Below are 142,013 nucleotides of genomic sequence, written 5' to 3'. Positions count from 1 at the left end.
TGGCTGTGAGATCCAGCCTGGATTCTGCAGGCCAAGCCCTGTGCCAGGTGTGGGTGGTGGGGGGGGGTCCACCTTCAGAGGATGCAGCTGTGTTTCTTAGCATCTGGAGGTGTCCTATGGGCTGGTGAGGTCCTGTCTGTCAGACCTCCGTATTTATCCAGAACGGTTTCAGAATGTTACTCTGGTCATCCATTGCTGTGTAACAAGACCACCCTAAAACTTAGAGGGGATACGGTTCTGTGGGTCAGGAGTTCAGGACAGCCAAGGTAAGGGTGGCTCTTGTCCGCACCGAGGTGTCTGGGGCCTCAGCTGGGAAGAAGCAGGTGGCTCAGGTTGGAGGATTCGCTCCCAATATGGCTTCACCTGTCTGGGCTCAGACGGCTGCCGGGCAGGCTCAGCTGGGTCTTTCACCTGGAGGGTCTACCTGTGGCTTCTCCAGCACAGTGTCCTCAGGGCAGACGGACTTCTTAGCTGGCCATGTGTGCGTGTGCTCAGTCGCTTTGGTTGTGTTCGACCCTGTGGGACCCCATGGTCTGTAACCCTCCAGGCTCCTCTGTCCATGGGATTCTCCAGGCAAGAAAACTGGAGTGGGTTGCTATTTCCTTCTCCAGGAGCTCTTCCTGACCCAGGGTCTCTAATGTCTCCTCCACTGGCAGGCAGGTTCTTTACCACTAGCGCCACCGGGTTCCAACTCCAAGAGTCCTGCAGAAAAGGACGAGCGGCATGGCCTTTTATGACACAACCGTGGAGGCCTCAGAGTGGCACTTCTGTTGCATGTGATTGGCCAAAGCAGCCCTGAGCCTGACACAGATGAAAGGTGCAGCAGACAACTCAGAAGAAAGTAAGGGGTGTTTCTCTGTTCCATCTAAGGCAGTTGTGGAGCTGTGCTTATCCCGGGATCCAGGAAACTTCCAGTCCATCACCCTGACAACTGCATTTAAACCCTGGAGAGGTCGCCCGTGGAGACAAGTAATAGATTGCTAGCAGTCTTCCCTCGTGGCTCAGTGGTAAAGAATTCACCTGCAATGCAGGAGACATAGGAGACAGAGGTTTGATCCCTGGGTTGGGAAGATCCCCTGGAGTAGGAAATGGCAATCCACTCCAGTATTCTTGCCTGGAGAATCCCATGGACAGAGGAGCTTGGCGGGCTACATACAGTGCATGGAGTCACAGAGTCGGGGACAACTGAAGTGACTTAGCACGCAGCATGCACATAGCACGTGTGGTCTTCTGAGGCTGCCTCTTCTGTGAAGTCTGCCCTGATCCTTCCTTCCTCTCCCTGACAGACTCCCTTCTGCACTGGACTGCAGTCATTTGCTTATATTTCTGTTTGTTCTGCCTTTTCCACTCAGGCTCATTCCTGACGCTCAGGGATAATGCTAATTATAGATCAGGTCATTGGAAGAGCATTTAAATATCTGTTTGCTGACTTGTGTGCGTGGGTCTCAGCTGCAGCACGTGCAGTCTTCGCTGTGTTACGTGGGATCTTTTGCCACGGCACATGGACTCTCTAGTTGCAGCACGCGGGCTTCGTAGTTGTGGTGTGTGGGCTGAGGTGTTCCTTGACAGGTGGGATCTTTGTTCCCAACCAGGGATCAAACCTATGTCCTTTATATTGCAAGGCGGATTCTTAACCACTGGACCACCCGGGAAGTTCCTGGAAGAGCCTTTTAAATTTAGGCCAGAGGCAACAGTGAGTATGTGAGGAGGTGGGAGAGAAAGTCTTTGTAGAGCTCCCAGGAATCCGTCACTGGGACCAGTGCCTCTCTCTTAGACCCCAGGGGATGAGACCCTGCCCTGGCCTTCTGTCAGCTGCATCCATCCCCACATGACAAAGGGGGTGTGCCTTATATAGCGCCTGCACCTGCTGGCCTAGACCAAATTCCACGTACCAGAACGGGGGAATCCTCTGCTCCAATGCCCCAAACCTGCTTCTTGGGTCCAAGAGTCTCTTTCCTGGGTCTGTTTTCTCGACAAGATCTGTTGTATGTACCTCCAGAACTGTGGGTGGTCAACAAAAGACTAAGGGCAGAACCACATATGTGGATGTTGGTACGGCTGGGGCGTGTCCTGCAGACCCTACGGGGGGAGGACAGGAGCTGGGGCAGAGGGAGCAGGCAGAGAAGGGACATCAGATCACAGACTCTCATTTTCACATCCATCCAGGCCCCCACAGATGTCAGGGGGAGGCATGTGAGGATCTAAGGCTTCCTGTGCTCTTAAAATTAATCATTTAAAAAAAAAAGATGTAGGAAGAAACTTTTGGAGGTGATGGATATGCTAATGGCATAGATAGTGGTGATGGTTTCACAATATACGCTGCTGCTGCTGCTGCTGCTGCTAAGTCGCTTCAGTCGTGTCTGACTCTGTGCGACCCCATATACTTATCTCCAAAGTCATCAAATTGTATAGGTACTTACACCTTTATTGTTTACCTCAATAAATTTTTTTTTTAGAAGTTCAGTCCCTCAGTCATGTCTGACTCTTTGAGACCCCGTGGACTGCAGCACCCCAAACTTCCCTGTCCATCACCAACTCCTGGAGCTTATTCAAATTGATGTCCATCGAGCTGGTGATGCCATCCAACTATCTCATCCTCTGTCATCCCCTTCTCCTCCTGCCCTCAATCTTTTCTAGCATCAGGGTCTTTTCCATTGAGTCAGTTCTTTGCACCAGGTGGCCAAAGGATTGGAGCTTCAGCTTCAGCATCAGTCCTTCCAATGAATATTCAGGACTGATCTCCTTTAGAATTGATTAAATCATCAGGCAAAGTCAGATTTGAGGCTCTATCGTGAATCTTAATTTTCTATCTGTGTATGTGCGTGCCTGTGTATGCAAATGTTTGCTGGGGGAGGGTAAGTTCTTAAAAGGTTAAGATTTTTACTGAACTTAAAAAAAAATTAAAGGGAAGAAATGTTTGGATAATCTTCCTCTTCATTGGGAATTTGGGTGGCATATAAAGCTGAAAGATTCAGGTTTGAGGTCAACCGGAAGAAGGTTCTCATTCTAACTGGCCACCTTCCAGCTGTGTGACCTTAGACAAGCTAATCAACGTCTCTGAGCCTTCTTAGGAATCTGGAAAATGGTGGTATGTAGTTCATGAGATAATTTTGAATGTTAAACAAGAGAATAGATATAAAGTTCTACCATATGGGAGGAACTCAGTAAATGTTCAACTCTTTCCCAGTATTTGGAACCTTATTGTAAATATTAGTGTTGATTTTCTTAAATATGTCCTGATTTTTTTTTTGGTGTGTTTCAGTTTAGTTCAGTTGATCAGTCGTGTCCGACTCTTTGCGGCCCCATGGACTACAGCACGCCCGGCTTCCCTGTCCATCTCCAACTCTCGGAGCTTGCTCAAACTCATGCCCATTGAGTCAGTGATGCCATCCAACCATCTCATCCTCGGTCATCCCCTTCTCCTCCCACCTTCAATCTTTCCCAGCATCAAGGTCTTTTCCAATGAGTCGGTTCTTCGCATCAGGTGGCCAAAGTATTGGAGTTTCAGCTTCAGCATTAATCCTTCCAATGAATATTCAGGACTGATTTTCTTTTGGTGTGTTTACTGGTTTAGAATTTGGAGTTAGGGAGCATAACACATGTTATGTGTGGCTGCAAAGCCCTGTGTACCCTGAAGCCAAATGGTGGAATCCGGAGTCCTGGCTGCTCTGAGAATTTTCCTGCATTTTGGAATGGGTAGGGCTTCCCAGGTGACAGTAGTGGTAAAGAACCCACCTGCCAATGCAGGAGAAATAAGAGACGAGGGTTCAATCCCTGGGTTGGGAAGATACCCTGCAGGAGGGCAGGGCAACCCACTCTAGTATTCTTGCCAGGAAAATCCCATGGACATAGGAACCTGGCAGGCTACAATCCATAGTGAAAGTGAAGTTGCTCAGTCCAACTCTTTGCGACCCCATAGACTGTAGGATACCAGGCTCCTCTGTCCGTGGGATTTTCCAGGCAATAGTACTGGAGTGGATTGCCATTTCCTTCTCCAGGTGATCTTCCCAACCCAGGGCTCGAACCTGGGTCTCCTGCATTGTAGACAGACGCTTTACTGTCTGAGCTACCAGGGAAGTCAATAGGGTCAATCCATAGGGTCACAAAGAGTCTAACACAACTAAACAACTGAGCACGCATGCAAAAAGCACTCAGAACCTTGCTAATGCTGTTGCCAGGCACCTACCTGGGCATGAATGAAAATGAGTCAAGCCTGAGCTCATCAGTAGCCTAACTTTATCCCCCAAAATCAATACAGATTTTCCCATATTACGTAACGCAATATGTGCTTTCCTGAGAAGGTGGAGGTAAATCAATTTCTTTTCCCCCGGCTCAACTTGTCATCTGGTGCCCTTCTGGTGTCAGCTCAGTATTGTACTGAGGCTGCAGAGGGAACACACACCGCACACACATGATCTTGCTTTCAAGGCACCTGCATTTTACCAAACCACACCATAAATGCTCCAAAGGAGCTTGCTAATGGCATCACGTGGGAGACCCTTTTATAAGACAAAGAACCCTTTTAACACAGGAAGAATATGACCTAGTCCACATCCTATTTACTTGTATATTTGTATCTGTCAATTTGGATTTTCATGGGAAAGGCCTTTTCTGACTCTGACATGTGGCAAGCTGATAATGAATATTGGTTGACTAAATGCACATAGTTTAAAATCAAGGCATACTCATATTTGATCATCACATCTGTGTATGGGTAGATAACTCATAAGGACTTTTCACACATTTGCAGCTATTTGTTCCCATGAGAACTTTGCTGGGGAGGAAAAGCAGCCCATCTCACAGGTGAGACAATTTAAGCCTATAAAGAGCAACTGGCAGGCTTTCCTCGTGGCTCAGTGGTAAAGAATCTGCCTGCCAATGCCGTGGGGCAACTATTGAACCTGTGATCTACAGCCCAGGCAGCAACTACTGAGCCTGCGTATTGCGACTAGAGTAGTCCCCACTTGATGCAACTATAGAAAAGCCCGCACAGCCAGAAATAAATAATTATGAATAAAATAAAATTTAAAAAAGCAACAGGCTTCCTCAAATCAGTATCTGAAAAATCTGATGGAAGTTCAGTCCAGACTTGGCCAGCAGGAAAAGCCCAGCAATGAAGTGACGACAATTTTAGCTCACTTGTCCCCTTGGCTATCTTGATTGCATGCCAAGGGGACGCCTGTCCTCCCAGGCATCCAGGCTGGAGGCCCCTAAATCTTCAGCACCCCCCGCCCCCCGCCGCTTTTTTTCCCCCATATCCTGTTTCTTTCTAGGGCTAGACATTCAACTCTTAACTCTGTTCCCTATTCCCCACACCCTTTCCTTGGCCCAAATGCCCTGTTCCTCATTTCAGGTCCTCCTTTTGGATAACCCTCTGCCCTTGAGTACATTTATTTGGTTGGCACTTAGTAAGCCCTCCCTTTATAACAGACACTGGGCTGGGGACGGGAGATACACAGCTAAATAAGACATGGTCCCTGCCCTCTGGGACATAGCTGAGTGGACAATGCCATGAAAGAAAGCTGGATGGAAGACTCAACAGTGCTTGGGATGACATTGACATCTGACAGCAGTGCAGGGGAAATCTGGGTGGGGTTTTGAAGGATGAATAGGAGTTCATCCTATTGGCAGGGGGGCGGGGGGAATTCTGTTGGGAGAAAACAGCACAGGCAAAAATGAATATGTGTGAATTAGCAAGATGTGTTTATGTCCCTACCAGGATCTGGCATAGGTAGGGTGCTGGTGAGGAGACAAGAAAGTTAAGGCTGGAAAGGGAAGTAGGGCCAGAAAAGACGGTATTTTGATTTTGCCTTCTGATGGCCCCTGCCAAGTTTTTAGGCCAGGGCCTGATGTGATCAAATTTAAATTTAAGAAAATGTACTCTGATAGCTGTGTGGGGAATGGATTAAAGAGCCCAAGGCCACATTTGGTTTTGTGCACCATTGTAACTCCAGCATCTAGTAGGTGCACTGGCAGAGTAGGTGCTTTTGTATGCTGAAAGAATGAATGAGTGACCCAGTTAGCAGCTTACTGCAGGAAGCCAGGAGAAGGTCCTGAACTAAGATCATGAGAGTGGCAAGGAGTGGATTGACATGGGAGAGGTACAGGGTTTGTATCAGATAGGAAAACGAAACCTAGGCCAGGAAGTTCAGAGGAAAAAATTAAATTGCGGAACTAGTTATAAAGGTATTAGATAAACAGAAACAAAAATAGAACAAAACACGGTATGGTGGGCAGCCCGGAGATGAGCAATACATCATGAAGCAGCTTTCACCCTAGGGCTGGAGGGAGGAAATTGGTGTCTTTTGATTCCCAGGAGCCAGAGTGCCTAGAGTGAGCTAGGACCAGGAAGAGGCAGAGGGCACCATGGTTGGGTCCCTCCAGGAGGCAGACTCAGAGATAGAGATTAAAATGCAGGAGGTTTATTATGGCAACACCTTTGGAAGGGGAAGGAAGGAATAGGACTGGGTGGAGAGAAGAGCCAGGCTGGAGGCAATCTCAGGGATGAACTCAGTGGACCCTAAATGGGTGGGCTGAAACTGGGATGCCCTTCAGAGTTGGCTCAAATTTGGGCAAGGAGGCTGGACTTGTTTACAATCACCGGTCATTGGACCTCCTGGGAATGGAGTGTGAACTTGGGCAAGGTAGCCCTACTCAGTCAAGGCAATTTCCAAAACTCCCAAAAGGCACTCTCAGCGCCCCCAGTGTAGAGGGTGGGGTGGGCATGGGTGGATAAATCCTTCAGTCCTGTAGGGAGATCTTGGCAGCACCTGGTGAGAGCCACACACAGGGGCTGGCTGAAGGCAGGTGGGGGTGGCTGGGCCACAGAGGAGGTCCAGCCAGGGCCCAGAGCAGCACCTTCCCATCTTCCTCCAGGACCTCACTCTGAGCAGAATGGGCTGGAAGCCAGTGGGCAAGGGAGCATGAGAAAAAGTCTGTGCGGGGCAGCCCCAGGTAGCTGAGCAGAGGACAGCCAGGGGATGTCTCTGAGAGCAAGCAGGACTAGGACTGGACCCAGTGACAACCCAGTAGGGGACAGGAAAAAGGTGGATTCAAGGGGAAATGACTGCCAGGGATTCTGTCCCCAGGGATGATGGTGGCAATGCCTTTCTTTTAGAAGAGGCAGTGAAGAAGGTGCACACCTTGGACAAAGAGGCTGAAGGCCTTTGCTGAGTTTGCCATCCAAGTGATGATGCCCAGTGGGCAGCTCAGTCAGTTTCAGTTCAGTCGCTCAGTTGTGTCTGACTCTTTGCGACCCCCTGGACTGCAGCAAGCCTGGCTTCCCTGTCCATCACCAACTTCTGGAGCTTGCGCAAACTCACGCTTATTGAGTCGGTGATGCCATCCTGCCATCTTATCCTCTGTCGTCCCCTTCTCCTGCCTTCAATCTTTTCCAGCATCAGGGTCTTTTCCAATGAGTCAGTTCTTTATATCAGATGGCCAAAGTACTGGAATTTCAGCTTCAGCATCAGTGGGCAGCTCAGTGGATCTTAAATAACTGGCACAAAATGAACTTGAAAGAAGGAAAACCTTGGGTGGACTTGGTTACAAGATCAAGTGCAGCCTTCTCAGCAGGCATTGGAGATTTTCTCGGTTGATTTCTGCAGGTTCAGCTCCACCCTTGTAGCCAACCTGGCCTCTTAACTTCAACCTGATCCTTCCCCACATCCTGTCTTACCTGCCCCACCCACCCTCCCACTTTCCCACCCTGCTCACTCCATGCAAATCTTTTACAATCCCAAATATCCCCCCAGGTCAAATGCTTTCTAGATGGAATCCTACCTAACTCTACAAATTGTAATCTCTACCTTGAGTCCCCACAAGTGCTTTAAGAGCTTGAATGCATTCAGTAGCGTATTTGACCACAGCCAGTAACTTAATCTTTGCAGGCTTCTCTGTGAAAAGGGACAAAAAAGAACTCCACTGGGTAGTTGTGAAACGTCAGTGTGTCAAGCGCTAACAGCGCCTGCCACGTTACAGAGTTCAATTAATGTTAGCTATTGTTAACTTTCATCTTCCTAATCCTCAGCCTCTAGTTTAGGAGATGCTTCATTAGTGCTGGCTGAATGAAGGGAGACTTAATATGGAAAAGGATTTATCCTTGGGGCTCGATCTGGTTTTAGAAAATGAAGCATTTAGCAGAAGTACAGAAGGGACTCTGATAACAGTTATCTATGTTCGGTGTCCAGGGACTCCGAATTGACCTGGTTCCCGAAAGAAAAACGACAGCGTCTAGGTTGTTTTTTCATGGAGCTCTGTGCAGGGTCTGACACATCTCGCGCTCACCCAAATCAGGTTGCACGAGTGCGTGCACACGCCCTGGCAGGACTGCCTGGGTGTAGGCAGTATCACTATCTATCCGGTCACCAAGGAACCGGGTTAGCCCCGGGGCTCTAGACCCTGCTGCGCGTGTGGAGGCTGCGGAGGAGGCACGGGGAGGGGACAGGAATTCGGCGACGGCCACGTGGGCCCCTTCCGCTCTCTCCCCACATCCTTTGTTTCCCACCGGCCGCGGCTCAGGAAGCTCTTTCTGCGAGTCACCGCGAAGGGGCGGCCGGGGAGCCGGGAGAAGCTATTTCCGTGCAATCCGGGCGGGCGGCAGGCGCGGGAGGGGCGTGGAGGTGGAGGAGAGCAGAAGGCCTAGTGTTTGCTTTTATTTCATCCAACAGAAGGTTCTATTTGTGGAAGCGAACAGACGCTGGGGATTAGAGCTGGGAGGGGGCAGGAAAAGGGGAAAAAAAAAAAAAAAAAAACCGTCACATACACTACCACGCATAGGTCTTCCCCGGAACTACCGCGTGGGGGTGAATGAGTGATTCTGGAATTCATCACCTTCTCTTTCCTCCCTTCCTCCGGCTACCGCCGGGTCTCGGCGACGCCTACAGTTCCAACCCGAGGTCCCCAGGCGCGGAGCGGCGAGGGGATCCCCCAGGGCAAAAGGAGTCACCCTCCGGCCGCACCGAGCGGCGGGTGCTGGAGAGCTGGTGCGCGCGCCCGCAGTCCATTGTGCTCTGAGTGAATGAGGAGCGCGCACCAATCACCGGTCGCTTCACCTCCCGCGGCCCCTCCCCTCCCGCCCACTTCCCCGGGACCCTGACGTCACGGGAACTTTTCCTCCGCCTCCTCCCCCGGCTTCCAGCGCTGAGTCCACGGTCTGCGGGAGGGCGCGCGCCGCCTCCTGCCTAGACCAGCCTGTTGGGGGTAGGGGTAGCTAGGGGGAACGTGTGCGCGCGCCCCAGCGGGCTCAGAACTCACCACCTGCGCCGGAGCGCGCTCAGCCCGGAGCATCCCAGCCCTCGGGCCACCCCCCTCGCCCCCGCCGACCCAGCTCCACCTTCCCTTCCCGCCGCACCCCGCCCCCTCCCCCGGTCCTCCCCCTCCGCTTCGGTGACTGCTCGCCCGGCGGCAGGGCCGGAGTCGTCGCAGTCACCTCATTGCACAACCCGGCTTCCCAACTGTTTACACAGCCCGGCCTGTGAGTGTGTGTGTATACAGCGTGAGTCACCGGGAGGCGGAGGAGGTGGAGGAAAAGGAGAAGGAGGAGTGCACTGGCTGGGATCGGTGCGGCGCACACACTCACTCACACTCAGTCACTCTCTCCGAGAGCGTCTCGCTCGCGCACACTCACGCCGGGAGCCCAGGAGCGCGCCGGATTCCGAGCGCAGCGGAAAAGTTGCTCCGGCTTTCGCTACGAGACTTCTTGCTCTGGGAAGTGTGTTTGCTCCGTGGCTCCAGCGAGCCTGCGGAATCTTGTGCTCGCCGCTCTGAACCTCGGGAAGGCCGGCCGCCTCTGCCTCCCCAACTGTCGGCAGCTTCGACAACAATAGCGGCGGCTGCCCCCGCTCTGCGAGGCGCCCAGAGCCGGTACCCGCGGAGATCCGGAGACCCGAGCCGGCCTCCGCGCCCCGGACGCGCTGCCAGCGTGATCCCCGCGTGCACCAGGAACGGCTCCAGCTTTGCCCCCGTGGGGGCAGAACCAAGCTCCGTCTGCAAACTCCATCCCCCGGGCTGGAGTAAGTCGCGGCGCCCGTCGCGCCTTTCCGGGCGGATCCGAGGACTTATAAAGCAGGGGCCGCCCCGGCCCGGATCGGGATGCGGGTCGGTCCCGTGCGCTCTGCCATGAACGGCGTCTCGCAGCCCCGCACTCCGGCCTTGTTGCTCGCCGCCGGCCGGGGCACCCCGGCCAAACGCCTGCTGGACGCGGACGACGCGGCGGCCGTGGCGGCCAAGTGCCCACGTCTCTCCGAGTGTTCGAGCCCCCCGGACTACCTCAGCCCCCCTGGCTCTCCCTGCAGCCCGCAGCCTCCGCCCGCCGCTCCAGGGGCCGGCGGCGGCTCCGGGAGCGCTCCGGGGCCCAGCCGCATCGCCGACTACCTGCTGCTGCCCCTGGCTGAGCGCGAGCATGTGTCCCGGGCGCTGTGCATCCACACCGGCCGCGAGCTGCGCTGCAAGGTACGCACCCGGGGGGCCGGGACCTGGCGGAGGTCGCGGGTGAGGGGGGACACGGTGGCAGGCAAAAGTGTTTGAGGTCTCGTCCGCCAGCGCCCGGGAGCCGAAGGTGCCGCCAGCGTTTGGGCTTGGGGCAAGGCGGTTAAGTATGTTTGAGCCCGGGAAGGCAGCATTTGACCAGGATCTCCTTACTGGGAATTGTGAGGTTCGGATGGAGTGGGATAATTCGAGCTCGGCGGTCAAGAGGAAGTGCGGTGCTTAATTGCTTTATATCTATTAGATATTATTTCCTTAGCGCCCAGTTTAGTGCGTGGCGCTCCATATAAGTTGTGGAATTGAAATGGATTCCAGGGCCATGCCATTCTCCTTTTCTCATTCTCCTCGGTCCCCCCGCCCCTCGTTCTGGAAGGGCGCCCTACAGTGGGTGCCTGCTTGGAGCTTGGAGTAGCTGGCAGCTCTCTCGCCGGGGCTGCGAGGCACCCGGGCTTAGTTGTGGGTGGTCAGGGGCGGGAGGTCCGTGTCGGGCGCAGGTGTTGGGGATTCCGGCTGGAACCCGCGCTAGAACCGGAACCCTGTCTTCCCCAGAGAGCAGTCTGGCGCGGGGGGTCTTCCAGCCAGGGCGGGGGGATTTGGCCGGAATGGAAGTGTTGGAAAGCCCGCGCCTGCTAGGAAACCCTCGCTTCCATTCATGTCTTGATTTTCCGGCCGGCGATTTTCCTTTGAACATAAGGGATGCCATCCAATTGGAGGTACAACTGGAAACAGGATTCCCCGCGCTCTCCTCCTGCGCCAGTAGACGCAGAACATTCCCACAGTCCATCTACCTTTTGCGAGCTGGACACCCCGGTCTCAGACATTTCTGATAATCCTCTGGGCCCCTCCTTTTCACCTGAAAGATAGGTTCACCCCTCAGTTAAAGTCACTCGGGTTTTCTGCAACTCACCTGACCCCCCAACTTCCCTGGGCTCGCTGCTGCCATCTACTGGCCGACCCGAACGAAACTTCAAATGCATGATCAAGCCCAGTTTTAAAGGGGGGAAATTCTTTTCTTCTGGGTCGCTGGGGCTAAGAGCTCTTTTGGGAGGAGTATGAGTGTGGGCTGGGGGTGGGAGGAGGGGGGCAGCGGAGAGATTTCTTCGAGCTGGTGACAGAGCAGCCAGGCCTCAGAAGTGGGGTGGGTCTGGTCATTGTGCAACCCCTTCCAGTTCCTCTGAGCAGATAATAGCCGAATCCAGATGGTGACAATCCGTGTGTCACCGTTTCCAGTTGAGTCTAGGATATGAGTAACCGGACTAAACTAAAGGCCCTTAAAGAGACCAGTCAGCTTCTTAGAGGAGATGCTACTGGTGTCCTGGGTGAAGGTGGGGGTGGGAATTGGTGGGGGGTAGGGAGATAAATAAACAAATGAATCCCCCCTGCCCCCAGGATCCTGTATCCCTCCTGTGGGAATGTTACCTCAAGACTGCTTATACCTGAGTCAGCCCAGGCAGGTTGCTTAGGGCTGTGTTGACCGACTTGGAGTCATTTGTTCCTTCCCGGTAATGACAGAGCTGCGTGTTCTCCAGCCCCTTGCTTCCACTTGGAAGCTGCATAGTCACCACCTTCTGTGCCCTTCCTGGTCTGCAGGAGGTCATGCCTTTCCAGGGACTGCTCCTGCAGACACCAGAGGGACCTCTGTCAGCCCCTTGGCACCCGCCGGCGAGCAAGGGCCACAGAGGGTGGGGACTTCGGGGCTTAGCTCTCTGGAGCTTGTGGAAGGCCATACAGAGAAACCATCCATATGGTGGCTCTTTGAATATTTGCTAGCCCAGAGCCCTAGATGCTTCTGGTTTGGGGGTGTTAGGGGTAGCTGCGACTGCATAAAGTGGGGTTGAAGAGCTAATGGGGGTGTGTGCTAAGTCGCTTCAGCTTCATGTCCGGCTCTTTGCAATCCCCTGGACTGTAGCCTGCCAGGCTCCTCTGTCCATGGGATTTCCCAGGCAAGACTACTGGAGCGGGTTGCCTTGTCCTCTTCCAGGGGATCTTCCTGACCCAGAGATAGACCCCCATCACTTATGTCTCCTGCGTTGACAGGCAGATTCTTTACCATTAGTGCCACCTGGGAAGTCCCAGACTGAGAATTGCAGCCCAGCTGCTGGAAGGCAGTCTCTGCTTCTCTAGCCTCCTAAGCGGGTCCACTTCTCTCTGCAGGTGTTTCCCATTAAACACTACCAGGACAAAATCCGGCCTTACATCCAGCTGCCATCACATAGGAACATCACGGGCATCGTGGAGGTGATCCTTGGGGAAACAAAGGCCTACGTCTTCTTTGAGAGGGACTTTGGGGACATGCACTCCTACGTGCGCAGCCGGAAGAGGTTGCGGGAAGAGGAGGCCGCCCGGCTCTTCAAGCAGATTGTCTCTGCCGTCGCCCACTGCCACCAGTCAGCCATTGTGCTGGGGGACCTGAAGCTTAGGAAGTTTGTCTTCTCCACCGAAGAGAGGTGAGCGGCCTCCACAGCCTCTCCTGTGCCTTTTGGAACCGAAACGAGGCTGCAGGTTGAGCAGTTAGGGGTGGTGCATTGGTTGAGAACAACATCAAGGGCTCAGTTGTCCCAGAGTTAGTCTTGAGAAGTCCTCTCTCCTAAAGAGCCAATGCCACAGCTGGGTTTCCTGCACCCTCGTGAATGTGGCCTGGGGACACCTTGGTGCATTTGTGGGATATCACGTGAGGATAGGTTACCCTCCCCACTTCCACCCTGGGATCAGGTTTATTCCCCATTGTTGTCAGAAAGGTCAGTTCTTCTCCGGTACAAATGTCAGCCTGCCCTTCACAGCATCGATTCCTAGAGGACATTTTAAAATCCTTGTTTATACTGAGTGCCTTTTTTTTTTTGGTACCTAGGAAGTGTCACAGAACTGGTCAGACTGTCCTATTTGCAGAAACCTCTCCTTTCCTTCACCCCACACTTCTGTTCTGTGTCATGCTTGGCCCCCAATATTTTCTCCACTTTGTCCAGTGACTTTTTAGGCATTTTGTTTGGATACATCTTCAGAAAATAGCCACTGTTGAATAAGAAATGGAAGCTGGATGGAATTGGTTGCTAAATATAGATCATGGCTTACCTCATAAAAGAACAAGATGAGCCTGATAAGACAATAATGAGACATTAAGATTCAGAGTTGAGGTTTCAGACAAGAGAATTCAGGAAGCCAAAGGAGATAAACCTTACCTGATTTTAGGAGGTGGGCCGCATCCCTTGTGGAAAGATTAAGAGCAATCCCACTGTCCAGTTGCACAGGTGGGTGTGCACTCTCCTATAGTAGCTGTTCATGCGGGGCTCACCCACCTGTGCCATTTTAGCCTTAACTCCCGATCCTATGAAAATGTACAGGGTTGTTGAGTTGCCAGAAAACCTGACTTTGTATCTGACCTTGCAAGAGTTATTGGAACATACTGATTAGCAAAGAAAAGCAAAGTGTTGGCAATGAAGAAGTTTCCAGTTCCTGGAACACTCTCCTTTGATATGGTGATGTATTTTCTGAAACATGCCTTACACACCTCCTTGCTTACTTTTGAAATCCACCATTGCACAGGCGAATGTCATGTGCGTGGAGTTTGGCAACCCGAGGGTTAAGCAATGGCAGGCTGACGCTAGCCCTGTAAGCAGCACAGGTGCAGGGTTTTAGTACTACAGGAACCAATCAGCGGCAGACGGTGTGGGTTGAGTCATATTTTCCGTTTACAGAACCAATGGGTATTTTACATAACGACGGGGGAGGTCAGGCTGAGGACATACTGAAGTTAGCACATGTATACTACACTCCAGGGAACAGGAAGGCAGGAAGGAAAAAAAAAAAACAACAACTAGACCTTTAAGAGGAAAAGGAATTGACCCAGTAGCCTGTACCAAATATTTGCGTCCTTCTCAACCAATGATTTACTGAAACAGAGCTAGTTCAGAGAAACTTAGCTGGGGGGACACAGTGGCCACCAGATATTGGAGGCTCCCCGCGTGGCTCTGGGCTTTGGGGGAGCCCAGGAGGCTTGAGTGGCTGGATTTGAATAGGGAGGCACCTGCAGCTTCACCTGAGAGCCTTGACTGAAGATGTTTCAGATTAGTTGTTACCTGAACAGATGAATCCCTGTCTGGGTAAACGAGCTCAGGTGGTGCTATACCATCCTAGGGTGTGTGTGTGTTTGTGTATTTGTACGTGTGTGCATGAGTACACGTACATGGGCATTTTAGGCGTCCTGCATCTTTCAAACCCACCAGCCGCTTTCTTTGTCTTCTTGTCCTGGCATTCTTTGCAATTAAATATCCCAATACACGTAATTAACATTCCTCGTACTTTTCCTGAGTCGAGGCCATTGTGGGCTTGGGCTCAGGTGGACAGAACTCTCTCTCTCTGTGTATATCAATGTGAGCAGGAGTGCTGACAATCCGTGTGCAATATCAGTGACCTTGGGCTCCAGGTTCTGTAATGTTCTGTATTGCCAAGCATCGGTCCTAGTGACCCTGGCAGTCAGTGGCACGATAAGAGATAAGATCGGCTTATAGGATGCTCCGGCTCTCCCTAAAGCAGTAGGACAAGCTGTTCTTCCCTGATAGCTTTTGGAGAAATGTCAGCATTCTCCTGACACAGGCTCCCACAACTGCAATGTGCACTTAGTAAATTGTGTAACCCCTATTAGGATATCTCTTCTAAGCTCTAGCATCATGAATAGTATCTGGGGCTTTGCATCATACCCTCCACCCCAGGTGCTCTCTCAATACTTTGCTAATTTTTATTGCAGTTTGTATTGGTTTGTGAAATCCGGAGTCCTCCTGGGTAGGTTGCAAGGTAATGCTTACTGGATGAAGGGGTAACTGGCATTCCTTGGGCCTTTGCGTTGAGTGCCTGTGGACCCTATTATTGGGAAGGAAGGCCTTGTTTTTCATAGCAGCTGGATCTGGAAGTAATGGCTTGTTTCATGTCTTCTACAGAACCCAGCTCAGACTGGAAAGTCTTGAAGATACACACATAATCAAGGGAGAAGATGATGCTTTGTCAGACAAACACGGCTGCCCAGCCTATGTGAGCCCTGAGATTCTGAACACCACGGGGACCTACTCCGGAAAGGCAGCGGACGTTTGGAGCCTTGGGGTGATGCTCTACACCCTTTTGGTGGGGCGCTACCCCTTCCATGACTCAGACCCCAGTGCCCTTTTCTCCAAAATCCGACGTGGACAGTTCTGCATTCCTGACCACATTTCTCCCAAAGCCAGGTGCCTCATTCGCAGCCTCCTGAGACGGGAGCCTTCAGAGAGACTCACTGCCCCAGAGATCTTACTCCATCCCTGGTTTGAGTCTGTCTTGGAACCTGGGTACATCGACTCAGAAGTAGGAACTTCCGACCAGATTGTTCCAGAGTACCAGGAGGACAGTGACATCAGTTCCTTCTTCTGCTAATCCCCAAACCTCAGAAACCTCATAATTCTCACACATGGCATTTTCCATTTCTAAAGATGGACAGGCCTTTCGGCGTGAGGCCAACCAGACAGGTGATGGCGTGGAGACTGTGGCTGCTGAATTCAGCATGGCGCCCCTTCTTTCTCATCTTCCAGATGCGTGACTGAGGATGTGAGCAGCGTACTCTCTGATTGGCTGCCCTACAGAGTTGTTTTCCTCAGTGAACCTTCGCCAACTATCCCTTTGTTGGATTTGGGGGTTCCGCCTCTTTTCTGGGTGGCACGGAGTATGAATATCCTGCAGCGTGTGATGGAGTGAAATGAACATTCTAAAGGGAGAGGAAGTGAATCACACAATGGCATTTTAGGCAATAACTATATTTTTAACAGGGTGACAAATTACCTGGGCCAATAAACCTGCCATCTTCAAACTGGTCTTTGGTAGCCAGGCTTTCGCTACCCCCAGCTTCTCTGATTGGAAAATTGTTTTTTTCTGGTTTGGTTTAACACTCGCCCTCTCTTCATGTTTTTGGAGCAGACTGTTTCAGGGGCATAGGAGCCTGCCTGAACCATGAACCCAGAATCATCTCTCCTCTGTGTCCTGCCAAGACCCCATTTGCACTAATGCCTTCTTTCTGACCTTGAAATGAGCCCCTTCCCCTTTCACTATAAAAGCACTTACCAGCTAATGGTGGAAGAGTATCACAAAAAATTCAGGCTCCTGGCTGTTTCAGAACTCTGAGCTCAGACAGAGAGACTGGAGACTTTTAAAAAGAATTTGAGCACTTGGAAACCATTAGCTGTTTTGGTTCCCCCCAAATATGTTAGCATTTATCCTTTCCTTTTTTCCCCCCAAGACCATCTCAGGGTGGAGCATTTTGTCTAGGAGGAGAAAGATAAGAAGACTCCTCTCTCCCAAGAGCAAATTTCTGTGCTTCAGAGAAAGTAAATTTTGGATAGTCTTAGACAGCTCTCAGACTAACTTCCAGAATTAGTCTTTAACCACCCCCATGGGTCTGGTCTGCAGTTTTGCATGGCAGGTTGTTAATATTTCATCTGTGGTGTGGTTTATGAATGCATCTGTTTCATCGGTATCTGGAGTGAAATAGCAAGCCCCAAATCTTTAAGGTTGGAAGGGACTTTAAAAGTCATCTAGTCCAACTTCTTTCCTTTCTCTACCACCTCCCAATGTAGAAATCGCCTCCCCGCCCCCGACCCCCCAAATTCTTTCACAGGTGGGACTCCAACCTCTGTTTGAATGCTTCCAGAGATGGGAACTCACTACCTACGGAAGATAGAACTTAACAGAGATTTGCCACTTGCATTAAAAAAACAGATGAAATATCAGTAAATGTCTCAGACAGTACTGAAATCAGGTGGTTAAACGGGTGAACCAAACATACTGTATTTGAGAAATGGCACAAAAACAGGCAGTCACCTTTAAGGGCTACGCCTTAGGCAAACTACTAACATGCATTGTGAGAATACCGTGTATACCTCACGCACTGTGTACTCTGTACATACGTCGTACCTTTTCTACATTTGTTGTTGTTTTCACTCTGACACTTGTTCTGTCGTCTGTGTCTGTCTGAATAACCTGCGTGTCTAAGACCACGTGAAATGTGAATGATCATTGGCAATATTACCTTGACAGAATCATGGGACTTGGAGAAGGAGGACAGAGACCTCTGTCGCACTAACGCTCTCGTGGTTGCTTGAATGTTGTATCTGTGATACATGACCCGGCTAAGGACTCTGGGTTTGCTGGGGCTTCGAAACACTAGACCCTTCCTGTACATGTGTATATATGTTGAGATGGCCGTTTCCGACTTGTAGAGAGATTTTAATAAATCTGGTTTCGTAAATAGGTGCAGTGACTTTCTTTGGAGTCCAATCCACCGTTACCTGGTGTAGGTTCACGCTGTGGATGCAAAGGTCGCTGGCTTCGGGCCTGGAATCCCAATGGGGAGATGAAGAAGTAAACAGCTGATGATTCTATATGACCTTTGACAAAGCTGAACCCATTCACTTTTTCCATTGAAGTAGACAAATTCATTTTGATGGGTGAGACCAATTTGGTGAATCAGGCTGATGAGGGCTATGGGTTGAATTTAAGAGCTGAGAAACATTTGAAGAGGCGCATACATGAAAAAGTCTTGAGTTGTAAGAATCCCTCTGGCTTAAGGTCTTTCACAGACCCTTGAGAATTTGATGAAAACTGTGGACACCTCTCAGAAAAACGTCCATGTGTATCCAACAGAACTCTTGTAATTTCAGAGGTCCACATCCATCCCTGAATGTATCACAGGGCCTCCTGTTGAGAGCCAAACTCCACCCTTCCCTCCCCCATTAGACTTAATTAAAATCATTAGTTGAGGCCCCCCCCTTTTTTTTCTGTAAATGTAAAAGTGGAACTAATAGGAGGAAAGCTAAAAGCAACATTATTTTGAATCACAAATACAGAAATTGGAATTGATTAGGTATAAAACTTCACTGTGACAACAAAATCTATTCTAAATGAAGTCAGCATCCAGAGTGATTTTTAAAAAGTTTGTAAAGTGTAACACATACACAGAAAAAATAGAAGTGTGTGGCTCTGAATTTTCACAAACCAAACATACTGGTCTAACCTGAAGTCAGGTCAAGAAAAAAGAAACATGGCTAGGACCCCAGAATCTCCCTCCTCCCCCTTTCAGTCCCACCTGACACGCCCTCCAGGGGATACCACCATGAAAATGAACGTGTTAGTCACTCAGTTACGTCTGACTCTGCAGCCCCATGGACAGTAGCCCACCAGGCTCCTCTGTCCATGGGATTCTCCAGGTAAGAATACTGCAGTGAGTAGCCATTCCCTTCTCTGGGGGAATCTTCCTAACCCAGGGATTGAACCTGGGTCCCCTGCATTGCAGGTGGATTCTCACTGTCTGAGCCATCAGGGAAGCTATGGGACAGAAATTTAATTCCAGATTCTAATGGTAAAAGTTAGAATAAGGATTAAGCCATCCGCTCTGGGCTTAAATGAAAAGGCAAACAGAAATTACAGATGACACAATTGCCCTTTTCTAGGTCTCGGGCTGAGATCACCCAGGAAAGCAGACCTATGACACCAAAGTTGCAACTCAGGCCTCATGACCCAGGAACTTGAGAAATGGAAAAAGCACGAAGCAAAGAATAGGCAAATGCCTGAGTAGTTAAAAAAAAGGAAGCTGGGAGTTGAGCTAGGGTCATCCCGTGAATAAGATCCTCAAACCCCAAAGTTTGTGGATCCTCAGGACATACAGTGCAACTTCTCCCTGCCCTGACGAACCCAGGCAAGGGTCAGCGTGACTCCTTGGGCACACAGAAGGCTAACACTTTGGACTTCACCAAGCTTTTTAATCTAAGGATTTCAAAACACTTTGCAAGCAATTAAGGTTACAACACCTCTTTGTACTGTTGTTACATGAACCAAGTAGAGGGAAATATGGGTCAGGATTGGCTGGGATGACATGTGATGCCACAAATCCATAAATTTAATCTCTTCAAAGATGGAAACAAATCTGGGGCAATCACAGCCAGTTATCAATACATTACAGAAGATTGGAAGGAGAGTGTGCCACACACTGGTTAAAAAGCTGATTGCTTTTATTTTCCCTTACATCCTCAACGTAAATCACTCAAGTGACATTTCAGTAACTGTTTATTCATATCATACTAGAAGCTTCACTCTTTTTCTCCCCTGTTCCTTCTCCCTCTCCCTCTCCTCTCTCTTTCTCTCTCCCCTTTGATAGTCACAGCAGCCAAGTGAAACAGGCAAGCCAAATAATATTTGCTCCATTTTACAGATGAGAAAACAGTCTCAAGTGTCTTTCAGCAGCTGCTTAGGAGTAAACAGCTAAGGGCTGGGACCTGATCTTGGTCTTTGTACTTACTCCTTGTCTAATGTTGTGACTATGTCTGCACATGGCCGTTTAACTTCTTCTGGTAAGAATGACGATTGGTGAAGATGGTTCAAGACAAATGCTGAGACTTCAGCCCCATCAGAGTCTTCAAGACAACTCAGCATATCAGTTATAAAGGTGAGAGCATTACTGAAGATGAGAGATCCATTATTCAAAAAAAAAAAAAAAATGGTCTCCTACCATGTGCCAGGCACTGTGGTAGATCGTTGGGAAACATGTGACCAAGACGCAGTCCTTGCCCCCCGAATAGAAAACTCCATGAAGTCAGGGACTGTGACTGTCTTCATCTCCCTGGCTTCTAGCACTCAGCTCAATGTCTATCACAAGAAGGTGTCCAATGGCAACATGGATGGATGAATGAGTGGGTGGGTGGATGAATGAGTGGGTGAGTGGATGAGTGGGTGGGTGAGTGAGTGGGTGGATGGGTGGGTGATGGGTGGCTGGGTAGGTCATTGGATGGATGAGTGGGTGAGTGGGTGAGTAGATGGGTGAGTGGGTAGGTGATTGGATGGATGAGTGGGAGATGGGTGGGTGGGGGAGTGGACTGGATGAGTGGGTGGGTGGGTGGATGGGTGGGTGATGGGTGGCTGGGTGGGTCGTTGGATGGATGAGTGGGTGAGTAGATGGGTGAGTGGGTATGTGAGTGGATGGATGAGTGGGAGGTGGGTGGGTGGGTGAGTGGACTGGATGAGTGGGTGAGTGAGTAGGTGGCTCGGTGGGTGAGTGGGTGGGTGGGTGGATGAGGGGATGGATGAGTGGGAGGTGGGTGGGTGGGAGAGTGGATCATTGGGTGGGTCAGCGAATGGATGGGTGTGTGGATGAGTGAGTGGAGGCATGTCCTCCAGCAACTCAGAGCCTATTGGGCCTCCGAGTCAGAGAGCCAAGAACACAGAAGCAGGAATCTTGTGATTGGGGTCTCTTCCTAGTTCTGAAGCCCTTTCACTATATGACTTTCAACAAGCAGATCTGCAACTCTCATTCTCATTTGCTCATCTTTAAATAGGAGCAAGCTCCGGGAGCTGCTAATGGACAGGGAAGTCTGGTGTGCTGCAGTCCATGTGATCACAAAGAGTCAAAGGGTCAGACATGACTGAGCTATTGAACTGACTGAAATAGGAGTGATGCTCTTTGATTTCTTCAGCCCCTCCAGGTGCTCTTCTGTAAAAACAGACTGATTCTGTGATTCTGTGAAAACAGGCCCCTAAGACAATCTTCGTCAGAGGGATCACCAGGATAGCTTTAGGCTTCCTTTTAAAACTAGGCACAGGCATAGTGAAATTAGGATGAAAATTTCATTCTGGATGAGAAAAGACATTGTAGCAATGAAGATTATGGAAATGGTTTTTCAACATAACTTTGGCTGGGGGAGGGAGGGTAATTTGATTAACCATCGTCCTTCTCTCTCAAAAAAAAAAAAAAAAAACCAAAAGAAACAGAAGGAATTTCATCACCAGCCCCTGGGAACTGCCCACATTAGAGTTCAGTGGATTCTTTGAAGATCCTGGTAGCAGTCAATGACTTAGTGGTTCCTAGCAGAGGTAGGAAAAGGGAAAGTGTTAGTTGCTCAGTGTTGTCCAACTCTTTGTGATCCCCTGGACTGTAGCCCACCAGGCTTCTCTGTCCATGGAATAGGCAAGGATGCTGGAATGGGTAGCCATTCCCTTCTCCAGGGGATCTTTCCAACCCAGGAATTGAACCAGTGTCTGCTGCATTGCAGGTGGATTCTTTACCATCTGAGCCACCAGGAAAGCCCGGGAAAAGACAAATTCAGTTCAGTCACTAAGTCATGTCCGACTCTTTGTAACCCCATGGACTGCAGCATGCCAGGCTTCCCTGTCCGTCACCAACTCCCAGAGCTTGCTCAAACTCATGTCCATCGAGTCGGTGATGCCATCAAACCGTCTTATCCTCTGATGTTCCCCTCTCCTCCTGCCTTTGATCTTCCCCAGCATCAGGGTCTTTTCCAATGAGTCAGTTCTTCACATCAAGTGGCCAAAGTATTGGAACTTCAGCTTCAGCATCAATCCTTCCAATGGATATTCAGGACTGATTTCCTTTAGGATTGACTGGTCTGATCTCCTTGCAGTCAAAGGGACTCTCAAGAGTCTTCTCCAACATCACAGTTCAAAAGCATTAATTCTTCGGCGGTCAGCCTTCATTATGGTCCAACTCTCACATCCATACATGACTACTGGAAAAATGGTAGATTTGACTAGATGGACTACTGTAAGCAAAGTAATGTCTCTGCTTTTTAATATGCTGTCTAAGTTGGTCATAGCTTTTCTTCCGAGGAACAAGTGTCTGTTAATTTCATGGCTGCAGTCACCATCTGCAGTGACTTTGGAGCCCAAGAAAATGCAGCCAAATTTCACAGCTCAGTCCTGCTAGAAGCTTTACAGTACACATCTCACTTTGTTTCAGGAACCCTGTAAAGTGAACCATCTGTTCCCATTTAACAGATGTGGGACAGTGTGGCTGGACAGTGAGTCCAAGTTCACAGAGTGAGTGGACTGGACCCTAACCTGGGCCCGTGTGGCTCCAGATCTTTGCCTTTTCCAGTCCTGTGCTGTCTACTTTGTGTCTGATATGCTAGACCAGCAGCACAATTTCTTCTTTTTGGAGCAGCTCTTGTGCTGGGAGATGTTTTGCCAGGAGGTGTATAGTATTCGGGGTTAATCCTGGTTTTGGTCTAGAATTTCTACTCACTGAGATTTATCAATAGAGTGCTGATGGTGTACTATGAGTCCTGCTAAATGCCTCACATGAATTAACAAATAATTACCTCATAGTATCCCTATAAAGAAGTATTGGTATCATTCCCTTTTTATACAGAAAGAGACTGAGGTTCAGAGAGAATGAGGGATTTACCCCAAGTCACCCAGCACAGCATTCATCCAGAGTCCTTAAACATGAAGGCTTCCTGCCTCTTTGTTTTCAGAACCGGAAGACTTTGTAAATGATTTTGTCCTAAATGCAATGTGGTATCCCGGAACAGACAAAAGGACATCGGTGAGAAAATGAGTGAAATCCATGTAAAGTCTGGAGTTCAATCAGTAATAATGTGCCACTGCTGGCTTCTTAGTTGAGACTAAAGTACCGCGGAGATGTAAAATGATATCACTGGGGGAAACCAAGGGAGGGATATTTGGCAATGATTGGTACTATCTTTGCAACTTTTCTGTAAATCTAGAATTATTCTAACGTAAAAAGTTTACCGTAAAGAAAGATTTAGTCCACACTTCTCTCATTTTGGTGGGACACCAAGGCTGAGACTGGGGAAGCCTCTGTCAAAAGGCCACTCTCGACCCAGCTGCCACCACCAGGACTGCCACCCACGGCTCAGCATCCTGGGTGCTGGCTGGCTGCTGTGCGTGACCTTCTAGAAGGTGTCTGGAGCCAAATGAGATGAATGTCAGGCACTTCCATGGAAAGTGCCAGAAACATTTTGGACCCAGGACGTGGCATTTTGAAGAAATAGGTCCTGAGGTCTGGCCTTTGAGGCGGTGACTGAAAGTGTCCCCGGCAGATTTCTCATGTGGCCGCCACCCTCCGTCAGCACCACCAGCTGAGCCAGGCCTATGGCTGTGCCCCTCAGCGATGACCTCAAGGCCACGCCGTGAGCTAGAAGGCGGCAGAAGCAGGCTGGGGTGAGCATGGCTGAGAGGGGGACTTGGCCTCAGCCAGAAGGGGAGGGCCTGTGGGGTCAGGGTTCAAGTGCACGCCAAACAGCTTTCACATCCCTGCTCCACGTCAAGAGGTTGTCTGGCCTCTGGGAGGTGAAGAGCCACCAAACCTGCTGCCTGTGGAGCCGTAGCCCCCAGCCGCCAGGGGCCAGGTTCGCCCACCCTCCAGCCCCCCATTTTATGGTTGGGGAAGCCAAGGCTGAGAGGGGAAAGAACAGCCAATTCGCAGCCAACACTCATCTTGTATTTGAGATTTTCTTTCTAGATAGCTGCAGTTAGAGTTGGTTTCCAGGTTCCCGCTGATCAGTATCATTCTCACTTCTTCACTGGGGAAGTGAATTCGTGGATTACATTTCACAGGTGGCCCCCAAACGCTCCTCACTATGTCTTCAACACACTGCTGGATACCCTGTGCAAGTTATGCATTCAGAAAGAGAGGAATTCAAATGACAGTGGTGATAGGAACCCAGATGGACCGAGTACTCTGTATTTCCCCAACACTGCCTTAGCACTGTATAGGCACAGCCTCGTTCTGTTCTCTTTCTTTCTTTTTCAATGTTTATTTATTTATGACTCTCCAGTTGTGGTGAATGGGCTCTGGAGATTGGTGGACTAGTTGCTCCTTGGCATGTACGATCTTAGTTTCGTGATCAGGGTTCAAATGTATACCCCCTGCACTGGAAGGCAGATTCTTAACCACCGGACCACCAGGGAAGTCCCCTCATTTCATTCATATAACAACTCTGTGTATGAGGGGTTCTTACTGGTCCCATTTTACAGGTGGGTATGTGAAAGCCCAGACAGGGTAAGTAACTTGTTCTGGTCACACAGCTAGAATATGAGATCTCAACTCAGGGAGTCTCACTCTAAAGAATATGCTCTTGATGTGTGGCTAGTCCCCTCCCCCATTTTGGCAGATGTTCATCTTTTATATTTATTCCCACAAATAAATAAAGAGTTCTATCATGTCAGTAAACCCTGGACTCTCCTGGAGAAACCTGAAGAAAGTTTTTTATATTTTGATACTTCCCAGGGCTGGCAGGAGAAAGAGTTTGAACTACAGGGTGAGAGAACCCTGGTGGCGAAACCCAGCTCTGTAGCTAACTAGCTGTATGACCCAGACAGTTCCTGTGAGTGCTCTCTGCCTCAGTTGCAACGATAATGCCATCTGACCCCAAGGGTGGGGTGGTGAGGATTACATGAGGTAAGCCTATTCAGAGCCTGGTTCAAGGTGCCACCTATGCGAAAAGAAGGGAAGTCAGATAGACTTGGATTTGGATCCCAGCCTTGCTCCTTCCTTACAGGGCTTCCCTGGTGGCTCAGTAGTAAAGAATCCGCCTGCCAATGCAGGAGACGCGTGTTCGATCCCTGGGTTGGGAAGATCCCCTGAAGAAGGAAATGGCAACCCACTCCAGCATTCTTGCCTGGAGGGTCCCATAGACAGAGGAACCTGGCAGGCTACAGTCCATAGGGTCACAAAGACTCGGACATGACTTAGCGACTAAACAATAACAACTTGCTCTGTGACCTTTAGCAAGTTGCAAGGTCTCTCTGAGCCATCATTTCCTGATGTATATAATGGATACAAAAATAAGTGTTTTCCAGGGCTGCAGAAATGCCAGGGTGGCGGTGCTCAATGAAACTGCAGGATTGCAGTGTTTTGAGGAGTTGCTGGGTTGCAGGCAGGATGGGTAATAAAAACATGAAGAGCCTGGCCTGGGGTTTCAGTCAAGATTAGTGTTCCCTTTGTCATGGGAGTGCATGCATGAACTCCTCTTTCCTTTCTCGTACACATTCTTTCCCTTCTGGGTTGCAGGCTCACCAGGTCAAAGTGTTGACTGTTCTACAGGACAGTTTGGGGGGGAGGGCCAGTCTCAGGGAGCAGGCCAGCACCCAGACCGTCAGCCTACCCACTTCTTGCTGCCTGGGGGTTGCTGACCTTGGTCTTAGTCAGTGCAGTGAGCAGAGAGCCATTTGACTTCTCTGTTTTGATTCAGCTGGCCAGCTCCTCCAGGGTCTCAGAAACTCACCTTGGGGGCCAGGGAGGACTTGAAACTGCCATTTCACAGATTCCTAAGAGACCTCACTGGGATCCCACAAGAGGAGAGCAAGGAGTAAACAAATTAACCCATGGCCAGTTTGTGCAGAGGCAGGGGTAGCTTAGTCCCAACTAGCAGGGTAGCAAAGTGAGGAAACCAGGGTCCCAGAGGCCCAGGGTTTGCAGTGTGGCTCTAGAACTTACCCGTGGAGGGAACTCACCCACCTCAGCCTCACTCAGTTGCCTTATCTGTGAAATGGGGTTGGAGAGAATTCTCACCTCCTAAGATTGTGCATAGATAAGACCATGCCTGTAAAACATTTCCCACGTGTCTGACATGCATCAAGAGTCTCAGCAAATGTAGGCTATCAATTGTTCTTGTTGTTCAGTCGCTCAGTCGTGTCCAACTTTTTGCAACCTCATGGACTGCAGCATGCCAGACTGCTCTGTCCATCACCAACTCCCGGAGCTTCCTCAAACTTATGTCTATCACATTGGTGATGCCATCCTACCATCTTATCCTCTGTTGTCCCCTTCTCCTCCTGCCTTCAGTCTTTCTCAGCATCAGAGTCTTTTCCAATGAGTTGGCTGTTCACATCAGGTGGCCAAAGTATTGGAGCTTCAGCTTCAACATCAGTTCTTCTAATGAATATTCAGAATTGATTTTCTTTAGGATTAACTGGTTTGATTTCCTTGCAGTCCAAGGGGCTCTCAAAAGTCTTCTCCAACACCACAATTTGATAAATGGGATCAATGATGGCCAAGAGCAGTAAGTAAGTAAGTAAGTAAGTAAATAAGTGAAGTTGCTCAGTTATGTCCGACTCTTTGCGACCCTGTGGACTGTAGCCTACCAGGCTTCTCTGTCCATGGGATTCTCCAGGCAAGAATACTGGAGTGGGTTACCATTTCCTTCTCCAGGGGATTGTCCCGACCCAGGGATCAAACCTGGGTCTCCCGCATTGGAGGCAGACGCTTTAACCTCTGAGCCATCAGGGAAGATAAGTCTATTCATTTAAAAATATGCTTAATGGTGCTTCTCATGCGTTGGGGCAGGGATCTTGTCGAGATGCAGATTCTGTTCATTGGGCTGGGTGGGGCCTAAGACTCTGCATTTTCTACCAGTTTCTGGCTGAAGTTGATGCTGTTGGCCAATTAGAGAAGCAAGAGATTGGAACCCATTTCCAAACAGAGACCTGTTAGGTCTCAATTAAATGAGGTTATTCCTGAAAATGAGTATATGAGTGTGCTAAGTCACTCTTTGCGACCCCGTGAATGGTAGCCCTCCAGGCTTCTCTGTCCATGGGATTCTCCAAGCAAGAATACTGGAGTGGGTTGCTGTGCCTTCCTCCAGGGGATCTTCCTGACCCATGAATAGACCCTCTGTTTCTTTTGTCTCCTGCATTTTCAGGTGGGTTCTTTACCACTAGTGCTACCTGGGAAACCCAATCCAGGAGAAGGGAGTGGAGAGGAACAAATATTATTGAGTAGCTGCTTGGCATTGGATGTGTTGAATGAATTATCTCTTGCAACCCTCACAGCATATATGAAAGATATTATCATCTCCTTTTTTTCTGGTTGGGGAACAGAGACTCAGATGTTGCGTGCTCAGGGTCACAGAGCTCAGTAAAGGACAGGACTGAGATATGGACTTGTCTGCTTACCTTCAATCCCATCTCCTTTCTCGACCTCAGAGGCCACAGCCTGAGCCTAAGAACATAGCTGCAACAGGCCCTCGGTTTCCCGGCTGGCAGAACGAGTGGCCTGGGTGTAAATGTCCTCTGAGTTCCCTCCCCAGCCTCCTGCTGGAAGCGTTTCCTGGTCCGTGTGCTCTCTGCTCTTACTCAGCACTCACTTGGCTGTATCCCCACACAGCTTCCTAATTTGGTGCTGACTCTCTGCTTACTGACGTATCCATGTCACCCTGTCAAGTTGGGAACACCACGGAGCTGCTGGGGCCACTCATCTTCATAACAGCCAGCCAAGCAGTGCAGCGGTGACCAGAATAAACTCCGTACCTGGGCCAAAGGGAACATTTTTCCACACTCCCAGAGATGAGCCTTTCAGCGCCCCTCAGGTGGAGAAGGCCACTTGCATCAACTGGAAGCTCTGCAGAGTCCAATTTCATCTTGGAGCCCAGTCTTGGAGTCTTAACCCTGCAGGGCCTGAGTGCTAAAGGGATTTGTTTGAACCTGTAGGTGGGGAGGGCTTCCCTGGTGGCTCAGTGGTAAAGAAACTGCCTGCCAATGCAAGAGACCCGGGTTCGATCCCTGGGTCAGGAAGATCCCCTGGAAAAGGAAATGGCAACACACTCCAGTATTCTTGCCTGGAGAATTTCATGGACAGAGGAGCCTAGTGGGTTACAGTCCATGGGGTCACAGAGTCAGACATGACTGAGCGAGTAAAAAACAACATAAGTGGAGAGACAGGCAGAGAAACCTACATGCCTCAGGAAGGCTCACACATAACTCCTGAGCTCATAGAGCTGAGGTTCTGAGAACTGGGCAGGTTTTCAGAAGGACGTGTTGGCTAGAGCTAAAATCTCTGGGCTCAAAATCCTGGCTCTTCCACTTTCTAGTATATGATGTTGGGCGATTTATTTAATCTCCCTGAGCCTCCGTCTCCTTTTCTGTGAAATGAGTCTAGGGGCGGTAGTTGTCTGGTAAGGATGCGGTGAGAGCTGCTTGAGTTAATACACAAATAGCCCTTAGAACTGGCACATGGCAGTTCTAAGCATGCGTCTCCTTAAGATGTGAAATCTGTCAGAACAGGGACTTACTTGTTTTTATTGTTGGATACCCGGTACCTGGAAGAATGCCTAGAATGGTGAATGCTCATGAATAGCTGTACAATGGTTGAATCAGAGAGTGTCTAGAGTGGTGGTTTTCCAACTGTGTTCCAAGGAACCCTGGGGTGCCTGGGGCCACTGGGTGGTGAGATGGAGGGAGTGTGAGGGAGAAACAGCTGACGGAGGAGAAGTCAGCCTCATTCTGTTCCTTTTCCCTGCCCAGAGCCTCTCTGATTTATGTGCTGGATATATGATTTTCTACATAAGATTATATTTGGAAGAAGATTTTTGCAGCTGAAAAATTATTTGAAATTATCAATATTCAAAATTTTGTCCTTAGACTGTTCAGTTGTCCTAGGTGAGGGTTAAGAGTGCTGATTTCCTGACTCTACCATCAATTGGCTGAGTCGCATTTTCTTGGGTAAGATCATGCATTTTATTTTATTATTTATTTAATAAAGCAACTGCATTATTCATTTATTTGTGTATTTTTGGGTGCTCTGGCTCTTTGCTGCTGTGCCTGGGCTTTGTCTAGTTGCAGTGCTCGGGCTTCTCTTTGTGGGGGCTTCTCTGTTGCACAGCATGGGCTCTGGCGCATGGGCTCAGTAATTGTGGCACATGGGCTTGGTTGCCCCACGGCATGTGGAATCTTCCCGAAACAGGATTGAAGCCCTGTCCCCTGCATCGGCAGGAAGATTCTTAACCCTGGACCACTAGGGAAGTCCCAGAGCATGCATTTAAGTCGGTTTCTTGGTGGATTCCTATTCATGCTTATGTCCAAAGAACACGCTTCTATTCATTTTACAACTGGGGAAGTTGAGACCTTGTCACATGAAGTGCCTGGGTCAGGGTCTCCTAGGCTGGTGTAAAGGGGGTCTTAACTTCAAGACCAGTGCTCTTTTCATGTTGCAACTTCTGTGAGTCTTAAAAGGCAAGGCTCTTGGAGAAACCCTGTCCCAGATTATGAGAGGGGGTGTTGGAGGGAGACAGGGCCACTCCATACTATCTTGGTTTTATGGGAAGTTTCCACCTCTAGCAGCTTTGCTTTGCCTGCACACACTCCAGGGTAGGCACAGAGGGTGTTGGAATGGAAGAAAAAGTGAATGAAAAATGAGAGTCTTATGGAGAGATAGAAACAAAACATATACAGTGTCATTGCAGGTGGTCTAAGCTCTGGGAAGAAAATCAAACTAGGTAAGGGATACAGAGTGATAGGTTGAGGGACTCTTCTAGACAGAATGGGGACAGAAGGTCTCTCCTGAGGAGGTGACTTTGAATAGAGACCCAAGGGATATGGGAGATGGAGTCGCCTAGTAGAAGAACCTTTCAGATAAAGAGAAGAGCAAAGGCAAAGGCCTTGAGATAGGGAAGTGCTTGGTGTGTTTGAGGACCTTTAAGGATTGTTTGAGGCTTAAGTAAAACAATGGGTGTAAATTTCATAGTGGCTGCTGCACACTGGCTCTTACTATTATTGATGTCATTTTACCTTCATGATGAGGACAAGTTTCAACAGATTTACGTTTTATTTTATTCTCCTTTTTGTTATTTAAAAGTCATATTTGGGACTTCCCTGGTAGTCTGGTGGCTAAGACTCCATGCTTCCAATAGAGGGGGACTGTGTTCAATCTCTGGTCAGGGAACTGGATCCTATGTGGTGCAACAAAGAGTTTGCACGCCACTACTAAAAGATTCCCCCATGCTGCAACTAAAACTTGGTGCAGTCAAATAAATAAAATTAAAAAATAAAAAGATCATATTCATTGACGTATAATTTCCCTACAGTAAAATTCACCCTTGTCTGGTATACACAGGAATGAGATTTGACAAATGCTTCCCCTTGTATGAGTCCCACCACAATCAGGATTTCGAACATTTCTGTCACCATAAAAATTCCCTTGTGCCTTTTGTAGCAAATCTCCTTGTTTTTCCATTGTTGCTGTTCAGTCGCTCAGTCATATCTGACTCTTTGTGATTCCATGGACTGCAGCACACCAGGCCTCTCTGTCCATCACCAACTCCCGGAGATTGCTCAAACTCATATGCATTGAGTTGGTGATCTTTATCCTCTGTCATCCCCTTCTCCTCCTGCCTTCTTCCCCAGCATCAGGGTCTTTTCTAATGAGTCAGTTCTTCTCATCAGGTGGCCAAAGGGTTGCAGCTTCAGCATTGGTCCTTCCAGTGAATATTCAGGACTGATTTCCTTTAGGATTGACTGGTTGGATCTCCTTGGAGTCCAAGGGACTCTCAAGAGTCTTCTCCAATACCACAGTTCAAAAGCATCAATCCTTTGGTGCTCAGCCTTCTTATTGGTCCAACTCTCACATTCATACATGACTACTGAAAAAACCATAACTTTGACTAGATGGACCTTTGTCAGCAAAGTAATGTCTCCGTTTTTTAATATGCTGACTAGGTTGGCCATAGCTTTTCTTTCAAGGAGCAAGCATCTTTTAATTTCATGGCTGCAGTCACCATCTGCAGTCATTTTGGAGCCCAAGAAAATAAAGGCTATTTTCATTGTTTCCCCATCTTGTGCTTCATCCAGCCCAGCATTTCACATAATGCCCTCTGTATATAAGTTAAATAAGCTTTGTTTCTCTATGCTGCTGCTAAGTTGCTTCAGTCGTGTCTGACTCTGTGCGACCCCATAGACGTCTGGCAGCCCACCAGGCTCCCCGTCCCTGGGATTCTCCAGGCAAGAACACTGGAGTGGGTTGCCATTTCCCTCTCCAGTGCATGAAAGTGAAAAGTGAAAGTGAAGTCGCTCAGTCGTGTACGACTCTCAGCGACCCCATGGACTGCAGCCCACCAGGCTCCTCCATCCATGGGATTTTCCAGGCAAGAGTACTGGAGTGGGGTGCCACTGCCTTCTCTGTTGTTTCTCTATAGCCCCTAGCAATCATTAATCTATTTCTGTCTCTAGAGATTCAGAATCATGTAGATGTAAACTTTTGGGTCTGCTTTCTTTCACTTAGCAGAATGCTTCTGAGATTTCTTTACGCTGTTGTATATCTCCTAATTTGTTCTTTTTTATTGCTGAGTAGTATTCCATTGTGTGGATGGAAACCTTTTGTTTATCTCTTTGCCAGTTGAAGGACATCTGGGTTGTTTCCAATTTGGGGTTATTACGAGTAAAGCTGCTATCAATATTCATGTACATGTCTTTGTGAAGTGAAACTGTTGGCTCATTTGCTTCACTTGATAAGGAATCACTGAACTGCTTTCCAGAGTGCTTATACTATAATATTTTGCATCCCCATTAGCAAAGTATGAGCATTCCAGTTGCTCTGCATCTTCACCAAGACTTTGTATTGTCATCTAACTACTTAATTAGTCAATTAATTAATATTTTAGTCATCCTAGTAGACATGTAGGGGTAGCTCACTGTGGTTTTAAATTCCACTCCCCTAATATCTAATGAGGTCTGGCATGTTTTCCAGTGCTTATTTGCCATCTCTTCTTTGGTGAACTATCCGCTCAACTGTTTTGCCTATTTTTCAGTTGGGATGTTTGTTTCCTTACTGACTTGTAGGAATTCTTTTCATATTCCAGATGCAAGTTCTTTATCCAATACATGTTGTGCAAATACATGGTTCCTCCCTGAATGTAACTTGTCTTTTCATGTTCCTAAAGAATGTTTTTTGAGGAGGTGAAGTTTTACATTTTTTTTAAAGCCCAATTTACCCCCTTTTTTCTTTTATGGTTTCTGTACTTTCTAAGAAAAGTTTTGCCTAGCTCAATGTTATAGAGATTTTATCCTACTTTTATTTTCCTGTAAAAGTTTTACAGTTTTAGATTTTATATTCGGGTCAATGATCCATCTTGAGATTGGGTGAACTTTCATACATGATGTGAGCTAAAGGTTAAGGCTTTTTTTTTTTTTTAATTTTGATTGGCCAGTTTTTCCAGCACCATTGATTGAAAGATCTGCTTTACTGAATGATGTAAAACTTTGCCCACCGTTCCACATAACATACTTTTTAGTCCAGCGTGAGTGATGGCTGAGAAGGGCTGAAGGTACAGATTGAGGGGAGCCTCGTGGAAGAAGTGGGGCTCCAAGTCACGTACCAAGTAGCCCACACGGTAACAAACAGCAAGTACCTTCAAGATGAAATTGCCAGCTCCAAAGCAGGGAGCAGGCCAGCTGGGGAGGCGCCTGGTCTGTGTTTCTCTTGGTGTTTCTCAGAGATTTGTACTCGTCTTGCGTAAACTGCAGATTAGGAAAGCGTTAGGTAACAAGAGGGTGACTGGAGAGTATTACACACCAGCCTGGCATGGGGCCACGGAATGCAGCCTGCAGGGACAGCCATGCCCAGCAAGTCAGATAGAGCTGCAACCGAGATGGGACGGTGTTTCTTTTCCTTCCTGCAGCCGCAAGGCAGCCTCTGCTGGATCTGGCTGTTCTCTGGAGCTTCAATATCTCACAGCTTCTGGAGGTGACAATGGGACAAGAAGGCCTTGGGAGCCATGAAGTTCATTTCACTTTAAGGAGATGAGGAAAACATTTAGAAATGTAAGAGAAATGAACAAATTGACCAATATAGTTGGAGTCATTGGCATCCCTCTGTGATTGATAGATCAAGCAGGCAGAAAATCATTAGGACAGAGATGATCTAAACAGAACGGCCCAACCTGATACGATTATTACTGCAGTAATACTAGCCTCATATAATGAATTAAGAAGGGCTCCTCGGCTTTTATTTTTTGGAAAAAATTGTGGAGAATCTGTATCCTTTCTTCCTTTAATGTTTGGTGTAATTTACTAGTGAAAGCATCTAGTGACCGTGGTGATGTTTTTTTTGGAAGGTTTTGACTATTGACTCAGTTTTCAAAATGAATATAGATATTAAAATTACCTATTAAAAATAAAGGAAGGAGGTATGGTGCAGAGGCTTTGCCCAGAGGAAAGTTAGCAACAAATAAAAATTCATTCCGGTCCTCCTGCATGCATCCTGCCCCTCACTCCCAGTCCCCACAACGCTGCCCTTCGTCAGACCACTCAGATATCTGATGCTCAAATGTTTGGGAAGCATCTGCTTCGAGCTCCCAAAGTCTCCCATTTGTAGGGGCTACATATGATCCCTGCCCTCTAGGTTTTTACACTCAAACCGTGGAGGATGTGAATTCACCTGGTTAAAGGTGAAAAGGAGGCTGACCTTCACTGAGGGTCTCCTCTGTACCAGACACTGTGTCAGGGGGTCCAAAGGTTATTGGGTTTATTCCTGCAGTAACTCTGTGAGGCTGAGATGGTCATCCTCATTTTCTGTTGTGACAACTGGGGCTCAGAGAAGTTAAGACATTTACCCAGGATTGCACAGCTAGATGTGTCAGAGCCAGGGTGTGAACCCAAGACAGTCAGACCCCAGAGCCTGTGGACTTCCACTAATCATGTTGCCACACTGTGTGTCAAGAACTCAGCTGGGGCCTGTGGGGGTCACAGAGCAGAACAAGCCTTAGGGTCACCTACAGGCCCTTGCTATCTGGTGAAGGGAGAACAGATTTAACTATGATATTGAGATAACGTAGACAGCGCCATGGGGCTCGGGGGGCGGGGTGTGGGTAGCATTTGTGGAGGAGGGTGGCATGTCAGAGGGGTTCTGGAGGACAGAAGCCTGTGCTCTGCAGATATGGGGCTGGGGAAGCAGACACTGGAGGGAGAGAACATGGAGGGAATCATAACAGCACATCATTCTATGGCAAGACCCGTCATGCTTTGCGAATTTGAACTCATTAAATCCTTAACAGCAGTCCTAGGAGGCAGATATTTTTATTATCTTTGTTTCACGGAAGGCCAGAAAGGCTGAATAGTTTGCCTGTGGTCACACAACTGGCAGATGGTAGAGCAGGTAGAAACCCAGCCTCTGGAGGGGGAAGTGAAGTCAGCCAGGAGTGTCATATTTGCGGGGGCAGCAGGGAGGAGGGTCAGACTGAAAAGGGAGGCTGGGGCTGGCTCCCAGAGTTCACATGCCAGGCAGGGGAATCTGGCCTTTGTCCTGCTGCCTTGGTGAGCTCAGGGAGGCCTTGAGGTAGGGGAGTGAAGTCAGCAAGCTGTGTTTAGGCAGATGACTCTGGTGGAAGGCTGTGGAATGCGTGAGAGGAGGAAAGGTTGTAGGTGGGTGGTGGCATGGGAGGCTGCCATCCTTACTCTGGAGGGCACCAAGCCTGCATCAGGGCTAGCTGTGGCAGAGGGGACTTGCCCAGCTGCAGGCTATCATCGGAAACTGGTGAGCTGTGATGTGTGCTCAGACCATGAAGGACAGCAGTGTGGCATTAAAGGTCGTGCTGCGTGTGCGTACCAAATCGCTTCACTTGTGTCCGACTCTTTGCGACCTATGGGCTGTAGCCCACCAAGCTCCTCTGTCCATGGGATTTTCCAGGCGAGAATACTGGGGTGGGTTGCCGTTTCCTTCTCCAGGGGATCTTACTGACCCAGGGATCGAACCTGCGTCTCTAACGTCTCCTGCATTGGCAGGCAGATGCTTTACCACTAGCGCCACCTGGGAAGCTGTGCTGTGTGGTGTCCATGCAGATGCCATCCTTGGCCTGGAGATCGGACCCCAGTGGGACAGACTGGCTGAAGACAGCTTCAAGGCAGAGGACAATCTCTTCGGAGGATGGACAGATGGAAGGAGGAAGCTGTGTACAAGGGTTTCCACTGTCTTTTTTTTTTTTTTTTCTGGCCCCAAAGTCCTCCCGGTGCGTGGGATCTTAGTTCCCCAACCAGGGGTCCGAACCTGCACCCCCTGCAGTAAAGTGTGAAGTCTTAACCACTGGGCCGCCAGAGAAGTCCTGGTTGCCACTGTCTTGCTGGCCTCATCCGCCCACTGGGGATGCTACCACCTGTCTGCCTCGGAGGGTTCACAAGCATGCTTTGAAGGCCAAATGAAACAATGCTTGTAAAGTGCTTGAGGAGTGGTTGTCTGTGCCTAGATACTGAAGGGGCTTGGTACAGCACCCCCGGGGAGCTGGGGAGTGTCTGGTAGCTGAGGGATGTTCCCCACTTAGCAGACACACTGCCTTCCGGTGACCTGGAAGGGGGACTGCTGTGCCCTTTACTGACGGCAGGCTCACTCCCTTTCTACAGGAGCAGTGACTGGAGAAAGGCTTTCCACCTTGGAGGAGGGGAAACCTAGATGCCAAACAAAAGAACTCTTAGTCTTACTTAATTCACCAAACCTTGAGAGCAGGATGCCAGGTTTGGGGTGTGGCTGTGATTTGTGTCCGGTCCTTGGCTTCCAGAGGCTCTCAGTTTATCAGCAGATACAACCCAGCTGGGATAGAGCGTTCCTGTCCCCTTTTAGGAAGATTGCACATCATTGCCCATGTTTAACACCCATGGGGCAGTTTCACTTGTTTTGAACAATGATCATTGAAAAGGATGAATGTATATTACTTCTCAGTGGAGGCAAATACCTTATTAAAAGTCAGTACCTTATTTAACATGATTTTGTTTTTTCTTTCTCATGATGACCAGTGATGTTCCCAAAATGGGATGCTCTGTCCAGTTGGGTTCCAGAGTGAAGCTGACCAGAGGAGCAAGCAATCTTTGCTGGACACGTAGGGTGAGTGAAAAGTAGGTCTGGGTTCTTACAAGGCACCGAGAATCAGGGGAAGCTTGTTGCAGCAGCATAACCTGGCTCAAGCTGACTAATACATCAGGAAACAGTCCTACCTCAGTGGAGCGGGAATTTCTGGAAATTATCGTGTTCCATGGGAACACAGAGAAGGCAAGGAGGGAACAAAGATTAACCCTGTAGAGAGAAGTCTCTGATGGTTTCTACTTTTGACTTGGTACTTATTTATGTTTTCTAATAAATTTGCAAGGTAGGAAGAGTTATCCTCATTTTTCAGGTAAGGGACTTTCGGCTCAGAGATGTTAAATTTCTCAGTGTCATTCAGCTTGCCATGCATGGAGATGTCATTTAATTTAGTTCTCTCTGCTACCTACGCCCTATTTTTTTTTTTTTTTTTTTTCTTTTTTGTATTAACAGTAGTTAACACATAGTACCTCTCATGGGCAAGTGTCTAATGGTGTCCTAGGAACTATGCTTGAATGAATATCAGTTAATCTTTATTAATCTTTATACCTACGCTATGAGTAGGTATATTATAAACCATTTTATAGAAAAGGAAATGAAAATCAAGTGACTTGCTTCATGTCACATAGCTGACATTTGAAGCCCAGAAGTCTGGGCCCTGAATCCAGCTTCTTAACCGCTGTCCCATGCTCAGCCTGGTTCTTCTGTGCCCATGGGTTAGGTGGCTGAGCCTTCAAATAACTCCTCACCCTATGTTCCTTGCCTGGGTGATCTCACCAACACCCATGGCTTCAACCGTTGTATGCCAGCTGTGTGCTCAACAGTTCTCCTTAAGCCTCCTTTCTCATTAAACCTCCCTTCCTGGATGTCTGGTGGGTATCACAAACAACTAGATGCAACCCTCACAGGTCATCTTCAGACTCCAATCTGCAAACTCCAAACCGCAAACCTTCTGCTGAAAATCCTGCCGTGTCTTCTCAGTGTCTTCCCTTCGCATTGCTGCCATGGTCAATTCCTCTCTCTTCCTCCAGTCTTTCTTCATCTTCTTCCCTTTGCTAATCCGCCTTTCTAGAATATTCTTTTCTGACTCACTAACCCTCACTGTCCCTTAAGACTGAGGTCAGTTGTAGCTTTACTTACGACAGCCGCAAACTGGAAGCAACCCAAGTGTCCATCACCTAGTGAATGGATAAAACACCTGTGGTCCATCCATAAGGCAGAACACTGCTTAGCAACAAAAGGACTGTACTGATACCCAAAAATGTGGATGATTCTCAGAGGCAGGAGGCTAAATGAAAAGGGCCAGAAACAAAAGACTGTGTGATTCCAGGAAGTTCTAGGAAAGGCAAAACCATAATAGCAAAACTGACCAGTGGTTTCCAGGGATTGGGGGTGGGGGAGACAGGGAATGAGTATAAAGATACCCAAAGGAAATTTTTTTTTAAAAAAAGAAGGAAGTGAAACTCTCTTTATTCACAGATAGTGAAAGTGAAAGTTAATCAGTTGTGTCTGACTCTTTGCGACCCCAATTCTCCAAGACAGAGTACTGGAGTGGGTAGCCTTTCCCTTCTTCAGGGGATCCTCCCAACCCAGGGATCGAACCCAGGTCTCCTACATTGCAGGCATATTCTTTACCAGCTGAGCCACAGTTCAGTCGCTCAGTCGTGTCCGACTCTTTGCGACCCCATGAATCGCAGCACTCCAGGCCTCCCTGTCCATCACCAATTCCTGGAGCTCACTCAGACTCACGTCCTTTGAGTCAGTGATACCATCCAGCCATCTCATCCTCTGTCATTCCCTTCTTCTCCTGCCCCCAATCCCTCCCAGCATTAGGGTCTTTTCCAATGAGTCAAGTCTTCACATGAGGTGGCCAAAGTACTGGAGTTTCAGCGTTAGCATCATTCCTTCCAAAGAGCCACAAGGGAAGCCCTATTCACAGGTAATCTGCAAAAGAGCTTCTAGAACTAACAAAGGAAATTTTTAAGGCGATAAAATGACTCTAGATCATACTTGTGATGGAGGTTACACAGGCATATACCTATGCCAGACTCATCGACTCACTCAAGTGTTTAGGAACACTTAAAACAGATGCATTTTACTTTTGTAAATGACACCCGTTGATTTATTTTGCCATGCCCCACAGGGCATGGAATCCCTGACTTGGGGTCAAATCCGCGCCCCCTGAATTGGCAGGATGGAGTTTTAAACTCTGGACCACCAAGGAAGTACCTAAAGCTGATTTTTAAAAAGCATTATTCCTGGATGCTGGCCTGGGGAAGGCTTGCAGGTCTCTTTTGCTATACTGCAGCACTCCTCAGGCTATATTTTCTCAGTCTGTTTTCTGGTTTGTGTCTCACGTTAAGACTTGGATCTCCATGAGACTTATCTTGCAGGATCACCCTCACTTAGCGCAGTGGCTGATACTCAGTGGACACTCAAGGAGTATTTGTCTAATGAAAAGTTGCTAATGACTTGCTGAAGTAATGGGGGTACCTGAAGAAATTTTTCCTTGCCTTCAGGGCCAAATTCAAGCCCCCAGTCAGTTGGGCTGATAAAATCTGTAATCTGTATGCTGTAGGCTGTATCAAACCTCAGTCAACCATCTCTCTGGTTCAAAGAGAGGTGAGGACAGAAGGTACAGATGGTCCTGACCACCTATCACTGCACCTGGAGCAAACCCTGAGCAGGTCTCTTGGTCACCACCATACCCTCATCCCCTCCCTGGCCCAAATGTCTATCACGCATCCTAACATGTAACCTGCAGTCCCAGGAGAGAAGAATCTGCATCTGTCTTTCTCATGGATATTTCCTGATGCTTGGCATGCGATAAAATCACAATAGCTTTTATACATGATAAAATTGTCAAGTTTGGACACCTGGATTAAGTAAATTGTTAGTTTGCAGCTAAACATATTAAGCTCATTTTAATTTTTGGAATGAAGGAATGGTGGGTCCAGGCAGTGGTTGTTTTCCCATCCTACACCGCCCCCCCGCCCCACCAATTGTCTTTGACCTTAAGTGAGTGGTGGTCTTGCACTTTGGGGTTAGAAACACAAGAGAGGTGACACCTCTGAGGTGTTCAAGTCTTGACGACCAGGTACATTTTGGAAGGGAGTGGAGAGTGGGACTGGGTTACTGACATTTTGGACAATGCTCTGTAGAGAAAAAATTTTTAATAAGCTTCAGATTTTGTAGGATAGTTTTAGAGTTACAGATCAATTGCAAGGATAGTTCAGAGAGTTCTCATATACCTTACACTCAGTTTTCTCTATTATTAATATCTTATATTAGAATGGGACTTTTTTCTTTTTTGTACAATTAGTGAACCAATATTAATAATTAAAAATCCTGTTTATTTAGCTTTCTTTAGTTTTTATTGAATGTCCTTTTCCTGTTCCAGGATCCCATGATAGCACGTTACACTTAGTTTTGTGTCTCCTAAGGCTCCTCTTGACTATGAAAGTTTCTAGAATTTTCTTTGCTGTTGATGACCTTTTGAGTTTGACCTTTCAGTGAGGTTTGAGGAGTAACAGTCTGGTATTTTCTAGACTGCCCCTCAATTGGGATTTGCCTGATGCTTTTCTCATGCTCAGTTCTGGAGTTATGGGTTTCGGGGAGGAAGACCATGGAGGTAAGAGGTTGTACTTACTTTTAAGATCTAAATTCAGTTAGTTTAGATGGAAATGTGTTGTGGTTGACACTCTACGCTTGTGAAATACCATGCTGATAAGAGATAAGGGTGAAAACAAAACAAACATTACACAAACAAAAAAATCACACAAACTTTTTTTTGTACCTAAGCACCCTCCCTTCCACTTCCCGCCCACCCAAAGCAAAAATTACTGCAATTTCTGAATCTTGATAACTTTTTCTAAATGGACTCAGAATGAACCAGGAAGCCATTGCCTTTGGCACTCGAGATCAGCCTCTTTCTGCTTCAGGGTTTTCTTCCTGAACAAATCTTCTTTGGATCAGAAGGTAGGGAAATGACTCTGTTCTGAAAGGTCTGCCTGACCAGGGAGCCCCCGACTCTCTCCCTTCCTTCCTCAGGCATTTTAAAGTTCCTATTATTAAGTTCCAGGAGCAATTCTTGGGCTGAATAGACAACCAAGCCCTAAAGCAGGACTGACACCTGCAGAGAGCTGAATTTGGAAGGACAGACACACAATGAATGAAGGCTGAGAGGTGAGGATGTATTGATGCCTGAGACTGAGCAGCCCAACGGAGGGAAGGTGTCATTCTTTCAGATTTGTATGAAGCTTGCCAATCAAATGTAACCCGGCAGCATAGGAGGCAAATAAAATGAGCATGTTAACAAGCTGGGTAGGCCCTGCTTGTCAGGGCCCAGTGAAAGCAGGATTTAACAAGGATAGTCTCTCCCCATACACCATCAGCCTTCAGGTGAATGAGAGATGCCTTTCCTTTCCATGTTCTGCCTGTGTGATGGCAAATGGTTTGCTTTGTACCCGGGCCAGGGGGAAGTAACCTAGTTTGTCTAGAGGCAGTGCTATGTTGTACCAACCCCTAATCCTTAAGTCTTGAGCTTTTTTCCCCCACAAAACTAATGTCAAACCGATCCCCAGGAGTGAGGAACATGGTGCTTTGCAAAACACTCTGAATCTTAAGCCAGAAAGTTTGGGTTCAATTTTAAATGAATGAAAATTGCCTCTTTTGGGGGACTGTATGAAAAGCTAGCTCCTATACTAAATGCCCTGTGTGTATTGCATCATCCAATCCTAACAGTAAGAGATAATGCTACGAATGGGAGTTACAAATTATCGAGCATTTATTATGTGCCAGAACTGTTTAAAGAGCTTGCTGAGGGTGCCCTCATTTAATTTTCATAACAGCCCTCTAAGTGCATACATCTCAAGCATGGAGCTCGATGGGTTTTTACCTCTGTGATCACCAGCACCCACATTAAGATACAGGACATTTCCCATTTCCCTCATGTCCTCTCCCAGTTTTTACCGTCTCCCCACCCCCAGTGATCTCTCTTTTGACATGCATCACTGAAGATGAGTTTGGTCCATTAAAAAAATTGTTTTTAATTAGGGTGAAATTCACATAACAAAAATCACCACTGAAAATGCGCAATCCAGCGGTGTTTAGTTCATCCACAGGGTTGTGAAACCACCAACTCTATGCAGATCCAAAACATTTTCAGCACTCTGCAAGGAAATCCTATGCTCATTAAGCAGTTGGCTTGTTTTTGATCGTCAAATGTAATGAATCACGCAGCGTGGCCCTTTGGGTTTGGCTTCTTTCTCCCCACATATGCTTGTGAGAGTTACTGTGTAATGTGTGCCGTGGGTACCAGTATCACCCCCACTTTATAGAGGAGACTCAGGCACAGAGAGGTTAAGTAATCTGCCTACAATCACACAGCTGGTACATGATGGAGCTGAGCCCCCTGGCAGGGTGGCCCCTAAACTCTGTTCCTGGAGCCTGTGCCTTCTTGCAGGGGAGGAGACCAGCTCCAGGGAGTGAGGTAATAAGCTGAGCGCAGCCAGCCAGGGTTTCAGCGAGATTCCTCTGACTGCAGAGACAGATGTGTTGATAACTAGGCGATTCCCCCCTCAACTAGCTGTGTGATGTGGGGCGCTTCTCTGGGCCCCATTTCCCAGTTTTGGTAAAGCCTTCTGAACCTTCCTTGTTGGGCTGTGGGGGGCTTGGTTGAGAGCACTTGTCAACCTTGGGGTGCCATACAAACTCAGTCATTAGGATTTAGTTGACTCTGTGCTGTTGTGGTTCTTTGGAAGTTGGCAGGGGGTGGTGGGCCCTTGAGGAGAGCCAGTGCTGCTTGATGTGGAGGGGTGTGGGCGACCGGGCAGGGGCCAGTGGGAGCCCAGCACCTCCTGTTCTCTCCGAGAGAGCTTGTAGAGTTTTAGTATTTCCTGTGCGTGGCTCCATCCAGAATTATTATGCCAAACCCCGAAAATCCAGGGTCTCCTCACAAAAGAAAGTTCACCTTCAGAAATACCCCGACAGGTCCTGCTGGACTCCATAGGATGCACTGTTATCTTTATGCAGGCAACCATCTGTTGGTCCAGAAGTCAGTTTAGGAGCAAAAAAGTTAAGTCAAGTGACCAGGCGTAGGGCAGTGCTCTCCAAGGGGTGGGTGCTTTGTTGAAATGAGTCCCACCATTTACTCAGGGCCAGAAAGTGTGCATGTGATACAAAGTGGAATTTTTTATTTTTAATTTTATTTTTTAACACCCAAACCATCTTGTATTAGGGTGTAGCTGACTAACAATGTTGTGATAGTTCCAGATGAACAGTGAAGGGATTCGGCCAAACATATACATGGATCCATTCTCTCCCAAACCCGGCTCCCATCCAGGCTGGCACGTAACATTGAGCAGAGTTCCCTGTGCTATACAATAGGTTTTTGTTGATTATCCATTTTAAATATAGCAGCGTGTACATGTCTTTCCCGAAGTCCTTAACTGTCCCTTCCCCCTGGCAACCATGAGAGTTTTCTAAGTCTGTGAGTCTCTTTCTGTCTTATAAGCTCATTTATATCATTTTATTTTAGATTACACATATAAGCGATGCCATATATTTCTCCTCTGTCTGACTTAGGCAACGGGGACTTAATACTTTGAGTCCTATCAATGAATAAAGTAATGTCACATCATGAAATGTCATACTCCCGAATAACAGTTCTCATCTCATCACCCTGCAGCTCCGGTGACGTTTCCAGCATTCCTCTCAACCCAGCAGCCGTTCTGCGTGCACTCTGGGAAAATGAGTTCAGGTTGTGGTGCCTTCCTCTGTCTGCTCTGTTATCCCTTTGGGCACCACGTCTTCCCCTGGAGCCTTGTTTAAATCCCAACGCTTCCCTTTCCAAGTGGTTTCTAAGGGGAAACATAAAAAGAATGTTCCAGAAGGCTCTGCTGGCTCAGGGGTGATTTGCCAGAGCAGTTTCCTGGATTACGACCTCTTCCCCCATCAGCAGATCATGTGAAACAAACTCCCGGTCAGCTGTAAACCCTGAATGTGGGAAAAAGAGCTGACCCACAGGGCGCGTTTTCGTAAAGTTGACATTTCTCATGAATAGCAGATTCCTGAATGTGGGCTGTTGACCAAGCCCAGGAATTCTCATTAGCTGGTGATAATCAGGCATGACTCTGGCAGCGGAAGGGAGGAGAGGTCATCCGTGTGGGCAGGGAGTGCCTGCTAAAATACGAAAACGCTCTGTAGGGGCTGCCGCTTCCTTTGCCTCCCCCGAGGCTCTGAGCCACCCTGGGGACCCCCACCACCCCACCATCCAATAGCGAAAGGGTGAATGTTGACCCGACAAAGGCCTTCCAGACCAGGACTGGCTGGAGTCTGCGCCTCTTTTGGATGGGTCTGTAGCCCACTAGTGGGTAAATAGATTACATGCCCCTCCTGGCTGCGGGGGTAACGGTTCCTTCCTCAGGCCCCAGCCTTCTTCCTGCTTCCTGAGAATGCGACCTCTGATCCCAGCACTTCAGAGTTGAAGGACATCTAGGAAATGAGTTAGGCTGATTGTTTCCCATGCAGAAGTCCAATCCCACCCGTCTCACATCCACACTCCCTGAATAGTCAGCATTAGCTGTTTTTTCCCCCTACCCTCATCTCTGCAGCATTTCCTGGTTTTCCCAAACAGAGTTAGTCACTTCCTTCTCTGTGTTCTCGTCATACTCAGAAGCCACCGTATCTCTACGGTCTAACTTTTGTAAAAAAAATTTATTTATTTATTTGGCTGTGCTGAGTCTCAGCTCTGGCAAGTGGGATCGTCATTGCGGCATGCCAACTCTTAGCTGCGTCATGAGGGATCTAGTTCCCTGACCAGGGATCGAACCTAGGCCGCCTACACTGGAAGCTCCAAGTCTTAGCCAGTCCCCATCTGTGGTCCAATTCTATTTTATGCACACTATGATTTTCTCTTACGGACATACGAAAGCTTGTGAATATTTCTTTTTCTGCTTTGTCTTCTGGGAAGCTCAAATCCCAATTTGTAGCTGCACCTGGTTAAGTGATTGATATGTATATATTTTGTGAAGTGATTTTCTCCCTGGATTTATCTGACATTCAGTGTTTCTTTCCTCTATTTCTTTATTTATATGTATTTGGATTATCTCTATCTATGTGACCCACCACAAATTAAAAAAATGTTTTTCATTATCAACTTCAATGAGGTATAATTTACATACATAAAGTACATCCATTTTAACTAAAGTTTAATGACTTTGACAAGTGTATACACCCATGTAACCACCACTATAAAAACGATAGGGAATATATTTCTATGATGCCAAAGTTGCCTTGTACCTGATCCTGGTTACTACTCATCTGCTTATAACCACTATAAGCAGTCACCTTTTCCTAGAATTTCATATAAATAAAGTCATGTAGTATGTGGTCTTCTAGGTCTGGCTTTGTTTACTTGGCATAATGCTTTTGAGATGCTTCCATGATTTTGCATGTACCAACAGTGGTTCCTTTTTATTGCTCAGCAGTATTCCATTGTATGGATATATCACAGTTTGTCCATTCTCCTGTTGATAGACACGTGAGCTATTTCCATTTCTGGGTTATTGTGAAAATAACTGCTCTGACTATATACAAGTGTTTGTAGGAAAAAAAAAAAAAAAAAGACAGCTGATGTATTATTCAAGGTCCTCCAGAGATACAGAGCCAATAGGATTTATCTGTCTATCTACCTATCCATTATTTATTTGTTGAAATTGGCTCACATAATTATCTAGGCTCTCAAGTTCCTAGATCTGCAGCTGGCAAACTGGAGACCCAGGAGAGCTGATGATTCTGTTTGAGCCTGAAGGCAGTAAAAAAAAAAAAAAAACAACAACAAGAAAAAACCAACCTCAATGTCCTTGCTTGAAGAGAGTCAAGCAGGAGGAATTCCCTTTCACTGGGGGAATAGTCAAGGTTTTGAACTAGTCAGGCCTTCAACTGATTGGATTAGGCCCACCAGCATTAGGCAGGGCAATCTGTTTTCCTCAGTCTACCTATTTAAATGTTCAGATCAGATCAGTCGCTCAGTCGTGTCCAACTCTTTGTGACCCCATGAATCGCAGCACGCCAGGCCTCCCTGTCCATCCGGGTGAACTCCCGGAGTTCACTGAGACTCACGTTCATCGAGTCAGTGATGTCATCCAGCCATCTCATCCTCTGTCGTCCCCTTCTCCCTTTGCCCCCAATCCCTCCCAGCATCAGAGTCTTTTCCAGTGAGTCAACTTTTTGCATGAGGTAGCCAAAGTGCTGGAGTTCCAGCTTTAGCATCATTCCTTCCAAAGAAATCCCAGGGCTGATCTCTTTGCAGTCCAAGGGACTCTCAAGAGTCTTCTCCAACACCACAGTTCAAAAGCATAAATTCTTCGGCGCTCAGCCTTCTTCACAGTCCAACTCTCACATACATACATGACCACAGGAAAAACTATAGCCTTGACTAGACGAACCTTTGTTGGCAAAGTAATGTCTCTGCTTTTGAATATGCTATCTAGCTTGGTCATAACTTTCCTTCCAGGGAGTAAGCGTCTTTTAATTTCATGGCTGCAGTCACCACCTGCAGTGATTTTGGAGCCCCCAAAAATAAAGTCTGACATTGTTTCCACTGTTTCCCCATCTATTTCCCATGAAGTGATGGGACCGGATGTCATGATCTTCGTTTTCTGAATGTTGAGTTTTAAGCCAACTTTTTTACTCTCCACTTTCACCTTCATCAAGAGGCTTTTGAGTTCCTCTTCACTTTCTGCCATAAGGGTGGTGTCATCTGCATATCTGAGGTTACTGATATTTCTCCCAGCAATCTTGATTCCAGCTTGTGCTTCTTCCAGCCCAGCGTTTCTCATGATGTACTCTGCATGGGAGTTAAATAAGGAGGGTGACAATATACAGCCTTGACGAACTCCTTTTCCTATTTGGAACCAGTCTGTTGTTCCATGTCCAGTTCTCTCTGTTGCTTCCTGACCTGCATACAAATTTCTCAAGAGGTAGATCAGGTGGTCTGGTATTCCCATCTCTTTCAGAATTTTCCACAGTTTATTGTGATCCACACAGTCAAAGGCTTTGGCATAGTCAATAAAGCAGAAATAGATGTTTTTCTGGAACTCTCTCGCTTTTTCCATGATCCAGCGGATGTTGGCAATTTGATCTCTGGTTCCTCTGCCTTTTCTAAAACCGGCTTGAACATCAGGAAGTTCATGGTTCACATATTGCTGAAGCCTGGCTTGGAGAATTTTGAGCATGACTTTACTAGCGTGTGAGATGAGTGCAATTGTGTGGTAGTTTGAGCATTCTTTGGCATTGCCTTTCTTTGGGATTAGAATGAAAACTGACCTTTTCCAGTCCTGTGGCCACTGCTGAGTTTTCCAAATTTGCTGGCATATTGAGTGCAGCACTTTCACAGCATCATCTTTCAGGATTTGGAATAGCTCAACTGGAATTCTATCACCTCAACTAGCTTTGTTCGTAGTGATGCTTTCTAAGGCCCACTTGACTTCACATTCCAGGATGTCTGGCTCTAGGTCAGTGATCACACCATCGTGATTATCTGGGTCATGAAGATCTTTTTGTACAGTTCTTCTGTGTATTCTTGCCATCTCTTCTTAATATCTTTTGCTTCTGTTAGGTCCATACCATTTCTGTCCTTTATCGAGCCCATCTTTGCATGAAATGTTCCTTTGGTATCTCTGATTTTCTTGAAGAGATCTGTAGTCTTTCCCATTCTGTTATTTTCCTCTATTTCTTTGCATTGATCACTGAAGAAGGCTTTCTTATCTCTTCTTGCTATTCTTTGGAACTCTGTATTCAGATGCTTATATCTTTCCTTCTCTCCTTTGCTTTTTGCTTCTTTTCTTTTCACAGCTATTTGTAAGGCCTCCCCAGACAGCCGTTTTTCTTTTTTGCATTTCTTTTTCATGTGGATGGTCTTGATCCCTGTCTCCTGTACAATGTCACGAACCTCATTCCATAGCTCATCAGGCACTCTATCTATCAGATCTAGGCCCTTAAATCTATTTCTCACTTCCATTGTATAATCATAAGGGATTTGATTTAGGTCATACCTGAATGGTCTAGTGGTTTTCCCTACTTTCTTCAATTTAAGTCTGAATTTGGCAATAAGGAGTTCATGATCTGAGCCACAGTCAGCTCCTGGTCTTGTTTTTGCTGACTGTATAGAGCTTCTCCATCTTTGGCTACAAAGAATATAATCAATCTGATTTCGATGTTGACCATCTGGTGATGTCCATGTATAGAGTCTTCTCTTGTGTTGTTGGAAGAGGGTGTTTGTTATGACCAGTGCATTTTCTTGGCAAAACTCTATTAGTCTTTGCCCTGCTTCATTCCGTATTCCAAGGCCAAATTTGCCTGTTACTCCAGGTGTTTCTTGACTTCCTACTTTTGCATTCCAGTCCCCTATAATGAAAAGGACATCTTTTTTGGGTGTTAGTTCTAAAAGGTCTTGTAGGTCTTCATAGAACCGTTCAACTTCAGCTTTAATCCCATCCAAAAACATCTTCACAGAAACAACCAGAATGGTGTTTGACTAAGTATCTGTGATCCAGTCAAGGTGACACATAAAATCGGCCATGGCACCTGGTATCCGTAAACACACAAATAAATAGTATAGAATAGAATCCAGTTGGATTACTGGTTTGGGGGCTTGCCTCACTGAGTGGGCCTGTTTATCAATTATAATACATTCATCTGCAGGTAATATGAAGTCTAGCACCGATGGCTAAAGTAAATAAAGGTTTTGTGGGGGATGCAGGTATTGGTTCAGCTGTTCAACAATGCTGCCAGAGGTTTGAGTTCTTCTCTTCATCTTCCACATCCTGGTGTTGTGGTCTCATGGTTGCAGGATGCAAGGTTGACATCCCGAGGTCTCATGTCAAGAGTGAGGCAGGGGAAAAGGGACTAGGGAAGCAGAAGGAAGCTGGGGGACACAGCTGAGCCTGTCCCTTTTTCTCAAGAAAGTAGAGGGAAGTTCCTTGGCTGTCCAGCACTGACTCAGTGGTTTCACTGCTGTGTCCTGCGTTCAATCCCTAGTCAGAGAACTAAGATGGCCAAAAAAAAAAAAAAAGTAAAAAGTATAGTCTTCCCAGAAACCCCACCTGGGGGATTTCTCCTTATACCTTGTTGGCCAGAAATAGGTCACTTTACACCTTTAAGCTGCAAGGAAACTGAGAAGCAGGATTGTCGTGCATGTTTGGTCCAGTCAAATACATGTTGTTACCTCAAATTAAATCAGAGTTCAGTAGCAACAAAGAGTGTGGAGTGGGTGTTGGGCAAACAACTAGCACGTCTGCCACTCGTGAAATTCATTGTCAATGCCTTTAAGTGGTGCCTAGCACACAAGAGGACTTAAGAAATGTATGTTTGGGTGATTTCAGAAGCACCCTGGTAGGGAGAGAATTGAACCACGAATCACAGAAATAGAGATCTCCATCCCAGCCCTGCCACTCCCCACTGTGTGATCTCGAATAAGTCAACTGTTTCCCAGTTCTGTACAATGGAACTAATCCTTCCAAAATTAAAATAATACCAGAGAAAGTACTTTGCAAAGGACAAGAGAGACATGAGTCAAAACCACTATTACCTAGATCCCCAAATGATTGTGCTTTCTCCCCAGATCTCAAAATTCTCTGCTCCTCCTTCTGTTCTGCTGTCCTTGATGGCCTATGACCTTCACAGATTCCAGCGGGGAATGGAGATGGTGTCCACCCTTATGATCCAAGTTAGATCATAGAAAAAGCAAGAGAATTCCAGAAAATCTTCTGCTTCATTGACTACACTAAAGCCTTTGTGTAGATCACAACAAACTGTGGAAAATTCTTAAAGAGATGAGAATATCATATCACCTTACCTGCCTTCTGAGAAATCTGTATGCAGGTCATGAAGCAACAGTTAGAACCAGACATGGAACAATGGACTGGTTCCAAACTGGAAAAGGAGTGTGTCAGGCTGTTTATTGTCACCCTGCTCATTTAACTTATATGCAGAGTGCATCATGCGACATGCTGGGCTGGATGAAGCACAAGCTGGAATCAAGATTGCTGGGAGAAATATCAATAACTTCAGATATGTAAAGGACACCACCCTTATGGCAGAAAACAAAGAGGAACTAAAGAGCCTCTTGATGAAAATGAAAGAGGAGAGTGAAAAAGCTGGCTTAAAACTAAACATTCAAAAAATGAAGATCATAGCATCTGGTCCCATCACTTCATGGCAAATAGATGGGGAATGAAAACAGTGAGAGACTTTATTTTCTTGGGCTCCAAAATCACTGCAGATGGTGACTGCAGCCATGAAATTAAAAGACATTTGTTTCTTGGAAGAAAAGCAATGACCAGTTAAAAAGCAGAGACATTACTTTGCTGACAACAGTCTGTCTAGTCAAAGCTATGGTTTTTCCAGTAGTCATGTATGGTTGTGAGAGTCAGACTATAAAGAAAGCTGAATGCCAAAGGACTGATGCTTTGAACTGCAGTGTTGGAGAAGACTCATGGGAGTCCCCTGGACTGCAAGGAGATCCAACCAGTCCATCCTAAAGGAAATCAGTCCTGAATACTCACTGATGCTAAAACTGAAGCTCCAATCCTTTGGCCACCTGATACGAAGAACTGACTCATTGGAAAAGACCCTGACGCTGGGAAAGATTGAAGGTGGGAGGAAAGGGGACGACAGAAGATGAGATGGTTGGATGGCATCACCGACTTGATGGACATGAATTTGACCAAGCTCCGAGAGTTGGTGATGGAGAGGGAAGCCTGGTGCGCTGCAGTCCATGTGGTCATGAAGAGTCAGACACAACTGAGCGACTGAACTGAACTGAACTCATAACTGGATCATCCTTCTGAGCAGCCCATAGACGAATACGATGAGTCTCCAACTTCCCCTGCTCCTATCACCTTCTGGAGATTGGCGCTTCAGGTGGAAGCCCAGGTACACACTCCCTCCCTGGGCCAGTGCCATGTCACAGCGCCACCAGGGCTGTTTACCACCCTGACCTTGCTCTCTATCACTCAGGAGTCAATGTTGTGCAAGTTCATCCAACGGCCCCCTGTGAAGGGTTTCACCAAACACTGCGGTGACCTGGACATTGGCTTCCCACACTGACCCTGCAAAACTCCTGGCTCCTGATGTCTTTCTGTCCTTATCTTCTCCCTTTCCTTCCTGTGACATTTTAATGCACCAGATCTTCCTTATCTTGACATTATGACTTAACCCTACCAGCTTTAGTTTTTTTCCCTCTTTAAAAAAATATTTAATGAATTTGTTACAATATAACTTCTGCTTTAGGATCGAACTAGTACCCCTGCATTGAAAGGTGAAGTCTTAACCACTGGGCCAGTCTAGCTTTTTAATTATAGTTCCTTTTTTCCCCATCATTTTCAACTTGGACACAACTTGTGTCTACCTACCTCATGGTTCCACCAGCTTTACTTCCATCTCGTCCCTGAAATAAATAAGCTCCTGAGTGCCAAGTACCCGGGGATGTATTGGATCTTTTCTGCCTAGTGCTCTGTGTGGCTTCCACATTTCACTGGGCACTTGCTGGGCCCATTCTTCTTGTTTCCTTCCACTTTCACTCTACACTCCAGCTGACCCTTGAGGGCTCGTGTAATCCCTGTTCTGACTTCACTCTGCTTCTCTTAAGCAGCTGCTTCTGCTTTCACTGTTGATGTTGCCCAGATCAATATTTCCAGCCCAGGTTTCTCCCTTCAGAACACTCTTTAAAAATCTGAAAGCTGAGACACATAGAGGTCATACAATATGTCCATGTTCACAACTATGAAGGGGATGAGATTTAAAAAACTTTTTAAATTGAAGTCTAGTTGATTTACAGTATTGTGTTAGTGTCAGGTACACAGCAAAATGATCCAGTTATTTACACATATATACATATTTTCAGATTACTTTATTACTTTTATTTTTTTCAGATTTATTTTATTACTATTATTGCAAGATATTGAATATTTTCCCCTGGGTTATACAGTAAATTCTTGTTGTTTACCTATATTTTAAATATAGTAGTTTGTATCAGTTAATTCCTAAACTCCTAATTTATCCCTCCCCCTCCTTCTTTTCCCCTTTGGTAACCATAAATTTGCTTTCTATGTCTGTGAGTCTATTTCTGTTTTGTAAATAAGTTCATTTTTTTATCACTTTTTAAGATTGCACACGCAATATTTATTTGCCTTTCTTTGTCTGATTTACTTTACTAAGTATGTTAAGCTCTAGGTTCATCCATGTTGCTGCAAATGGCAATATTTTCATTCTTCTTACAGCAGAGTAGTAGTCCAATGTGTATACACACCACATCTTAATTTGTCAGTTGGTGGACATTCAGGTTGCTTCCATGGACAGAGGAGCCTGGCAGACTACAGTCCATGGGGTCGCCAAGAGTCGGACACGACTGAGCGACTTCACTTCACTCACTTCACTCATTTCATACTTTATCACTGGAGAAGGAAATGGCAACCCACTCCAGTATTCTTGCCTGGAGAATCCCATGGACAGAGGAGCCTTTCGGGCCATGGTCCTTGGGGTTGCAGAGAGTCGGACACGACTGAAGTGACTGAGCACGCACGCATATCTTGGCTATTGTAGACGGTACTGCTATGAACACTGGGATGCATGTAGTTTTTGGAATTAGAGTTTTTGTCTTTTCTAGATATATGCCCAGGAGTGGGATTGCTGGATCATATAGTAGCTCTATCTTTAGCTTTTAAAGGAATATCAATACTATTTTCCATAGTGGCTGCTCCAACTTAACATTTGAGGGGGCTGAATATTAACTCTAGCTGTTTATTTCACTGACTTGCTCTCCAACTATCTGTAGGGGAAAGAAGAGAGAGGGGCAGCGAGGGGACTCGTATTTACTAAGAGCTCACTGTGGGCCAGAGGCTAACTGAGCTGGGCACTTTTGCATCATTACATGTACTCTTTGTGATGTCATCAATTCCTGTTTTATAGGTGAGGAGACTGAGGCTTCCCAGGTGGTTAGCAGTAAAACAGTCTGCCTGCGATGCAGGAGACGTGGATTTGATCCCTGGATCAAGAAGATACCCTCGAGAAGGAAAGGACAACCTACTCCAGCATTCTTATTTGGGAAATCCCATGAACAAAGGAGCCTTGAGGGCTATAGCCATAGATTTTGCAAAGACTTGGACACAACTTAACGACTAAACAGCAAACTGAGGACCAGGGAGGTGGAATACATTGCTCTTGGTCATACAGCTAGTAAATCTGTCAAGTCTAACTCTAGCCTTCCAACATCAAAGTTCAGGGACTCTATTTTTTATTACCTAGTGTGTCTCTTTCTTTAAAAATCCAGATTTAGACAAATAGCCTTTTACTTTCAATGAGTCCAGACCATGTGACCTTCTGTGCAATTTTTTTGGACAAGCCCTGATGGGAATGGCTATGGAATGAACCTATAACACAGCAGCAAGCACGGATGCTGTCTCAAATTAGCCCGGGTCAGCAGTTGTAGGCTTGGCAGCCACATAATGTCAACCCCAAAATTCCTTGGGCTGGCTCCAGTGGGCTCTGCAGCCAGTAGGACACTGCGAGAGCCATGGGAAATCTGTGATCTACTGTTGGCCCCTCCTGCTATACTGGCTCTCAAATTGTTCCAGAATCATCTGACTGGTTGTAATAGCAGGGGAAATAACGAGTTAATCCTCCTGCCTGGGCTGTTTGCAAGAAGTTGTGTGCTTTGCTTATTAAAGTCCGCCTAGCGTGGAAGGGAATAAATGGCCCTTCCAGAACGGAGCCTCGTTGAGCAGGAGAAATCATTTTCTTCTGGTCAAGTGCAGGTTGTGGGTTAGAGACCTGCCTGCAGGTTTCAGATAATTTGTGCCAGGCCCGTGGGCCTTGTTTTTGTGTTCTGCTCATTTAGCAAGACTCCATCCTCTTTTACCTCCTTAATCAGGCTTCTGCTAAGAGAATCTAATGCTCACAAAACTTCTGACCTGCCTTTTCAAATTACCTTATTATTTTTTCTTTCTCACTGGGTGATTAGTGTCATAAGCACAAGTTTGCAAAGTCTCAACACACCAAATGAAAAGTCAAGTTACTCCCTCCCTACTCCCGTGCCCCACGTAAATCTGATGTGTAAATTTAGCCTTCTAAAAACATCCAATTTCATCTTGGAGAGAAAGTTCTCTGGATGAGGCCTAAACACAATTTTAAATCATATAAAAAAACTGACAGCACAGAAAACACAAACCATAATAGAAAAAAATGATAAATTCTACCTCATCAAAATGAAAATGTATGCCTTTTGAAAGACACTATTAAGGAAATGAGATGATAAGCCACAATCTGGGAGAAAATATTTGTGATGAAAACAATCTAATTAAGAAATGGACAAAAGATTATTTTTTTATAAACACTTTACCAAAGAATATGTACAAATGGCTAGGAGGTCCATGAAAAGACGCTCTGCACTGTTAGCCATCAGTGAAATGTCAATTAAAACCAAAGTGAAATATTAATATACAGACACTGGGATGACTAAAGTTCAAAAGACTGACAATGCCAGCTGCTGGTAAAAATTTGGAGCAACTGGAATTCTTGCACATTGCTGGTGAGAATGCAAAATGGAGTAAATGTTTTTTATTTTTAAGATAGTTTAAAAAAAAAGCATATTATAATTAGAATTAGCCAACCAAACTCCGATTAGATGATCACAATTTTTTTTTTTCAGCATCCAAAGTGCTATAGGCAGGGATTAAATGCACACTGTTTTCTCACTATAAGAGCTGGTCAGAGTGTTGGCTGTGGCTGGTCAAGGTAGTAGAGCTTCTCTACAGTGTGTTTGACCTCACACTTATTGACCTTGATAGCATCCTTGGTGAACACCAGTGTGACCTTGATCTCTGTGGTCAACTTCATGGCCAGACCAACTTGACGGGCCAGGGGTCAAGCTTGTTTCTCCTGGGGATGCTCATCCTCCATTAGTTGGGCTGCCTCTGGAACCACAGTGTCTTGGGCTCCTGGGAGGTAAGTGGCATACAGCTCTTCATTGTTTTGATGTCTTTGGACACATTTCCGCACTGTCTTCCTGGTTATTAAAGTTTTTGCTTTGGATCATGTTGTGGTTGAAACAAGGGCTTCATTTTTCACTTTCAGCGTCATATTCGTAAAAATCTGGGAAATCACTTTGGAAAATACTTTGGCAGTTTCTTATGAAGGTAAACATATACTTTCTCTCTGACCCATCAGTCCGCAGAGAAATGAAAATCTAAGTCCACACGTACACCTGTATGTGAATATTCATAGCAACTGTACTTGGAACAGCCCTGACCTGGAAAAAACCCAGATCTTCATCAGCTGGTAAACAAATTGTGGTACCTCCATGCACTGGGATACTACTCAGTGAAGGAATAATAGTGAGTACCTCCATGCACTGGGATACTACTCAGTGAAGGAATAATAGTGAGTACCTCCATGCACTGGGATACTACTCAGTGAAGGAATAATAGTGAGTACCTCCATGCACTGGGATACTACTCAGTGAAGGAATAATAGCGGGACAACGTGGGCAAATATGAGAATCATTGTGCTTAGCGAAAGAAGCCAGGCTTGAAAGGCCACATACTCTGTGATCCCAAAAGCACAGAGACAGAAATCAGATGAATGGTTGCCAAGGGCTGGGGAAAGAGGGAATAAATAGAAGGAGACTGACTGCCAAAAAGCACAGGAGACCTTTTGGGAATGACAGAAGTGTTCTGTATCTTGATTGCATTAATGGGTATATGACTGCATTTATCAAAAGTCATGAAACTGTACTCTTAAGAAAGATCAGTTTTGTTGCGTGTAACTAATACCTCAACAAACCTGGCTAAAAGATAAGGCACAAGAGTTATCTGGAACACAGGTGGGTCTGAACCCCTGCATTCCACATTATCTTTGTGACACTAAACAGATGTCTTGACCTTTCTGTGTGCCCATTGCTACACTTATAAAATGGAGTGTACTGGTTAGGATGGGCTAACTGCGGTGACAAATAGGCCCCAAACGTATATGGTTTAACAAAGGGTTTTTGGTTCATATTACAGGTTTTGGTTCATATTACAGGTTTCAAGTTGCTGCTAGCTGTTCTCTATGTAATCATCTGGGAAAACCAATGTGCTCCTAAGGTCACCCTGAGGTCATTCTAGCCATCCCTTCAACCAGAAGTTAAAGAGTACATGCAGGTCTTACGGGCCAGGCCTGAGTAATGTCTCTATTCATGTTACACTGCAGAGGACTCAGTCCCATGGCCACACCTGGCTGCAGGGGAGGCTGGGAAATGTAGTCTAGCTGTGTGCCCAGGGTGAAGAGAACACTGGTTTTGGTGAGCAGCAAGCCGACCGGGATGAAAGCATATGGCACGTAACACAGCCCTATAAGTGGCATGATGGGTGGTATGAATCTCTGTCATAACATCTTGATAGTATTATCTCAGCCTCAATAATAAGCATTACAATTGATATTAAAGAACAAGGGCCCAGACTCAAATGCCTACAGGGGCCAAGAATATAAAATAATTGTGAATTTGGCCTGGGTTATAAAAACAAGGAATGGAAGGTCTGTAGCTGACATGGAGAGACAGTATCCTGTCTAATGGCTTATCAGCTCCCCCAGATTGTAAACCGCAGTGTTGGGGGAGCAGTATGCGTCTGTGAAGCACCTATGGTGACTTACAACAAAGTCCCATATCCCACAGATGCTTGATGGTCAGCCAGGGAGGCAGGTTGATGAGCTGGCTTCCAGAATCCATTCTTCCATGTGTTCTGTTGTTAGGATCGTAGCTGGGCTTGTAGGTGGTCAGCTAAACTGCATTTCCCAACCTTCTCAGCAGTTAGATGTGGCCAACCTGAGTGTGGGCTCCCCAGGTAGTACATGGTTGAGAATCCACCTGCCAAAATAGGAGATACAGGTTCGATCCCTGGGTCGGGAAGATCCTCTGGAGAAGGAAATGATGACCTACTCCAGTATTCTGGCCTGGAAAATTCCATGGACAGAGGAGCCTGGCAGTTTACAGTCCATGGGGTTGCAAAGAGTCGGCCCCGACTGTGTCACTGAGCACACACACACAAGAGCCTGAGTGCTCGCCAGTAGAAGTGATGTGTGCCATGTGTGGGTCTGAGACTTGGGTAACTGGACAAAGCCCTTCTTTACTCTGACAACTGGAACCTAGGTGTGATGGTGACTCAATTTGGACCAGGCAGACAGCAACAATATTCTAGTCTGGGGGATGGTGGAGCAAAAGGACATGCGAGTCTGAGTTCCTGAATGACTATATGGAGCAGAGCCCCCTTGATGACCTGGACAGCTCACCTCAGGGCTGTTTCATGAAAGAGAATTCTCCATATTGTTTAAGCCATTGCATTTTTGGACCTCTTTGTTAGAGCAGCCCAGTCTTTACCCGACTAATACAGTCAGATTCATTTGCTAAATGACTCGCCCTTCTTGCCATCTTTATGCTTCTGTAATTCTAATTCGAGACTTCAGCTAAATTAAGAGTCACTACCATGTTAGAGGCCTTCAGAGCTGCTCATGCCTGTGTGCGTGCTAAGTTGCTTCAGTCATGTCCAACTCTTTGCAACCCTATGGACTGTAGCCTGCCAGGCTCCTCTGTCCACAGGATTCTCCAGGCAAGAATACTGGAGTGTGTTGCCATGCCCTCCTCCAAGGGATTTTCCTGTCCCAGGGTTTGAACCGACGTGTCTTATGTCTCCTGCATTGGGAAGCATGTTCTTTATCACTAGTGCCACCTGGGAAGCCCCAGAGTTGCTCATGGATAATCAAAACTACGATTGTGGAAAATCAGTTCAGTTCAGTTCAGTTGCTCAGTTGTGTCCGACTCTTTGTGACCCCATGGACTGCAGCACACCAGGCCTCCCTGTCCATCAACAACTCCTGGAGTTTACTAAAACTCACGTCCACTGAGACGGTGATGCCATCCAACCATCTCATCCTCTGTTGTTCCCTTCTCCTCCTGCCTTCAATCTTTCCCAGCATCAGGGTCTTTTCCAATGAGTCAGTTCTTTACATCAGGTGGCCAAAGTATTGGAGTTTCAGCTTTAACATCAGTTCTTCCAATGAATATTCAGGGCTGATTTCCTTTAGGATTGACTGGTTGGATCTCCTTTCAGTCCAAGGGACCCTCAAGAGTCTTCTCCCAACACCACAGTTCAAAAGCATCAGTCCTTCAGCGGTCAGCTTTCTTTATAGTCCAACTCTCACATCCATACATGACTACTGGAAAAACCATAGCCTTGACTAGACGGACCTTTGTTGTGGAAAATACCAAACATCTAATCAATCGATCAAAGAACATGTTTAGAAATTGTTGATTTTCAGCCTGGAACAAGAAGAATGCATCTCAGAAAAAGGAGAGGAAAGGGCAGCTCCTTTACTGTGCCTGTCTAATGGGCCAGGTGCTGGACTAGGCATTTACAGGTGGAATCCCAGGTTCACTCTTACAAGAGTCCAACTACAGACTGCTGTTACTTTACACTGTAGATGAGGAAATTGTGGTTCAGAGAGATAAAGTAACTTTGTTAAATCATAGCATGGAGTTAAAGGAAGGGGCTCAAAACATGGTGATATAAAGGAAATGGGCCTTGCGTGGCTGTGAGGTGCCCTTAACCTTCTGCAGACTCCCTCTTGGAGATAGGAGCTCAAGGAAGTTTGGGATGTTTATGAGGACAGATGAGTAGAGCTTCCAAAATTGTAAACCTGATCATGTGGTTCTCTCGTTTATAACCCTTCAACAAGTCCTCATTGCTTTCCGGATAAAATCCCCAATTCTTACCAGCCTGGCCATCAAGATTTCAGTCACCTGAGCTCTATTTTTTAGCCTCACCTGTCAACATATCTCTTTTATATATTTCAAGGGCTGTCTTTGTTCCTCTGATCCTGCCTTGACTGTCCATTCTTCTCCCATCTCCTCCCCTTTGCTGACTCCTCCATATGTTGCAAGATGCAGACATCACCTCCTCCAGGAAGCCTTCTCTCCTGAGGTTAAGTAACTTGCTGAAGTCAAGTAGCAGGGCTGGAATTCAAACACAGGCTGTGGGACTTGAAGCCCACGCAGGAGCCTCTGTGCAATGTTGTCTCAGGTTTTCCAGTCCAAGTCATGTCAATTACTCAGCACTTCTCTCCTGGGCACCTCCTGGCAAAGGCGTTGTGCTGATACAGGGAATTCCCAGAGGAGGGAATAAAGGAGAGCTACACACTGTCACCGGCCATCCCTAACATCAACGCAGTATTTATTGTATGTTAAGGGAAAGTGGTGTTCTAGAGACTATACCCGTGTTAGACTTATTTAAGTCTCCCAGGGAACCTTTGTGATAGGTGCTAGCGTTACTTCCTATTTTACAGGTTGGGAAACTGAGGTTTATAGCTTGCATAAGGGCACATAGCTCCTAAAAGGTTGAGCCTGGATTTGCACACAGAGTTATTCCTTATGCAGGGTGCAGCCATGATGGAGGTAGCATTTGGATGGGCTTCAAAAGTGAAAAGGTCGTGGCGAGATGTGTGCTGCTGGGTACCAATGAGTAGGTATTCAGCTAACCCTTCCAGACTCAAAGTCAATTCATACGGTAATCCACGACCCATGCTGATACCATCTCTGGGAACGGACTTGGAACACCCATGAGAAACTGAGCACAATAGTTGAGCAATGCAGCTTCATCTCTTAGGGGATGGAAAATTCTGGAAAGGAAGGTTCTGGGAGTTTGGCAGAGCCACCGGTCTGAGAGTCCCTTCCATGTTCTCACCATAACCTCAGTTTACCTTGCCTGTTTCTCCACCTCTGAGCCTTTTCTGTTGTCTATAAAATGTACCCTGCATCCCCCACTGCCTCCCTTCCAATCCCTGTCTTCCCTTGAAGGTCCGTCATTGCTGGTGACAGTTGTATGGCCTCCCATCTTCCCTCCTCAATGCAGAGCCAGCCAGCTGTGGCACCTTTATCCACATCATTCTTGTTACCCACTAAGCCTGGGTAACATCTGGGCAATGGAGGCAGACCCGCCTGTACTGACACTGGTGGAATAATGAAGCTAGGACTTAGCTAGTCCTGGATTTGCCCAGGATTAAAAGTTCAGAGAGGGAGAGTAAATCTCCTTAGGCCACGTGGAGAATTATTAGAGAATTCCTGTCCTGGTTCTTTTTTTTTTTTTTTTAAATTATTTATTTTATTTTTGGCTGTGCTGGGTCTTTGTTGCTGCATGGGCTTTTCTCTAATTGCCACAGACAGGGTCTATTCTCTAGTGGCAGTGAGCGGGCTTCTCACTGCAGTGGCTTCTCTCGTTGCAGAGCACAGGCTCTAGGGCACAGGAGGGCTTCAGTGGTTGTGGCTCCTGGGCTTAATTGCTCTGTGGCATGTGGGATCTTCCCGGACTAGGGATCAAACCCGAGTCTCCTGCGCTTGCAGGTGGATTCTTGACCACTGAGCCTCTAGGGAAGCCTTTCAAATGAGGGGAGTGATACCTTTAGGGGTGGTATTTCCCTCTGTGCTCAGTCATTGTAGAGGCTAGCCCTACTCCCCACCCACCTCATTCATCTTTTCAGTTAGATGTGTTTTCTTTTATGAAATGGTAGGACATTGGAGTGGAGGTCAGAGGGTCTTCCTTAGAGCATTGCAGTAGCCTGGAGGGTGTCTTGCCCATACAAAAAGGCTCAAAGGATGTTGCTTAACAAAACAGCCTTTCAAAGAATATCCAGAGCCAGAGTGAGGTACAGACTCCCTGGGGCTGTTTTGGCATTTCAGCTGCCATGTCAGAAGAGTACCCTTGTGGTGCATAGGGGTCAGTTTTCCTGAAAAACCTGTTCTGGGGACAGAGTCCAGCCCAGGGAAGTAGGGTGCTAGGCAGCCATCCCAGAATGAGACCCCATTAATCTTTGCTCAGCTGGTTGGAAGGGAGCTGAATAATCATTTATGTGCTCGTTGCGACAGCACCTGGGCTCCAGGTTGAGACAAGTGGCCTCAGGTCGCCTCGATATTAATGTGGCTCATTATGTAGATTGCTTCACTGGGAGATGGGAGATACGCTGAGGCCTTGGGAGTCCCTGCAGGGAAGGCAGGCTTTGTGGGACCCAGCCCTTGGCGTGCTCACAGATGCTCTCTCTGGGAAAACTGGGGTGTCCGAGCCAGTTCCTGGAGTGGCTGATCCTCACAGCTGCTTTCCCTGTGACGGTCTGTATCTCCAGGATGATCCTGGTGGGGCCACTCAAGGAGAGATGGGCCCTCTGGGAAGGAGAAGCTCCGGAGCCAGGTAGAGTGGTGCTGACAGATGGCTCGATAATGATCAAAAGGTACACCTCCCAGGTCTGGAGGGAAATGCCACCCCCTGGAAGTACGGAAAAGAAAAAAGAAATGCTGCTGAGTACAAGTCCTTGCAGGGTATTTGATACCATGGAAGGGTGAGTCTGGTTTCACTATTGAGCTTGGCTTGACTATTTCTGGTTCTGAAGGGGACAAAAGCGTAGGCTCTATTTCCCATTCTCATTGATTATAAAATGCTATATTGATTTAATAGCAACTTCTATCTACTTGTGCTCAGTTGCTTCAGTCATGTCCGACTCTGCAACCCCAAGGACTATATAGCTCGCCAGGCTTCTCTGTCTGTGGGATTCTCCAGGCAGGAATAGTGGGGTGGGTTGCCATGCCCTCTTCTAGGGGATCTTCCCAACCCACAGATCGAACCCAGGTCTCCCTCATTGCAGGCAGATTCCTTACCATTCGAGCCACCCGGGAAGCCCACTGAGGGACGCTTAGGCTGTTTCAATTGCTTGCTGTAAATAATGCTGCAGCATAATTTTATGCTGAAAAAATTTAATTTTATGAAAATGGGGAGCAGATAACTCTTCTCAAGTTAATGATTTCATTTCCTTTGGACATATACTCAGCAGAAGAATTGCTAACTCATATGGCAATTCTGTTTTTAGTTTCTTGAGGAAGCACCATGCTGTTTTTTATACTGGCTGCACCAATGTACATTTCCACCAGTACTACACGAGGGCCCCCTTTCCAGCTCACCAGCATCCGTCATCTCTTGTCTTTTTCAGAACAACCATTCTGACAGTTGTGAGATGGTATTTCATTGTGATTTCATTTGCATTTCCCTGGTTAGTAACTTTGAGCATCTTTTCACATCCCTGTGGACTGTTTGGATGATTTCTTTGGATAGATGTCTGTACAAGTCCTCTGCCCATTTCTTAATTGATTTGTTGTTTGGTTACTGTTTCACTTAAGACACCTTGGAGGCACCTCGAACAAGACATTGCTAAGACTGCTGCTCAGTTTCTTCTCTACTGATTCCCTTTCTTCACTGAGTTTGGGGCTGGTCAAGATGCTTTGACAGTGTGGCTGGTGCTCAGGCATCTGGCCAGGACCCAGTGGCATCTCTTGGCCTCCTGACTGATAGCTGAGGCTTCTCCTCCCGCATATCCCTGGGGGATATAGAAAAGGGTCAGGAGGATGTGTTCTCAGGCTGCGGATGGTTACTGGGATGTTTGCGATCAGGTGATTGCAAAATGGAAATTGGGAAAGGGTGCATGGGGGGCAGGGCCCAGGATCTCGGGGCTGGGGGTGGGCCCAGGATCTCGGGGCTGGGGGTGGACCCCGGCAGACCCTCCAGCCCTAGCCAAGTGCCCTCCCGGCTGCAGTGACAGGTGATCCTCAGGTCCCACTGCTTCTGAGGGCAGCCAACATCTAAGAGTCTGTAGAGCCCACAGTCCAGGTGATGCCAGGCTTAACACTCTTACAGGGACACCTGGCACATAATATTGAACACGTTAGCTGCTGTGATTACTCTGAACATCAGGCTTGGCATTGATGGCCTCTGGCCCCTTTGGAACATGGCCCTCTGTTCCAATGAACCCTGCCTCCTCCCTTGGTAACTGGTCCTACCATGCATCTACGAGGGTGGAACTGGCCCTCTGGACATCTGAAGAGAGCCAGGAGGGGCTCTCAGTCCATAACCAAGCTGCCAGGCAAGACTGGACCTGTTCTCTTTAAGACCAAGGGTCCATGGGGCCATTTGCTGAGAAGCCTGGAAGGCTGCAGTCCATGGGGTCGCTGAGGGTCGGACACGACTGAGCGACTTCATTTTCACTTTTCACTTCCATGCATTGGAGAAGGAAATGGCAAGCCACTCCAGTGTTCTTGCCTGGAGAATCCCAGGGACGGGGGAGCCTGGTGGGCTGCCGTCTATGGGGTCGCACAGAGTCGGACATGACTGAAGTGACTTAGCAGCAGCACACCAAGCAGGTTAACATGTGTTTCTATATCCCGGACACAGGTTACTAAAATGGCAACAATACACACAGACCAATGGTGGAAGTGGGAGGCAGAAGAGGACACTTTCAGCAGCTAAGAAGCCTGGAATTACATACGGATCATATAATTTTGCACCTTAGCCTTTTCATAATGGCAATCACAGTTTCTGCTGAATCCTTCTGAGGGATCTTGGAAAGAGCCAAATGAAGTGAGGGGCAGAACCTGGGGGTGAGATTCCAAGGTTTGCCACTTATTAGCTTTGTGGCTTTGCTGTTGTTTAGTTGCTAAGTCATGTCCAATTCTTTGTAACCCCATGGACAGAAGCCCACCAGGCTCCTGAGTCCATACGCTTTCCCTGGCAAGAATACTGGAGTAGGTTGCCTTTTCCTTCTCCAGGGGATCTTCCTGACCCAGGGATCAAACCCACATCTCCTGAAGCTCCTGCATTGGTAGGATGATTCTTTATCACCGAGCTACCAGAGAAGCCCTTGTGGCTGTGAGTAAGTCACTTATATCCTCTCCCAGCTCAATGTTCCATCCTGTACAAAGGGAATTATTACACCAACCACAGGAGCTGCAGATTCTAATCACAGCAGCGCTCGTGAGAAGGAGGGTGGAGGGTGTGGCCAGGGTCTGCAATGGGCACCCACACATCTGGGTGTGTGTTCTCTGACCCCTACTCTGAAAATGTGGAGTCCACACTCTGTCTTCAGTAGCTGAGTGTGAGGTCTTGTTCTGCGCTGCTCTTAGAACCTTCCTGGAGGGACTGTCTTAACCCAGAATCCCAGAACGGTGTTACACAGTAAACCATAGTCTGTTAAGAAGGATATGCAGCTAGGCTGTGCTTGCATGTTAAGTCGCTTCAGTCTTATCCTACTCTTTGCAACTCCATGGACCATAACCCACCAGGTTCCTCTGTCCATGGGAAGTCTCTAGGCAAGAATACTGGAGGGGGTTGCCATGCCCTCCTCCAGGGGATCTTCCCAACTCAGGAATCCTGCATCGGCAGGAGGGTTCTTTTCTACTAGCGCCACCCAGGTTGCTTGGGGTCAAACCCTGCCTCCTCTTCTTCCTAGCTGTGTGCTGTTGCGCAACTCAGAGAACCTCTCAGTACCTTATTTCCTAATCTCTAAAGTGGGGATCATAGCACTGGCCTTTTCTTGAGCTAGTTTGAATATTGAAATGAGTTAATTTCAGAACACTTAGGGTACGGTCACATCAGTGCATATAAGTAAAATAAATGATCACCCATCCTGGGCCCTTCCTGAAGGCCTGGCCCCCTATGTCCAGTCATTGTCAGGAGATGTGGACGGGGAGAAAGCAGGTTTTAATATTCCTCATCCTCAAACGATCAAATGAGAAGAAAGGTAGAAATCACCTGTTTTGGGTTTTGTCTAAAGTGAGAAGTGAGGTCTGTTTTCTGCATCTACCACTTTGGGGAACATCTATATTTTGACAACAGATAACCTGAAACCCGGAGAAGGCAATGACACCCTATTCTAGTACTCTTGCCTGGAAAATCCCATGGATGGAGGAGCCTGGTAGGCTGCAGTCCATGGGGTCGCTAAGAGTCGGACACGACTGAGCGACTTAGCAGCAGCAACCTGAAACCAGAAATGATCAAACCAGGGCCCCTGCCCTGTGCCATTCCTGCCCCACCCTACCTCCATCCTGACTTCTGTCCCTCTGTCCAGGCAGGCAGAAAACACTTCCCCGAAGCACAGCACAGGAGGTCCCAAGCCCAGACTCTGGAGACTGGCTGCAGGTGGATGGAGCATGGAACTGGTTCTAGATCCAGGTCTGGCTTTGATTCCGGGGCAAAGTCTTGAAAGATCCCTGAGCTGCAGTCTGCAGTTTGGTAGAATAGGGATTGTCCTGAATGCACCTAAGAGACAATAGATGCAAATATGTGTTGTAAACAGGAAAGCTCGTTGTGTCCTGGAACAGTGGGTAAGGGATCATCATTGAGTAAAACTACCAGTGTGTCTGGCAACTTCCACCAGGAGATTCCTGCGCAGCCTATCCTGGAGCTGGGTGTGTGTGTGTGTCCAAACTCAGCTCATGGTGTGGAGGCTCAGGAGAATCCCATGGGCTGGTGGAGCTTAGCTGTCAGATGACCAGCCGTGGGCATCTAGAGGAGTGGCCATGTCCCCGACCTGCAGTCAGGACACCTGAGTTCCTAGCTGGTTTCTGTCACTGTGCGGCTTTGGGCAGGTCACTTTCCTCCTCTGGGCCCTGGTTTCACATTTTGTGAGATGAGAGGATGGGGACAGGAAACAACCCAGTGTTGCAGTGTATAGACTGACTAGGTAACTTATGTGAAATACTTTTGCAAACTCTATGCATTACAGCATAGAAATAGTGCTGGCTAGGCGTTCGGACTCTAGGCTGACCTCTGGAGCAAGCGTGCTGTATGACCTTGGGCAAGTCACTTCTCTCTGAGCCTGGTTTTCTTCATTGGTTAACTGAATATCTAGGGCTGGATCAGTAGTTCCAAACCAGCTACACGTTAGAATCAATTTAGGGGATGGGTATAAAGATGACCCACCCTGTCCCAGACCAACCCAATCAGAATGTCTGGGTGGAGTGTCAGGATCATTTCCAGGCCACCCATGGGTTGCCAGTGCTCAGTCCAGGCAGGGGCTAGCCAGGACAGACTAGCCAGTGTCTAGTCTATTAGGAGGGCCCCTCTTGGCTTGAGCTTGTCTGATTTCTCAGAAGTTGATGAGATATGGTGGTCACAGGTGTCCCCAACACAGGGGCCACCATCCTCACGGCTGAGATGGGGGATTTTTTCCCAGCTGCGGACCTTCTGTTCTCAGCTCTGGCTGAGTCCAAGAGTTCCCTCTGGGAGTTTTTAAAAAACTTCCATGACTGGGTCCCACGGAGAGTAAGTGGATACGATCTCTGGGGGCAAGACATCCCTAGTCTATGAGTTCCCCAGGTGGTTCTAATGTACAACCTGAGCTGAGCTGAGAGCCGCTGGTTAAAAAAGGGCCAGCAGGGACTTCCATGAGGGTCCCATGGTTAAGAATCTGCCTTCCAGTGCAGGGGAACTAAGATCCCACATGCCGCAGGGCAACTAAGCCCAATCCCCACGACTAGAGAGAAGCCCTGGGTGCTGATATAAAAGATCCTGAGGGACACAGAGAAGATCCTGCGTGCCGAAACTGAGACCTGAGTGGCTAAAAAACTTAAATAAATAAACACTAAAAAGTAAAGGGCCGGAGAACCAGAGAAAGCAGAGACCCCTACCTCCTGGCCCCTTCCTTTCTTTGCCTGGAGTGCTCATGGCCTCCTAGCTTCGATGGTTAGCTGTGAGTGAGGCAGGTGGTCTAAAGGCTAAGTGTATGGACTCTGAAGCCAAGTGGCCTGGTGAATTTCAACTTTACCTCTTTACTGGCTGTGTGACTGGGTTCAAATGACATTACTACTCTGAGCCTCAGTTTCTCTGTAAAATGGGGCCCATGAGGGTACCCACCTCATGGTGTTGTAGAGGTTGAATGAATTAATGCATTCATTAAATGCAAAAGGGCTACAGAATGGGGCTTGGGGCAGAGCATGGGGGCTCTAATTTGGGGGCAGGGACCTAGTCCTGTTTACTCTAGACTCCAGTGTTAGAATCCAGTAGCCCCACCAGTGACCTGTTGCCTGCCTGCCTTCTCAGTCACTTCAGTTGTGTCCAACTCTTTGTGACCCCATGGATTATAGCCCTCCAGGCTCCTCTGTCAGTGGGATTTTCCTAGCAAGAATATTGGAGTGGGTTGCCATTTCCTCCAATGGCAACCCACTCCAGGGTTCTTGCCTGGAGAATCCCAGGGAGGGCGGAGCCTGGTGGGATCCTGTCTCTGGGGTCGCAAATAGTCAGACATGACTGAAGCTACTTAGCAGTAGTAGCAGCAGCAGTAGCAGCAGCCATTTCCTCCTCCAGGGGATATTCCTGACCCAGGGATTGAGCCTGTGTCTCCTGCATTGCAGGTGGATTCTTTACTGCTGAGCCACTGGGGAAGCCCAGTGACCTATTAGGTTGGATTAAAGAGAAGCTTCTCTATAAACAATGGGCTCATTGCCCATATTTCTCAAGTTCCTGCCTTGATCTTTTTGCCCTTAAACTTGTTAGCTAATTCAGTGCTTCTTAACCATGACTGTGGATCAGAATTACTGGGAGAATTTTTGAGAATGCAGCTTACTGGGCCTAATCCTCTGCTGCCCCACCCCCAATCACAGTTCCTATTCAGTAGGTCTTGGGGTGGGGGTGGAGGTCCAGGAGTTTGGGATTTGCCTCTCAAGGGACTTTTATACTCAGCCAGGGCTGAGAAAGTCTGCCCTCAGTCTGACTTCGTGGGAGCCGGCGACTTACCTTTGTACACACACTCACAGATCAGAGGGAAGTTCTCTTCAGTCTAGGTGTCTGGAGTTCTGATTCAAGAAAGTACACCTTGGCCAAATTATTTTCTAATAGTAAGGAAGTTTTTCCATGGAGCCATTTATATTTTCTCACCTTGTGCTAGATTTGAAAAACATGTGTTTCAGCAACTGCTGTAAAGAGGAAGAATCTATTTCTTGATTCCTAGAACCTGAGCTGATTCTGGGGAGTCGCTTAGACCGGCAGCACGTGGTGGAAGTGAGGTTGTGTGAGTTCTGGAACCGAGGCATCCAGATGCTCTGTGGCTTTCACCTTTGCCCCTTGGGATGCTCTCCCGAGACCCCACATAAGGCAGCCAGAAGTTCACCAACTGAAAGATGACAGGACACATGCAGAAGGACTGGGGTGCCCCCAGCAACAGCCAGGACCATCTACCAGACTCATGAGTGAGGCCATCTTGGACCTTCCATGCCAACTGACCTTCCAATGGCCCCGACAAAACCAGCAGAGGAACTGTCTAGCCGACCAACAGAACTATGAGAAGTCACAGTCATTGTTTTAAGCCCTGATGTTTTGGCCTGATTTGTTACATTGCAATAGGTGGCTAGGATACATCTTGTCCATCTCTTTCAACTCAGGAGCTCTATCTATCATCGGGACAAGTCCCCAAAATAAGGGGCAAAAACTTACTCCCCCAAACCCCTGGGGGTTGAACCTGGCCCCCAGGTTTAGCCAACTTGCTAAAGAGCCCCAGAAGAGGCCCATGTGGGGGTTATTGGGGTCAAGGTGATGCAGACCCCTGGTGGCCTGCTCGTCTTTGGAAGCCTCCTCCTGTAAGTGGCCTGAGGCTCCAACTGTCCCCATCAACCTCTGTTCGCGTTGTGGCAATATCCATTCTGTGGCCCCGGAGCCTTGGGAAATCCTGGCGCAATCATGAATGAGTTAAATGCTATCTGATCAGAAGCCAGAGGGCCTGTTTTCATTTTCAAAACTCTGTGTGTCAGTGACTCTAATGCAATGTCCAGCAATGTCTTGAGCAAGTGACCGGCAGGGGACATAGGATGCTATTTACTCAAGATAGCCCCATCACGCAAAAGCAACTTGCCTAACCAGGTTTGTAAGCGATTGTTACGAGACCACCATTGCAACAGGGATAGCCCTGGGTGATGGTCTCAGGAAGGGACTGATCCCTCCCTGCAAGGCCGAATTTGGGGCCATCTCTCTGTTTTTGGAGTTCTCAGTGCCCTGGGTCTCTGGCAAAAGAGCAGAGAAAAAACACAGTTGGGAAATCTCACTCAAATGTGGAGTGGTCCTTTTAAGGATAGATGCTCTGGGGAAGAAAGCTTCTTGCTACCTTGAAAGGATACAGCTGCTGGACCAGAGGAGGCTGGAGGGGTGGCTGAGACTTGTGGTTGGTGAGGATGATGTGGTTTGGCTCATAAGCCAGTTGCTGAGCAAGAACGAGGCTGCCTGGGCTTTTGAAAGGATTGGTTTGGGTAATAAATCTACAGGGTTGGGACAGGGTTGGGGCAGAGTGGGTTACTCTCCAGCACCAAAACCATGGTGATTAGTGGTCACAATCCTGCCTACCCTCAGGGCTGGCTTTATGGTTGTTTGGGGAAGGTCAAATTATTAAATCCTTCACCTTTGTTCTCTTGGCTAAAATCTGAGTACCTCCCACACCTTCATCTGAATAGCTCTTATGATTTAAAAGTATTTTCATATATTCTCTCAAATAATCCTCACAACAATCCCAAGAGATAGGCATCATTATACCCATTTTACAGTTGGGAAAGTTGAGGCTTAGAGAAGCTAAATGTCTCATACAAGATTCCAAGTCGTGTGTCCTATGAAAATATAAAGCAAGTCAGAAATGGGACCTGCATACATAATTTAATTCTGGCAGTTACATTAAAAAATGTAAAAATAAACAGGTGAAATTAATTTTAGTAATATATTTTTAGCCCGCTGTATCCATAATCACTTAAATATGCAATCAGTATAAGCATTATTGAACAATTTTATGTTCTTTTTTCATATGATTTTTTTTCATGTCTTTGAAATCGGCAATGTACTTTACACTTACAACACATCTCAGTTTGGACTTCTCGCATTTCTAATGTTCAGGAGGCATTGATGACCAGCGCTGCTGTGTTGGATGGCACAGTTCTAGAACCTCTGACTCTCTGACTCTTTCTCCTTCCTCACAGCATCTGTCTTCCTGTACTATGCATCCTGTTTCCCCCGTTTCTAAAGGAGGTGCTTGAACCCAATTATTTCCAAGGGCTTTTCCAGCTCTGAGGTTTTCTGATTCCAGAGTGAAGCCAGGATTCTGTCCAGGCTTCTCATAGACCCAAGACACAGAGGATCCAGGAAACACGAAGAAAGGATTCTGGAAACCTGCACACAGGTTGGTATGTTTCTTTCTCTGTGGCCTGCAGGGGTACACAGCAACAGACAGACACAGGGACATACAGATACACAGGCACAAAAGACAGTCTCATAGGCAGAGTTCCCCCGGACCCCTAGATAACAGATGCAAGACACACAGTTACAAAACTAAACACAGAGACACAGCCCCATGATGGAGGCTGAGGAAGCGGGGAGGTCGGGTGACTCTGAGTGCATTCTTGGTGTTCTTGTGAACAAAATGCGCATGTCACCAGGGCCATCGTGTCCCATAAGATCCAGATAAAATTACTATAAGCACCCCAATTCCCAGCCCGTCGCTTCCATTTTTCTTCTTTCTATATGTGTCTGTGTGTTTGCATGCATGTGCACAGGTGACTCTCTGCACATGGATGCTGGGTGACTGTGTAAGAAGTATTTCCAGCCACAGGTTGTGGTTAAGCAATGTCGGACAACCATCTTCAAGAGGTCCTTGTGGCCTTGACCAGACATGTCTGAATCCATCTCCCCAGCCCCTTTGGATTGTGCCTCCATTTCTCCAATTTCCAAATGCTGTTTTCTTTCCTTAGGGTCAACCGTGCATTTCTTGCCTTTTTGGTCTTCTAGTTTACAAATCCTCCGTTCCCTCTGCCTGTGGAAGTACAAAGTGCTCCCCCAACTTCTGTTACTTCCATACAGAGTCTCTGTCCTGCCTCTCATCTTCCCCAGTGTGAGTCTTAGACCATCTCTTTGCTCTGTATACCCCAAGTCTCCAAGATCTTGAAGCTAGGAGATGCTCCTGAAGATCTCTGGGAGCTCACAGGGAGGACCCCTTTCTTCTCCCCAGTCCCCCACCCCCATCCCCTGCTTGCTCCCAAGTCTTACCATTTCTAAGGCAAAACACCTCCCTGCCACTGGTCATCCCCCCAAATCCCTTCCTTGTCTCCTCCTACCTTGCAAATACCCAGTGAGGTATTTGTAATTCCTGCTGCCCCAAACACCTGAAACAAAATCAGCTCTCTCCTTCAGAGGAATCCTGCTTTCAGCTTTCACTTACATACTTCTTCTGTCTTTAATTCATGGATTGAGATTATAACTGGGCAAGACCTTTAACCCAGGGTCTCCAGCTCTCCAGCTATTTGCTTATCTCAGCTTTCAGGAGGGTGAAGCAGGTGTCTCCCAGGGAGGTGAGACCTTTCTGGCACTCAATGTCTGTCCCTTGTTGCTGTACCTAAATGCTCACAAGCCCCAGGGGCTCTTCTCAGTGTTTTGTATTACCTGTTTGAATTTTCAAAATAGTCTTAGGAGGTAGGTACTATTATTATCCAGATTTTACAAACAACACAGCTGAGACAGAGAAGTTAGTGACTTGCCCAGGATCATGCAACTCAGGAGCCATGGCACTGGGAATCTGCCCTGGTGCTGTCCTGGTCTCCAGCCCACTCTTTGGGGCTTTCTGCTCCGGGTTTGTGCCTGCAGGCCCCTTCTCTCTTAGCAGGCAGAGCTGTGGGTAGGGTGACAAAACTGTGCTGTCAGTGGGTGGAAGTTCAGATCGAAATCCCAAGGGATGGGATATTTACTGATGAGATGCTGTGGTGTCAGGTGGGGCTGCCACCCACCTCCTGCCAGTGCACCCCAAGGGCAGCAGTACATTCTGCTGTCATCAGGGCGGTGGCCTTAGAAAGCAGGGTCCTTTCTCTGGGTGTCTGGACTCTTCCTCCTCTTTATCCCATTCCTCCGTTCCCCATCAAAGTGACTGAGCCACTTAGCTGCTTTGAAGCCCTTTGCAACTCGAGTTGCTCATTCTGATGGAGGGATCTTCCTGAGACTCTCTGTGGGCCCCTGGAGGCATTGCCCAACACCATGTTTGTCAAATGATCGACAAGGTCTGGTGTTTTGAAATAAAGTTCTTAAAGAGAAGGCAAAAGGTTTTTTTTTTTTTTTTTTCTCCCCACAGAGGAGAATTTCTCTGCACTGTGGAAGGGGTGCGTGATTCTAGATAGATAAAGAAACCTGTCTAAACTCAGGAAGTACAAACAGGACTAGAACCTCCATTGGTCTTCGGGAGAAATCAGTTTTATTCTCAGAGCAACTGCATGATGGGGGAGGCAGTTTGCAAAGATTGAGGGGGAGAGAGGATGGTGAAGGAAGAGGTGATGAGTGCAGGGTGAATGGTGGGGAGGTGGATCAGGGAGCAGATGATGGAATGAGCTGGTCAGCCCCCTGTAGGGAAAGGCATGTGGTTTAACAGTGTGCATGAGTACAGGCTGCAGGGCTTGGGGTGGGTGGGCTGTTTGGTGTAGTGTAAGAAGGAAGGAGAGTGATTATATGGGTCCATAGTATTAAGGGATGCTGCTAAGGTGGTGCTTAGGGGTGTGTATGTGTTTTGTCTGGAGTGTAGGATTATGACTTGACTAGTGTAGTAAGAGTGCACTGGGCAACATGTAACAGAAAACTCAAAACTCATGGCTTCAATAAGAAGGGGCTTATTTGCCTCACAAAACAAGACTTCTGAATGGGCAGGCAAGAGCTGGTGCAGACACTCAACAATGTCACCCAGGTCCAGGCTTTCTTGATCTTCTCGACCTACCATCTTGGTGTGTTGACTTTCGACCTTCTGGTTGCGAGATGGGCATCGTGCCCATCGGCCAGGCAGGAGGAAGGAGCAAGAGATCACACCAGCTGGGGCTGTTTACTTTTTATTGGGAAAGTCATAAACTTTCCCAGTTGCCTCCCTGCTTTCCAGCAAACTTCTGCTTAGATTTCGCCGGTCGGCCACAATTGTGCCATATGGTGACCCCTTTAACAGCAAAGGAGATGGGGAAGTGAATTATTTGCTTTTCCCACCTATCTACTAGAGGAAGTCGTGGGAGAAGGACGTGGGGGTGGGTGTGGATTGGTCAATCTCTAGCGCTGCCCTAAGTGGGAGAGTGAAATGATGTGGGAGTGTGTTGCAGGGTAGGTGAGTAGGTAGTTGGGAAGGTGGTCCCACAGAAGGAATATCACCTTTTTTCTCAGGCATCATGTAGTCCAACTCTGCTAGCCACAGAGATCTTGGCTAGCTACTTACCTTCTCTAAGTTTTCCTTGTGGGGCACCTAAATGCCCAGCACAGGACACAACACTTAGTTGGTGCCCAGCCAAAGGGAATTTAACTGTGTGAAAGTGTATGGAGAGTGGTGGGTTTTCAGCCAGGAGGGGAGAGATATTCAAAGTCTACTCCTCCATGCCTATCTCGGTCAAAATCTTGCTCTAGTACAAGCGCTAAGTCTCAGATCCCTCCCTGTTTGTGTTTCAGGCTGAATCTCTCAAAAGAGCTTGTTGGGTCAGCGATGGGGTTTGGTTCCTTCAGGGCAGAGGCCCAGGGAGGGGGCAGCCGGAAGGGGTGGGGTGTGGGAGTTGGGGGCCAGACGCACCCTTCCTTAAGAAGGAGTGGGTGGGGCTTTCCTGGTGGCTCAGTGGTAAAGAACCCACCCGCCGGTGCAGGAGACACAGGTTCGATCCCTGGTCTGGGAAGATCCCACATGCTGTGGAGCAACTGAGCCCACGCGCCACAACTACTGAGACTGTACTCGAGAGCCCGGGAACCACAGCTTCTGAAGCCCACACGCCCTAGAGCCCGAGATCGGCAACAAGAGAAGCTCCTGCAGCGAGCAGCCCGCACACTGCAGCAGATAGCCCCTTCTCAGCAACAGAGACGCAGCATGGCCAAAAGTAAATAAATAAGTAAAAATGTAAAACTGGAGTGGGTGTGAGGCAGCACTTTCCCCATGGTCTCATCGAGGAACCCTTGAAGGTGGATGTCGCTGACCTCATTCCAACAACACAGGAAAGCTGAGGCTCAGAGGGGAAAGTTCATCGTTCGGGATACCCCAGTTTGGAGTATGTGTGGGACCTAGGGGCTGGAGGAAATCCCAGGGCATCCTAGGGGGTGGGTGTGGGTTCAGAATCAGCCCGGCCGGGCCTCCTGGTGGGGGTGGGCACGCTGCCTGTGAGTGTGAGAAGGCGGGCTCCCAGCTCCGCAGCAGCAGGCCAGGGAGACACTGAAGGGCGCTGCGGTGATGAAACCTTTGTGACTCATTTCTACCTGGCCCCGTGGCTTTTCCACCCAGCGTGCTCTGGAGGCCAAGCTGCCCCCTGGGGGGTTGGGGTGGGGGGTGAGGGGCTCTGGGTGTCTTTCCAAGGCCTCCCCCTCGTTTGGGGGCTTTTGTCCTTGAGTTTTCACAGTGTCATTCTGGCTCTCAGCTAGTCTTCTCTCTTCCCCGCTGAGGGCTGCTTTCACAAACGTGGGCCCAGTCTTACCTTCTCCAGGAAGTCTTCTCTGGTTGCCCCCACCCACCACACACACCTGCACTTAGAGGGCACTCAACTTCTGTGGGCGGGTCCCAATTTGCTCACTATGAAAGTGCAGATGCTCAGAGCAGGCAAATAAAGGGGACTGTTCTTCACTTTACAAGAGTCCCAGTATCTGCCTTTGTCAAATATCGACACGTATCAACACACACCAGAAATTGATTTGATGTATAGAAATTAGAGTTAAGCCCAGACCACTCTTAAGACCTACAATAAAGGACACTTGGGTTCAGATTCAGTCCTTTACATGTTTTACTTTTTGAAAGCCGGTTGAATTCACTTGCCCTCCCCCGTCTCCTTTTGATGGGAAAACAACATAAAAATAACACTAAAGATTTCTTTTTTTGGAAGAAAGAGGAAAAAAAAAATCCTTTCCACCCATCAGCCGTCTTATTTTTGAACATTCCTGTCTCTGTTCACATGCATGTAGACTGAAATAGCCACAATCCTGGAACTTTGACTTGACTGCTGGGCTGTGAGCTTCCGGGGAGGAAGTGGAGACCCCTGTCATTCACCTGGAAGCCAGCAGAGTGCCAGCCACTGATGGCAGACCCTGGCTGCGTGCATGCCAAGTCCCTTCAGTCATGTCCAACACTTTGTGAGTCTATGGGCTGTAACCCACCAGGCTTCTCTGTCCATGGGATTCTCCAGGCAAGAATACTAGAGTGGGTTGCCATATCCTCCTCCAGGGGATCTTCCTGACCCAGGGATCGAACCCGAGTCTCTTAAGTCTCCTGTATTGGCAGGCAGGCTCTTTACCACTAGCGCCACCTGGGAAGCTCAGACACTGGCTACAAGAGTTACTGTCACTGCTGCTGTGGCTTCTAGCATGGTGGAGTCAGAGGTCAAGATCACTGCCCTCACTTGGCAATTTTAGGTGACCCCCTCCTTCATTTGATCCTCACAACCATCTTACAGGGTAGGTCTTATTCCCTTCCTTTTACAGAAGAGGAAAAAGCTGCTTACCTGCCCAGAATTATAGAATTACCAACTGGCTGAGCTAGGATTTGAACCTAGTACCTTTGAGCTTACCACCTATAGTTTTTTTTTCCCCTTCAAAAAGATGTATTAATTTAAGTTTTGCTTGGTCTTTGTTGCTGCACACAGGCATTCCCTAGCTGTGGCAAGCGGGAGCTACTCACTAGTTGCACAGCGTGGCCTTCTTACTGTGGTTTCTCCTCTTGTTGTGGAGCCGGGACCCTAGCAGCACGGGTTTCAATGGTTGCGGCACAGCCTCTGTTAGTTGCCATGAGGCTTGTGGGATCTTCCCAGAGCAGGGATTGAACCTATGTCCCCTGCACTGGCAGGCAGATTCTTTGAACCACCATGGAAGCCTGAGCCTGTAGTTTTTTCATTGCACTAGGTTTTCTCAAACGCAGCACTGTTCCTATTTGGGTCTGGATATTCTTGGCTGTGTGGGGCTGTCCTGTGCGTTAGAGGATGTTTAGCAGTGTCCCCAGGCTCCACTCACTAAATACCAGCAGCCCTCTCTGCCCCCTCCACCCCTCCATCGTAACAGCCAAACATGTTTCCAGACATTGGCTAATGTCCTCTAAGGCACAAACTATCCCAGGGCTAAGAAGCACTGTTGCACAGTAAAGACCAGCAGACCATGTAGCCTGTTTCTTTCATGTCCTTTCCTGGAGTCTAGGGTGGCATATACAGTAGGTGCCAATCCCTGTGGCTGCCTGCCAGAGCCCCTTGCTGTCTGCGTTTGTGGTTGGTCCACAGGCAGGTTCCTGCCGTTTAAGAGGTACAGGAATGAGGATTTGTGTCCAGTCTCTGGCTCAGCCTAGCAGGTCCTGGCACCCTGTCCAAGAATCTGGGATTTGCTTATCCTTGGCTACACCCAGCTGTGTTTGGGAGACTTACCTTTGGGGTGAGGCCTCGGCTACTGCAGGCACACCCAGCAGCATTGTACGAATTAGGAACATGCACCCGTTCCTTCTCCCTGTGCCAGGGCATGAGGCTTGGTGAAAAGAGCCTGGGCTGGATTCCTGCCTCCACTCACCCCCTTGGATGTTCTTGTAGAGTCCACAGCCTGAACGACCTTTCATAGCAGCCTCAACGTAGAACATTTTGCTAACTCTCTCTCTCTCGTTCCACCCCATGTAGGCAGGGGAAGCTCATAGATGAAGCCTAAACCTGCCTTGTGGTATGAAACTGGACCTTTTCCTCCCCCACATGTGCCCCGGACTTGCTCCTTTACGCACTCAACAAACACATAAGACATCTACTTTGTGCAAGGATGCGTCTAGACAACTGGGTTTGGAGCACCAGAAATGAGGTATATGATATGATGTGGCACAGTGATTCTCCAAGTCTGGTTCAGGGACCCTTGCAGGGGGTCTGTGAGATACTAGGATTTTATTCATTATGCTTTAATCCAAACCATGTATTACACAGTCCTGAATGCAGAAGAAGAGATGGAAACCCAGCTGCTTTCTCTTAAGCTTGGCATGAAGGAGATGTGCCAGATACAAAACAGTGCCACCCTTCTCAGTAATTTTTGTTTTATTTTGAAAAATAGGGCTATTTTTCATGAAAAGATATATAATATCTTATGTATTTCACATTTATGTTAAAGTGAAATGGGTTTCTTATTATTTCAGTTGAATTAATGAACATTAAAATTGAGAAAATTTGGGGATTTCCTTGAAGGTTCATTGCTTAAGACTCTGCGCTTCCAATGCAGGGGTTGCGGGTTTGATCCCTGGTCGGGGAACTAAAATCCCACATGCCATGGTGTGGTCAAAAATAAATTAAAAAAAACATTTTAGTTTCTATTGAAGCAAATATCAGTAGATAGACTCCACAAAAATGAGAGCTCGCTGGGGGCCTGCATAATTGTTAAGACTGTAAAAAGTACCTGAGGCCAAAGGTCTGGGGACTGCTTATGTGGTGGGGCAGAGCCCTGGGCTTGGAGAATTGAAAATCAATACCAACCCAGTTCTTCATCAGCAGGTTGTGAACTCTGGGCAAGTCCCTTAATTTTTCCAAGCCTCAGGTTTCTCATCTATACAATGGGAGCCTAATGGCCTCCTCAGAGGGTGATTGTGAGAATTTTGGGTCGTTCGCTGGAGCCTATGATCTGTGGAGCTGAGCTGCGGGTGGTGTTGAGGTGCTCCAGGGGGACGTGTTGAGTGGACAGTGCCATGGGGGGAGGGGATACCAGTTTCCCCCACAAGGTAAATATGTGAGGATTGGGAAAGTTGGTCAAAGGAAAGGAATTCAGTTTGTGAAATAGCTTCAAAGGGGAATTGGAGGCAATGTGTTTTGCCTTTGATTATTTTGACTGTAGCCACTGTTAACCTTTTTAAACTTCTGCTCATGGTTCTCCTCTTCCTCTTTTCAACAGACAGAAAGGTCTTCTTAAGGTGCAGCTAGCTGTCCCTTGCTGGGGTCCACTCAGGGAGGTAGCCTCCATGTCTGCTGGACACAGAGCCCTGGGAAGTAGCTTCAGAGAAGTGCAAAGGCCCACGGGTGTCCAGAGGGGACCAGGCATTAGTCCTGACCAGGCAGCTGAGGAGGGACTTCACCACCAGACTTGCCATGTTGGGGGCAGCAAAATGGCCCTTCCATCAGCCTATCATGGCGCTGAATTTCTGCCACATGAGATTTCTTCTGTGGGCTCTGGTTCTTATTTACCAGGAGCCTTATTCTACCTAAGTATAAATAACAGAACAACTTGTCAGCACCAACGAATGCCTCATGATGGCCTTATTTGTTTGATAACAGAAAGCAGGGCTTTGGGATCATGACCTGGAGAACAGATAAATGTTGCATGTCACAGCCCCTACTGAGTTTCCAGCCTCTGTGTCTTAGCTCTTGGTTCTCCTGGGGCCCCTAGAACCCAGCCGTGGGTTTAGGACCACTCCTGTCCTGGAGAGGATGGATCTCAAATCTTTAAACACCAGAGACTTAGCATTCTTCCTTCCTCAGCTCCCTTTTCCCTTATCTGTTCCAATTCTGGTTCAAGTCTTTTATGACCCCCACCTAACAAGGTTCTACTTGCTTAAAGACTGAGAAATATCAAATTGGAAATTTGTATGATATTTAGGAGCTTGTGTTGGCCCTGAGATCTCTGTCTTCATCTCGATGATGCAGCTTAACTACTGTTCTTCTAATGAATTTCTAGTGGCTTCTTTAAGGCCTCTAGTGGGTGGAGTTGACAGAGTACTGCTTCCTCTCTTAAATGTCCACATTCTGATTCCTGGAATTTGTGAATATGTTGCCTCACCTGGCAAAAGGGACTTTGCACAAGATGTAATTAAGTTAAGGCTCTTGAGATCAGAGATTATCCTGGATTATCCGGAGGGCCTGATGTAATCACAAAGGTCCTTAGGAGAGGGAGGCAGGAGGGTCAGAGGCAGAGGAAAGGTGATGATGGATGCAGAGGCTGGGCTGATGTGGTTGCTGGCTGTGAAGATGGAGGCAGGGACCCTGAGCCAAGACTCCAGCCTCAAAAGCTGGAGAAGGCAAGCAAATAGATTTTCTCCTAGAATTTCCAGGAAGGAGCACAATCCTGCCAATATGACCCATTGAAACCCAGTCTGGACTTCTGACTCCTGGGATTATAATATAATAAATTTGTATTGTTTTAAACTGGTAAGTCTGTGGGGATTTGTTATAGTAAAAATAGGAAACAAGTACAGTTGGGAATAAGGACTATCAGAAACTGATCAAGCGGTTGGTAGATACCCCTCAGGATGTAAGAAGACGTCGTGGTATAAATAATACATGTTGATGTTTGGCAGAAACCAACAAAATTCTGTAAAACAATTATTCTTCAATTAAAAAATAAATTAAAAAAACAAAAATCATATGGTAGCCATATTAAAAATTAGAAAAATAAAGCATTACCATTCCTTTTTAAAAAAAATAATGCATGGATTCTCCCCTCTAGGAGTTGACAGTCTAGCAGTGGGAACAGGCTTAAGGCAAATAAGTCTAGAGTGATGAACACTAGGGTGAAGTTGCAGCTCAAGCACAGACCACTGAGATGCTGCTTCTGCTCAGTGAGTTCCTGGGAGGATTCCTATCAGAGGTGACATTTGGGTTGGTCCTTAAGGGAAGGGTAAGATTCCCATGAATGGGCAGAGGAAACAGCGCGAGTGATGGCTCAGAACCAGAACTCAAGGGAGAGTTGGGTTTGGAGCCAGTGATTTTCTATCAGGATGTTTGTCTCTGAGCAACAGACAATCTCAAGTCCCTTCATACAGAAGAAGCCCCAAAGTAGGGAGCATCTAAGTTCACCAATATGGTGCCTCCATGACCTCTCCAGTGACCCCTGTTTTTCCTCCTCTGTTTTGCACTCTCATCTCACAGGGTTTGCCTTGGCCATCCCCCCACCCCCCCGCCCCAACTCCCCAATCACAGGAGGGCTGCCGCTAATTCAGGAACCTAGTACAGACACGACAGTGTCTAGGAGAGGGCTGGGGACTCATTCTTCACACAAATGTCTACTGACTGGCAAAGAAACTTTTCCAAGAAGTTTCCATTTCTCTTTTTCTCTCTATGTCTCCAAGGCCAGAATTTTATCTCCTGCTTACTGGCAAGAGGACTGGTCTAGGGAAGCATGTGTGTAGAATAGAATAGATTATCAAATAACTTTGGTGTTCTGTTAACTCAGAAGATGGGGAGATGAATTTTGGATAAGCAACCAAAAATGTGTGCTGCCAGGGATGTAGAATTGGGGATGAACGAGGGAGGAGGGGGAGGACTTGGATGCCAAGTGGGCATCGCCAGTTCATTTTTCTGGTCTTTGGGAGCCACGGAAGATTGTAGAGCAAGGGTGCGATCTGACCAGAGCTGAGCTTTAGAGACATCACTCTGGCAATGTCATGTAGTGGAGAAGGGCATCCCTGGAGGGGGAGAGATAAGTTGGAAGCTGATGCAGTCATCCATGTAAGATGCAGCGGTGCCGTGCTCAGCTGTGTCTGACTCTGCGACTCTATTGACTGTAGTCCCCCAGGTTCTTCTGTCCATGGGATTTTCCAGGCAAGACTACTGGAATGGGCTGCCATTTCTCCTGGGGATCTTCCCAACCCAGGGATCGAACCCTTGTCTCCTGTATCTCCTGCATTGGCAGGCGGGTTCTTTACCTTTGTAAAGAACCTGGGAAGCCCTGTAAGAGGACAGTGAGTGTGAAAGGGAGAATGGAAATAAGAAGCATTGTGGGAGCAGAATGGATGGAACTTTGGGCTGATTCTGTTTCTCGCCACGTCTCATCCATCCCCAGTCCTGTTGGCACAGAGCTCCCCGTTTTCACAGCTGGGGCTCTACTTCCCTCGCCTGCTTCTCCCACCAGGTTTACCATCCTCCCCACTTCCATTTCACTCCCCTCTAATCTAGGGGGAACACTTTATTTTTGAGGGGCTCCAAAATCGCTGCAGATGGTGACTGCAGCCATGAAATTAAAAGACGCTTGCTCGTTGGAAGAAAAGCTATGACCAAACCTAGACAGCATATTAGAAAGCAGAGACATTACTTTGCCAACAAAGATCTGTCTAGTCAAGGCTATGGTTTTTCCAGTGGTCATGTATGGATGTGAGAGTTGGACTGTGAAGAAAGCTGAGTGCCGAAGAATTGATGCTTTTGAACTGTGTGTGGTGTTAGAGAAGACTCTTGAGAGTCCCTTGGACTGCAAGGAGATCCAAGCAGTCCATCCTAAAGGAGATCAGTCCTGGCTGTTCATTGGAAGGACTGATGCTGATGCTGAAACTCCAATCCTTTGGCCACCTGATGTAAAGAACTGACTCATATGAAAAGACCCTGATGCTGGGAAAGATTGAAAGCAGGAGGAGAAGGGGACAACGGAGGATGAGATGGTTGGATGGTATCACCAACGCAATGGACATGAGTCTGAGAAAGCTCCGGGAGTTAGAGATGGACAGGGAAGCCTGGTGTGCTGCAGTCCATGGGGGTCACAAAGAGTTGGACATGACTGAGCTACTGAACTGAACTGAACTGAATCTACAGGATGGTCTCAAGCTGAGCACTAACCAACATTTTGGGTCTGACAATTCTCTGTTGTGGGAGGGGCCTGTCCTGAACACAGCAGGGAGTTTGGTGGGATCCTGGCCTTCACCCAGGATGGGTGATTAATGCCTGTAGCACCCTTACCCCCAGCGTTGACAGCCGACCATGTTTGCACGTGTGCCATATGTTCCCTGGGGGCAAAGCGCCCCCAGCTGAGAACCACTGTCTGATGATCTTTAAAAGGACAAAACTGATAGAGCTGCTCCCTTGCCTCCCATCTTCAATGTCTCTGGAGGTTTCTGGCTGCACTCCTTATGCAGTTGGTTTGTGCACACCCTTTGAACTTCACCCCCAGCTACCCCTCCCCTTCTCTAAGCCTGCTCTGGATATACTGGTCTTATCTCTACTCCTCAAGCCCTTCCCAAGAGTTGTGTCTTATGTCTGAAATGTTCTCCCACCTCTTTGCCTGGCCACACCTGAGCATCCCTCAGGTCTTGGAGCCAATGTGACTTCTTCCAGGAAGCCTTCCTGGATTCCTCCCAATCCAGATTGAATCCCCGGTTATGAAATACCCTCTCGAACACTACCCTCTTGATACAACTGAGGGGCTAAGCCAGAAGATGAGTGAGAGGTTGTTTCCTGTGAGGGGTCTGAAATCTGGCTGGTCAAGGGAGGGCAGTTTTTGTGACCAGAGGTATCACACGAAATGTGTCAGTCTGAGGGGTCATGCTGCATCTGAAAACTACACATTATCTTTGTGCCTTCAGAGAAGACACCGCTGGGTGCGTGTAGGCGTGCTTGGGGTCTGGATACAGGTGGGAAGTTCTCGTTGGTCCAAAGAGACCTCTTGGCTGTGAAAGCGTGCTAGCTTTCGTATGAGCTGGGTGGCTTGGGAACCTCAGTTCATGTTTCTGAGACTCATTTTTACCACCTATAAAGTGAGTATACATTCACAATCTTCTACCAAGTGAGGCCTGTTTTATAGAGTTGCAATTCAGTTAATGACAACATATATAAAATTCTTGGCACATCTCAAGTACTCAACAGGTGAATCAACTGTTATTGTACTTGAGTGGGGAGTCTTAGCTCCCTGCCCTGGGGCTCCCTCAACCAAGCGTGTGCAATGTGTGTGTGTCTGTCTCTGTGTGCGTGTGTCTGTGTGCATGACTGTGCATGTCTCTGTGTGAATGCATGTGTGTGTGTGTGTTCACATGTGTGTGTGTCTGTGCATGAGTGTGTGTATATGGCAATCTGTGGAGGGGGCTGCCAGCTCTTACTCCACAGGAAGTCGGAGCACTCCTCACAGCTCAGCACCCTGCCTGCCCTGGTCACGGGCACCTCACCCCAGGTGGTTGGAGTCGGCTGGTTGGCAGTGGTATGGGTTTTTCACAATGACAGTTTCCTGAAAGTCACCCTGACTTTGGGCTGGGCATTGCTGGGTACCGGCCAAGGGGGGAAACATAGAAAGAGGAAGGTGCTTCCTGTTAGAAAGCAGAGGGCTGGGAGGTGAGACAAGGGGAGCAGGGCCCCAGAATCGAAGTGGGACTTTGGAGCAGCCTCAGCCAATGCCCAGGACTCTCAGGGCCCGGGAGGTGGAGGGGCTGGCGGGGCCTCCTGTGGCCGGTTCTACCCAGGCCTGGCCAGCCCTGAGCCAGGTTGGTCAGCAGACCTCTCCCGGGCCCTGCCCTGGCCCAGCCGGCCTGGGGCCCTGCCTCTGTCTGCCCTGACTGAGCTTGCTGCTTCCCTCAGCGTCCCCTCTCCTGCCTCTCAGGCTCTGGACTGCTTTGCTTTCGAATCTACTTAGAAAAAAAAGGAAGGAAGCTGAGGACTTCCCTCCCAGAGAGGCCACCACCCAGAGAGGCCAGGCTGCACGTGGTGGCTCCTTCTAGCTCTCCTGCAACTCCAGCAATGGGGGCCTGCTGGCTGTGCAAGACCCCTCCTCTGCTCCCATCCCCATCCCCAGAGCCCTCTGCCATCCTGGGCTGCCTTGGGCTCCTCTGAGGGGAAAGCTATACATCTGTCATATGCCCCGCTTACCACGAACACTGCCCAATCACAGTGGATGGAAATCCCCACAAACCCTTCAGAGGTGACTGCGCCAGCCGACTACTGGCCTGCTTTCTCCTTTCTTCCCTCAGGACCTGGATTCCACCCACTCACCCCCTTTGGCAGCTGCCTGTTGGCCTGGGGATTCTAAGCAGGTTTTAGTACCCCTTGAGCCTCCTCAGATGGAGGTATAATACTAACAACCCCCTGTCAGGGCTGACACGACGATGCAGGGGCCTGGAAGTCTCTCACTGTGGCTGGCGCATCACAGGCTCGTGGTTCACGACCCTGTGTCCTTTTTCGCCTGGGGCAACCTGGTTTATGCCCACTGTCTTAGCTCCATTATTTAGTTGTTTATATTTTGGCGGCATTGCGTAGTGTGTGGGCGCTTAGTTCCAACCAGGGATCGAACCCCATTCCCCCTGCCTTAGCAGCATGGAGTCTTAACCACTGGACTGGCAGGAAAGTCCTTAGTGTCATTATTAACGGACACCCCTTTTAATTCCCGATTTAAATCCCGAAGTGTCCCGATTTGAACACTAAATGACACAGTCGGGGTCTGTTCCCCTCTCCTAACCGTTGGGGCCCCTCTTCCTCGGTGGCCTACGGTGGGCTGGGTTCCCGTCCCAGCTCTGCCACCGAGCGCAGTACCGCCTCGGACAAGCTGCTGCTCCGAGCTTTGGTGGCAGCAGCTGTGTGGCTTACTGTCACCCGCCGCCCTGGAGGGCCTGGCTGTGTGCTGTTCTGGTCTGTACCCTCAGTGCCTGGCTGGATGACTGACCTGCTCTGGCTGGGGAAGACATCTCTGCCTTACTTCAGGCTCCCAGGGATGCCGGAGGCTGAATCAGGGCCAGCTGGCGCCTGTGGTCAGTGCCCCAGGACTGCCGGCTCGCTTCCCCGGCCTCCCCACCCCCAGGCGGGATGTGGGCCCCAGACTGACTCCAGCTGCTTCAAACCTCCTCCCCGATTCCTCAGAGCACCCATTTCCTCAGCTTCGCGCTGGGAGATTGGGCAAGACAGGGTGTCAGGCTGCCGCCAACGCCAGCTGGGTTTCTGGCCTCAGGAGCCACACTCCACAACGGGCTTGCGGGACACCAAGGCCACGGTGTGGACCCTGGCTATGCCCCTCGGTCATCGTGTGACCGTGGGCAAGCCTCTTATCCTTCTAGGCCACCATTTTCTCAAGGAAACAACGGGGAAATCTCACTTTGGCTGCGGGCTGGAGTCAAGGAGAGGCTGACGTAGGTGTGCGGTGCAGGGGCCCAAGTAGGTACGTCACACACATCAACCCCTCCCGCCAGGCTTTGCTTTCCCTCCCCTCCCCCTTCCCCCTGGCGTCTCTCCTGGGCAGCCAAGGCGGGACCAGCATCCCAGCTGGACGGTGGGAACTGGTCACCCTTCACCATGCAGTATCTGAGTCCAGAGAGGTATGACAAGAGGCCTAACGGCGATGTAACCAAGAGGAGACTGGGCATCCCTGGTGGCTCAGACGGTAGAGAATCTGCTTGCAATGCAGGAGATCCCGGGTTCAATCTCTGGGGTGGGGAAGATCCCCTGGAGGAGGAAATGGCCACCCATTTCAATATTCTTGCCTGGAGAATTCCATGGACAGAGGAGCCTGGAGGGCTGTATAGTTCACGGGGTTGCAAAGAGTCATACATGATTGAGCAACTAACACTTCTTTCAACCGAGAGAAAGTCAAGAAACCATGGTCCCTGAAAGTGTCCAGTGTGGACATGATCGGGTAGCTCACCCATCACAGGCTGGTTCTTAGGCAGGAAGCAGGACAGTCCCAGGTGCGTGATTCCTAAGCACTTATTAGGTGCTGGCATCTGCACTCAGGTGATGCATTTCATCTCATGCTGTTCTGGGAAAGGAGGCATTTTTACTCTGACTTCAAGACGGAAATGGCATTGCTTTTCTTGCCTGATTTATTCTCTGGCTAACTTACTCTTAGCAGACTTGCTGAGGAGACTTGAATCCAGGCATGTGTATCACCCAAGCCTGCATATCTTCCATCACCTTCCCCATCCAGGCCCCCCAAGCCTTTGTTCCATCCCCTCTCTCTGTCACAGTTGCGCTGGCCTCTGGGGATGCCTCAGTTTCTTCCCGCTCCATCAACTGAGCCCTGCCTCCCACCCACTTCTCAGGGCTGCTTTGAAGACGGATCAGAGTGTGTTTTCCCAAAGCTCCCAGGGCCCTCCAGGGCCTCACCAGGGCAGCGTGTTATTAGCTAAAGCACAATGACAGCAGCAATGTAGCCATAATGAGCGCTCTCCCAGCATCCTGTCGCCGAGGCAAGTGGCAGGCGTCATTAGCCCCATTTTAGAGATGGGAAAGCAGAGGCCGAGATCATCATTTGTGACCTGCCCTCGGTGCCACGATGAGTCAGTAGAGGCTTCTTGCAAGCTTCCTTTGTTCTCTTCCCCTCTGGAGAAAAGGAGGGTCAGCAAAGAGAACTGTCACCCTGGGAACATCAGACTCATCTTTAGAGAGGAAAGGGGTACAGCCAGACTCTGTGGCTCCAGCCTGGCCTATGATGGGAGTAGAGAGAAATGCGGATGAGGGTGTCCAGGATCCCTTCCTCACTGGACACAGGCTCTGGGTGGTAGTGCTGGGACAGTGTCCCCCAAGTTTCTCCAGCTGTTACTTTGAGGCTGAAACCATGGCCAAGGAGGTGGTGGAGGTGAGGTCTATATGTTCTGGTTCTTCTAGCCCAAAGGGGAAGAAACTGGTATGGAGGAGGGAGATGCGGAGGAAGGCAAAGAACTCCCATGTGCTCAGCACCTTTCATGTGCCACACATTTTACATCTCATCCCCATTCGACAGATGGGGAAACTGAGGTCAGGGGGTGAAGCATTTCCTGTGGGTGGCACAGCAGGTGGAAAACAGATCTGGGATTTCAGTCCAGGCTTCTTTAGCTGGAAAGCTGTTGTTTTGGAAGCAGCCCACCTTGCTGCCTCTTTGGGAGAGGTGGGGTCTACACAGGGTTGGCTTCATGCGTGTGGGACTCGTGTGATCACACAGGCTCCTGCTTTTGCAGGGACCCTGCTGTTGGTCTAATTGGTTCTGCTGTCACTGTCCTTGAAATTCTTAATAGATTTTGAACAAGGGTCCCTGAAAATGGTGTGGCTAGTCCCGGGTCTAAGCACAAAGTTTGCAGAGGGCTTTGGGTTGATCATTTTGACTAAGTGTCCTGACCTGCATTGTAGGAAGCTGAGTGATAGGAGCAGGCCTCGTGAGCATCACATTCTTAGGGCTTGAGGGTTTGGTGAGGACCTCTTGTGGGAAGAAGGGCCCTGAAATAGAAGCTGGGGTTCAGCCTCAGAGGACCTGGTGCCTGGTGGAGCTTTAGAGTGACAGGTGCTAGAGAACAAAGAAAGGGGACCAGGAGCTCCCCAGGATGCTTTGGGCTGAGTGAGGGCCTTACTTCGGCTGTTAGTCCAGGAAGTTGCTGAGAAACTGTTGATATGCTTAATCATGAATCCAATGGTCAGAACCAGAGGGGAGGCATGACCTGGTTTTTCTTTCAAATAAACACTTGTGGAATTTTTTCCAAGTTTTCACCAGGGGAGACTGTGGGCTTATTCCAATGGCATCACTGGAGTGGCTTTTTTGCCCTGAGCACATCCCGGCCAATTCTCCATTTTAGCTGCACCTATGGTGGGTCTCCAGTACTTTGGCCACCTCATGCGAAGAGTTGACTCATTGGAAAAGACTCTGATGCTGGGAGGGATTGGGGGCAGGAGGAGAAGGGGACGGCAGAGGATGAGATGGCTGGATGGTATCACCAACTTGATGGACGTGAGTTTGAGTGAACTCCGGGAGTTGGTGATGGACAGGGAGGTCTGGCGTGCTGAGATTCACGGGGTTGCAAACAGTCAGACACAACTGAGCGACTGAACTGACTGATGGTGGGTTGGGGGCTTCCCTGATGACTCAGTGGGTAAAGAATCTGCCTGCAATACAGGAGACACAGGAGACACAGGAGACATGGGTTTGATCCCTGGCTTGGGAAGATCTTCTGGAGGAGGAAATGGCAACCCACTCCAGTATTCTTGCCTGGAGAATCCCACAGACAGAGGAGCCTGGCGGGCTACAGTCCATGGGGTCGCACAGAATTGGACATGACCGAACGACCTACCATGCACTCGCCTGGTGGGTTGGATACCACTTAACGAGTAAGCAGCAGCAGCAGCATGGTGGGTGGATGGTTCCATGTGAGTTCTGACTCTTGCTCACAGCTTCCTGCCTCAGATGCTGGACACATGACTCTCTGATTTCTGTCTTGGGCCCAGCTCGGGGAGCCCACTTAGCCTGGTGGAGGAGCAGCCCAGAGGTCAGCGGTTTTGGAAGACTCTTGTTCCTATGTGTACAAGGGCGACTTTGAAATCACATCCTTGGATTGACTTTCCTTCTTTTTCTGATTCATCTCCCTCCCCTCTCATTCTGGTATTTTGGGGCTGCCTCCTAAATAAACTACACTTACCCTTATCTTTGCCTGAGGCCCTGCATTTGGAAGAACACAAGCTGAAATAGGTGGTATCACAGCATTGTCAATCTCTCTCCTGGACTACTTTCAGAAGCTGAGGCGCAGTCTTTTGTATGTCCTTGAAGATGGCAGGCCTTTCATCTTCCAGGAGGGGGAGTTTCCTACCAGCAGCCATACATGATCCAGGACAAAGCTTGGTACAAAAGCAGGTGATAAATCACACTTGGTGTGGACTGGGAGCAGGCTGGAGGCCCTGACAGAAGATTGGCTTTTGCTGAGAGTTGACTTTAAGTCTGATCTCCGTTGTGGCTCAGATGGTAAAGAATCTGCATGAAATGTAGGAGACACCAGTTCGATCCTTGGGTCAGGAATATCCCCTGGAGGAGGAAATGGAAACCCACTCTAGCATTCTTGCCTAGAAACTCCCATGGACAGAGGAGCCTGGGCTATAACCCATGGGGCCACAAAGAGTCAGACATGGATGCAACGACTAACACTTTCCCTTTTTCACTGATCTTCATCGTGCCTTTGCTGTGTGATCTTGGGCAAGTGACTTGACTTCTCTGGGATCCAGGACCTTCATCCAGAAAATGAAGGCCTGTAGCACTCAGCTCCCAGGTTTGTTATGAGGATCGAGCATATTTGTGAAGTTATTTTGTAACTGATAAACAGTTGTACTTACACGAATTATGATCAGTTGAAGACAAGATGGGGGGGCGGGGGCGTGCAGTTCAAGAGCTTGGCACCAGTAAATTGTGAAGGCCAGTGTCCCACGGGAGTGTGAATGCATTTGATTGGTGGGAGCATCATTAGAAGGGCTTCTCACGAGGCTTCTGGACCAGGACAACTATTTTCTGGCTGTGGTCACCCTGGTATGCTGGTTTCGCAGCAGCTCTTGGTCCTCTGTGGGCGTGTCTTGGAGATACTGTTTGTACGAGAAATAGTGTTGGTTCTGAGCTTGCTTTGTGTGCATTCATAAACTAGTCCTTACAGAAAAACATGTGATCCTGGGGCTTGGCAGAAGACATGCTGGTCTGGTGAGTGTGGGTCAGGGCGTTGGTGTAGGTGTGAACCCCAAACTGTGTTGTCCATTCATTCAGCAAATAGATTTATCAAGCCACTGCTATGTTCTGGTCACTATGCTGGTGTGTTGGGGGTACAGCAGGAAGCCCTGCCCCTTCTGGGACCACATTCCAATGGAGGATAAGGTGATAAATAAATGTGATGAAGGATGATAAAGCAAAATGAGAAAATGGAGTGGCACTGAGGCATGGATTCCGACTTAGAATCTTGAGAGATCTGGGGTAAAGGCAGGGGTAACAGGCAATGCAAAGGCCCTGAGGTAGAAGAAAGAGAGAGGAGAGAGAGGAAGAAGAAGGGGAGGAGACTGGGGGAGGAAGAGACTGGAGGTAAAGTGAGAGAACTCAGAGAGGTGGTGGGGACATGGGAGGCCAGGTCATGCAGGGCTTTGTAGGCCAATGGAAAATTCAAGTCCAGTGACTCCTTATATGTAAAGTGAGGGCTTGGACTAGGCAAGGAGTTTTCAACTCTAAAATGTCTGGCTTTAAAAAGCACCAGTGGAAAAAAAAAATGTACCAGTGCCCAGGCCCCACCTAGCATCTCTGGAGACCGAGCCTGAGTTTATTACTTCCCCCCGACTGCCCCCACAACCCCCACAGCCCCACCTCCACCCCAGGTGACTTTGTAGGCAGCCAGAATCAAAAACCACTGGACCAAAATGCCTTCAGGGCCAGCAGGAAGAGCTTCCGATGGGGACACCTCCCTCCCTTCTGTCCCTCTGGGCATCCTCCTTAGGCTGAGACCAGCTCCAGCCTCTGCCAGCAGCCTGCCTCCCCATCAAGCATCCTGATCTGCGGGAAGAGAAGATGAGCCATGTCTAGGCCTTCTTCCTATCCAGGGACCCGGGGACCAGAGGGCACAAGGCAGCGGCCACCCTTGGCCCCGGGAGATTTTGTTTACTGTGCACATTTCACTTCTACAGGGCCCACAGCTGCGATCTTGCCTCATCGCAGTTGCCAGCAATGGGGGGCGGGCTTCACCCCGCCTGCTAGTCTCCCAAGTTCCTCTTTTGGGCATGTGCCTGCCCCTCCGTGTTCCCGTGGCTGCGTGGAAGTGGACCGAGGCCCAGAGGGTGACTAAGAGGGGAAGCCCCTGCGCCGAGGCTCCCAGCGGCTCCTGGATTGCGTAAGGGCTATTTTTGAGGCAATTGCAGACCATCTGATGAATCATAGCAAACACACATGGCCCTGGCGGTGGGGACAATCCTTCCTCATGAAGCTGTGGAAAGCGGAGCTTCTCAAAATGAATCAGCAGCAGCTGAACCCCACGTCCGTGGGAGGAGGGTAAGGCTGCGAATTACACGTTTCCAAAGCATAGGGGTGCGGCCTCTGGGGGCCTGGGAGTGGGGGCTGCAGGAACCCAGGTCTGTGGCTTCCTCTGAACTCCAAGGGTCCCCCTCGCCCACCTGAGTCCGCCCTGGAGCCCAGGGCTCTCCATCATGGAACATAGTCCTTGCACTTACCAAGGAGTTGAAGACTAGAAAATCTGAGGATGTGCTAGGGTAACTGGTTGATGGCAATACCCAGGCTTTGGATCTAGAAACCCCAGAGGCCTCCCCTTGACTGGGTGACTGATGAGAGAAGTTCTTGACCGTAAGGAGCAGGCTCAGACCACTCTGGAGATGGGGAGGCCCTTGTTTCCCCAAAGCTCAGAGGAGTGTGAGCTGAGGGGCAGAGTTGTGTGGTGATGGGGACCTCAGATTCTGAGATTAGATAATACTGGATTCCAATATCTTGATTTGGTGCCCATGTCCAGATATAGCTGAGACTCAGCTTTATCATTTGTAAAATCAGGAAATACTATCTGCCTGGAAAGACTGTCATTAAGAACACATGAAAATTGGATGAGGCAGCGCATATAGATGCTAAGAACTCAGACTGTAAAACCTGGAGTTTCAGCCCTTGCTCTGCTACTGTGTGTCCTTAAGCAGGTACTCAACTCTTCTGTTCCCCAGTTTCCTCGTCTTTAAGGAATGGGGATGATAGGATAATAGCATCTTTCTCAGATAATTGATAAATAAGCCAATACAGGTAAAATTGAAAGAAGGATGCCTGGTATGTAATGAGTTCTAAATAAGTGCTAGCTATTATTATATAAATGGTTATCATAGCACATAGCACATTATCATAGATTTTTTTTTTTATTGCCAGAGTGCAAGAAAGTATAGCTGTCATTCATTATCATCATTACTTTTTTCTTTTTTTAAAGAGAGCTGAAGTGGTTTTGGATAAAAGCTGGGGCCTGAAGGGGCACTGGAGAGAGGAAAACCTGAAGTCAGGAACAAACAATCCTAAACTTAGTATGGAACCACAAAAGACCCTGAAGTCAGAGCAATATTGAGAAAGAAGAACAAAGCTGGAGGCATCGTGCTCCCTGATCTCCAACTATATTACAAGGCTATAGTGACTAAAGCAGTATGGTAATTAATGTTAAAATAGATACATAGATTCATGGAACAGAATAGAGGGCACAGGAATAAACCCATGCATACATGGCCAATAAATTTATGACATAGGAGCCAAAGATATACAATGGGGAAAAGACAGTCTTTTCAATAAGTGATTTTTGAAAAAATGGATGGCCACATGCAAAAGAATGGAACTGGAGCACTCTCTTACACCTATTTTAACCTTACAAAAATTAACTCAAAATGGATTAAAGATTTGAATGTCTAAGACCCAAAGCCATAAAATTCCTAGAAGCAAGCATGGGGTGAGCTGCTTTGAAATAGGTCTTGGTGATAATTGTTTGAGTCTGACTCTAAACGCAAAAGCAACAAAAGGAAAAATAAACAAGTGGGACTATATCAACTTAAAAGTTTCTGTGCAGGAAAGGAAATTATCAACAAAATGAAAAGGCAGCCTATGGAATGGGAGAAAGTAATTGCAAATCATATATCTGATAAGGGGCTAGTAAGCAAAATACATAAAGAACTCATACAACTCAATAGGAAAACCCCAAACAATCCAGTTAAAAAATGGTCAAAGGCCCTGAATAGACATTTTCCCAAAGACATACGATGGCCACAGATACACGAAGATGCTCAACATCACTAATTATCAGGAAAATGCAAAACAAAACCACAGTGAGATATCACTTTGCATCTACTAGAATGGCTATTATCAAGAAGATAAGAAGTAAGTGTTGGGGAGGACATAGAGAAAAGGGAACCCTAGTATACCATTGGTGGGAATGTAAGCTGGTGTAAACACTATGGAAAACAATATGGAGGTTCCTAAAAAAATTAAATATAGAACTACAATATGATCCAGCAATTCCACTTCAAGGTATTTATCTGAAGGAAATAAAAATACTAATTTTAAAAGATATATGCACTCCCATGCTTATTGCAGCATTATTTATAATAGCCAAGATGAAAACAAACCGTGTCCATTGATGGATAAGTGGATAGAGAATATGTCACACACACACACAGGAATATTATTCAGCCATAAAAAGAATGAAATTTTGTTATTTGCAACACCATGGATGGACCTCGAGGGCATTATAAGAGAAATATGTCAGACAATGAATGACAAATACTAAATGATCTTTCTTATATATTTAAAAAACAAATAAAACCTAAAACAAACCAAGCTCAAAAACACAGATCGGTGGTTGTAAAAGGTGAGTGGTGAGAGAAATGGGTGAACTATTTTTTTTTAGTGTTAGCTTACATTAAATTTAAAAAATCTAAAGTCAGGAAGACTTTGGAATTCAGATTTTGGGATTCCTTTATAATTTTGCAGGCTTCCCATGTAGCTCATGGAGAAGGCGATGGCACCCCACTCCAGTACTCTTGCCTGGAGAATCCCATGGACGGAGGAGCCTGGTGGGCTGCGGTCCATGGGGTCGCGGGGAGTCAGACACGACTGAGCGACTTCACTTTCCCTTTTCACTGTCATGCATTGGAGAAGGAAATGGCAATCCACTCCAGTGTTCTTGCCTGGAGAATCCCAGGGACGGGGGAGCCTGGTGGGCTGCCGTCTATGGGGTCACACAGAGTCGAACACGACTGAAGTGACTTAGCAGCAGCAGTAGCATATAGCTCAGTCAGTAAAGCATCTGCCAACAATGCAGGAAACCTGGGTTGAATTCCTGGGTGGGGAAGTTCCCCTGGAGAGGGAAATGGCAACCCACTCCAGTATTCTTGCCTGGAGAATCCCACGAACAGAGGAGCCTGGCAGGCTACAGTTTATGGAATCGCAAGAGTTGGACATGACTTAGCGCTATCTTCTTCTTCTTATAATTTTGCTTGCTTTTGTTCAAAGCAGAGGGAGATGGTGATTAGCTGGACAGTGGGAGAAAGACAAGGGAGAGGTCTGCCTTGAGTTCCAGGGTGGACCCTGTATATCTTGCTGTAAAGATGGAACAGCTTCAGAGAGAACCCATCCATACTGTGCAGAGAAGAGCATAAAGCTACTTCAGCAGTCCTACCAGCCCCCCGGCAGAATTGGCCACTGAGGTTCAGATGAGAGTTTCCACTCATACGTTTGTCAGAACAATGTGCAATCCTGGGCAATGGCTGAAAATTCAAGAGGTTTTCTGTGGTTGCTGCTGGTGCTCATGTTCCCTTACAGATATGCTGTTTGTAGGGTTCGAGGTTCTGGTTTGTAACTCCTGTGCAAAAGCCTGACAGCTGGGTTTGAGGTTAACCTAGTTTCTGTAACTAAAATGTCCTAATAGAATAGTTCCCACTCTGGGATGCAAATCTGCATCACATGAAAAGCTTTTAAAAATAATGGCACTTGGGCCCCATGCCAGACCAATCGAATCTGAATGGCCATGAGTAGGTCCAGGCATTGTATGGTTTAAAAGCTCCCCGGGTGGTTCCAATGTGCATTGAGGGTTGAAAAGTCACTGTTCCAGTCCATCTGCTGCTCTGAATTGATTTTTTTCCTGCTTCCTTTCATCTTGAATTACCTGCCCCTCCCTACCCCACCCCACCCCATCTCAGTCCGTTCCATTTTTTCCCTTTTATGTTCCACTCCACTCCACTTTATTTCACTGTGATCCATTCTATTTGAATGCATTCCAATGAGATTGATTGGCTGAATGATTCAATTATACAAAAAATATTTACAGAAGGCCCACTGTATATCTGATGCTTGACTAGGAAGGGCAGACAACAGCAGGAAGCAGGAAGGGACAAAGTTCCTGCTGCCGTGGAATTAGAAAGAGAAATAAACCAATAAATAGAGGATGTTTCCCTGGTGGCTTAGACAGTAAAGCATCTGCCTACAATGCAGGAGACCTGGGTTCAATCCCTGGGTGGAGAAGATCTCCTGGAGAAGGAAATGGCAACCCACTCCAGTATTCTTGCCTGGAAAATCCCATGGATGGAGGAACCTGGTAGGCTACAGTCCATGGTGTCCCAAAGAGTCAGACACGACTGAGCAACTTCACTTTCACTTCACTTTGTTGTTCAGTCACTCATTCGTGTCTGACTCTTTGCAACTCCATGGACTGCAGCAAGCCAGGCTTCCCTGTCTTTCACTGTCTCCTGGAGCTTGCTCAGACTCATGTCCCTTGAGTCAATGATGCCATCCAACCATCTCATTCTCTGTCATCCCCTTCTCCTGCCCTCAGTCTTTCCCAGCATCGGGGTTTTTTCCAATGAGTCGGCCCTTCAATCAGGTGGCCAAAGTACTGGAGCTTCAGCTTCAGCTTCAGCATCAGTCCTTCCAATGAATATTCAGAATTGGTTTCCTTTCAGATTGACTGATTTGATCTCCTTGCAGTCCAAGGGACTCTCAAGAGTCTTCTCCAGCACCACATTTCGAAAGCATCAGTCCTTCAGCGCTCAGCCTTCTTTATGGTCCAGCTCTCACATCTGTACATGACTACTGGAAAAACCATAGCTTTGATTAATGAAACTTTGTTGGCAAAGTGATGGCTCTGCTTTTTAATACTCTGTCTAGGTTTGTCATAGCTTTTCTTCCAAGGGACAAGAGTCTCTTAATTTCATGGCTTCAGTCACTGTCCTCAGTGCTTTTATTTACAGATGGAAATTAGAAAAATAAACTAGGGAAGAAGGTGTGGGAGTGATGGCTGGTCAGAGAAGGTGACATTTGAGCAGGGACCTGAATGAAATGAGGGAGCTGCCATAGGTTATAGAATGTTCTGGAAAAAGAAAAGAAATGTGGGCCTGAGAGGGGAGCACCTTCCATTCCAGTTCATTCTATCTGCACATTACATTCCATCCTTTCATTTATTGTCCACCCCGTTCCATTCCTTTAAATGCTCCCCTAGTTTATTATTTCAGTCCTCACTTGTTTCTTTTGGCTTGGTTTAACCAACTGGGTTACTAGTCAATATCAGGTAACAGGTAGAGATGCAATGACTGCTAATTTGGAGATTGGCCAGTGGAGATGTCGCTGTCTCACTGGGGGCTCAGCTCATGTCTAGACAGATGTTCTGCCTGACCACCTGGTTCAGGTTTAGAAAGCAATTAGAAATTGGTTGCCTCAGATACACTTGCCCAAATATAGCCCTGCTGATCTCATGGATTTTTTGTTTCATGATATATTCCAAATATAGGTCCTTAAGTAGACATCATAAACCTATCTGGATTCAAAATGCATGCCCTTATCTCACTTTCTTACATGCCACAGTGTCTGAAATTGCCTTCTTCGGGTCATTTAGTAGGGGTCCTTCTAGAGATGAGCAAGTTTAATGGGGTTCAGGGGTCCAATTATTCTGTTAGGGTCCTTTGGGGTCATGTATAGACTGGGATCTTGAGGGAATGGGACATAGGGCAGGTGTATTAGTCTTCTCAGGCAATCATAACAGAATACCATAGACTGGATGACTTAAACAGCACACTTAATTCTCACAGATCTGGAGGCTGGAATTCCAGGATCAAGGAGCTGGCAGACATGGTATCTGGTGAGGGCTCTCTTTCTGGCTTTTGATGGTTGCCCACTCACTGTGTCATCATATGGTAGGAAGAGAGACAGAGCTCTGATCTCTTCAACTCTTCTTATAAGCACATTAAGCCCATTAAAGAGGCCTGATAACTTCGTGTAAACCTACTTACTTCTCAGAGATCTCACCTCCAAATACCATCACACTGGGGATTAGGATTTCAACACATGAATTTTGAGGGAAACAGACATTCAGTCCATAACAAAAGGCAAGGTTTGATTAGAGAGGAGAAGAAAGAGCTGCTGCTGCTGCTGAGTCGCTTCAGTCGTGTCCGACTCTGTGCGACCCCATAGACGGCAGCCCACCAGGCTCCCCGTCCCTGGGATTCTCCAGGCAAGAACACTGGAGTAGGTTGCCATTTCCTTCTCCAATGCGTGAAAGTGAAGTCGCTCAGTTGTGTCTGACCCTCAGTGACCCCATGGACTGCAGCCTTCCAGGCTCCTCCATCCATGGGATTTTCCAGGCAAGAGTACTAGAGTGGGGTGCCATTGCCTTCTCCAGAAGAAAGAGCTAAGACCTGGTAAAGCAGGGGTTATATTCCAGGGGAGTGTGAGGGCCCTGAGGCTGTGGACATGGAGTGGACAGGGAAGGCCAAGGCCACACATGGTACCTCAGTGTTCTACTGAGGGCCAGGCTGAGGTCTTGTGTGGCCGTTTTAAGACAAGTCTGCCAACTCATTGATATACATCCCATTGAGAGGTGAGGTTGATGTTTCTCTCTGCGCCATAGCTTAAATCTGAGTTGGTCTTAGTGACTCACTTGTAAGTGGTAGAGGTTTTGCCACATGATTTTCAAAGCTAGGTCCTAAAAGCCCATGGAGCTTCTGCCTGGTTCTCTTGGGTCACTTGCTCCGGAGGAAGCCAGTTTGGGCATGTAGAAAGCCTGAGACCACGGTGGTGGAGAGGTACATCTGAGCATCTGGACAAAAACCAGCCTCAACTATCAGCTCTCTTGGACTGAGACTGGATGTTACTGAGCCACCTGGGAGATCCAACCCCACTGAGCCTTCTGATGAACGCAGCCCCAGCCATCATTGACTCCAATCTCACGAGGGATCCCAATCAGGAGCTGCCTGGTCAAGTCCCTGTCAGATTCTCAGTCCGTGGAAACACAGAATTTTATCTCGGTCCACAAAGTAAAATGGCAGTTCTTTTACACCACTGAGTGTTGAGGTAATTTATTTCCCAGCAGTAGTAACCAGAGCATCTCGCCAGCTCTTTGTGGCCCACGATGATGGACCAAAAATCCAGAAAAATGACAATGGCAGCACAGAGCAGGCTGCCCCAGGTAGCTGGAGGGGAGAGAGGAGAATAAAAAGGAACTTATATAAAAAAGGAGTTTATGGACTGGGAAGTGATTTTAGAGATTATCTTGTCTGACATTCTTCCTTTGAGAAACAGGGGAAGTGACTTGCCCCAGGTCACCAGGAATGTACTGAGCGATCTAAGGACTGGAAACCAGATCCCCACATCCAGACTCCTACTTTCCGTCTTCAGATTTTCTGGGTCAGTACAGGACTTTGAGTATAAGGGAGTGGTAAGGTGGTTGATTCTGGCTTCCCTGCGGTGAGTTTGTACATACTCAGATGCTCAGGCATGTCTGACTCTTTGTGACCCCATGGACTGTAGCCCACCAGCCTCCTCTGTCCATGGAATTTTCCAAACAAGACTACTTGGGTGGGTTGCCATTTCCTGTTCCAGGGTAAGTTGCCTCAGGATTGAACCTGAGCCTCCTGCATCTCCTGAATTGGCAGGCGGATTCTTTCCCATTGAGCCACCCGGGAAGCCCAGTGTGAGTTTGGGTGTGACTAAATGAAACACCACCCTAGATCTCCCTGGAAGTGACTCTTCTTGGAATTCTATTGCCCAGAATGTCCCCCTTCACCCATCCCCGCATATCTGGATCTTCCCCAAGTCATCTTCATTTTGATGCACTCAATGACCTAATAAATAAATATGTATAAGTCACTTTTTATATGCCAAGAGCTGTATTGGGGTCTGGGACTTGCTTGTGGAGCAAGAAAAACATGGCCGCTGTCCTCAGGAGCCACCCTGACCTCCCCACTTGGGAAAAAGCAGCTCATATCTGAAACTCCAGACCCGGTATCTTCGCTCTGCGTAGGACATCACCCCTCTGTGTAATAACTGGATTTGTGACTCATCTCTGGAATCGAAGCTCCTCCGGGACAGCATTAGTGCCGATTTGTAGATGTCGCTTCTAAAGCATGTGGCTCGACACCTGACCCAGATGCTCTGGCTGCTCTGGAAGGTCGTGAGTCCTCCGTCACTACAAGCGTGTGGGAGGGAGGACTCGGGGGCCAGAGGGTTAGACTGGGGAGCCTCATCCCTCTGGCAGAGAGTCTCAGGTCTTCACGTGACACTGCGGTGACACCTGCCATTTACTGAATGCTCTCACTGTGTCCTGGTGTGGTGCTGCAGGGTTCATATCCATTTAATCCTTACATCCAGGAGGTGGTATTATTTTAATGCCACACCTGCCCCAGCTGGGAGGTTGTTCCATCAGCCGGACCTCTCATTATTTTAGGATATGTTGATTCATTTATTTCCACTCTTGAAGCACAAACACGTTGACGTGTTTCCAAAATTGGATGCAGGGCAGGTGGTTGTAACAGGAGCCACAGGATGAGGGAAGAGTAGAGAGGACAGTTCTTACTCTGCCTTTTCAGGTTGTGGGACACAGAACATCAGAGCAAGCAGAGTCTCTTTAGATGTCACCTAATCCAGCCCCTTAATTTTATAGATGAGGAAGCTGAGGTCCAAGAGGGGAAGGGAAGCCAGATGGACCCAGACTGGTCCCTTTCCTGGAGCTGGGTTCTGCTGGCAAATGAAGGGGCACAGGCTGCTGTTGTTAATAAAGGGGTCTTCACACAAGGTCTCCCTACACCTCTAGAGGAAGCAAGGTTCAGGGCAAGGCAATTATGCTGCAGTCTGCTAGTCACACACAAACCACAGCCTCATGCAAGAAGGAACAGGACTGGGCTTTCCAAACCAATGCGAGTTAGGCTCCTGCAGCCAAAGCAGGGGGCAGAGTCATGGAAAAGATCCACAGTTCTTAGTCAGACTAGAAATATGTTGTCAATGCCCCTCATTGGCACGCTCAGCCCATTTGGAGCCAGAACTTCAAGATGAGAGCAGTGGGGAGCTTTTTCCTGGGCTGCTGTTGGCAAGGCACATGGGCAAGTCACAGGAAGAACTGGCCCCCAAATAAGTAAGACCATGTTGCCTAGACTTGAACAAGTGCACAGGAAGAAGGATCAGTAGAACATCCGAGCTGGAGGGAACTGTGAGAGCATCTTACTCAGTGGTTCCCCAAATGGGTTCCGTGGCACCTTGGGGGTCCCATCTCCTTCATCAAGAACAGATCTACTTCAGGGATATATGGTGTGATTCTCCCACTAAGGTTTGCCATAGACTCCACACAGCATCTTTTCCCCCTTAGATTTGCCCTAATACCATACGCTCTGCCCAGGTAACACTAGTGGTAAAGAACTCGCCTGCCAGTGTCAGGAGACATAAAAGATGTAAATTCAATCCCTGGGTCAGGAAGATCCCCTGGAGAAGGAAATGGTAACCCACTCCAATATTCTTGCCTGGAAAATCCCATGGACAGAGGAGCCTGGCAGGTTACAGTCCATGGGGTGCAAAGAGTTGGACATGACTGAAGCAGCTTAGCATGCCTATGTTTACATGTTATAGGGTGTGCCAGGGCTTAACGCTCAAGTACTGTAACTCTTTGTACCCTAGCCATAATCTGCTTCATCGTACTTCTCTGTTCCAGGCTCTACTCAAAGTCGGCAGTCTTCAATGTCACATGGAAATTGGTTTGGAGCATTATTCTCATTAAAAATATAACTAAATAAGATCCGCTGAAAATAATGGAAAATGTAGTACAGATACGTTAACCAATTGTAGCCATAGCTGTAACGTTTTCCTTGAGAAAAAATACAACTCTTGGGGAAGTAAAATGTACATCTGAAAAATTTTCCAAAGGAAAAGCAATGTAAAAGAAAGTACTTCTCTTTGAGACAGGGAAATGAGTATGTTGTCTTTTCATCAAGATGTTATCTGACACAAAAAGTAGTCACAGAATTGCACCAATTCCATATCCATTTTCCTGAGCATGTTAAGAGTAAAAGGAGTTTATAAAGCAGAATGCACTTGCTGAATTTTACATTTGAAATGGATGGTATTCTCCTACAGAACGTCATATTACAACAGATCTGTTTACAGACTGTACAATACTTTCGTTTTGTGGCCAGACATGAATATGAGCATACGGTTTCTGCCACCTCTCTCATTCTGATGTTTGTCAGAGTCAGGAAAAAATAATGAAGTCACTAAAGTGTTGTCTCTCTAGCAATAAAGAAAAAAAAAATTCAGTGCGTGCTTCATTATTTGTCAAAAAACAATTCTGAAAAATAAAACTCATTTACCCAATGGCTTACAAAATAGAAAAATCGTTCACTAGGAAATGCTAAATCCTAATGAATGATTAGTTGAATCTGCTCACCCCAGAACCTAAAGAGGCTCTCCAGGTGTTGTGCTTTTTTTTTCAGTAGCCTAGGGAGTTGGGTATAATAATTTGCTCTTCCTTTTGGAGGGAACATTCTGGCCTTTCTCACAACCCATTAAAACTGACGTGGCAGGACTCTGCCTCCTCTGTGGGCTTTATCTCCCATCCTCTGGAGGGTCTGTGTCTTATCAAAACCTCCAAGGTATTTGCCACTCATCACTTACTGATTAATGTGAAGTCATTAATGTGGTCAACCAACGTGCCATTCTGTGGAATGTCCAGATGATCCAAAGTCCACTCTACAACCAAGTGTGGATGAGTCAAGGTAGTCCCAGGGGAAGATGGTGCATGTAGAGTGCTGTCCATTCCACACGAGTATGAGCTGTTCCCAGTCCTTCCTGGGAGAGATTTGAAAAGATACCTTCATCAGCTCAGCCCAGTGGCCACACTCCATCCTAGGCTGTTCCCTGTTCAGCAGAGATACTACCTACAACACAGCAGTTACAATCAGAACGGCTGCTTGGTCAACATTCATATCAACCTCTAGATCCTTCTAGGGCATTTTCAGTGGCCAGACTAGCAAATTAAACTGTGTTTGGGTGTGTGTGTTAGAAACTCACACAAAGAGTTGTGTCTGACTCTTTGCAACCCTATGGACTATATAGTTCACTAAGCTCCTCTGTCCATAGAATTCTCCAGGCAAGAATACTGGAGTGGGCGCCATTCTTTTCTCCAGGGGGTCTTCCCAACCCAGGAATCAAACCCAGGTCTTCTGCATTGCAGGTAGATTCTTAACTGTCTGAGCCACCAGGGAAGCCATTATCTCTATAACCTTTAGATCTGTAAGGGTGGCACTTACCTCTCTCTGATGAAATACTGATTTTGATTTACTATCTTATCTACTGTGGGGGAGAGATGGGTGGAGGCCGTTTCAGAAGTTTCTACCTGTCCTTCCACACTTTGATAGTTCCGACTTCACAGGCCAAGGAAATAATACGGAAGTTCTGCCAACTATCAAGGCAGAACTTGATACCCAACTATACAACTATTCTGGTTGTATATTGAGGGACTGACTGAGGAAATGACCACCGAGGGACAGGTCTGAGCCTGGACTCCACTTCTTACTGGGCCCCCTGGACATTCTCATTCTAACACGAGCAAGGGAATGTTTTGTATCAACTCGGACCTTAAATGCAACAGTACTCAAAATTCCTGGGCATTTTTCCCTTCCAGAGTGAAACCCTGGAGGTCACTTTGACAGGGTAGTGCTGAGTCCTTTTTCCTGGGGTGTTGGTTTTTCCTTCAGTCAATGGATTTCACGTCTGAAAATGAGCTCAGGTCTGGGAACTTGGCAAGAGACCCCGATTCTTGATTTTTTTTTTTTTTCCAATTGTGTGGATCAAGCAATTGCTCACCTAACTTGTCTTCAGGGATGCTGTGTTCTGTTAACCATCTGCGCGGCTGGGGGTGGGTGGGTCGGGCCCTGGCAGCCTGTGACTCTGAAGCTCCTTATGATGTTTGCATTCATCGTGCTTCCGATGGCTAAGTGCCATCTGGTATCTGTTATGCCAGGATCCTGTCATTCCCATTCCTATCTCAGAAGCCTAGCAAACCCAGTGTTTTCTAACTGAATAAGGTTATAACTTCATCTTACACGTGGGTTTGGCAGACAGAAGGTGAGGTGGGGGTCTAACTGAGTGGGGGTTGGGGACATATGATTTTTTGCAGCACAGAGAAGGGGAGATAATTTCCTACATCATTTTAAAGCCAGGCAGGAGTGCTTATATTTGGTAGGAGTCCTGGCCCCCTTCTGCAGGCTTAGAGAGTTCTGGAGGATCTGGGGCCTCAGTGTTCTTGAGTGCATCCATGCTCACGTCCCTATTCCACATGTCAGGGCCCCACTTCTTTCTAACTGAAGTTCTGACCTTGGCATAGCAGAATTGCCAGGGTTCAGAATTTTCTAGTGCTCTGTTGCCCTTATAATGAAGACATGGGCCCTATTTTCAGCCTTTTCTATCTTCTGACTGCAGGAGATGAGGGCTCTTTAGACATTCCCAAAGTGGCCCTCTGACCTGGACACTTTGGAGAGCCACCCAGTTTTATTGTCATTATAATTAGTAGCTCATCTAAACCTCTCCAAGGGCTTCCCAGGTGGCACTAGTGGTAAAGAACCTAACTGTCAATGCAGGAGATGTAAGAGATGTGGGTTCTATCCCTGGGTTGGGAAGATCCTCTGGAGGAAGGCAAGGTAACCCACTCTAGTATTCTTGCCTGGAGAATCCTATGGACAGAGAAGCCTGGAAGGCTACCATCCTTGGGGTTGCACAGAGTTGGACACGACTGAAGTGACTGAGCATGCACGCAGGCACAAACCTCTCCAAAGCCTGAGATGTTGCACCCACCTGTTCATTCCCATCTGCTGGTCACTGATTCCAGCTTGTTGCCAGTGAAAGGCTTCATGTTTCCACTGTTCTATCATCCCAAGGGCTGTGCTTACTCTGCTTACCCTCAACCCACCCCCAGTGCCGGAGCACCTGCTGTCAGCCAGCTGGAGAAGGGGTGAATCAGCTTCAAGATCCACTGCAATCTGCTTCCTTCAAGCACCCACTTCTGGGACCAACTCCCTAGAAATCGATTCTGGGACAGAAACTTGAATTCAGGGTGTTTCACTGGGAGTGGTTTAGGGAACAACACCCGCAGGGCTGAAGCACACAGGAAGGCGGAGGGAGACTTTGAATTCTGATTTGGTTGCCATGGAGGCCTCAGCCAACCCCTTGTGGAGCCCTGAAGCTGATCTGGCCCTGCAGAGCTGTTTCAAACAGAGGCCCTGGATCTTCTCCATTGACCTGTAGTGGGCCGCTCACAGGATGGGGTGATAACTCCAGGTGAGGCAGTACCCTTGAATTAAGAACAATTTCTGTGGAGGGCCAAATTCCTGGGCAAGCGAAGGCCTCAGTCCTAAAGTGTTATCTGGGACTTTGAGGTAGTATGGTGGATAAGAATCTGCCTGCCAATTCAGGGGACCAAGGTTCAACATGTTGTGAAGCAACTAAGCCCATATGTCACAAAAATTAAGCCTGTGCTCTAAAGCCCAGAAACTGCAATTACTGAAGTCTGCACACCTAGAGTCCATGCTTCACAACGAGAGAACCCACCGCAAGAAGAAGCCCGGCAATGCAAAGAATAGCCTCCACTCACCGCAACTGGAGAAAGCTCAACAAAGACCCAGCACAGCCAAGACTAAATAAATAAATAATTTTTTTTTTTTTTTAAAGAGTGATCTGGGCAGAGATTATAGTGTTCCCTTTAGCAGTGGTTCTTAAAGTGTAGTCCCCAGCAGCATCACCTGGGAACTTGTTAGAAAAGCAAGCTCTCTGGCCCCACCCTGGACCTGTTGACTCAGAAGCTTTGGGTGTAAGATGCAGCAGCTTGTGTTTTAATAAACTCTCCCAGTTAGTCTGCGCAGTGGAAGTCTGAGCTCCACGGTGCCAGGGGGAGCAGGACCTAGTGGGTCATTTATGAAGAAAAACCCTTCCGCCCCCAGTCCGTTTCAGTGGACATTCGGAGAGGCACGTTTGATGATGGGCTGTGTATGTATAGTGATAAATACTTGTAAGTGGCTTCTCTGATCTTCTTTAAAAACTGTGTTCGTGTGTTTCTCAATGGACTGATCCTTGAGGGCAACTGACTCACTTGTCAATTGTCACCTTGTTTGTTTCATTCATTTGCTTGAGCTCTGAGGTATTTCCCAAAGAAAGTTCCAGCAGTTTTTAGGAAGTACCTGGGAATACTGACATACATTTTAAAACATTTATTTATTTATTAAGCATTTTAAAAATTAATTTTTATTGGAGTGCAGCTGCTTTTAGTGCTGTGTTAGTTTTGGCTGTACAGCAGAGTTAATCAGCCATACGTATACATAATATATCTCCCCTTATTTTTGGAATTCTTTCCCATTTAGATCACCACAGAGCACTGAGGAGGGTTCCCTGTGCTCTACAGTAGATTCTCACTAGTTATCTATTTTATGTGCTGTAGTGCTAAGTCGCTTCAGTTGTGTTTGACTCTTTGTGACCTTATGGACTGTAGCCTGCCAGGCTCCTCTGTCCATGGAATTTCCCAGGCAAGAATACTGGAGTGGGTTGCCATGCCCTTCTTCAGGGCATCTCACCAACCCAGGAATAGAACCCGTGTCTCTTACACGTGCCTCCGATATTGGCAGGTGAGTTCTTCACCACTAGCACCACCGGGGAAGGCCTTATCTATTTCACATACAGTATCAATAGTGTATATATATGTCAATCCCAATCTCCCAGTTCCTCTCACCCTCCCTTTCCCCCCTTGCTGTCCATATGTTTGTCTCTATTTCTGCTTTGCAGATAAGATCATCCACACTGTTTTCCTAGATTTCACATCTACAGGTTAATACAGGATATTTGTTTTTCTCTTTCTGACTTACTTCATTCTGTATGACAGTCTCTAGGTCCACCTACATCTCTACAGATGAACAAATTTCATCCCTTTTTACGACTGAACACTATTCCATTGTATATATGGACCATGTCTTCTTTATCCATTCCTCCTTGATGGACACTTAGGTTCAAACATCCCAGTGGAAAGGGTGTGGGCTTTGGGATCAGACGGCCCTGGGTTAAGAGTCTGGTGGGCCCTTGGGGAGAAGACTAAATGGACATCACACATGGTAACTGCTAAGCATGTGAGCTCCACTTTCATTTCCAGTGGCCCACGTTCCAGTTTCTGCTCTGTCATAGCCCCTTCCCATCTCAGGGCTGTCTCCTCCATCAACAGAGCAGAGGGCATTAATCTGCTCAAATGCCTATGAGTGGGAGTCCTGTTGGTCACCTTGTCCTGCAGGCATGTGGGATCAGGAAGGGAAGAGTCCTCCAGGGTGTTGAAAATCTCCCTTGGAATGAAGTCCTAACCTCTACTCTGGCCTGGGATGTCCTACCTTTGTGACCTGGTGTCTAGAAGCTTCTCAGGCCTGCCCTCCTTCCCATGCTGCATGCTCCAGCCACACTGTCCCTTCTTGGCTTTGAGCAAGTCAACTTTTCTCCTGTCACATGGCCTCTGAATGTTCAGCTCGCTCTTCTGGAATGTTCCACCCCAGTTCCTCACGTGGCTGGCCCCTTCTCATCTTTCTGTTCTCTGCTCATTGTCACCTCCTCAGAGAAGCTTCCACTAATTACCCCACTAGCTCAGTACCTTCTCCACGGCTCAGTTCCTAGCACACCAGCCTATCTGTTTACCTCAAAACATTTTTCACAGCCTGATGCTCTCTTGCTTTGTCTTGTTGTGAGTTTGTTCGGCCATTTTCTGTGCCGTCCACGTGAATGGACAGCTCCGTGAGGCTGGAACCTGTGATGTGGCCTGATTCAGCATCTCTAGCTAGTTGCAGCACATAGTCAGTACTCAAAAATGTCTTTCAATGGGTGAGGGAGTGGAGACATTTCTGAGAGCTCAGGCTGGCACTGCCTCCCCCTCCCCCCCCCCACCCCCGCTCCTCCTTGACCAATTCTCTTTGGTTCTCATCACTGAGAAATGGGTTTCAACAAGCAGGCCTGTTTCCTCATACCACCACATTGCTGCACTTGTGGCTCCTGCCATCCAGCCTCGGGAACTGAACGGGATGTTCTGGGTGGGTTGGACCTGGCATTCTCTGCTGTGAGTGCCCCCTCCCAGCTCCTCCATTCTCAGAAGCCAGGAGGAGAGAGAGAGAGTAAAGAGAAAAAGGGGCCAGACTTGACTTTGTCCTCCAACAAACCAGCACACACACGTGTGTGCGCACACACACACACACACAAACACAGCATCTGGTTTTGAATTTCAGTGAGGATGTGTGAGCAGAGCCTGGGTTACGCCAGCCTGGGGAAGGCGGGGAGGGACACGGAGGAGGGTTATGTCACTGGTGAGGTGTGGTGGTGTAACGTGGGGTGACAACATCACGCAGGCCTGAATGTGGTGTCAACAAGCACAGCATGAGCAGGGCTGCTGGCTGCGAGGTGGGGAAGTGCTGGGGTCACCCCTTAGGGAAGGGAAGAGAAATGGTACTTTTCTGGGCTGGTCGACCAGATACCAGGTGGGCTCGTGTGAGAAATTCCATGAGTATTCTAACTCTGGCCAGGCAGGGCTCATACTCCGATGCATTTACACACATAAGTTTATTGATTTATTAATCAATAAACACATGTAAGTTTATTGATTTACACACACATTGAGTTTATTGATGGAATGGGTTCAAGATCATTTGCCCAAGTATAGTGGGGGGATCCAAAGACTGTTCTGTTAGATCCCCAACCCAGCTTCGTTGCCCTCTTCTTAGTGACTCTGGGTGGATGCGGTGGCCCACCAAGTTCCTCACCTCATAGAGAACACATCTGAATCCCATAAGGCTTCTTTGTTCTCTGGGATGAATTCTTGGCTCCTTTATTCATATTCCCTTTTATTTCTAGCTATTGTAGTCGAAACATGTGAAGTTGCTGGCTTTTCAGGTTATAAGCAGCTGGATTGTTCCAGTTTCACATAGTTTAGCCTCTTTTACCCTTCTGCTTGCTAGCAGAGCTCCTTCTACTTGGATTCATCCCCTGGAAGACTGTGAGCTCACAGAGGGCAGGGCCTCAAAGGACGCTGAGGTTGGTGGGCTTTGAATGGATAGGGAAAGAAGATGTTCTTGGGAGAGAAAGGAAGGAAGTTTTTATTTACTAAGCTGGATGCTTTCTGGGTGCTTCTACACATATTCTTTAATCTCCAGTGCACTATGAGGGCTTCCCAGGTAGTACTTGTGGTAAAGAACCCGCTTGCTGATGTAGGAGATGCGAGAGATGTGGGTTCAGTCCTTGAGTCAGAAAGTTCCCTTGGAGGAGGGCATGGTAACCCACTCTGGTGTTCTTGTCTGGAGAATCCCATGGGCAGAAGAGCCTGGTGTGCTGCAGTCCATTGGGCTGCAAGGAATTGGACGCGACTGAAGTGACTTAGCACAGCACAGAGCACTATGAAGTAGGTCTGATTGTCTTCATGTTATAGAAGACGAGACTAAAATTCCAAGTGTCTTTTTAAAAATTAATTTATTTTTTATTGAAGGATAATTGCTTTACAGAATTCTGTTGTTTTCTGTCAAACCTCAACGTGAATCAGCCATAGATATATATATATCCCCTCCTTTTTGAACCTCCCTCCCATCTCCCTCTCCATCCCACCCCTTGGGATGATACAGAGCCCCTGTTTGAGTTTCCTGAGCCATTCAGCAAATTCCCATTGGCTTCTATTTTACATATGGTAATGTAAGTTTCCATGTTACTCTTTCCATACATCTTACCCTCTCTCTCCATGTCCATAAATCTATTCTCTATGTCTATTTCTCCATTGTTTCTCCAAATAAATTCTTCAGTACCATTTTTTCTAGATTCTGTATATATGAGTTGCTGCTGCTGCTGCTGCTAAGTCACTTCAGTCGTGTCCGACTCTGTGCAACCCCATAGATGGCAGCCCACAAGTCTCCCCTCTCTCTGGGATTCTCCAGGCAAGAACATTGGAGTGGGTTGCCATTTCTTTCTCCAATGCATGAAAGTGAAAAGTGAAAAGTGAAAGTGAAGTCGCTCAGTCGTATCCGACTCCTAGCGACCCCATGGACTGCAGCTTATCAGGCTCCTCCATCCATGGGATTTGCCAGACAAGAGTACTGGAGTGGGGTGCTGTTGCCTTCTCTTCTCATATGAGTTAGAATATGATATTTATCTTTCTGACTTACTTCACTCTGTATAATAGGTTCTAGGTTCATCTACATCATTAGAACTGACTCAAATGTATTCCTTTTTATGGCTGAATAATATTGCATTGAGTATATGTACCACAACTTCTTTATCTGTTGATGAATGAACTTCATTCATCTGTTGATGGGCATCTAGGTTGCATCCATGTTCTCCCTATTGTAAATAGTGCTGCAATGAACAACAGGATACACGTGTCTTTCTAAGTGTCTTTGACACTTAGCAAAATGGCAGAGTTGGACTTAAGGCCAGACTCAGCCAACTCAAAAGTCAAAGTTCTTTTCACATGAAGAACTTTGATATTTAAAGGATTCCATTAAGTGCAGATTTTAGTATCATGTATCAAGTATTTAGTATCAAGCAGGAGGCTATCTAACTATTCGTCTGCTTATTCTTTTCACAAACACTTGTAAGAATTCTTACTATGTGTAGAACAACGTAAGAGGTTCAGGATAGAGGACGAAAACAGCCATGATTGTTGGTCTCATTGAGATCGTAATTTAACCCCTTAATTTTCCTCTAAGAAGCTATGAATTTATTCAACATTTACTCACTGATGCATCAATCCATTCATCCATCAATCCGTCCATCTATCATTCATATATCCATTCAATTGACTCACACATTTATGCATTCATTTTTTCCACAGGCTCAATCATGTACTCATTTAATCAGTTTTGTTACTTTCCTCTCATTTATTCATTCAAGCACTTAGAATTTTATTTCCTTATTCACCTAGGTTCATTCTTGTACTTTCTTCCTCCCTTCACTGATCCAGTTTTGTTTTTTCTTTTTTAGGTCTGTTTAGACACTCAGTCCTGTCCAACTCTTGTTCATGGACCCTGTCCATTGGACTTTTCAGGCAAGAATACTGGAGTGGATTGCCATTTCCTCCTCTGGGGAATCTTCCAGACCCAAGGACTGAACCAGCATCTCCTGTGTCTCTTGCATCGTAGGCAGATTCTTTACCCACTGAGCCATCAGGGAAGCCCAGCAATCCAGTTAATAATATCTAATTAATTTACTCATTCACTCATTCTCACATTCATTCATTTCAACTATTTCCACATTAACCATTTATTAGGTCTGTTCTGGGGGCCCTATTATCTCTGAGTTCCACAGAGAGGCTGATTTTGTCTTCTTTGATAAGCCAGTGAAGAAGAGCCCTCCGTGGCATCTTTCTAGTGGGAGCCTCCAGGAACGTGGAGGTCAAGGGCATGTACTCAGATCATCCAGTACTGTTCCTAATCTGGGGAACCTCTCAGGACAGGCAACAATCTTCATACAAAGAGTCACCTAAGGAATGATGAACTGGGAGAAGCCACCAGCTTTTAGCTTTCTGTCTTTCCTCCCTTCCCCACAGAGAAGATGCCCCTAAAGTGTTTGGTCTTCCCCGACTGGGCAGGTGCTGAGGAGTGACTGAAAGGGTGGGGGCAATGCCTGGGGAGATACGAAGCCTGTTTCATGAAGCTTATCTCAGATGTGTGAGGCAACAGAAGACAGAAGCCACAACAAGAGGAGGAGCTTGGCGCTGATCTCATAGGCAAGTGTTTGTTTTGTACTTATCTGAAGATGGGGGTGAGGTAGGGAATGGGACTGAGTTGTGGCAGAAGGAATTTAGAGTAGATACCTGGAAGAATTTCCCAGCATCAGTGCTGTGAGGCCAAAGGGAGATACTGCGGCTGATATCTATCTTATATCCAAGGTATAAATATTCATGGATAGGTCTTCAAAATGTGCTTACTGAACACACAGAACTGGGAGTCTGGAGACTGGTCAAAAGCTTCTCTCTGCCATTCATTCCCCCTGGGGGCCATTTCTTCTCTAGAATTCACCTCTGGGATCCTCTGTGTCTGTATCTTGCAGGATTATTTGTTGTCATTTAGTCACAAAGTCATGTCCTACTCTTTGCAACTGCATGGATTGTAGCCTGCCAGGCTCCTCTGTCCATGGGAAGTGAAGTGAAGTTGAAGTGAAGTTGCTCAGTCATGTTCGACTCTTTGCGACCCCATGGACTGTAGCCTACCGGGCTCCTTCATCCATGGGATTTTCCAGGCAAGAATACTGGCGTGGGTTGCCATTTCCTCCAGGCAAAAATACTTGAGTGGGTTGCCATTTCGTTCTCCAGGGCATCTTCCTTTTTTTTTTTTTTGTCAATTTTATTTACTGTTTTTTATTTATTTTTTAATATAAATTTATTTATTTTAATTGGAGGCTAATTACTTTACAATATTGTATTGGTTTTGCCATACATCAACATGAATCCGCCACGGGTGTACATGTGTTCCCAATCCTGAACCCCCCTCCCACCTCCCTCCCCATACCATCCCTCTGGGTCATCCCAGTGTACCAGCCCTGAGCATCCTGTATCATGGATTGAACCTGGACTGGTGATTCGTTTCACATATGATATTATACATGTTTCAATGCCATTCTCCCAAATCATCCCACCCTCGCCTTCTCCCACAGAGTCCAAAAGCCTGTTCTAGACATCTGTGTCTCTTTTGCTGTCTTGCATACAGGGTTATCGTTACCATCTTTCTAAATTCCATACATATGCGTTAGTATACTGTATTGGTGTTTTTCTTTCTGGCTTACTTCACTCTGTATAATAGGCTCCAGTTTCATCCACCTCATTAGAACTGATTCAAATGTATTCTTTTTAATGGCGAAGTAGTACTCCATTGTGTATATGTACCATAGGTTTCTTATCCATTCATCTGCTGATGGACATCTAGGTTGCTTCCATGTCTCCAGGGAATCTTCCTGGTGCAAAGATTGAATCTGTCTCCTCCAAGTCTCCTGCATTGCAAGTATATTCTTGACCACTGAACCACCAGGGAAGACTTGTAGGGTTATGGTGAGGATTAAATGCCACAGTATGTGAAACTGACTAGTCTGGCCAATGCCTGGCACTGAGTATGCACTGAGAAATATCTGAATTCCGAAATTCCTGTGCCTCATGGTAGTACAGTAAAAATAGATCCAGTAAATCATTATATGTGTTAGTCGCTCAGTTGTGTCTGATTCTTTGTGACCGCCTGGACTGCAGCCCTTCAAGCTCCTCTATCCATGGGATTGCCCAGGCCAGAATACTGAAGTGGGTAGCCATTCCCCTCTTCAGGGAATCTTCCCAACCCAGAGACTGAACCTGGATCTCCTGTATTGCAGGCAGATTCTTTACTGTCTGAGCTACCAGGGAAGCAACACGGTTTAATTTATAAGGTCACAGAATGTTTATTCATGTTGGCTATCAGCCGGCAGGTTTTGGAGTGAGATAGACCTGGGAAGTGCTTAGAGCTAGGTATGGAGTGTGCAGCAGTTTCAGGAAGAAGAAAAAAGAATGGACTAGAAGAGACAACTAAGACATCAGAAGAACACTTAATCTAACTTCGGACCCAGTGAGAGAACTGGGTTGGGAGGAAAAAAAGTCTGCATCGAAGAGTCTAAAGCGCTTTCCTCCACTTTGTGAACCTCTGCTTCAGCACCATCCTTCTCAGTGGCAGAAGAGGTTCCAGACAGTTCCAGTTGTCAGTAGCACCTCCCCTCTTGCGGCCGCACTCATCATCACTTGTAGAACATCTGTTATTACTGCTGCACTGTGAGCTCCTTGGAGCGCCTAGTATAGGGCCTTGCCCATTATGTGTGTAATGACATTTTGAAAGTAGTGTTACTTGTTACTCAGTGAATGAACAAACAGGTGGATGAGAACTTCTTCAGATCGCTACAAGACATCGTTCCACCTGCACCTTTGGAAGACAAGATGAAATCTAAACACATGGCTTTGACTTCTGCCCTTTTGTCTCTCTGACACAGAATAACAAAATGATGAATAGCACGGGCTTTAAAGTCGGAGGCTGTGGATTTGCATCTTGGCCCTTGCTCTTCTCCCTTGGGCAAGGATTTATCTCTTCTAAGCCTCTGTTTCGTTATCTGTACAATAGGCACATGAATAGAGCCACATATAGTGGAGTGACTAAATAACTAGAACTGGACTTCGGAATCCAAATCCCAGTTTTATCACTTAGAAGCAGTGTAATCTTGTGCAAGCAGCTATTCTCATCATCTTCATCTTCAAAATAGAGATAAATATTGGGTTGGCTAGAAGTTTTTTCCAGATTTTTCTCTAACATCTTATGGAAAAACTTGAACAAAGTTTTTAGTCAACCCAATACTTGCATTCTGGGACTTCTGGGAGGATTACATGTCCAGAACACAGCAAGCATTATAAAAATTTAGCTCATATTTTTACCCACCTCAGAGGGCAGATGGAATAAGATAACACATGTAGGGTGCGTCCTTAGCACTGTTCCTGGGCTGTCCCAGCTGTTCAGTACTTGCTCACTGCTATTATTGTTTCATGCTTTAGCAGTTTAAATGCACATTCTTCTCCCTTTCTATCAACTCTGAAAGCAGGATGCATCTATCAGTCACATTGAGATGGAGGCACTCATGATTTGATTTTCACCACCTTCACTTCAAATTTGGCAGAACGATGTCAGAAGCCTGGAGGAACACCCGAGAGATGGCGCCGGCGACCACTGCTGCATGATTCCTGTGACCGTCCCTGAGCTCCTGAAGGCCCAGAGGTTGACCTTGCTGGGAAAACTGCGGATGCAGACAATGCTGTTTCATTCTTCGAGGCACCTCTTATGGTCACTGGCATCTTGAATGGTGCTGTGTATACTCACCTGCCAATCCCTGTGGTCTGTGCAGCCAGCTGGCTGTAGCCAGTGTTGTGGGGTGAGAGTCAGAGGTGGAGGGGAAGGGAAATAGAGGCTGAGGTCCCTGTGTGGAACTGGCCAGGGATTGTTCCTGTGGACTGGGGCTGCCAAACTGACCTGCTTTGTCTTTCCATGGGTGACTCAATCCCGGCACACCATCAGCTCTCAGGTAAGTCAGTTTGCTTCCTCTGCACACGTTGCAACCATCTGGCTGAGCCTCTCGGGTGACTGTACAAGGACAGGTCTGGGTCGGGCAGTGAAGTAGGTCTGATAAGGATGATGGGGCAATTTCTGGAGGCACCACCTTATGAGCAATCTGGGCTTTCCCTCCAGGGCTCAGGGCACAGGCAAGGGAAAGAAGGGCGGGGACCTGAACCCAGTGAAAGTGACGGGCCTCTCTGGATATCAGTGAGAGAGCAGGACAGTCTCAAAAGTAGGCATGTTTTCCTGTTTCCAGGTGCCCGGGGCTTGTAAGAAATGAAGCTTCCCGTCTGCTAACATGAAATTCTCTAGGCTTTTCTCTTTGGTGTCTGGAGGGTCCTGCAGGGAGAGGAAATTTTGTTTGTCAAAAAGAGCAGGTGTTAATCACTCAGTTTGGCGACACTGGGGTACAGGTGGTGATGTGATGTCAAGGAGGGAGGGACCCGAGATGGAGTAAGAGGCTGAATGAGGTGAGTGGTTGTAGCCACGGCTCACACTGTGTGGGGGGGCGCATTGCGAGCACCCACCCCTTTGTGAAAAGTATTCCCAGGGTACGTCCCCAGAGTATATACGTGTGTGTCTTTACTCTCCAGTTCCCTGGCTAATTCATGGTATTTTGAGCACATTATACACCTGTGAATTCACCTCCCAGGAAAAGGATAGTTGGTTTGCTTTGGCTATTTTTAATTTGAAAACAATAATATAAAGAAAGAAAGAAAAGAAGAGAGAAAGAAATAAAAAGAGGAAGAAAAAGAAAAATGAAAATCACATGAGACAATTCTTTTCTGTTGTAATGCAACTGAGGGATCTTGCTACTTTGTCATAATTGATGTTTTTTTGGGCTGGTTTTTGAATTAATCAATCCACTGACCAAACATTTATTGAATGCCTAAGATGAGTCAGGTGCTAAGAATAAGGGGCATATTAGTAATGAAACAGAGGGTTCCTGGCTTCGGGAAACTTCCAAAGTAGTAAATAAGCAAACACTTTCGATATGAAACATTTGCTTGAGTCACTTGATCTTTATAACCTCCCTTTGAAGCAGGCATTGTTATCTCTTTCACAGATAATGAAACTGAGACTCCAAGAGGTGAAGAAACACGGGGCAGATAGAGGACTGAGTTCAGAGTGGTGAGGAGTGGTTTCCATTGGGGAGTAGTCTACAAAAGCTCTGCAGGGGGTGGCCTTTGAGTGCTGAGATGAAGGCAGAACTGCCTCATAGCAGGTGGAGGACAGGGTTAGCAGCTCCAGGCCTTGAGGCACAGCTCAGGCAATGGTGAGAAGAGGGTTAGCTTCAAAGAGAGCAGCCAGAAAGGCTGTTGGCTAAGTGTGGGCCTCTGGGAACTTCCAGTGGGAGAAGTTTCAGTTCCATGAAAACAGGTCAACACCCTCATTAGACGAGGAACAGTCATTGCAAAGCTGCAGTGCATGGAGTTGCACAACTCCAGTGGGATGAGCAGCTGTGTTGAGAGGATAGCTCAGCCTTATGAAGAGCATAAGCAAGTCTCCTCTGAGCAAATCAGCACAGCCCCAGGGGCCCCGAGTCCACGGAAACCAAGGCGGGCACTAGAGAAGGCCAGCTCTGGGCAGAGGGTTCAACAGATGCTGTGGCTGCTATTGTCCGTTGGTTCATTTGCTGCAAGTATTTACTGAGTACCTACTCTGTGCCAGAGGTGGTGCTAAGAATTATGACACCATCTTGACAATCAAGAGTTCAATCTGGGGACTTGTCTGGCAGTCCAGTGACTAAGACTCCATGCTCCCAATGCACGGAGCCCGAGTTCAATCCCCAGTCAGGGAACTAGACCCCACACGCCACATCTAAGTGTTCACACGCTTCAAAGCAGAACCAAAACCAAAAACAAACAAAATTCAGTCTAGTGAAAGGGTAGAACAGAAAACAGCAGATTACTATAATGACGCAGCAATGAACACTTGCTGTGTGTCAGACATTGATTTACATGCTTTGCATGTGTCAACTCTTGGGTTCTCCACAACAGGCTGATTATGTGATCCTTATTTTGCAGAGGGAGCGATGGGGGCACAAAGAGATTAAGCAACTTGCTCAGGGTCATAGAACTCATACCTAAGAGGCAGAGCCAAGATTTAAACCCAGGCCGACTGGCTCCAGAGCCCAGGCTTTGAACCACCATGTTGGACCACCTTTTGTTTGTACAATCAAATCAATCGTTTATTCAGGGCAGGATGCCTAGAGGCAGCACAGGATGCTACAGGAACCCAGAAATGGGGTTCCCCATGCAGTTGGTGGAGAGGGCGCAGGGAGGACTTTCTGGAAGAATGGGACCATGTGGAGGTCTGAAGGAGGAGAGGTGGTCGCCCAGGCTGAGGAGAGGTTAGGGGAAGGTTCTAGGTTGTGGAATGGAACCAGAAAGAGCTGCTGGGAATAGGGAACACAGACCAAGAGGAGCCCATTATTGCTGCAGAGGAGGAGGAAAGAGTCCGAGGTGGAGGAGGAGAGAGGCAGGGGTTTGAGAGGAGCTGGAAGTGGCCCCTTCTGAACTGGTGACCCCCTGGGTTCCTCAGAACTCTGGGGATTGTAAACATATCAGTCACACACCAGCCCACCCAGAGGACGATTGCCTTTGTGTAAATAAACAATCCCTTGTACAAATCCCTGCACATGGAGTGACAAAGGTCCCTACTGAGGCCATTCCCTAAGGAAAGCAGGAGTGTGGTGACTTCACTTTTCCAGACAGCAGTTTTATCATCTATAAAATGGGGTTTTGTAATAATCTCAGTCAAGGTGGAACCTGAGAGGGTGTTTGTGGGGGACCCAGATTCCTTACCCTTGTTTTCAGCATATTTCTGAAAGACGGGGCTTCCCTCATAGCTCAGTTGGTAAAGAATCTGCCTGCAGTGCAGGAGACCCCAGTTGGATTTCTGGGTTGGGAAGATCTGCTCAAGAAGGGTTAGGCTACCCATTCCCATATTCTTGGGCTCCCCTTGTGGCTCAGCTGGTAAAGAATCCACCTGCAATGCGGGAGACCTGGGTTTGATCCCTGAGTTGGGAAGATCCCCTGGAGAAGGGAAAGGCTACCCACTCTAGTATTCTGGCCTGGAGAATTCCATGGACTGTATAGTCCATGGGGTCACAAAGAGTCGGACATGACTGAGTGACTTACATTTTAACTTTTCTGTATGAAGGGAATTTCATCAAAACAAATGCGGTGCTTTGTAGGAGATCTTAGAGCAACAGCTTTCAAATGGGGTTTCAAAAATCTTTGAACATGCAGCAATATGTTAATAAAAATGCCTGATGATTTTTATTGGGTCACCAGCCTTTCTCAGGAACATTGTCACCAATCAGGGTAGTGTGCCTCCAAACTTAGATTTCACGTTTGGAGGTCAGCCATGACAATCTACCAGGCAGGGTGAGTAATTCTGATAGGTGAGATTGGATCCATCAAACACCATCTGCTTTTCATCTTTCATGGTCAGTTTCTCCAAACACCACTGGTTCCTTCCTTCGAGGTCCATCATTTTGATCATGGAGTCCACTCTTAATAACCATCAAAGGGTAGTGCTCTTCATAGTATGATTTAAGATGCTGTGGAAGAAAAATAAGCATCCCTGCTTTCTCTAGCAGTTGGATGTGAAACAAAATACAATGGTTCAGGACATCCGTAGCATTCTTGTGAAGACCATATGGAATAACCCGTGTCGGTTATGTTGAGGCAGTCGTAAGGGAAATTTTGTATGATAGGAAAACAAAGCTGTGGGACTGTATGCCCATCATATGTACATTTATATTCTTGAAAAATTTTGCCTGCTCTTTCATTTAATTCTTTATACCATACATGTACATATTCATGTGTATACAAAATCTCAAAAGAGGTTTTTGTGTTCAACGTTCCTTTTAAACATTACTTATTTATGGCTGCACTGAGTTTTCATTGTGGCAAGTGGTTTCTCTAGTTGAGCCCACGGCATGTGGGATCTTAGTCCCCTTACCAGGGATCAAACCTACATCCCCTGCTCTGGAAGGCAGATTCTTAAGCACTGGACCACCAGGGAAGTCCTGTGCTCTTATTCTTTTCTTTTTTTTAATGTTTGTTTATTTTTGTCTGTGCTGGGTCTCTGTTTTGGCTGTGTACGGGCTTTCTCTAGTTTCCGAGAGCATGGGCTACTCTTTAGTTGTAGCGCGTGGGCTTCTCCCCGTGTGACTTCTCCTGTTGTAGAGCATGGGATCCCGGGCGTGCGGGCTTCAGTAGCTGCTGCACACGGACTCGATAGTTGCACCTGGCAGGCTCCAGCGTACAGGCTCAGTGAGATGTGGCACACGGGCCTAGTTTCCCTGCATCATGTGGGATCTGCCCAGATCAGAGACTGAACCAGTGTCCCCTGCACTGGCAGTTGGAGTCTTAACCACTGGACCACCAGTGAAGCCCTCTTATTCTTAAAATGTATATTTAAATGTAGTAACTGAGACTCAGGTTCTTAGGAAATAAACAACACTAGTACATTGTTTTCTGAAAAAAAAAAAAAAGACTTAAATTCCCCAATCTTTTTTCTTTCAGGACTTTTTGGTATTCATTTGAATGAATGATCTTTGAACTATGAAACTTTCTATGGTTGTTTTTTGGCATGACTCTTCTGCCCCATCTTAAATAGTTTTGAAATGTGTATCATTTTACTTGGATGATAAACAATGAAGAAAGAAAAAAGAAGTGATTATAGATCATTTTATTTTGCAGCCCTTTGAAAGAATTCCTGAAATATTTAATATGTGATATGTTACAGACAAAAGATAAATTTAGAGTTGGAAGTTAATCTCAGTACACTGCTCAATTTATCAGACATTTGATTTATCAAGAATCATTTTATACAGTTTCCTAAATTCTATCATCTCTGAAAGGATGTAAAACCCAAATGAACACAAATTACGTTGTTGGAGAGCCCAAAGATATTTTCATGGAACAACACAGCTTCCCATTTGCTGCACCTTCATTCTGCATGCAAATGCTTTCAAAAAATCATCAGCTTTTTCTCAGATGCATGAGTTGATGGTATTGAGAAATTTTCAGAGTTCTTTTACTTCTCACTCACATCAAAACTTATTACTACCGAGGCTTCCCCCAATGTTGGCTCAGCAGGTAAAGAACCCACCTGCAATGCGGGAGACACAGGAGATGCGGATTTGATCTCTGAGTCGGGAAGATCCCCTGGAGAAGGAAATGGCAACACACTCCAGTATTCTTGCCTGAAAAATCCCATGAACAGAGAAGCCTGGTGGGCTACAGTCCAAAGGCTTGCAAAGAATTGGACACAACTGAGCAACTCAGCACACACGCACGGAGTCTCAAACCTCAGTATAACCTTGTATGTATGAAATGCCTGGCTCTCTTTTCAGCAGTCTTGCTGCAAAGCCATTCAATTTCCTACTCTTGTTAGCAATGCTGTGATAGGCCTGGCCAGGAGTTTTGTTCAGATCAATTCCATGCTGTAAATCTGTTTTTGCAACCATGTGCAGATTCGTTCATGTTTTCCTTTCAACCTTAATGCATCTTAACAGCCTGTCTTTGTTTACAGTGGCCCTTGAGGTCTTCTTGGCCCAGCTGATGATTCTTCCTTCATTGCACTGTCAGGAGGCTCATCCCATCCTACTGACTAAGCAGAGGAAACACTGATCTCATCCTTATGCCCTAAACATTTCATTTTTCATTATTCTTTGAAGGATTTCATTTACAAAACATGTGCACTTTTTGCAAGTAGGATCAACTAGGAAACTCCTCAGCTCAGGTAAGTTCTCTGAGGGCAGGGACTTTTATCTGTTCTTTAAAAAAAAAGTTAGGGTTTCCCTGGTGGTCTAGTGGTTAGGAATCTGCCTGTCAATGCAGGGCACACAGGTTTGATCCTTGGGTCCCCCATGCCGCTGAGCAACTGAGCTCGTGAGCCACAATTACTGAGTCCACGTGCTACAACTACTGAAGCCCGCGCCCAGCAACAAGGGAAGCCATGACAATGAGATGCCCTCACACTGCAACGAGGAGTAGCCCCGATCACAGTAACTAGAGAAAGCCCACAGGCAGCAGCAAAGACCCAGCCCAGCCAAAAATAAAATAGATTAATAAAAAAATTTTTTTTGTGCAGCTAGACACAGAGTAGGTACTTATGAAATATTTATGGAATGAACAAATGAAGATTTTTTTTTCTTTCACTCTGATTTCAAATATACTCCCTAATACTCCCAATTTCCAGAAAACATAGCTTGATGTTTTAAACCAGAGGTTGGCAAAGTTTTTCTGTAAAAGTGTGACAGGGTTAATATTTTACGCTTGGTGGGGCATAAAGTTTCTGTCACAAATATTCATCTCTGTCATTGTAGCAGAAAGCAGCCCAGACACTATGTAAATGAATGAGTGTGGATGTGTGACAATAAAACTTTATTTATAAGTCTGGCTGGTGGAGGGCCAGATTTGACCTTTGGGTCATAATTTGTTGACTCCTGTTTTAAATTCTTAGTTTAAAAAAGCCTGTTCTCTTTCCTTCAACTCATTTTTTGCTGAGCAGGTGATACCTTTCTCCAATGGTTTCACTATAAATCAATACTAACGCCAGTACTTGTTGTATTATTTCTCTTATATATTCTGGAAATTTTCAGTGACCCCACCCCCACCCCCCCCCCACCCCCCCCCCCCCCGCCAATAGAAAGTCCCCTTTGCACTGCTAAATGTTCCTGGCTGCACAATCAGTCTGAGAAGTAGAATCCTATTGAGCTTCAGCCTTCAAAAATTTGTTTTCCGGAATCTTTACACTCTGTAATTCACCCAATCTTTCTGTACTTTGAAGGCCCATTTTCATTGAAGCAGTGCAACTGTTTTTTTGGTTATAAATTTAAAATCACATTCAGGATCTTCAAGATAGCACTGTATCCTGCTTCTATACTGGTCCTAGATGTCCCCTGATGCTTTATCTGTGGCAATGAAATTTGCTGTCATTCCACATTAACGTTATCTGTCCTCCTACTTGACGGGCTGTGTAAGCTTTTAGAAAGTCTTGTGAAGAATAATTATATAGGCTTTCAAATAGTTATAGGTATCAAGGAAGAAACCACAGTTTATCACACCTAAAGCATCAAAGTTCCACAGAATTTTTTTTTTTTTAATAATGGTTTTCTATTTAATTAAGGGCTTCCCCGATGGCTCAGCAGTAAAGAATTCACCTGCCAGTACAGGAGACTCAAGGAGACACAGGTTCGATCGCTGGGTCAGGAAGCTCCCCTGGAGGAAGAAACGGCAACCCATTCTAGTATTCTTGTCTGGAAAATCACAGGGACAGAGGAACCTGGCAGGCGACAGCCCATGGGGTTGCAAAGAGTTGGACACGACTGAGTGACTGAGCACATTTAATTAAAGTGGGTGTTTGCAAGCAGGCTTGTTTCCACCTCCCTTTTGAATGCATTTGAGCTGCACCTTTGATGCAAGTGGGATCTTAGTTCCTAGACCAGGGCTCGAACCCATGCCCCCTTCAGAGGTAGCATGGAATCTTAACCACTGGACTGCCAGAGAAGTCCCTATACATAGTTCTCCCCACCCCAGAATATTTATCTATTTTTTTTTGCACAGTTTTTTTTTTTTTTTTTAATTGAAGTATAATTGCTTCACGGGCCTCCCTGGTGGCTCAGCAGTAAAGAATCTGCCTGCAATGCAAGAGACGCAGGAGACCTGGGATCTGTCATTGGGTCGAGAAGATCCCCTGGAGAAGGAAATGGCAACCCACTACAGTATTCTTGCCTGGAGAATCCCATTCCAGAGGAGCCTGGTGGGATACAGTCCATTAGGTCATAAAGAGCTGGACACGACTGAAGCGACTTAGCACAGCACAGCACATAAATGCTTTTACGATGTTGTGTCAGTTTCTTGGAAAGTTTTTTAATTAAAAAAATTTTTGCTGAGAGAGGCCGAGTGATGGTAGCAATTTTAAAAAAGCATGAGGGCACAATAGGAGGGACGACACCTAGGCCTGTTCAAATGCCATCATCCATTGACCTGTGTCCATATGATCGTAGTTTTTGTTGCTGTGGTGATGAAAAATTAGGTTAATACTGTCATGGACCAAGTAAGACTATGATGTACAGTTCACAATTTAGAACTGATTTTGTATAACAACAACAAAATAGTAACCATTATTGGGTATTTACTTTGAGCCAGGAACTGTACTAGACTACATGGATTATCTCATTCAATCCATTCAACCCCTGAGACAGCCCTACCAGACAGGCATTTTGTTCCCACTGAGCCGTGCCTTGGAGACATTATTACCTCACTGAAGACCACAGAGTTAGCACCTGTGAAGCTAGTATGGATGCTTCTGATGAGCACAATTTTCTTTTGAAAAATTTCATTGGGGGAGAGAGTAACGGGTGAAGAAGAGGGAAACTTCAACTCTAATATTTATTATTTTTACAAGTTTTAAGTCTCTTTTTAATCAGTCTTCCTTCTTTTCCTATTTATTTGTTTTTGGCTGTGCTGTCTGCATTGGTGTATGTGGACTTTCTCCAGCTGCAGTGAGCAAGGGCTACTCTCTTGTTGAGGAGCCCGGGCTCTAGAGTGCTTACTTCAGCAGTTGTGGCACATGGCTTTGCTGCCCCAAGATATGTGGGATCTTCCTCGACCAGAGAATGAACTTGTGTCCCTTGCATTTGCAGGCAGCTTCTTAGCCACCGGACCACCAATTTTTATTTATTTATTTCGACTGTACTGAGTCTCAGTTGCAGCACACAAGGATCTAGTTCCCCAACCAGAGATCCAACCCTGGCCCCTTGCATTGGGAGTTTGGAGTCCTAACCACTGGACGACTAGGGAAGTCCCAAACTTCAACTCTAAATAGACTCTTCACTGTATCCTGTAGCCTAAACCCTTGTTATGCTCTGAATTGGCCACTTCTTCTGCAAAGATTAAATAAACCAGAAGAGAAAGTTTCAACTGGGTTGTGAAGGACTGGCAGGACCAGAAATGGAATCAGTTATATCCCAGGGAAGCTGAGGAAAGGGTGGCTGAGAGAGGGGAAGACATTGGAAGTGGTGTTGGGAATGTTGCAGATTGGTCAAGATTTGGGCAAGACAAGAGATTTAGAAAGTTGGCTTATTTAGACTTATTTAGTAGGGTAATCATTCATGTTTGGGTATATATCATGTCTTCAGTGGGAAAAGAACACCCAAGAAAGATGCTCTAAGAGTGTATTAGAGTTCTGCAGGAAAAAAATCATTAGGACATATATTGATACAGAGAAAGAGAGATTAATTAAAAGGGGTCAGCTTATAGATATGGAAGCTGTGAAGGCCCACCATCTCCAATCTGCAAGTGGGAGGCCCAAGATAGCTGTTGGTTCCAGTCTAAACTCAGGTATAAGAAGACCTGAGAACCACAGAAGCCAACAGAATAAATCATGGTCTGAGTCTGAAGTCTTGAGAACCAGGCATGCTGAGGTCTGAGGGCAAAAGAAGATAGAATCTCAGCTCAAGCAAAATCATCCTTCCTTTGCTATTTTGTTCTATTAAGACTCTCCACAGATTGGATTATACCCTCCTGCACTGATGGGGGTGATCTTCTTAGTCTACTGATTTAAGCGCTGATCTGAGAAACACCTTCCCAGACACACTCCAAAGGATGTTTTATCAGCTCTTTGGGCATTCCTTAGCCCAGTTAACCACCACACTGCAATACAACCATCTGCATCGACTCCACTTAGTAGACAAGAAACTCAGCATTGAGAGAGGTAAAGTGATTTGTCCAAGGTCACATAGCTAGAAGAGGCAGAATCAGTATTGAAAGACAATGCAGAAGAGATCCTGGTGATTCGCAGGCATGGATCCCTTTCGATTCTTTACTGACTAGTGACTGGCCAGGGTGTGGCCAGCCTTGGGTTGACTGAGGTGAAGTGGGTAGGAGGTAATGGCCTTTGTTTCCTTGGCACTGGGTTTAACATGCCTTAGTTTCACTACCGGTAATTAAGAGCAGTAACTGCTTAGACCCGGATTGTTAAAAAGCACTTTGACACCTGTCATTACATTTAATCCAGGCAAATCTGTGATGCAGGTCTATTTATTGTTCCCTTTTTCCAGATGAAGAAGCTGAGGCAGGAGTTCCTTCTAGGTCCATGTTTCTGTTGAAACAGAAATATGTCAGAGTTGAGATATTTGAGCCAGGCCCAAACAAAAAAGATAAATACATTGTCATATATATATATATATATATATGTATATATATATATGTATATATATATATTTTTTTCTTTTTGCCACCCCACATAGCATGTTGGATCTTAGTTCCCCAACCAGGGAATTAACCTGCATCCCTTGCATTGGAAGCACAGAGTCTTAACCAATGGATCACCAATGAAGTCCCTCAAATACGTTTGAGAGCTGTAATCTGAGGTCAAATGTCTGGGTTGAAACCCTGGTCCTCCCACTTCCCAACTGTATGGCTGGAGGAGAGATAAGGGGAGAGGACAGGATTTGGGAAGAGGGGAGAGGACTTTCCAGGCAGAGAGAAAGAGGTCCTGCTGAAAACGGGCCACTGGTTAAGAAGAAGGGTCTTTGAACCATTTATTTGCACTTGACCTTGCTTCTTATTAACTTGGGATACAGCAAATGTGGTCAATTAAACCCATCACCCAGGGTGATGGTAGTGAGCCTCAAATGAAAGAAAAGAGCTTAGCCTAGTGCTCAGCCTGAGTCTGAGCCCCATGACATGAAGGAGTGGTCAGTGTTGGGGTTGAAATAGGGGAGGGCAGTAGAAGCTGGCCTGGGTGACAGTTTGAAGCTGTTGGTGCCTGGGGCCCTGATGTGTCTCAGGGACTCTTGGACAGGGATGACTGAACTACAGAAGTTGCTTCAGAAGCCATACCTGGGCTGGAATCACTGAGCCTGAGATCCACCATGTGAATGGTCACCGTGACTAAGGATTCTCTTATGGAGACCATGGACACAGCACTCCTGGAGTTCCTTTCCTTTGCTCTCTTCTCCTGTAGGCATCTTCATGGGCTTTATTCACTCCTGGCAGGACAGTCTACATTATGAAGCCCAGTGGAAAACAGAAACAGGAGACCCCATGTTCAAAATTATTAAGAATTTCAAGATGGCGTCAGTAGAACACTGAATCACGTGGGGAGGACATTTCTGAGCACAGGACCCTGTGCACACAGCCACGTGTACAGGGCTCACAGCCATGAAGCTGGTTTTGACTCTTGGCCCTGCCTGTCTCCACCTGGACACCTGAATAAACTCTGAAAACCTCAGTCAATTACCAGGCACCCTAGACCACACATGTGGGCGTTCGGAAATGTCCGTTCTTTAATGTATTCTCTTTTTAGTCATTTATTAAATGCACAGGGAGGCATTGGCAAGACCAATATTTTCTTCAAGAAATTCAGTGTCTAGTGGGAGATACAAATACACATAAACACAGTAATTAACAAATTGATTATTCCATTCATCTAAGCAATACACAATTATTATTACATGCTACATGCCAGGCTGGGCATCAGAGATACAAAAATGAATCAAATACCATTAACAGCACAGAATTCGAGGCAACATTGTTGAGGTTAAAATCCTGATTCTACACCTTTCTATGACCTTGGGTGAGTTACGGAAGCTCTCTGGTCCTTAAGCTCCTCATCTGTAACTTGAGGATAATCATAGTGCTTTCCTCAGAGATTTGTTGTGAAGATTCATTGAGTTGATCCTCGTATTAAATGAGCTAATGTGAGATTTTCAGAGCAGTGTCCAGCACACAGGGCATGCTATTATTTACTCAAGAAATTCAAAGTCTAGGGGCAGAGAATCACACATACATATACACATGCAACACACATCATGATTAATTAAACAAATAGCTAATCATATCTACTGTGTTCCAGGCTTTGTGTGTGGCCCTGGGGCACAGGAGAAGGAGTGGGAGTTAGAGCAAAGCAGGATGTGGTCTCTTTCCCACCCCCACCTGAGCTTACAGTCCTTTGGGTGGGTGACGGCAGACCAGGACCCTGTTAGGACAAAATGTGTTGCTATTATTTCCCTATTTCATGCTTCATATATTAGTTGGGGGAGAGCAGATGTGCAGTGGGGGAGTTGACCAGGTGCTCGGAGAGTGCAAAGCAAAGTGCCGCCCGCGGGCCAGGGAGGAGGGGAGGGGTCAGCGAGTGTGGAATAGTTTCCCCTCTTCATCAGGGACCCCGCTGTCCTGTGGAATGGACGCAGCCCTCGGCATCTAGCAGCGTGAATGGCAAGACGGAGCAGAGCACAGCCCCATATTTGGCCAGGGAGACGTTCACTTCACTACACGCCCTCTGACTCATGCTTCCAGCCCGGCAGCTGGGGGGCTGAGCTCACAGGCCCTCTGACTCAGGCGGCATGGGGTATCCGGGGGGCAGGGGAGCAGGCTGTCCTGTATCCCCAGCCTCCATCCCTCAGCCCCTCCTCCTGCCTTCAGCAGCCTCTGCTCTCTCTGTCGCTTGCACGTTAACCGCTCTCCCTGCCCTGGGACTCCTTTCCATAGAGGGCTGCCACCTACCCCTCTCTAGAAGCAGGTTCTGCAAGAGCTAACTTCTCCTGAGTGGATTTCACCGGAGCCTCGCCTCATAAAGTGATCTGGGAGGTGCAATTTGAATGAGTGGGTGAAGTCACTTGTCGTGGGAAACGGCAGAGAGCCGGGTGCTCCGGCTGCTCTGTGTGACCCGGGGCTGCTCACTGCCCGTCTCTGGGCCTCGTTGCCCACAAGGCTCCAAGGAGACAGGAGCTGTCCGGGCGAGCCAGCTCAGTTGGCTCACATGCTGATGAGGTGCCGTCTTCTGGCCCCTTGCCGCTCACTGTGTGGTCCTTGGAAATGAGTGTCAACATCACCTTGGAGCTCGTTAGCAGTGCAGAACCTCGGGCCCCACCCTGACCCTCTGAATCAGAACCTGCCTCATCTCCTGATGATTCACATGAGCATTCAAGTTTGATTCGATTGGGCTGAGGTGTGTCCTGGGCACCTCTGAAGTGCCCCCGGATGAATCAAAGGTGCAGGAGCCATGCTCTTGTGCATCAGGATGATGCAGCTGGGTCCCACATGCCAGCAAATGCACACAGCATCCAGTCAGGCATAGCAATGAGTCCGACAGGCTGGGGTCAGGGCATGGGACACCTGGTGTGTGTGGTGGGGACTGCACAGGATGCAGGTGGGCTGTTGCCAGGGGGACAGGACCCGAAGCTATTGTCACCATGCATGAATAAGCAGATCTCCCCTAAGTACAGCTCCTAATGTGATATGCCTTCTGATTTTTTTTAAAAAATGTATTTATTTCTAATTGGAGGATAATTGCTTTACAGTGTTGTGTTGGTTTCTGCCATACATCAAAAAGAATCAGCCATAGGTAAACACAGGTCCTCTCCCTATTGAACCTCCTCCCACCTCCCACCCCATCCCACCCTCCTAGGTTGTCACAGAGGACCAGTTTGTGCTCCCCACGTCATACAGCAAATTTCCACTGGTTATCTATTTTAGCCTTCTGATTTTTAAATATTGGCTTAATTTTATTTTTGAGCACTGGGTAGTCCAAATAAAATGGCCTGGGAGTGGCCTGCGGCCTGCTGGTTTGTAACCTCTGTCCATTCATTCTGGTTTGCTTGGGACTCGCCTGGCTTTAGTGCTGACAGTTCAGTGTCTTTGAAAGCCTCTCAAGTCCTAGGCCAACTAGGATGGTAGGTCTTGGTGCAGCTCATTGGTTTAGGAGTATCAATTTCAGGGCAATTTTCCACAGTGTGATCCTAGCTCTGTCTCTCATTTGCTGTGTGATCTTGGTCACATCGCTTAATCTCCATATGCCTCAGTTCCTTCATTAGTGAAATGGGGATAATAAGAGAACCTACCTCAGAGGCTTGATGTGAGAATGCAATGAATTCATGTGTGCAAAGTGCTCAGAATAGTATCTGGCATTCAGCAAATGTTATGTGACTGCTAGCTATTATTATTTGATAACTGGATGTTCAGTGTAAACCACCTAACTCCACCAAGTTTAAAAGTATCCCAAAGCATGTGGTGTGAAGTGATAAAAATGAGAGATATGGGGGCAGAAGACCTGGCCTTGAGGCTCAGCTCTGCCCCTATGAGCTGAGTGATCTTGGGCAGGTTGCTTGACTTCTCTGTGCCTCGTTGCCTCAGTTAAGTTGGAATAATCACTGTTGAGGAACGCTGTGAGGAACAATGAGGTGATATGTGTAAAGGTGAGATCCACCTGGCAGAGGTGTGTTCTTGTTAGAGGGGTTGTTGCTGCCTCTTCATGCCTCAGAAATGTTCAAAAGGAAAGATTCAGGGTGATTTTTAAGAAATGAATTCATCGGAAAGATATGTAAATGTTTCAAGAAATATAATACATCATTTAATACTACTTATGGCATCATCTCAAAAGGAAGTCAAACATGTAACAGGTGAGCTTCAGCTGTGTTTGTGGTGAGAAAGTGAGAACCCTTCTTATAATGTTATATACACAAGAATAGAATATAGTATTGTGCTGTGCTGTTCTGTGCTACATCGCTTCAGTCGTGTCCGACTCTGTGCAACCCTATGGACTGTAGCCCGCCAGGCTCCTCTGTCCATGGGATTCTCCAGGCAAAAATACTGGAGTGGATTGCTGTGCCCTCCTCCAGGGGATCTTCCCAACCCAAGGACTGAACTCGCGTCTCTTATGTCTCCTATATTGGCAGGTGGGTTCTTTACCATTAGCACCATCTGGGAAGCCCCTAATATATTATTATATAATATGTAAAATATAATATTCTTGTGTCTGTTATCCTTTACAAAAGGCAGCCCTCAATTTGATATACTTTCATGTTAAATAAAAAGCTCTTTTTGAATAGTTGGTGGTAGTTTTGCTGCAGGGTCTTGACTTTTATTTTTCATCTGGAAAATCACATACAGTTGAGTGCTTTGTTTAGGAGTTAAGTGACTAAAATAACTTGTATCAGTTATCTGTTATTGAACGGCAAACCATAAACCACCCTAAAACTTCGTGGCCTCAAATGACAGCTGTCTGTTTAGCTCGTGATCCTGCCAGGTGGCTCTCTGGTCTAGGTCGGGCTTGGATGAGCTTGGACCACACGCATTGGCTCACGTGTCTGTGGTCGCGCTGGTCTCAGATGGCTTCACACGTGTCTGGCAGTTGGGTGGCTGTTGGCTGGTGGTGGGAGTGGACAGCCTGTGTCTCAACATTCAGCCGGCTAGCCTGGGCTCCTTCACATGGTGTCAGGGCTCCTCGGCCTCCAGTGGGCAAGTGCTTTTCAAGCCTTATTTTGGTCACATTTGCTACTTTTCCACTGACCAAAATCAAGCCACAGGGCCAAGCCCAGAGGTGGTTTTGGGAGAGCATTGCCAAACAGTACAGATTTAAGGGATGAAGCAATTACTGAAATCAGCCTATCATATAACTTTAAATTAAGAAAAGATCAAGTTATGGAACCAGTGACTTGAAGACTGGAGACAAATTCTAAAAAATTTCTTCAAATCGACTATGATGGTGCCATAACTAAATAATTAAATGTAATTAAAATGTTTACTTTTTCTTGTTTTTACTTCATTATTGTGTTTATTACTTTCTACCAGGCTCCTTGATTTTAAAAGGGTGAAGCTTTCATAATCCTGTCTTTCCAGAGAGAACCCACTCCAATATTCTTGCCTGGAAAACCCCATGGACAGAGGAGACTGACGGGCTGCAGCTCATGGGTTTGCAGAGCTGGACATGACTGAGTGACTGAGCATGCATATATATTCTTTCAGTTTTTCCTTCTGTGTATATATCAGCAAATGCCACAAACACTGGTTTTTGTTGTTGTTGTTACAGGAATTAATTCATTCAATAGCTCTTTATTGGAAGCCACACATGTATCGAAGGGTATATATTAGTGAACAAAGCAGAGTTCTTACTGAAATAAGAAAATATCATAAAGATAAAGAGAATTTGTCTTTTTCCTCTTAACGTGTCTTAAATATCTATTGGTGGAGGTGTAACTATCATTTATTTAATGCTTAGGTTGTGGCAGGCACTGGGATAAGGACTTTGTATACATTATTTCATTCTGCTGCTGCTGCTGAGTCTCATCAGTCGTGTCTGACTCTGTATGACCCCATAGACAGCAGCCCACCAGGCTCTGCCGTCCCTGGGATTCTCCAGGCAAGCACACTGGAGTGGGTTGCCATTTCCTTCTCCAATGCATGAAAGTGAAAAGTGAAAGTGAAGTCCCTCAGTCGTGTCTGACTCTTAGCGACCCCATGGACTGCAGCCTACCAGGCTCCTCCACCCATGGTATTTTCCAGGCAAGAGTACTGGAGTGGGGTGCCATTGCCTTCTCTCCTATTTCATTCTAATACTCATTAAAACCCAATGAAGAATATACTATCATTATTTTCATTTTATGGGAGGAAATTAAGCAGAAAGAAGTTAAGGAATATGACACAGCTAGTATGTGCTGGAACCAGAATCTGAACCAGATCTAACATCTGGTTCCAAAGCCCAAACTTTATCCAACTGACATTTGATTCCAATAGAACTACCTCTTCCTTGTAGGGGTTGTGTGTATGTGTGTGTGTGTGAGAGAGAGAGAGAGAGCTCAGTCATGTCCAACTCTTTGTGACCACATGGACTGTAGCCTGCCAGGCTCCTCTGTCCATGGAATTTTCCAGGCAAGAATACTGGAAAGGGTTGCCATTTCCTTCTCCAGGGGATCTTCCTGACCCAGGGATTGAACCCATGTCCTTGTGTCTCCTGCATTGGCAGGGGGTTCTTTACCAACTGAGTCCCCAGGGAACCCATAGGGATTGCATACGATTCCATTATGAGAACACGTTAAAATCGTAAGTATTCAAAGCATGTGTTCACTGTGGTTCAAACTATTTATACCCATCCATCCATACTGTTCCATGAACTGGATGTGTTTTGCTCTTTATGCCTGAAAACTCCTTCCTTCTTCCTTGCAATTAACTCCTATTCATCCCTCAAAACCCTTTGAAAATAGCACCTGCTACAGAAAGTGTTCTTCAACCTACCATCTATGTAGGTTGCCATCCTCCAGGGTCCCATAATATTTTTCCCTCTTGTCAACATTTATTTGGCTGGCTCCCCCACTTGACAATGAGCTCCTAGAAGGCAGGATCTATATGTTACTTTTCTTTGTGGATTTATGTAATCTCAGGATCAAGCACTTGTCTGGGGGACTATAACCCTTATCAGTGTTAATTAAATAAATTCATAAATCGACTTTGTATTCATGGCAAGGGGCCTTCCTTGGTAAAGAATCTGCCTGCCAATGCAAGAGGTGTGGGTTTGATCTCTGGGTCAGGGGATGCCCTGGAGAAGGAAATGGCAAACCGCTCCAGTATTTTTGTCTGGAAAATCCCATGGACAAAGGAACTTGGCAGGCTAGAGTCCATGATGCTGCAAAAAGTGTCCGACACAACTTAGCGACTAAACGACAAGGGGTAACTAAACTTTTAGTTTCTTTGTTTTGACTGGCATTAAATTATCCATGCTGGGTGTCAAAGGCTTAGATTGGCTGTTGATGACATTTTGGGTATTTCTGGAAAATTATTAGCAGATCAAGATCATGGTAGTCATGGTACCAAAGTGAGTGTGTCCAGTTGCAGATCTCTCTCTCTCTCTCACACACACATACACACCCTCTTGATTAAGAAGAAGTGGGGAAATGTATTTGTTATTACTCAATAAGTGCAATTTGTTTGTTTGACAAAATCTTTCAAAACATGAAGTCCAAAGGGGAAAATTATGAAAGGGGCCCTTGGGAACAAAAAGTGTGGGAATTGCTGATGTAATCCAGTTGTCTGATGGAAAACTTGATTCTCAATAACTCCATCAATGATCAGCCTCTGTTTGCCTTCTTCCAGTGGTAGGGAACTCACTACTTGCTGAGGCCAGGCTGGGTAGATGCCTCACCTGTGGTCAAGGCCCTTGGTTTTATCCCTCCCCACTCCACACGTACTCTCTAGTTTTGGTGATGCCCAATTTTCTTTCCACCTCTGTTGCTAATGGCTGTGTGCTTGGGGAAACTTAGTTACAGGCTTTGATTCTCAAAATCGTCATCTTTATGAAGACAGAATTAGACCATGTTGGGCATGGGAGAGACTTCTGAAGTTCACCAACATCCAGTTCTCTCCTCCCTGACCACATGAATAAGACACATTCTCCAGCCTCCTTTGCATCTATGAGATGTTGCGAACTTAGTTTGCCCGACAGAGTGTAGGTGGAAGTCATCTCTGACATTTCCAGGCTTGGCTGTTTGCATTATACAATATCCAAGGCTTTTACTTTCTCTCATGACTGGATGATTCCAGGTTGACTTGGAAGCCACATAATGGTAGATACACAATATGAAAGCAAAGTGGATTCTTGAGTCACCCCTTTATAGCACAACCCCGTGACCGGAAACATCATCATTGGATTTTGTGAGATGAGAACCAAAACATTTATGATTTTAAGACACTGAGATTTGGAAGTTGTTCATAACAGCTGTCAACATTAATTATACTGATGGGCCGAAATAACTCATTCCTTCTCTTGAATTCAGAACCAAAAGAGAGATAAAAGTATCAACTTTTTAGCTGATAAAAGTTGGGTTGAAGGATGTGGAACAAGTGTGTGATTACAGTGAAGGGCTTTGTAATGCTGCTCCCTGGAGTCAGACAGAATTATCCGCCCCTTCAGTGGAAACTCTGGACATCCCTAGGCTTCTCCCACATGGACAGGATCCTACAGGCAGATGCTAAGGTGGATCTTAAAGAGAGAGAACCCAGACAGGCTTATCTGTTTCTGCTCTCAAACTCAGATCAACTAAGTGGCTCCACCTCTCAGGAGGGGTGAGCTTCGTGGAGGAAATGAAATAGAAAGTGTTACCCTGGATTGGTTCCCTTCACATGGGAACTTGAAGCTAAGAAAGGAAGGTTCCCACCAAGGTTCTTTCAAGATATAAGTTTGAGGGTATTGGTAAAATGTAAGCTTCCTGAGGTCAGGACCCACATCTCCTCCTGTGCCTCCCCCCATGGTACCTAACACAATGCTAAACACAGAGAGGGATGCTGAGCTGAGGCTTCTGATCAACTGATGACACTTCATGAGCACGCATGACATTTCCCCCACTGGGTGACTCCAGAAGGAGAAGAAATTGCTGCGGTTTGACCCCTCACACTGCTAGTCCTTGCCTAACCCAACAATTTGAGTGTGAAAGGCCAAGCGATGACCCAATCCTTCCTTGGGGAGATACCAGTGCTCTCCTTCTGCCCACCAAGCCCTTTGTTGGGCACCACTCTTGACCCTGCCGAGTTCCTCCTGGACAACCCTGTTGCCCTGGGGGTCAGTGGTATGTCTGAATCTCATTACTGGTTGTAAGTTTCTGAAGTCAGGGACTGAATCTGACTCAAGGTATCCTTGAGAAGTACCTTTAGTAGGCAGTGTTTGAAAAAGGATAGGGGTTTATTTTTCTCTCTAATAATATAGTCCCAGAAGAAAGTCCTGGAAATGATAATTGTGACATCATTGATGTTCCATCTTCAGATTTTTTTCTTCTTCTTTGTTTTTGACCACACTGAACAGCTTGCAAGATCTTTCCCTTGATGCTAGGAAAGATGGAAGGCAAAAGGAGAAGGAGACAGCAGAGGATGAGATGGTTGGATAGCATCACTGACTCAATGGACACGAATTAGAGAAAACTCTGGGAGATGGTGGAGGACGGAGGAGTCAGCATGCTGCAGTCCATGGGGTTGCAGAGAGTCAGATATGAATTAGCGACTAAACAATACCAACAAAGTTCAGTTCAGTCGCTCAGTCGTGTCTGACTCTTTGCAACCCCATGAATCGCAGCACGCCGGGCCTCCCTGTCCATCACCAACTCCCGGAGTTCACTCAGACTCACGTCCATTGAGTCAGTGATGCCATCCAGCCATCTCATCCTCTGTCGTCCCCTTCTCCTCCTGCCCCCAATCCCTCCCAGCATCAGAGTTTTTTCCAATGAGTCAGTTCTTCACATGAGGTGGCCAAAGTACTGGAGTTTCAGCTTTAGCATCATTCCTTCCAAAGAAATCCCAGGGCTGATCTCCTTCAGAATGTACTGGTTGGATGTCCTTGCAGTCCAACCAGGGGTCAAACCTGGGCACCTGCAGTGGAAGCATGGAGTCCTAACCACTGCATCACCAGGGAATTGCCACATCCTCACGGCTGACTTACGGTTGTAAGATAGTCATGGCACTCCCAGCCCTATGTTCACATTCCAGGTAGCAAGAAAGAGAAGGGACAAGGATATACTAGGTCCCCTAGGTAAGTCCACTCATTCTTTTCAGGAGTCTTCTTGGAAATACTACCCAACAAAGAAAGTCTATAGCATTCCAGCCAGAATATAGCCAAATGGTCACATCTCTCTGAAGGGTACCTGGGAAATTTAGCTTTTCAGCTTGCTCCATTTTTTCCTGGACAAAATCAGGATTGTGTCACTAAGCGATAATAGCAGGCAACTGAGAGTCTCCACCTCACGCGCCTCTCCCTGCAGCACTGACCACACAGTGGGTATGTATATGTGTCAATTGTTTATTATTTCTATCAAAAACTATCCACTGAATATCTGCTCAGGGCAAGGCATATGTCTATTCACTGAGGAAAAGAACAATACAAAATAAACAAATAAAAGTATAATATAATATTAGGTAATTATATTTGTGTGTATGTGCATGCGTGTTCAGTCGCTCTGTTGTGTCTGACTCTTTGAGACCCCATGAACTGCAGCCTGCAAGGCTCCTCTGTCCATGGAGTTTTCCGGACAAGAATACTGGAATGGGTTGCCGTTTCCTACTCTAGGCAATCTTCCCGACCCAGGGATTGAACACACGTCTCCTGTGTCTCCTGCATTGGCAGGTGGATCCTTTACCACTGAACCACCTGGGAAGCTCATGCTAAGAAGCAAAATAAGGCAGGGAAAGTTGGGGGATGGGGGACAACATTAAATTGAGAGGTCAAGAGTGGCCTTTCATCTGAAATGAAGCAAGGAAGTAAGGCGTGCAGGGCTCTGGGGAAAGAATGGTCTCAGAAGAAGCCTGGTTGGAGAGTATGCTTGGCGAAGTCACGAAAAGATGGCCAGTGTGAAGTAGTTAGGAGCCAGACCATGTCTGACTTTGATAGGGACTTTGAAATTTCCCCTTAGAGTGAGGGAAGTGATTGGAGACATTGAGCAGGGAATTGACATGTTCTTATCCAATTGCTTCCATATTCCTCTCATATCCTCTTCTGACCCCTAATAGACACTTGTTAGTCCCTCTCATTCTATCCACTGTATTGTTTTTTCTCTCTATAGTGCAGTGTGGATAATTTTTTTAAGATTTCCTATTTCTTTTACTAATTTTCCCTTTTCCACCAATTTTGAAACATTGTCTCAGCAATCCATTGGGTTTCTAGTTGTATTATAATTAAAACATCTAATTTTATTGATTACACTTTCTCACTTCTAAAAGTTCTATTTGGTTCTGTTCCAAACATGTCTGATTGGTTTCTTATTCCTTTATCACTGTTTCAACTCTCTCTTTTACTTCATTATCTGCACGATTGTTTTGCATGTTGTATCTATTAATTCCAACATCTGCAATTGTGAGGCTGAGCCATCGTTTGTTGATTCTGCTGCCTCTCTCTTGTGAGGATTTGTTTATTTGCGTGTTTTCGATCCTTAATTATGAGCTTATGCTTCTTGGAACAATATCTGCGGCAATTCTTTGAGGCTTAGTTCTAAAGTATACACCTCCAGGGAATACTTGTGGTGTGATTCTGGTAGGAACCTGAATCTATTTAAGTTGTGTTGGGCCACATAAGAGATATGAATAACAGCCCCAAATTCTATGAATTTGGGCCTGTGGTTAGGAATTCTTAAGGAAATGGTTTTTTCTTTGTCTCTGCGTCATTCAGCACCATAGCAAAATTCATGCTGTAGATGAATTTTTATTCCTCATTCACCCATTGAGGTTGTCATTCTTGGGGGTCCCAACTTTTTATGGGAATCTCCAGTCTGACCTCTCACCTTGCTAGGGCCCCACATCCTGTCCTGCTTCCTGTCCATGCCCTTTCCTCCCACGATGCACAAGATCCATTGATGCCTCATTTCTTTGCCTCTGGGGACCACTCACACCCTGGGCACATGTGAGGTCCACTGTTTGCCCGTCCCTGCAGACTCAAGCTTTCTCATTGTTTTTGATATTTAAGGGATTCCTTTTCTGTTTTACTAGCTTAGTCATTCATTAAGGAATAATTTTTTTTAAAGACCTTTATTCTGCTAACCTGGGTGGGTTTCTGCAGTATTTTAGGAGAATCACATGGCTATATTTACATTTTAGAAGGACAGTCCAGCTGTCATGGGAAGAGGGGATTGTAAGTAGAAAGATCTCACATTGGGAGACACTTCTGACTCTAGTGCCATAGTCTAGGCACAAGATATGGTGGCTTAGACTAGGAAGAAGGCGGAGCAGTGAAAAGGAGTTAATTTGAGGTCTATTTTAAAGTTGCTGACCACAGTACTTGATGATGGTTTGGATATGAGGTGTGAGAAAAACAAGAGTTGAAGGTGATTCCGAAGTTTTTGGCCTGAGCTCCTTTATATAAAAAAATATTTTTATTTATTTATTTGGCTGTGCTGAGTCTTAGTAGCAGCATGCAGGATATTCAATCTTGGCTGTGGCATGAAGGATCTTTCAGTTGCTGCATGAGGGATCTAGTTCCCTGACCTGGGATGGAACTCTGGTCCCCTGTATTGACAGCACAGAGTCTTAGCCACTGGACCACCAGGGAAATCCCAGCCTCACTTTCTGAGTTAAGGGTACATCTCTGTGAATCAGAGAATGAATAAAGAAGTGACTTGGCTGTGGATACAGGTGGTTGAAACTCTTTTTCTCGGGTCTGATCTTCCCTGGGTAAGCTGAGCAATGAGCTTCTAGACTCACAGCTATGGGGATCAAATGTTGGAAGTGTTGAAAGGTTGCCAAGGCCTGAAGATCATTCTCCACTGTCCCACTTCAATTTGGTGGGTTCCCCTCTTGTTATCCAGGCTTAAATATAAACTACAAAAAAGAAGTCCTGGGTAGGGTGGGGAACAAGTACTCAGTCACTTAAGTATGTGCACAGACTGCAACAGTTGTTCCCAGACCTTTGGATTAGGCTGACTTGCACATTAAACCGAGTACCAGCAATGAATGAGTGATAAACAAAATGTGATATATGCATACAATGGAACATTACTCAGCCTTACAGAAGAAAGAAGTGCTTCCACATGAATGAACCTTGAGGGAATTATGTCAAGTGAAATAAATCAGATACAAAAGGACAGATATTATACAATTCCATTTATAGCGGGCACCTGAAGCAATCAAATTCATAACTACGGAAAGTAGAACTGAGGTTGCTAGCGGCTGAGGGGCGCGGGTGGGAGGGGGGGAATGGGGACTTGTCATTCAATATGTATGGCGTTCCAGTTTGGGATGATGAAAAATTTCTGGAAATGGGTGGTAGTGACGGTAACAGAGCAACGAGAATCTGTTTAATACTACTGAATGGTACACTTAAACATGATAAAGCAAACCAATGTCATAATGTTGTCAACTTTTGTGTCCATTGAAGGCATTAAAAACAAACACAATTTGTTATAACCATGTCATCCAAAGAAGGGATACTTTTAAACCTTAAGAAATTAAAAAAAAAAATGGTGTTCTCGACATAGGACAAATGAAAGGGGGCAATACTTTATAAAAAAGCTGAATAATAAAATCCATTGTGCTCATTTCTTTTACATTCCATGGGGTGTGGTCAGTATCCCAGAAGCCCTGGCATGACTGGTGGCCCCTTGTTGGGGAGGATGAAGAAGACTCAAGGATCACACAAGAGGGTTGGATTTAAGCCTCTTCAAGCTCATTTGCTCAAGGGGATGGATGGATGGTTGGAAGATGGGCTGCAACACACGAGACCATGCCTCTGTACTTGTTGCTCAGAGCTGTTCTGGTTTGTGTGCTGAATGGTGTGGTCACCTTTACTGTTGCTTCCCGTGTAGGAGGAGTACCTGGAGTGCAAGAATCTTTTCAGTGAGTCCATGTGACACTGTTTATAAAGGGCCTTCCTAGGATTTGGCAAGAAGAGAGTTCTTGATAAATGGCAGTCATTTTTATCCAGGCCATCAGAAAAGTCACTGGCTTCCCAGTCTTCAGATTTTGGATCGAATCTTGTTTATTAGGGCTTTGACCTTCGGTGAGTTACTTAAATCCTCTAAGCCTCAGTTTCTTATCTGTAGCATCAATGAAACATTTCTCATAGATTGTGTGGAAGCAGAAATTAAATATAACGGTGTTTCATAGTAAGTGTAAAGTATCTCATTTGGTGCTAGGCACACAGTAGGTGCTCAAAACATAGCCATCTTATGGTCTTTCCTTCCTTCCTTGCTTCTTCCATCTTTCTTATTCCCTGCTCTCCTGCCTTTCTGCCTTCTGTAGATGGAGGGCATATCTAGCCTCTGGAAGCCAATCCCTTAGGTTCCTTCCTAGGCTCAACTGGGGCAACCTTCTAGAATCTTCTAGATTTGCAAGGAGAGATTCATCCTTGTCAAAGTGTCTACCTTTCCTGTGCAGAAAGTCTTGTCTGAGTACTCTGTTAGTCCATTTGGGCTGCTATAACAAAGCACCATAGATTAGGTAGCTATTAAATAACTAGCAAGTATTTCTCACAGTCTGGAGGCTGGGGAGTTCAAGATCATTTTGCTGGTATATTCGGTACGATGACTGTTGAGGGCTTACTTCCTATTTCAAGTATGGTGCCTTCTGTCTGTGTATTCAAAGGTAGAAGATACAAGGGATCTCTCTGGAGCCTCTTTTATAAAAGGACTGATGCTACTCATGAGGGCTCCACCCTTATGACCTAAGCACCTCCTAATGTTGCTGTTCAGTTGCTCAGTCATGCCCAGCTCTTTCCAACCCCATGGACTTCAGCATACCAGAATCCCCTGTCCTTCACCATCTCCCAGACTTTGCTCAAATTCATGTCCATTGAGTCGGTGATGTCATCCAACCATCTCATCCTCTGCTACCCCCTTCTCCTCCTGCCCTCAATCTTTCCCATCATCAGGGTCTTCTCCGATGAGTTGGCTCTTCGTATCAAATGGCCAAAATGTTGGAGCTTCAGTATCAGTCCTTCCGATGAAAATTTAGGGTTGATTTCTTTTTGGATTGACTGGTTTGATCTCCTTGCTCTCCAAGGGACTCCCAAGAGTTTTCTCCTAATGGCTTATCTCAACATCTGAGTTTGATGAGGAGACATAAGCATTCAGTCCATAGCAAGTACATTCTGCACTAAAACCATGGGTGTCCCTGCTAAGAAATTAAGTGAAAAAACGGAGAAAGTGAGGGATGGCTACCCAGACAGAAAGCATAAACTTCTATTTCTGGGGGGCTTGCAGCTTCTCTGGGTCCAAACACCAGCTCATGCTTGAAACAGTCCAAGAACATTTTCAACTAGAGTTCTCAAGGAGAATAAATGCTCTCTTCATCCCTAATTTTATCCCTCATGTTGTATAGACTTCTAAATACAACTATTCGGTTTGGCAACTATTGGTTCTTGGAGCATAAGTTACAGAATCTCTTATGGTTCTTAGCTACTTTAGGCTACTCTTTGGACTTCTGCAAATGTCTTTTGGTTGGTTCATGAAGAGGCTACTCCTAAATTCATGGCTTGAAAAGAGATGTTGAATTAGGCATTGGTTGAAGTCAGAAAAAGATTTCTGCAGGAGAGACACTTTTGAGCTGGTGTGTGAAGGGAAGGCAGATTGGGGTCCATGGGGAGGGTGGGAACAGAACTCTGCTGGAATTCCCCTACATCCACCTCACCCTCCCTGGCCAGTACTGGCATTCCCGCTGGTACCCAGGAAACACTCCACAAACACTACTTGAACAGAAGTCATCCTATGAGGCCCGGTTCAGTGTCTGCTTCTTCTGAATCCTCCTGGGATCGCCCAGACAGAACAAGTCACCCCTCCCTTTGGGTTCCTGGAATCCAGAATCCGTGCACATTGTGGCACAATTATACTGTAATTTTCCTCGAGGGCAGAGGCTATGTCCTTGCACCTCTGGCTCCAGCTCCTGATATTTGCTGGGTGACTGAGAACCATGGGTCAGCCTGTCCTGCACTGGGAATGGTCAGTGGGGTCTTGAGGAATTAGGGGTTTACTGAATACCGGGGACCACTGAATATCAGGAGGCTCCAGGGCTACATTCTGTTTTGCAGTAACGCCGTTCCACATTTCCCAGAGATTGTTCTCATAATACACAGGCAGCATGCCCAAGCCAGGCTCTGACTAGTTCCTAAAACAAGTTAAATCTTTCCTTTTGGGACAATTCCATCAGCAGGGCCGATGAGCATGCTCCTTTGGCAACTGTGGCTTTCTCAGTCCTGATTGTTGGGTCATTTCCCACTGATTTCCTCACGGCCCCTTGCAGCAGCCCTGTTATCCTTGGCTGGGCTTCTGGCTGGTGAGGAGATGAGCTAGGTCTTCCCAGATCTTGGGGTGGAAGAGAGCTCCCTCCACACCCCCACCCACAGCCGCCTGTGATGGAAACTGGCTCTTCATGCAACAGATCTCAGTGGAGATTGGAAAGTGCTTGTTGGAGGACAGAGTTGTGTCATTGTTGGTATGTGGATGGAAGCCAGGCTGCAAATGAGACTACAGTCTTCCCAGGGCCCTTGCTTTCCACCCTGATAGAAGGACAAGGCCAGCTTCAGAGATCCTAGGCTTTATATGCCTGGGCTCGACTGAGTTTCATCAGGTGAGGGTCTTGGAGGTATATCCTAGGATGGCTAGATGATGGAGGGTGGAAGTCTCTGTGGGGAATTCACAGTTTTAGGCAGTCCCTATCTGCAGGATGGTGCATTTTAACCCTTCAAGTCCTTCCCAAAATGCCTGGGGCAGGAGCATGATTTCTGACACATACATTTGTAAATTAGCCTAAACCTGAGTCATCTCAACCATCTCCACCCTGCACGTGATTTGTGGGGAGCCTGAGATCTGAATCTCAAGAGTCCTTTCTGCTCAATTTTGTTGACATGGGGATGTACAAAGGGTCTCTCCCTGTGATAAATGTGTCTGGAAGGGAGTACATAGATGATTTAAATCTCTCACTGAAAATGAAAGCACAAATTTAGTTGAGCAGCAGAATAGAGGGCCGTAGCAAGACCACTGGATCAGGGGTCAGTTTGTCCCAGTTCTGTTCACTTGGGCTAATTGTGTATATTCTTTTTTTTTTTTTTCTAAAATTCATTTCATGTGATTAATAGAGTATTTAAATGTGTCATCAATTATTATTTGTGCTTTACAAATATTAACTCACTTAATCTTTTTAAAAAATTTATTTTTAATAAGAAGATAATAGCTTTACTCATTTAATCTTTGTAATAATCCATGATGTAGGTATAATTACTAAACTCATTTTATAGATGAGACAAGTGGAAAACAGAAATGCTAAGTAACTTGCTCAAGATCACACAGCTAATAAGCAATGGAGGAAGTCTGAGCTCTCAGAATTCTCATCTGGAATATGGGGATAAAGCCTGTTACCCTTCCCATCTCAGCATTTAGTTCCTTTGAGCTTCCACAGAACTTCACTTATACCTCTGTGATTATTGGAATGAAATCTCCTTAAAATATGAGGTGGATGAGGGCTTGACTGCACTTTGTTCACTGATCACTGGTACAAATGAGGAGTCCCTGACGTGCTTAGGCACTCAGTGTGTTAGTTGCTCAGTCGTGTCTGACTCTTTTCAACCCCATGGACTGTAGCCGGCCAAGCTCCTCTGGCCTTGGAATTCTCCAGGCAAGAATACTAGAGTGGGTTGCCATCGCCTCCTCCAGAGGATCTTCCCCACCCAGGGACCAAACCCAAGGATCCTGCATTGCAGGCAGATTCTTTACGGTCTGAGCCACCAGGGAGACACTCAGTAGATTTTGATAAATGAATGAATTAACCTCATCACTCTGTGTGATGAGGGGGATTTGGCACTTCCCCAAACATGGTTTTATGAAGGGTGGACAGTGTCTTATTTATCTGTGGGTCTCTAGACCCCAGCCTATTCTTGGCACAGGCAGATGCTCACACAGAATAAATGAAGCCACATCACTGCCCTTTGCCTTAGGTTGGAAGTTGCCCATTAGTCATGAAGGAATGAGCTCACTTAAATGCTATAAGCCAATGAACATTGACACCTGTGAGCTATGGAGTAATCTTTTGTGGTGAAAAAAGATAAGGTGGAGGAAATGAGGTTCTTTCAATCGCTGTATAATAAATCACTCCAAAGTATAGAGGCTCAAAACAACAGCGATTTGTTATTTCTCCTGATAGTTGGGCAGTTTTTTTTGTTTTTTTTGTTTTTTTGCTCTAAGTGGTGTAGCCAAGGTTAGTCAAGTAACTCCACTCAGCTGGGGGTTTGCCCTAGGCTGGAACATCCAACGTGGCCTCTCATCCTCTGGCTTTCTCTCCTCTGTGTGGTTTCTCATCATTCATGGTCTAGCTTGAACTTCTCTACAGCCTAGCAGCTGACTTCTAAGAAGCGGGAGACGCAACTCTCCAAACTCTGACGACCAGGCTCAGAAGTCCCAGAATGTCTTCTCTACCACATTCGGTTGAGCAAAGTAAATCACAATATCAGACCAGATTCAAGGGGAAGAAAATAGCCTCCACCTCTTGCTGTATGTACAGACAAGGGAGAAACTACTGGTGGCCATACCGGAGACCACACCACAGGGCTGGACCAGGAGTGGGGACAGGAACCCTGAATTACCCTCAAGCAAATGAGCAGCTGCTCAGGGTTAGAGTGTGATTTGCCTGCCCCAAAATGTGATACTCGGGGATGTTCAAACTTCCCACCCTGTTCTAGGAGGTCTGATTTGACCAGGCTCTTGAAAAATAGCAAAGTTTTTCTTCCTCTTTTCTGGGAGGCAGGGAGAGAAGTGACATGCGCATTGCACACCACAAGTTGGTGGCAGGATGCGGGCTGCAATTGCCAAGCAGTTCAGAGGGTGTCATTGGGTTCAAGTGTTGCTTTTGCCACCAAGATTACTGGACAAGTCATATAATCTTGCCGGACCTCTATCTCCTCACTTATTTGATATGGGTAATAATGCCTTCTTTATAGGGCTGAGTGGATAATGGTGAAGAGTAGGAGTTCTGGAGCCAGACTTGTGAGTTCAAAAGCCTTTTCTTCCATTCACTACCCATACTGTTGTTGTTCAGTCAGTAAGTCGTGTCTGACTCTTTGGCGACCCCATGGACTGTAGCCCACCAAGCTCTTCTGTCCATGGGATTTCCCAGGCGAGAATTCTGGAGTGGGTTCCTTCCCCAGGGAATCTTCCCACCTCAGGGATCAAACCCATGTCTCCTGAATTGGCAGACAGATTCTTTACCCCTGAGCCACCAGGGAAGCCCACCACCCATATTACCTTGGGGTAGACACTTACTTGCTCTATGTCTCGGTTTTCTCTCCTCTAAAGTGGAGATAATAATAATACTTGTTGTATAGAGTTGTAAGGATCCAATGAGTTTAAGCAAATGGAAGCATCTAGAACAATGCCTGGTCCGTGCTTCACAATCAATGGATACTCTCTATAATTATTAGAATGTTTCTAGGAAAATTAAAAAGGGATAATACTTGCAGAAGCCTAGTGTATACATTGACCATAGTAGGTCTAGCTATTAACGGTGGGAACATGAGCTCCTTTGTCCATTTCCTTTCTTACCACCCTCATGTTCAGGTAACTGGAGCAAGTAATCCCAATCTCTCTCTTTGATCATGCTTCTGTTAGCAACAAGCGTCTTGTCTCATTTGTTAGTTTGCTATTCATTGTACTGCTGTTTTTGCGGGCAGGGAGACTGGGCCTTTCAAACAGAAATAGGCTTTATCTCCTCCCCTCCCTGCATGTGCTCACTTTCTGCTTCC

General features: G+C 46.9%; 1 protein-coding gene and 2 long non-coding RNA genes across 3 annotated transcripts; all 3 read left to right on the top strand.

Annotated features, from left to right (window-relative positions):
- Positions 1–9,395: 9,395 nt before the first annotated feature.
- On the top strand, positions 9,396–17,748 carry TRIB1 (tribbles pseudokinase 1). Its single transcript, XM_061438613.1, has 3 exons — positions 9,396–10,452; positions 12,640–12,932; positions 15,417–17,748. Exons 1-3 carry the CDS (start codon positions 10,093–10,095, stop codon positions 15,880–15,882), a joined length of 1,119 nt encoding a protein of 372 aa, XP_061294597.1. The 5' UTR covers positions 9,396–10,092; the 3' UTR covers positions 15,883–17,748.
- A 2,794-nt stretch (positions 17,749–20,542) lies between these two features.
- On the top strand, positions 20,543–77,817 carry LOC133260359 (uncharacterized). The gene is made up of 4 exons (XR_009740783.1): positions 20,543–35,890; positions 48,492–49,804; positions 51,839–68,920; positions 72,384–77,817. It is a non-coding gene; the product is annotated as an uncharacterized LOC133260359 (long non-coding RNA).
- Positions 77,818–87,680: 9,863 nt separating this feature from the next.
- On the top strand, positions 87,681–96,745 carry LOC133260360 (uncharacterized). Its single transcript, XR_009740784.1, has 2 exons — positions 87,681–89,133; positions 90,059–96,745. It is a non-coding gene; the product is annotated as an uncharacterized LOC133260360 (long non-coding RNA).
- The last annotated feature ends 45,268 nt before the right edge of the window (positions 96,746–142,013 follow it).

The sequence above is a fragment of the Bos javanicus genome, chromosome 14 (assembly GCF_032452875.1).
Source record: "Bos javanicus breed banteng chromosome 14, ARS-OSU_banteng_1.0, whole genome shotgun sequence".
Taxonomy (NCBI): Eukaryota; Metazoa; Chordata; class Mammalia; order Artiodactyla; family Bovidae; genus Bos; species Bos javanicus.
Note: the sequence above shows the minus strand (reverse complement) of the source record. Positions and strands in the feature narration are given on the sequence as shown.

Excerpts from the sequence above, each read along its gene's own strand:
- TRIB1 (XM_061438613.1), top strand. The coding sequence starts at position 10,093 with ATGCGGGTCGGTCCCGTGCGCTCTGCCATGAACGGCGTCTCGCAGCCC. Across the intron at positions 10,453-12,639 it reads GCCGCGAGCTGCGCTGCAAG|GTGTTTCCCATTAAACACTA; the intron begins GTACGCACCCGG and ends TTCTCTCTGCAG. Across the intron at positions 12,933-15,416 it reads GTCTTCTCCACCGAAGAGAG|AACCCAGCTCAGACTGGAAA; the intron begins GTGAGCGGCCTC and ends TGTCTTCTACAG.